The following is a 144,179-nucleotide window of genomic DNA, read 5'->3' as shown; positions in this document are numbered from 1 at the left end:
CCTGCTCTGTGTATATATATATATATATATATATATATATATATATATATATATATATATATATATGCATCCTTCAAAAAAGTTTTTAAATTTGCTTTGACAAAGGAGCCTTGCGCTTCGAAACGTTAGCCATTTGTCATCATTATGAGTTAGCCATTAAAAAGGTATCAACTACTGAAGATCACCAAGTTTTCGTTTTTTTATATTTCCAACCCACTGGCTAACACGGTACAACAACGAACATTTTCCTTTTGTCTGTTTGTAGACAGGCTTGGCAGGTAAGATGTGGTTTATTGCTTGAATTTTCAATATATGAGCCAATACCACTACCCTGCTTTTCAAGTAAAAAATAACTACACTACACAAGCGTTTTTATATTTGTCCTTGTAGGGCTGCGTACCCAAAATAAAGCATTTCATTTTAATTGTTCACAAAAAATGTTTTTGCTCTAATTAAGTTGCTAACGACCTTTGTATCACAACTGGATATGGGTTCTTTTGCTTAGTCCAACATAAATAATCCCCATATTTTCAGCAGCAGGCATCATGAGCACCTGCTATCTGGTTTCCCTAGTACCAGCTGTTGTGAGCAGCTTCTGGCTGTAGCCATGTGATCCTGTCAACAGTTCAGACCCACTCCTAAACAGTGACAAAGACTCTGGTACAGCTATGACGGTGCTGGAGGAAAAACCTTTTGCTCTGCAACTCTCCAATGTCTACTTCACTATCGTGGCACTTTTCTGTTTCAAATTATTTGTGAAAATCAGCCTTGCGATCCTCAGCCATTTCTACATAGTCAAGGGGAATCGTAAAGAAGCTGCACGAATACAAGCGGAATTCTACACTGTGACCCAAGGACAAGGTACTGTACTCACTGTTGTCTGGTCATGCTAGTGATCTGTAACTTCAATAGCTGCTTCCATCTTATTATGTAATACAGAGGATCTACTTATTGTCCTAGGTCACGATAAGTAACTGATCTTTCTGGGAAGTAGGGGAAAACACAGTGGTGCTTATGTATTAGTATGTGAAAACACAAACATTAGAAGATGTGCAAGGCACATATAAGCATATATAGCATATTTATATATGAATTGTGAGATAGCGCCCCCTTTCCTCTCAGGCCAACATCTATTATTTTTAAAACAAATAGGGGGTGTGGCAGAGCAGTAATATCCCTACGAACATATCATATATTGTATCTAGTTGTGACAAAATTATAAAATGGTACTGATACTGGATTATAAAAGGGGCATGTCTGAGGTGAGAATACACTGATGTAAGTCCATCACGCCGGGAGATCCGAAAACAACCAAACGCAGCTTTGATACACTCCTATTTATTTTCATGGGATATACTGTATATGAAAATAGCATAAATCATTTTCATGAGCATATAATAGATATATATTGACACTGTTGTCTAATGTCGTTTTTCACCTATAAAAACGCACAGTATTTTTGCAATTCTGCAGTAACTGATCATGTAGAATTACATTGTGGCTGTATCTATTATCTACTACACAAATGGAAATATGCCCATATAAGGCTGGTCTTATACGGCCGTAATGTAAGTCCGCAAATGGTCCGCAATTGAGGGGTTTCAATTGTGGACACCTTATATTCAATGTGGCGTCTTACACCACCGGATATTTTATCTGTGGTGTGGCCGGGCCGCAACCGTGGTCCGCAATTTATAGGACATATTCGTAATGGCCGTGAATTGCGGCACTGCACGGACTCGCCCATTGAACTCTATGGGCGAGTGCGGCAGGACACGGACATCTTCGGAGTCTATGTTGCCCATCAGCAACTAGTATTGCTGATCAGCAACTTGCAGACCGTACATTCAATATGGTCGTGTAAGACCAGCCTTAGTAATAATATCCAGTAGATGACATTGGGTGCTGATCTTGTTATTTTGTGCATATTGGGATAAGTTCTTGGCATCCCTCAGAAACTTTAGATTTACTGGGCAGGGTTGTTTATTTTGTTGCCTGTGGATACAGCTCAGCTCTGCTCTTTGCAGCACACAGATTTGTGTTGTGTCTATGGGCATGTTACATATATAAAGTCCTGTGGGTCTATTTAATATTATACTGAGAATTGGTTTTGAATTAATAGCTATATTAGGTGGATGACGTTTAAACCATGGAAAAGATGTCTGAATATGTGTAAGACCGAAGATTTTCAATCCTTACAATCTTTGCTTATTCTACCTTGGAGTATGAGTAATTCTTTGGGATATGTTATCTGAGGCCTGCCTGGTTCACATCTGTGTTCGGGATTACGTTAGGCTAGTCTACTTGGGGACCCCCCCCCGAACGGAATACCGAACGCATTAAAAAGCGGTGATCAATTAAACCACACGGACCCCACAGACTATAATGGGGTCCGTGTGTTTCCGCGCGGCATCTGCACAAATCAAGCAGAGAGAAGAGTTCTTCAAGCACCACTTTTCTCTCCATATGATTCTTGCGGAAACCAAAGAGACCCCATTATAGTCTATGGGGTCCATGTGGCTTCTTAGCTAATCGATTTAATGCATTCCCTAAACGGACTACCAAACACAGATGTGAATTGCCTAACATGTGAATTGCTTAAGATTTTTTTGATTAAAATAACAAAATAAACAAAGACCAAGGACTTGGTCCGTTGGATCGCTGGCTATTTCAAGCCTCCTTATGCCATAAAATAAGAACTGTAACACCCCTTTAAAAGAGTTGTCCCTGCAGATAAAACCACTTTATAAATGCAGGTCCTACTCCAGGTATCTTCAGTTGACAGTAATTTTGCTGGGGGAGCTGTAGCCAACCAGGCATTTCCTCTGCAACAACCTCTACACGGTGACCATTTATATAAATGACAGTTCATATAAAACAAGAAACATTTCAAGTCGACCAGATTTCTGTTTTGGCTCACAGAGAGGAGTCCCATGCAGGAACATAATAGTGCATATGAACACTGGTTTCCTTCTTGAGATAACCCCTTTAAAATATTACAATAGATGTAGGCAATGAGAATAGACACTATCTCTGATACCATAGTCATAGCATGGCTTTCTTTCACCAGGCACTATATGACTCTGTTTTCTGTCCTAGCCCTGCATAGAAGTACACTGACTAGGGGTAAGTTAGTGCTTCTTCTGGCACTTAGCAGTCAGGGAACATGTCCCATCAACCACCCTAATACACACCCCTTGGTCACCCCTTTACTGCACACTGCAGTATGTTTCCTTTGCCCTCCCAGCAGTACTTCCCCTTATATTTATCCACATCCTTTCTTTCCTCTTTATTACCTTCTTCCTTTCCACCCACTTTGTTGCTGTCTCATAGCTCATAGTGTTACATAGGAAATAGCGCAAAGATGTACTAGGGTGGTAAATAACACAGATAAAGGGGGCAATATAATGCATTTTACTATCTATCTGTGTCAGACTCAAATCATTCCATGACATGAATTGGTGTTTCATTCCTTGTGCTTCTGCCAGGATTCACTGGAGGAAATCTGGGTTTAAACAATGTGTATCCAAATCAAGCTGGACCCCTCTGGTTCATTGCTGCATTTAAGGATATGATGGAAGCTTCTTTATTTATCAAACTGTTGTTTATTTGTGCAAAGGTGACTATACATAGTGTCAGGGTCTGGGGTTGCTAGGTGGGGTGGCATAGACACACAAGTCCAGATTCTTTAGTCCAAAACAAAGGTAGAGTTTTATTTCCACTCAAAAATATAGTGCAGCAACAAAAGGAAACAATACAAAAATAAATACCTGCCCGGCTAGGCTCTAACTAAAGATAGAATAGGTTATCTCACCTAGAGTAACAGAAATCAAAAGCCAGTAGAATCATTCAGGACACAGCTCCAAAAATATGCCCTCTCTGTTTGCTCTCCAGCCAAACTCTGCCCCCAGTCTGCTGCTGGAGCTGGCTTCTTAAGCCTCCCTTGATGAGCAGACTCTCTGCAGCTGAGTCGCTGCTGGAATATCCCCAAAGTGTGGACTGGAGGGGGGGTAGAATGACAGGTCCCACTACCAACCTACCTGCCATTCCTAAAAATCCAGCCCAGTAACCGGAACTCTGAAATAACCCATAGCAGACAATAGTTATCTGCTGAGAAACAATCTTTCTGGAGTTTTCTTATCTCACCCACCTTAGTAGTCTGGGTGAGATGCACACCCTCTCTATTACCTGGCCAGCCATCGGCTTACAATATATATATATGTATACACACACACACACACACACACACACTAAAATGAAGAGAATTTTGATGCAGACTTGTTCCTCAGATTCCTATTCATTACCCATTACCCTGCATTCCATGGAAAGCTCAAGCAGGATGTGTATTTTTTCCATTACTACTGCTGATTTGGGGGGGGGGGAACTGTCTCAAAATCAGTGGCAGATTCTGGTGTGTGAACAACTCCTAATGCCATCTCTAACCTGAGTATTGTTGCTGAACAGTGTTGGACTGAGGTTCTATGACTCCAAATGATTCTAGCGGCCCACCTACCAATAAAACCCGAGAATAGACTATAGTACCATTTAAATGTGGGTGTCTTTTGCTGAACTATTATTGTAATAGAGCATGTGCCCACCGGAGGATCCTATGGTACTTTGGTGAGTCAGTCTTATACTGTTGATGACCATGTGAATTCCTTAAATCCACAGAATAAGGCAATAAGTGTCTGACCGCTGGGACACACTGTCGTTATGAGAATGACAGTCTCCGAGTCACTTATGTGAATAGAGTGATGGTGCTCATTCATTCCCTTCTATGGGTCTGTCAAAGTACAGCACTCCATCAGCCCCTGCATGGGAATGTAGTGGTGCTCGGCAGGCATACATACACACTACTGCTCCATTCACACTGGGGGCCCTAGTGTAGTATCACTTTCTCCTGTGACTACCTTTAGAGGGGATGCTAGCCATCAGACACATGTCTGGGTAAACCACAGAGATTGGTATTTAGAGTATTGTTATGTACCATATCACATGAGTAACATAAACTACTTCCACAAAAGATGACAATGAAATCAGTATTTTTCTGCACAATTGTGGTTCAGTCCCTACAATCCTGGAACACCTTTAGCTTTACTATGGTCATAGAGGATTCTATGTACTGTATGTACTGCACTATTTTTATGTTGTGTATTTGTTGTGAGCAGTTTCATAGAAAGTGGAAACACTGACTAATGCCAAAGCAAATGGCCAGAGCAATGTTTTCCCTGCCTCGATTTTTAACAATTGATAGTGTCAGTCAGCCACAGTTGTTGAGGGAAATAAAATGCAGATCAAGTTCTCAGCATTCATTCCGGACAGATCACAGGTCTATAAATAAGAAATAAATGCACACTATGTTTGCATAGGAAATTGCACCATACTGTACTTCAGGTCATTGCTCTTGGAGCAGAAATCTTAAAATAACTAAGAGTCAGTGAAGTCCATTGTACGGCACACATGGAAAATCTTATCATGTTTAACCGTTTCTATTTTATAATCTATTTGGGAAATTTCTAAATTTATAGTAGTTTATGAGTCTGATGATATGTGAAAGGTGCCTTTGTACTAAAATATTGTACTTATCTTTAGACAATTACTCACCTCTCCCCTATATACATACATGCACACCTACAGCATTAGGGTAAGTTCAGACAGGAATTTTTGGTCCGGAACTTGAGGCGGAGGCTGCCTCAGGTTCCGGACCAAAAACCGTGTAGTCGCGACTGAAAGCTGGTGCACTGCATAGGCATCCAGCCGTACACCCCGCTCTGGATTAGGCAAATGAATGGGCCTAGCCCGGAGGAGGGTGTGTCTTCCGTCCAAATCGCGAGGCGAAACGGCCTGAAGAATGAGCATGTCGCTGAAGAGCTGAGCGGCTCCCATTGATTTCAATGGGAGTTGTCTTTTTGGTCAGGATTTTGAGGCGGATACGGACTCAAAATTCTGACCAAAAAACTCTGTGTGAACTTAGCCTTACTGGTTTTAACCAGTTAATGGTAATGATCCTGGCCACAAATCATTACTTTTATTAACTAGTGATATTATTTTTTATTTGTATAATATTCACAGTTGAGCTGAGGTGCATAGGGCCCATCAGTAAATTGCATTATAAGGGCCCACTCTGCAGCTACATACAACTATTACCTCCTTTTCATTGGCAAATTCCTAAATCTGTTCTACACATATTGTTTTCAGACTTCTAAGGGGCCCTGTTAGTAGTCCGGTTCTTGTCTTAAACTAGGGTCTTTTTAGCAGGGGCATAGATATATTGGGTGCAGTGGCATAACTACCGCCATAGCAGTGGAGGCAGCTGCCACAGGGCCCGGGACATTAGGGGCCTGGTGACAGCTGCTACCGCTGCTATCATCATACTCGGGGGTCTTTTCGGACCCCCGAGTATAATGATTGGCGGACCGGGAAACGTAAGAAACATGTTACTTACCTCTCCACAATCCTGCTAGGCCTCCTTCCTGACGTCCTTTCTGACGTCTCTGACGTCACATGAACCCGGCCTGCGTCCCGGGTCATGTGACGTCCGACGTCATTGTACAAGGACATCAGCGGAGAAGGCAACGGAGAAGACCGCGTAGGAGCCGGGGGACAGGTAAGTAACAATAGTTTTTTATGTTTTTATTCCCCCAGGTCTACGATTATTATACTCTGGGGTCTGAAAAGACCCCAGAGTATAATAATTGTTTATTGGTGTCCACAGTGGGACATGATAGTGTATGCAGGGGCCACTATGGGACATGATAGTGTGTGCAGGGGCCACTATGGGGGATAATACTGTGTGCAGGGGCCACTAGGGGACATAATACTGTGTGCAGGGGCCACTATGGGGGATAATACTGTGTGCAAGGGCCACTAAGGGGGATAATACTGTTTGAAGGGGCCACTATGGGGGATAATACTGTTTGCAGGGGCCACTATAGGACATAATAGTGTGTGCAGGGGTCACTATGGGGGATAATACTTTGCAGGGACCACTATGGGGGATAATACTGTGTGCAGGGGCGACTAAGGGACATAATACTGTGTACAGGGGCCACTATGGGGGATAATAGAGCGCGCAGAAATGTGTAGGAGAGGGTCGGTCGAGGTCTTCGGCGTCGGTGTCGGTGGGGGGGGGGGGGGCCATGTCAAAAGTTCGCCACGGGGCCCTGCCATTCCTAGTTAAGCCACTGATTGGATGCAGAGGTAGCAATCACTAGCAGGCCCTAGAGCCAGTATTATAGATAGTACATGGTAAGTGGGTACCCCGTTATAGGTTTTTCTTTGGGGTGCTTCAAGTTACACCTTTTCTGCTTCATAGCCCTTTGAGCCAGAGATACTTGCTCACACAACATCAGACTTAAGGTAACAGATCGATGCTACAAGATGACTGGTATTGCTTGGTTATGGTTATTGTATGGACAGATAGGCTGGTGTGTATGTAGTAGAGTGAGTGTACTGTGCTGTGCATCACTCATTTCTGGGGGACCACCATAGCTCAGGTGCTTACTGGGGGATTGTAATGGTTCATATTAAGAAAAAACCTAAAAACTAAGGGCAAGTACATACAGGGTTTTTTGGTCCGGAACCTGAGGCGGAGGCTGCCTCAGGTTCCGGACCAAAAACCAGGTAGCCGCAACTGAAAGCTGGTGCACTGCATCGGCATCCAGTCGCGCACTCCTCTCCGGATTAGGCCCAATGAATGGGCCTAGTCTGGAGGAGGGTGTGTCTTCCGGCCAAATCACGAGGCGAATCAGCCTGAAGAATGAGCATGTTGCTTCTTTTTTCCAGGAGCCGGTAGTAACGGCTCCCGAAAAAAAGAGCTGAGCAACTCCCATTGATTTCAATGGGAGCCGTCTTTTTGGTCAGGATTTTGAGGTGGATACGGCCTCAAAATCATGACTAAAAAACTCAGTGTGAACTTACCCTTATACTCACCTCTTCCTTCAGTCTCTGCTCCAGGAAGCTTCTGGGAGCAACAGGTGTAGTGTAAGTGACTTCATTATATTGCACCTGCTGCTCTCTTGATACCTGGAGCAAGAGGTAGAGGCCGAATAGTGATGCAGTGAGTGGATACACCCTTCTTTTGTTGACATAAATGATCTGCACCTCGGGACTACTTTGTTGGCTTATTGAAGGGGTTCACAAACACTGCTATACGCCATCCACTGTAGGGATACACATACAGAACTGGGCATTCATTGATCCCTGTCCACATACTATATCTCATTTACTCTTGCCTTCATTTTATAGGTTGGTCCATTCTGGGTACTGTTCCCTGACCAGATTAGACAGAGTTAAACACCTCTTGAACCTGTAAATATGCTTTGATGTACAGTATCCAGCATTGACTCTGTATTTATACTTAAAGATTCTGCCACGTGATTGACTAGATATGGTTAGAAATTTGTGGCATGTGGGAGTAGATGAAAACATTACCATTGTATGTGCAGACATGTCATTAATTTAAAGATGGTTTAAAATTGCCCATTTTTTGTCCCTTTTCTAGCACTGAAAGTAAAGTACAATGACAGAGTTAATATGGTGAGGCAAAATAAATCTCATATTCAGTATTACAAGTATACAATAAAGATGGATGTTTGCCATCTAGTGGACATTAGTAGACATAATGTAAATCTAGATTGTTGAATTTAATAGTATACTGAAATATACATTTGGAATTTTAATAGATATAAGACGTTATTTTACAGAAAATAATATTTTGTAAGTATTTTATACAATATTTTTTGGAATATACACATGCTTATGAAATGTTCTATTCTCAGGTTTAGGAATTTTAGAAAAATTTATTCGTATCTTTTCTGTATTTTGCCTGAAAAATTGTGTCTAAAATACTGACAGAAATACCACTTTTAAAATGCGTCTATATTGTTGAGATATCCCTGTTTTGGTCAATATGCAAATATGCTCATTGGATCATAACTCATCATTTGTATATTGACAGAAATGAAGCTATCTCGCCAACAAAGGCACCAAGTCACAGGGGAAAAACACTGTTTGAGTTAGGTGACCCTAAGATGGGCTTGCTTGATATGCTTGGGTTCTGGTGACATTCTCCTTCTAAAGCGGTGTTCACACTACCGCTGCTGTCCACCCTGGGGTTTCCATTGTAAACTCCGGGGAAACTGGACAGGGGACGTCTTGCTGGCGGTCAGGTTAAAACCCATTCATTTGAATGAGTTTTTAAACGTGAGCGGTGGTGTCCGTATGCGGCCTCTCCGCCAGGAAGTCGTCCTGCATGTACGACTTTGTCTCTGTGCAAAAATAACGGTTTCCAGGTGGAAAGGCCGCATACAGACACTGGCAGTCACCTTTAAAAACCCATTGAAATCAATGGGTTTTAAAGCTGACCGCCGGCAGCCGTTCCCTGTCCAGTTTCCCCAGGGGTTTACGACAGAAACCCCGGTGCGGACAGCGGCAGTAGTGTGAACCCAGCCTAATAGTATATCCATATTGATACACAACTTTTGTATTGTACAATTTTTAGTGAAGACTGCTATGTGGCCCTAAATGATACATTATTTTTAATGATGGAACAAAAAGAGCATTAAATTCTCATTAGATGCTTTTAATGCAATTTTTAATAACTATACGCCCACACTGGGATTCAGGTTTTTTTTACGGTACGCATTCTTATATATAGGATGATAGTGACAGAATAAATTGTGTACCAGAAAGCTGGTATATGTGTGATAGTAACTTTCCTCCATTATGGTCTAGATCCAAACTACAATGCTGACACTTTATGAGACCAGTCTTATCTGGTATCTAAGGGCAACATCAACAAAAATGTATATATTAAAAATATATTTTACACCAAAACTGTCTATCCTGTGTTTATATAAACAGGTATCAGCAGGCAGTCAAGGTGTCCGGGACAGTGGTAGTATGGCTGCTGTACTGTGGTCGACATCGCCTCTCTCTGCCGGGTCTGGCATGTTTTCTGAGCTGCTGCTCAAACACCAACCCCTGGAAGTCACCTGAAGCCACCCACTGGCAATGAAGGACACAGAATCTGCTCACAAAAAGGATGTAGCACTTCAGTGGCAAAGAATTTATAGATAAAACTCATTTGTAAGTGAGCTTGAGTACGTAAAATCGCAAGCTGTAACAACAAACAACATGTCACAGGGGACAACCTGCCCGCCTCTAGGGAACCCCATCTCTTACTCATGGGTGTCTATAAGTGTTCTGTTATTGGAACACAAAGGTGTCCTAGAGATGGCTTCCCTTCTTAATCTGCTCAACAAGATTGAGGATAAGGCCCCATGTGGCGTCCTGCAGCTGGGAAAAAACGTGGCGGCAACACATCGTGGTTCTTCCTGCAGCGCTTCAAACAGTAAGTTCGCAAAGGCTTTCTCTGCGGACTTTCTGTTTTAATTATACCTGTGGGGAAACCACCAGTGTTTCCATAGGTATAATTGACATGCTGCGATTTCCAAAACCACACCAGTTTTGGAAATCATGGTGTGTCCTTAGCGCAGTTTTCACCACAAAGTGGCCATCAGATTTGCTAGAATCCCAACATAGAAAGAGAAGAGCTCCAGGCCTATAAAGACATTTACAGAGAGAGAGTGAGCACCAACCTCTACAAAGATACATAGAGAGGACTCAACCCCTATAAGAATACATAAAGCGAGCTCCAACCCTTATAAGATACATAGACAGAAAGAGTTACAAACCCTAAAAAGATAAATAGAAAGCGAGAGAGAGAGCTCCAACCCCTATAAATATACATAGAGAGAGACCTCCAACCCCTATAAATATACATAGAGAGCTCCAACCCCTATAAAGACAGATATATATATAGAGAGAGAGCTCCAACCCCTATAAATATACATAGAGAGAGAGCTCCAACCCCTATAAATATACATAGAGAGAGAGAGAGCTCCAACCCCTATAAATATACATAGAGAGAGACCTCGAACCCCTATAAATATACATAGAGAGCTCCAACCCCTATAAAGACAGATATATATATAGAGAGAGAGAGCTCCAACCCCTATAAATATACATAGAGAGAGAGCTCCAACCCCTATAAATATACATAGAGAGAGAGCTCCAACCCCTATAAATATACATAGAGAGAGCTCCAACCCCTATAAAGACAGATATATATAGAGAGAGAGCTCCAACCCCTACAAATATACATAGAGAGAGAGATCCAACCCCTATAAAGACACATATATATGGAGAGAGAGCTCCAACCCCTATAGAGATACATAAAAAATTATTTGTACTTTTACTTGATGGATAGGACAGGTCATCAATATCAGATTCATAAAGTAGGTTCATCTCCCGATATCCCAGCTGATCAGTTGTACACATGAGCAGCAGAACCATACAATGTACAGAGCTGGAAACGGAAAAATACACTAAGTAGTAGCCATGCCAGAATCTTACAGCTCAGATCTCCTTCACTTAAATTCATTGATAGTGAGCAGAAGTCCAACGAGGCAAATATACAGTGTATAGAGCCACCTATTTCTGGCTTTGTATTCTGACCTGGTACTCAAGTCCTGGAAAGCCCATTTAAGAGGCCAGTTCACACGGTGAAATCTGCTGCTGATTTTGAGGTAACTTCCACCCCAAAATCAGCAGCAGATTTTGCCTTAATTCTGCCTCCAATTGTTTTTTTTGTTTTTACAATTTAATCCTGTTTAGTTTTTAGACTCTAGTCTTAAAATGTGTAAGATTACAGTAGCTCATGCTGGATGATAAATGCTGTGCATTTAGACTAAGTTTACATCTTCTACTGTATTAGTTGTCCAACGTTGTGTTAGAAATTTAGCTGATACAAGGTTCCAACTCCTCCAAAAGACGACAACGGACAGGCAAACATAGCAGTTACATACGGAGCCTAGCAGAACCATTGACTATAATGAGATATGTCATTTGTCCATTGTTTTATAACTTAAAGTGATAGACAAAACTAGTGGTTATATACTGAAATGGCTGAAAGAAAAGACTGAATGTTCACCTGAAAGTCCTGCATAGACTCCACTGCAAATGTGAACGTAGCCTGGTATATTGATGACGTCTTATGATCAGCAGTATAAAGGACCCCAATGCTTGCTGCCCCTTCACTGCTGTACTTCAACAAAGTGCTATCCAAGTATATGTGGTTGTATTGGTTACTTAAAAGGGGTTGTCCGGGATAAAATCAAAATTAAACCCTAAACTAAAAAGCCTCCGCCTATCTTCTAATTTACAAATGTATAATTTCCTAGATCACCAGGGAAGTCATGTGACCGCCCAAGGCACACTTTCTGATAATCCGGTGCCACCAATACTCCCCCCCCCCCAACCCCATCATATTTACCTGTCTTCAGTCTTCTGGGCACAAAGTGTCACTTCTTTTATTTATGCCGACGCATGCGCAATAGAGCCATTATCCTAGCTCTATTGTGCAATCACCAGCAGAAGTGAAGAGCTCAAAGTTTCTGCCTATCACGCATACACAAGAAGTTCACACACAAGAAGAAGTCGGAGGGACAGAAGAAACTGATCTCCAGGACACAGAAGACAGGTAAGTATGATAGGGTGGGGTGGTTGAGTTAGTTAGATAGGTAGCTAGCAAGCTAGTTAGATAGGTGGGCTAGCTAGGAAAACAGAGAGGGGGTGTGAGAGATGGAGGTGGAGGGAGTAAATGAGGGATCAGAGAAAGTCAGAAATCACTCAAAACACTGTCCCATCACAAGGATCCTATCTATACTGCTTGTTAATGTGAATGTAAGACTTTTCCTAAATACATTGCTTCAGTAAAACTGCTTTGTTTGTCCACTATCTTACTTTATTCAATTCTTTGTGGCCACAGCCCTGACTTAGCTGCTCATGAGTCAAGTGATGTATCTGCTGCTCTCAGGGGGGAGGGAGGAGGGGCTAAGTGCAGGGAGCGAGCCTGTGTATCTAGCTATTCCTGTGTCTACACCATGTGACCTAGGTCCTGCACTCAGATAGGGGAGAGGAGCTGCTTTCATTTCTTCTGTTCTCCTAGTTATTAGGTTAGCTAATTCAATTGTGTTCATTATGGCAGAGACAGGCAGTCTCTGTATGTAACACAGAATGGAGTTGCTGCTACCTGTACTTCATAGTCCAATATGGGTGGGCGGAGCTACACGCTAATTTGGGTGTGGAGCTAAATGGCAGGTTGCATGAAACCCCGCCCACCAAATGATGCAAGAAACCAGGAAGAAAGAAGACTTTACAGCAGTGAAGACTGATGAGTATGTGAGGTGGGAATACCCCTTTAAGGTATTTTTGTGCACTAATAGCACTAAAAACCCCACTAATAGCATGGAAAACCCCTTTAACTATTTCAGAGAATTGAGCAGATCTGTACCTAAGCTTCATTACTAGAAAACTCCCTCCTGACAAGTCTGTCTTAGTAAATTCTTGTATCCCCATATGAAATAACCGTTCTGGAGCATCTTTTCTTATAATTCTGTTGTGTAGTTTCTCTGTTGGCATTAAACAATTCACAACTGGGTGTTACTATTCCCTTTGTGAAAGAGATGTGCCCCTATACAGTGGTACATTGTCAGGACTAAATGGACAGTGTCACAGAGTGCAGAGATTCCCCTCCAACTGGTAGCACCCAGTAGTCAATCTATTAATACACTTACTGGTAATTGATCAATAATAAAGGAATGGAACAAAGCGTTAAGAATTGTTATTTCATGTGAGATGGAAGTATTTACTAAAACAATCAAGTCACAAAAGATGACGGGTTCTTAATAAATGCGCTTGACCTCATTATTTTTCCTGATCACGTTTTCAGTTTTTCAGCTTATATTATTAATGACATGATTGCTGTTGTTAACCTTTGTATTATAAATGCAGTTAGACAGCTCATTGCTGTTTTTTGCCTTTGCTGACCTTGACATCTATACTCTGCACAGTCTGTACATATGGGGCGTGTTGCTGTAGAGTTAAAATTCTACTTTTCACTCAGATTGTCCTGAGCCCTACTGCGTGCCCTATGGATTTCTAGCCAAGAAGTTAATCATGGCCATTAAACTGGCACTTAATCTTTCATGGGAAGCAAAGTGAAAGCGCCGCACAAATAGGAACACAGTATTTGGCTTCTGTCCAGAATGAAAATAGACGCCTGAACAGCCACTGCATTCTAAGTAAGCAGCTATGATGCAACTTCTATTTACCTTAATATGGGCACAACCTTCACTGTTACCAGGTGACTGAGAACAGATATACTCGCCTTATTGTAGACCCATGGGAGAGAGTGCGCTACAATGCTAAGCAATGATGGATTGGCTGCTTTTAGTATCCATACTAAAAAGACACAATATAATGCTTCTTCTCCAAACTGCTGGTTCCTTCTGCAGCTAAGCTGCTTCTTTCCCTGTTTTAAAAATAGCAAGCACTAGTGCAGTCCATCCCTTCCCCCTGCATACCCACCAGCCCAGCCTATGAAGTGTTACTGAAAAGATTTCACTGTGTTGCTGACATTCTGCATACAGTGCAAACATTTGCTAGGCGAAATAGCAGAGGGAGCTTAGTAGTGTTAGTAGTGTGAGACGTGTGCAAGGAATAGCATGTCTATCAATCCTGCACCGCAGCATGGCCACAAGAGGAAAAGGACAGTAGACAGTGCAGAAAAGTATCCTGCAAAGAGAAGCACAAGCTGGGGCATCCTCACTAACCAAGGTCAGTAAGAAGAGCTTGTCACATAGGTATTAATGGAAGGCTAGGAACTGGGGGATTCTGCTTCAGAAAGTAGATTATTTGTCGCAGCTGGCACATAGGGGGCAGACGCAGATATTTCTGCAATAAATCTGTGAGATACTGTATGGTGATTCTGGATCTGTATTACATTGTAATGCTTCTCTAGAAGTTTGTAGATGGTATACCAAGGGGGCATTCAGAGATCTGTCAGTCTAATATGTTGCCCTATATAAAGTTGGCATTATTATAGCTTCAGGGCTGTACTATTAGTAGCCAAAACAATATATAAAAATGTTGTGCAGATTGGCTGCTAACAGCAATAAAACAATACACATAGATTGAGCGCTAACCTGCCTTGTCCTACTCCTTAGGAATTACAGGCTGTACTTTATAGGTGTATACACAGAAGCCTGTTGGTAAATGGCAAAGGAACTGGGGTTAGTGGTCTGCTCATGAATACAGATAGACTCATGCGGTGAGACTTGTGTCTTCACTGGCATTTATTTATTTTATCTTATTATTTTTGCTGTTCTACGCTATTAGCAAGATCCTAGAATACAATTTCCTTTCAGACATCACAATGTGGTCACATGGTACTGCTAAGGAACAGAAATGTGGGGAATCAGGATAAAAAATGGCTCACAGTAAGGCTAGGTTCACACCTGCGTCTGCTCTCCGCCTGGGGTTTCTGTTCCCCATTCCGCTTTAAAAATGTGGAGAGAAAAGTCCTGCAAACAGCACTTTTCTCCCTGCATTTTTTGCCCTTTTTGGGCAGAAACCCGGTGGACCCCATTATATACAATGGTGTCTGAGTAACTGCTTTATTAAGCACATTAGGTTTCCATTCAGGAGTCCCGAGGTGGACCCCCCAAAGGGAAACCCGAACGCAAGTGTGAACCCTAGCATAAGAAGGTTACCTGCTTTACAGCTTACCTGATCTCCAGTACCATGGGTGAAAGGATGGGTGAAATGGGTGAATTTCCCATGGGCGAAAGGCTAAAAATGTTTCCCACTGTATATACAAATTAAAACCACATTAAACATGGTAAATACACAAATATTCCTAATATCTACACATTATACGTAATATAACTTAATCAATGACAAAAAGTTAGCAACTCTGGTGGTGTAGTAATACTTTACACCAACAGAAGTAGCCGGACACTAGATGTAACTTCTTCAGGCTTTACCATCACTAGTCATCTCTGTTGTAAAGGTAGCAATAATAACAATATAATAGGAAATTCCAAAGCCAATAATACAGTCTTCTAAACTAATATGTAAATCAGCCTTTTCCCTGTGCATAGGCAGTGCCATCTTTGCAGAGGGAGTTAAATTACAACTCCTGAAACATAACAGCAGAGCTGAGCACAAGCCTTCAGAATGAGCTCCATCTTCATATAGACATGAGTGCTTTTTTGGTGCATGGTGAATGGCTGGAGGTTCCTTGGGGAGACGGTGATCTAGGTAATATATGACCTTTTTTTTCTGCATTTGATCTAGTTTGTTTACCGATACACGCAGGATTTGCTATTACGCTTGTATACCTCAGATGACTTGGATCATGATGGCAATCTAAATATAGGTCACTGCCAAGCAGATCACTGACAGCTACAACCAGCAGCCATTAATGCTTTCATCTGAACTGCTAGAGATTCTCTGTCTTTCTGGTGGCTAAAGGGTTAGATAGGTTTATGAATCATATTGTTTTCTACTTATGTATTCATTTCTTGTCTCTACCAACAATTCTGGATAATGCTGTATGTAAGTAAGGCTGATTATGGGAATATGTCAGACGCAGCATTTACATGTTATAGTTACCAACCACATTTGTTATTGGTGGTGTTTTTTACTAAAAAAAACATGTAGCGATATAGTTTCTTCTTGATAATTTTAAGAATTTTACCTTTGTAATCGATCCTATTTACTATGCTGCTGCTTTTACTTTTTAGCTTATTATTAGGCTTAGCAGTATTGAAAGAAATATTGATGTTACTTAGAAACTGTTAACAAGCTGCTATTGTTTGCATTGCTTGTCTGCATTTAGAACTCTGAGAGGTTATTGGTGTGCAGTTGTTTTTCAGTTTTGTCCTTTGGTGACATGTGACACATATGTACATCACATGCACAGGGGGAGTGTATGGAGTTGGCTCTGCAACTTTGCCTGTGCCATACACAATGAGTGCCAGCTGTTTTATACAACTGACAGCATCTACTATTATTATTATTATTATTATTATTACTATAGCACCATTAATTCCATGGTGCTTTACATTTAAGGGTTTACATAAGGAAAACAGAATATACAAAACAAATACAATACTAACAGTGACCGACTGGCACAGTAGGATAGAGGGCCCTGCCCACAAGGGCTTACTATCTATGAGACAATTTCTGAGATTGGAGATACACTATGCGGACACTTTCTTAGGACCTACACATTACACTTAAAAAGGACCTTTCACCACTTTTGGGCACATGCAGTGTTATATACTGCCAGAAAGCCGACAGTGTGCTGATTTCAGCGCACTGTCGGCTTTCCCGATCTGTGCCCGGTGTAAAGAGCTTACGGTGCCGGTACCGTAGTGCTCTATGGTCAGAAGGGCATTTCTGACCATTAGCCAGAAACGTCCCCTCCCTCTGCTCACAGCGCTCGTCCATAGACGAGCATTATCAGGAGCGGGAGGGGGGAGTTCCTCCCCGCTCCACAGCACAGCGCGATTGGCGCCGCGAGGCAGAAGGACGTTTCTGGCTAATGGTCAGAAACGCCCTTCTGACCATAGAGCACTACGGTACCGGCACCGTAAGCTCTTTACACCGGGCACAGATCGGGAAAGCCGACAGTGCGCTGAAATCAGCGCACTGTCGGCTTTCTGGCAGTATATAACACTGCATGTGCCCAAAAGTGGTGAAAGGTCCTCTGTAAAGGAGCATCCCATTCTAAATCTTTAGGCATTGATATTGAGTTGGTCTTCTATTTGCAGCTAAAACAGCTTTCAGGCTTCTGATAAGGTTTTCTACAAGATTTTGGAGTATGTCTGTGGCTATTTTTCATCTAGAAGAGCATTTGTAAGGTCAGACAATGATGCTGGACAAGAGGGCCTGACTTCCAATCTTTGTTCTCTTTCATCCCAAAGTTGTTTGATGGGGTTGAGGTCAGGACGTTGTGCAGGCTAGTCAAGTTCTTCCTCACCAAACTCATCTAACCATGTCTTTATAGACTATGCTTTGTGCTCTGGGACATAGTTATACAGTACAGGAACTAAGGGCCCCTTGCAGATGACCGTGGACGGGATTAGTGTGTTATCCATGTTTTTCCCGGATTGCACAGTGACCTATTATTTTTTCTGGGCCTATGCACATGATCGTGGTCTCTACAGATCAGTGTGTGGGACGGGAGTCTGCGCTGAAAAATATGGAGCAGGTGCTAGTCTGTTCTGTGTTTGCAGCATAGACTCACCCATAGAGGCCTATGGAAGACTAAAAACCACAGATGCATTAAATGATTAAAAATAAGAAAAGTCCTCAAACCCCCATTGCCACTTCCAGATATGAGGTTTGTGCCATCCTGTTGGGATTTGTTTATATGTCTGCAGTGGATAGATGTCCCTCCCTATACACACATAACTACCGTAGTCACACATAACTACCATAGCGGCATACAGCAAGAGACCTCTGAAGCCAGCGACTGGCTGCAGCGTTTATGGATAACTACAGTCGCTGCTACAGTTTGTGAGTGAGCATCGGGGTTCCTGATATGTAAACAATACTGCAAGCTGCGCTGTCTCGGTACTGGAGACCTGTGGGGGACCCAGGTATCGGTCCCCCGCGTTTCTAATATTGAAGATATATCCTATGGATAGGCCATCAATGTTAGAAACTGGATAACCCAAACAGCAGAAATTGGTAAATAAGATGAATAACAAATGTAAAAAATCACTGTTAGTCTTAGTAGAGGTGAGTCTATAAAGAGTTGAGCTTCACTTTAATATTCAGTCAATGCTGCTTCTGAGTTCTATTCATACAAGTATCACATGAACTACAATGAGACATGTAATATCCACATGTTTTAGATGATAACGGAAACATGAAGTGTTCCCTTTCTGTCTGTAACCAAATTCTTTAGTTATCAGTAACTGAGCTTGAAGAAGAATATGACAATGTTTGGAACGCAGTAGGTGCTATCTTGGATATTGACCCAGGTTTGTCAGATTTCCGTAGCTGCATGCTATGAATTTAGCATATAACAGTATTTATCAACTCACTTTTATGTTACCTAATGCAAGCGACATTATGATGAAAATGTAAAAAATATATTATACTAGCTGGTACCCGCGACTTCGTCTGCGGTGATTGTAGCAGTGGGTATATACAGGCGCGGGTAAGGTTTTCGTACTGTGTATAAGGGATGGGATATGAAATGTAACTTTGTATCTTGTTTTTGCTGTAATACAGAGAATACGTGAGACTTTTGTGTTGAAGTTACTTTGTATTTGAACTGCTATATATACGGTGTTCTGAGAAACTTTACATAGTGACTTTGGGACAGAGGGATTTGAAGTTAACCCTTTCCCGCCGATGGCATTTTTTGATTTTCGTTTTTGACTCCCCTCCTTCTAAACCCCATAACTTTTTTATTTCTCCGCTCCCAGAGCCATATGAGGTCTTAATTTTTCCTGGGACAAATGTTTCTTCCTGATGCCGCCATTATTTATTCTATATAATGTACTGGGAAGCAGGGAAAAAATTCTGAATGGGGTGGATTTGACAAAAAAATGCATTTCTGCGACTTTCTTACGGGCTTTGGTTTTACGGCGTTCACTGTGCAACCAAAATGACATGTCCTCTGTATTCTGTGTTTCGTTACGATTCCGGGGATACCAAATTTATATGGTTTTATTTACATTTTGACCCCTTAAAAAAATCCAAAACTGTGTTAAAAAATTATTTTTTGAAAAATCGCCATATTCCGACAGCCGTAACTTTTTTATACGTGCATGTACGGGGATGTATAGGGCGTCTTTTTTTGTGGGACTGGGTGTACTTTTTAGTTCTACCATTTTCAGGAAATGTTATTGCTTTGATCACTTTTTATTCAAATTTTTATCAGAATCAAAACAGTGAAAAAATGGCGGTTTGCACTTTTGACCATTTTTCCCGCTACGGCGTTTACCGAACAGGAAAAATATTTGTGTAGCTTTGTAGAGCGGGCGATTTCGGACGTGGGGATACCTAACATGTATGTGTTTCAAAGTTTTTAACTACTTTTATATGTGTTCTAGGGAAAGGGGGGTGATTTGAATTTTTAATCCTTTTTATTTTTTTATATTTTTTTTACTTTTTCTAAACTTTTTTTTTTTTGCATTTATTAGACCGCCTAGGGGTATTGACATGGGTGGGCGGTGTCGCGGATTGTCAGAGCGGTGGGGGTCGGCAAACATGGCTGCTCCGGAGCGTTAAAGAGAACCTCCTGGAGTATCGGTAAGGGGAGGGGCAAAGTGGTAAAGTATATGTATATGTGATTGTGTGGGGTTAGGGGCGAGGCTGTAGAGGGCAATAGGAATTTTGTGGCTTGCTATGGTCCAAAGTGTGTGAGATTGCAGAGATAGTGGTGTGAGTTTGGGTTTTGTGGGGGTCCTGGCACAAACGTATGTGCGCTATTGTGACGAAAAGTAGCCTATTGTTTAATCGGGTGTATTAACTATGTTTGTGGAAAATTTCAGCCAAATCGGTGGAGCGGTTTTTCCGTGATTGAGGAACAAACATCCGAACATGCAAACATCCAAACACACAAACCCACAAACTCACAAACTTTCACATTTATAATATTAATAGGACTATAAGTAGTAAAAATGTGGCATCACATTCTTTTTCTTAAAAATTCATTATGAACTGAGACACACAATATTATAGCATTATTACGTTCTGTATTTTTCCTTGTTCGAGACCCAGACAAAATAGATCTTTAGGTCATCAGTATCAGGTGGGTCAGTGTCTGACACCTGGACCACACACGATCAGCTAGTTTGCTTCCTGAAGCTGTATAGAAGGTACATAGCTGTACTATTCCAGTGAATGGAAGCAGATCTGCAGTTCCCTGGTGCCACTGCTACAGTGTATACACTGTATACAGTTTCTTTCTCCATACACTGTAATGGTGGCGGGGAACTGTAGCTCTGCTCCCATTCACTTGAATAGTATCAGAGCTGCTTCTAGTCTGATACCTTGTATATGGCTTCCAACAACCAGAATAGCTAATCGGTGTGGGTGGTTGTCGAACCCCGACTAATCTCATAAATACTTCATCAGCATCCATTTTGCCTCGGTCTCAGACAACCCCTTTAAATAAACATTTTATTGATGGGATGAGCTATAATTTTCTGTGTTCTGCTCTCATGTGCCTTCCTTTATCTTTGTCACTATCACGTGTTATTTTGTAATAGTGAGAATTACATGTGAGATAGGCTTCTGAACGGGAATATGTAATTTAGCTGGAGCTTTTAACATAATCTACTCAAGGTGATGGCACACACAGCAGCCATGGTGTTGCAACTCAATGTGTATGAAGGAGCATCCATCCTGGGTAGTCTAATGGTTTTATGATGTTGCTAGTAATACCTGATTTCATAATATGTTTTATCAATGTTTCTTGCCTTCTTATCTTTTAACTGGGAATGAGCAGATGAGATTTTACTATAGAAGCATTTTAGAATATTACGGGGCTGTATCTGATCACTGCTAGATCAATAGTTTCAATGAACCAGAATCTTTCAGCAACATTTTTAGTTTCAGAGACTGTAGTGTGATATTGTACATTGAAAATAACTTTCTTCTCTAATACTATGCTGCCCTGTTTAAGGCCTGGTTCACATCTGCATTCTGCCATTCTGTTCCCCTCTCCTCATGAAAAAATGTAGAGAGAAAGATCCTGCAAGCAGCACATTTCTCTCAGCATTTTTCATGTGGAAACCCAGAGGAAACCCACACGGACCCCATTATGGTCTATGGAGTCTGCTGGTTTCCTAAGGTAAAGGCTTTTTTATGCGGACTAAGTTTCCATTTGGGGCTTCCCCAAGTGGACTTCCTGAACGGAAACCCATGCACAGATGTTGCAGATGTGAACCAGGCCTAAGAATAGTATGGTGTTGTATAAGTTCAGTTTTGGGAATGGGTATTCTCTTCAAACAATATGCTATTCAACAAATATGAGCTTTTAATGATTATAGCAGACTCATAGTTATAAGTATTCTGTAGTTATGGGGGAAGCGTTCCCACCAAACCAATAGCTGATGTGTTCTGACTATATACACGAAGCCTGGTAAGAGGGGTTAGGAAAGTTTTTAGTACTCCCATCACAAATAAGATAAGATAAGATAATCGTTTAATAGTCCCACAGTGGGGAAATTTCAGTATGTTACAGCAAGATAGTAATATAGATACAGGGATAATACACAGTAATATGTTACGGAAGTAGACACACATATGCTGAGAAGAGAAGATATACTAGGAGTCCATAGCAGCTAAGGAACAGAAGAAGAAAGAATGAAGACTTCATAGTCATAAAAAAAACACAAACAGTACCGCGCCGTACCTAGCGCATTATCCTTTATACCAAAATTCTTTAGATACAAGGACAAGTTGGAAAATCACCTTATGATAAAATGTTGTATGCCAAACAAATACCACCTCTAAGAGGGTCTTTATAAGCAGCAATGAATCACCAAAGCAGTAGACAAGTTAAAGACCAATCATCCATACATCCAATAGATGAAAAAATAAATGGATCCGCGCTTACCCTCAAAATGAAATTTATTCAGTCCATCAAGATAAAACCATGTACACAACGCGTTTCGGAGCTATATCAGCTCCTTCTTCAAGTGTCCGTTTTGGTTCATAGTCATAATCATTAGTTCTCTGTGCGGAGTGATCTTCGCTTGGTCTGATTAGATTATACAGCCTGTTTAAATATAATTTTTCTGCTCTCATGCGGTATATTTGGTCTTATACTTAAAGTAATTCTGTAAAGTGAATATCAATAGAAATATTGGTTATCAATTTAATAAATGTTCAGCCTCAGAACTGCTAATTTTTGAGTATTTTTGTATAATATCACATACATATGACAAACCTTTCTTATACTTGATTTTTTGGATATATTTGCTATTCTTATGAAACAAATAGAGATACAGTTAATTATAGAAACGGATCATAAATAATGAATTTTATGCTGATGTAAGGGATAGTATTATATTATTTTATATTGTGATCATTTTTAGGATCATGGGCAGATCGATCACCACTACACGAAGCAGCAAGTCAAGGAAGGCTACTTGCCTTGAAAACCTTGCTTTCTCAAGTAGGTAAACACTTTTACTAGTGTCTCTTAGACATGTATATATGTCTCACTATTTCTGCTATTTAAATATTTTAGTTAAAGGATATGTGTCACCAGAAAATGACCGATTTTTTTAAACCAAGTTTTTACATGAAAAACATTTTTTGAGAATTTTTAATGATTTATTTTTAAATTTCCCTTGCTGTCATCTATATATACACTCACCGGCCACTTTATTAGGTACACCTGTCCAACTGCTCGTTAACACTTAATTTCTAATCAGCCAATCACATGGCGGCAACTCAGTGCATTTAGGCATGTAGACATGGTCAAGACAATCTCCTGCAGTTCAAACCGAGCATCAGTATGGGGAAGAAAGGTGATTTGAGTGCCTTTGAACGTGGCATGGTTGTTGGTGCCAGAAGGGCTGGTCTGAGTATTTCAGAAACTGCTGATCTACTGGGATTTTCACGCACAACCATCTCTAGGGTTTACAGAGAATGGTCCGAAAAAGAAAAAACATCCAGTGAGCGGCAGTTCTGTGGGCGGAAATGCGTTGTTGATGCCAGAGGTCAGAGGAGAATGGCCAGACTGGTTCGAGCTGATAGAAAGGCAACAGTGACTCAAATAGCCACCCGTTACAACCAAGGTAGCCAGAAGAGCATCTCTGAACGCACAGTACGTCGAACTTTGAGGCAGATGGGCTACAGCAGCAGAAGACCACACCGGGTGCCACTGCTTTCAGCTAAGAACAGGAAACTGAGGCTACAATTTGCACAAGCTCATCGAAATTGGACAATTGAAGATTGGAAAAATGTTGCCTGGTCTGATGAGTCTCGATTTCTGCTGCGACATTCGGATGGTAGGGTCAGAATTTGGCGTCAACAACATGAAAGCATGGATCCATCCTGCCTTGTATCAACGGTTCAGGCTGGTGGTGGTGGTGTCATGGTGTGGGGAATATTTTCTTGGCACTCTTTGGGCCCCTTGGTACCAATTGAGCATCGTTGCAACGCCAAAGCCTACCTGAGTATTGTTGCTGACCATGTCCATCCCTTTATGACCACAATGTACCCAACATCTGATGGCTACTTTCAGCAGGATAATGCGCCATGTCATAAAGCTGGAATCATCTCAGACTGGTTTCTTGAACATGACAATGAGTTCACTGTACTCCAATGGCCTCCACAGTCACCAGATCTCAATCCAATAGAGCATCTTTGGGATGTGGTGGAACGGGAGATTCGCATCATGGATGTGCAGCTGACAAATCTGCGACAACTGTGTGATGCCATCATGTCAATATGGACCAAAATCTCTGAGGAATGCTTCCAGCACCTTGTTGAATCTATGCCACGAAGAATTGAGGCAGTTCTGAAGGCAAAATGGGGTCCAACCCGTTACTAGCATGGTGTACCTAATAAAGTGGCCGGTGAGTGTATATATATATATATATATATATATATATATATATATATAAAAAAAATCCTGTAATTTTCAGTCTGACCACTAAGCCTAATAATAGATTGTCACTTGATATTCTGTAGGGATTTTCTTTGCAGCAGTTACCTAATTTACATCACAGACAGGATTATAATAGAAGATAATTATTTTGAATGTTCTCTGTATAAACTTTAAGTAAAATATACATTTTTCATACAATCAGGGTTACAATGTGAACACCTTAACTATTGATCATGTGACTCCACTACATGAAGCTTGCTTGGGAGATCATGTCGGATGTGCAAGAACACTTCTGGAAGCTGGAGCAAATGTAAGATTTATTAGAGCTACTGTATAACAAAACTTAAAGGGGTTATGCCATAAAAAGTATTTCTCTTCTATCCATAGGTATATGATGATAAAGACCTAATTGGTGAGGTTCTGACTACTGAGACCCCTAAAATCCCGAGAATAAGGGAGGTCCTCCCCTCCCCCGCGCATTCAGTCTGACCGCAACCAGGCAGAATATGGACGTGGTTGAGAGTGGCACTCACATTCATTTCAATGGGAGCACCGGAGATAGCCGAAGTACCACACTTGACTTTGCGGCATTCCCATGGAAGTGAATGGGAGTGTGGTCCACCGCTACTCATGCTCACATTCATCCTGGCTGTGACGGGGAAAACACCTTTTCTCGCCTCATAACATAACCTCTAATTCACAAGTGAAAACAGATATAAAGAATAGAGATGAGCGAACAGTGTTCTATCGAACACATGTTCGATCGGATATCAGGGTGTTCGCCATGTTCGAATCGAATCGAACACCACGTGGTAAAGTGCGCCAAAATTCGATTCCCCTCCCACCTTCCCTGGCGCCTTTTTTGCACCAATAACAGCGCAGGGGAGGTGGGACAGGAACTACGACACTGGGGGCATTGAAAAAAATTGGAAAAAGTCATTGGCTGCCGAAATCAGGTGACCTCCATTTTAGACGAATAGTGGATTTCAAATCCGGGTCATATGAGAATGTGAACTTTGTGACTATGAGACAGGGATAGCTGTACAGGCAGGGATAGCTAGGGATAACCTTTATTTAGGGGGGAATGTTATTAAAAATAACTTTTTGGGGCTCTATCGGGTGTGTAATTGTGATTTTTGTGAGATAAACTTTTTCCCATAGGGATGCATTGGCCAGCGCTGATTGGCCGAATTCCGTACTCTGGCCAATCAGTGCTGGCCAATGCATTCTATTAGCTTGATGAAGCAGAGTGTGCACAAGGGTTCAAGCGCACCCTCGGCTCTGATGTAGCAGAGCCGAGGCTGCACAAGGGTTCAAGCGCACCCTCGGCTCTGATGTAGGAGAGCCGAGGGTGCACTTGAACCCTTGTGCACCCTCAGCTCTGCTACATCAGAGCCGAGGGTGCGCTTGAACCCTTGTGCACACTCTGCTTCATCAAGCTAATAGAATGCATTGGCCAGCGCTGATTGGCCAATGTATTCTATTAGCCTGATGAAGTAGAGCTGAATGTGTGTGCTAAGCACACACATTCAGCTCTACTTCATCGGGCTAATAGAATGCATTGGCCAGCGCTGATTGGCCAGAGTACGGAACTCGACCAATCAGCGCTGGCTCTGCTGGAGGAGGCGGAGTCTAAGATCGCTCCACACCAGTCTCCATTCAGGTCCGACCTTAGACTCCGCCTCCTCCGGCAGAGCCAGCGCTGATTGGCCGAAGGCTGGCCAATGCATTCCTATGCGAATGCAGAGACTTAGCAGTGCTGAGTCAGTTTTGCTCAACTACACATCTGATGCACACTCGGCACTGCTACATCAGATGTAGCAATCTGATGTAGCAGAGCCGAGGGTGCACTAGAACCCCTGTGCAAACTCAGTTCACGCTAATAGAATGCATTGGCCAGCGCTGATTGGCCAATGCATTCTATTAGCCCGATGAAGTAGAGCTGAATGTGTGTGCTAAGCACACACATTCAGCACTGCTTCATCACGCCAATACAATGCATTAGCCAGTGCTGATTGGCCAGAGTACGGAATTCGGCCAATCAGCGCTGGCTCTGCTGGAGGAGGCGGAGTCTAAGGTCGGACCTGAATGGAGACTGGTGTGGAGCGATCTTAGACTCCGCCTCCTCCAGCAGAGCCAGCGCTGATTGGTCGAGTTCCGTACTCTGGCCAATCAGCGCTGGCCAATGCATTCTATTAGCCCGATGAAGTAGAGCTGAATGTGTGTGCTTAGCACACACATTCAGCTCTACTTCATCAGGCTAATAGAATACATTGGCCAATCAGCGCTGGCCAATGCATTCTATTAGCTTGATGAAGCAGAGTGTGCACAAGGGTTCAAGCGCACCCTCGGCTCTGATGTAGCAGAGCCGAGGCTGCACAAGGGTTCAAGTGCACCCTCGGCTCTCCTACATCAGAGCCGAGGGTGCGCTTGAACCCTTGTGCAGCCTCGGCTCTGCTACATCAGAGCCGAGGGTGCGCTTGAACCCTTGTGCACACTCTGCTTCATCAAGCTAATAGAATGCATTGGCCAGCACTGATTGGCCAGAGTACGGAATTCGGCCAATCAGCGCTGGCCAATGCATTCTATTAGCCCGATGAAGTAGAGCTGAATGTGTGTGCTAAGCACACACATTCAGCACTGCTTCATCACGCCAATACAATGCATTAGCCAGTGCTGATTGGCCAGAGTACGGAATTCGGCCAATCAGCGCTGGCTCTGCTGGAGGAGGCGGAGTCTAAGATCGCTCCACACCAGTCTCCATTCAGGTCCGACCTTAGACTCCGCCTCCTCCAGCAGAGCCAGCGCTGATTGGCCAAATTCCGTACTCTGGCCAATCAGCACTGGCTAATGCATTGTATTGGCTTGATGAAGCAGTGCTGAATGTGTGTGCTTAGCACACACATTCAGCTCTACTTCATCGGGCTAATAGAATGCATTGGCCAGCGCTGATTGGCCGAATTCCGTACTCTGGCCAATCAGCACTGGCTAATGCATTGTATTGGCTTGATGAAGCAGTGCTGAATGTGTGTGCTTAGCACACACATTCAGCTCTACTTCATCGGGCTAATAGAATGCATTGGCCAATCAGCGCTGGCCAATGCATTCTATTAGCGTGAACTGAGTTTGCACAGGGGTTCTAGTGCACCCTCGGCTCTGCTACATCAGATTGCTACATCTGATGTAGCAGTGCCGAGTGTGCATCAGATGTGTAGTTGAGCAAAACTGACTCAGCACTGCTAAGTCTGCATTCGCATAGGAATGCATTGGCCAGCCTTCGGCCAATCAGCGCTGGCTCTGCCGGAGGAGGCGGAGTCTAAGGTCGGACCTGAATGGAGACTGGTGTGGAGCGACCTTAGACTCCGCCTCCTCCAGCAGAGCCAGCGCTGATTGGCCGAATTCCGTACTCTGGCCAATCAGCACTGGCTAATGCATTGTATTGGCTTGATGAAGCAGTGCTGAATGTGTGTGCTTAGCACACACATTCAGCTCTACTTCATCGGGCTAATAGAATGCATTGGCCAGCGCTGATTGGCCGAATTCCGTACTCTGGCCAATCAGCACTGGCTAATGCATTGTATTGGCTTGATGAAGCAGTGCTGAATGTGTGTGCTTAGCACACACATTCAGCTCTACTTCATCGGGCTAATAGAATGCATTGGCCAATCAGCGCTGGCCAATGCATTCTATTAGCGTGAACTGAGTTTGCACAGGGGTTCTAGTGCACCCTCGGCTCTGCTACATCAGATTGCTACATCTGATGTAGCAGTGCCGAGTGTGCATCAGATGTGTAGTTGAGCAAAACTGACTCAGCACTGCTAAGTCTGCATTCGCATAGGAATGCATTGGCCAGCCTTCGGCCAATCAGCGCTGGCTCTGCCGGAGGAGGCGGAGTCTAAGGTCGGACCTGAATGGAGACTGGTGTGGAGCTATCTTAGACTCCGCCTCCTCCAGCAGAGCCAGCGCTGATTGGTCGAGTTCCGTACTCTGGCCAATCAGCACTGGCCAATGCATTTCTATGGGGAAAAGTTAGCTTGCGAAAATCGCAAACTGACAGGGATTTCCATGAAATAAAGTGACTTTTATGCCCCCAGACATGCTTCCCCTGCTGTCCCAGTGTCATTCCAGGGTGTTGGTATCATTTCCTGGGGTGTCATAGTGGACTTGGTGACCCTCCAGACACGAATTTGGGTTTCCCCCTTAACGAGTTTATGTTCCCCATAGACTATAATGGGGTTCGAAACAATCGAATTTCGAACCTCGAACATTTTAGTGTTCGCTCATCTCTAATAAAGAATAATGTATTTGGTATAAATAGCAATGTGGCCCCTGGTGTTAGTTTACTTATGGTTGTTTGTACATGTCCTCAAGGCTGCCATTTACATTAGAGCAAAGTCTTCTGAGCCTCATGATTTTTGCTGGACTGGCCACCAACTAGTTAATGTGTATAGGAGCCTTCCAACTCTTAGGCTGCATGCACACGGAGTTACGCCGGGCTTGTAAAAATACTCATTCAAAGCCGTACACACACCGTAAACACTTCCCATTCACTTCAATGGGAGCGCTCGTAATGCCGGCGTTTTCACAGCTCACTGTTCTCTGTGGAGAGAGGTTGTAGATTTGGAGTTCCAAGTTCAAATACGACCAAGGACAACATCTGCAAGGTGTTTGGATGTTCTCCTCGTGTTTTCGTGGACTTCTTCCAAGTACTTTCCACACTCCAAAGACATACTGATAGGGAATTTAGGTTATGAGCCCTATATGGGACAGTGGCCACAATGTCTGTAAAGTGCAGTAGTATATGACGGTACTATATAAGTAAGAGAAATAAATAGATAAATAAATAAAATAAGTTGTCTGGCAGTGAATTTTTCCATTCTTTCCATTGAGACAGTCCGCTGAGCCAAGCATGTATGGGGGAGTGAATAGAAATGGTGGTCAGACAAATGAGTGTCCTGCAAACAGGTACACAAGGGTTATGGGCACCTTAGATTTTTTTTTTTTTTTTTTTTTTAAATGTAGATTGTGAGCACCACATAGAGCTCACAATGTACATTTTTTCCCCTATCAGTATGTCTTTTTGGAATATGGGATGGAAATCCATGCAAACACAGGAAGAACATACAAACTCCTTGCAGATGGTTTTTTGCCCTTGGTGGGATTGGAACACCAGGACTCCAGCGCTGCAATGCTAACCACTGAGCCACCGTGTGGCTCCATGGGCACCTTAGATTTGACAGAGATTTGATAAAAAGTGTAAGACAATACGAAGAACAAATATCAGGTGATTAAGAATGTTAAAGCGTTACTGTCATCTTATGAAATAGCTGATTCATCATAGTAACGTCCTCATCATACGTCTTCATTGGTAGGAGTCCCAGGAGATCTCAGAAATGAAGCAACATGGATGAAGTCTCTGCTCTGACTGTGCTCAGCAGTAATAAAAAGGCTCAGAGAAAATGTAAGGCCTTCCCAGCTAGTGAGCAGAGACAGCGCTCAGATGAGTGCACCCTTGGCTTGTTTTTAGTAATTGGAGGTGGTCTCAGCAGCTGAACCCTCAGCAATCGATGATTTAAAGGTCGCCTCAAACATTTAACTTTATGACTATTCCAGAAATCTTGTGATATATTTTAGGTGAATGCTACCACTATTGATGGAGTGACTCCTTTATTTAATGCATGCTCAAGAGGCAGCGCAAGCTGTGTGGAACTTCTGTTGGAGTATGGTGCAAAGGCACAGCTAGAGACTTGTCTCCCTTCACCTGCTCACGAGGCATCAAGTAAAGGTAAGTCATCATAGTATATACTGGTTTTCTGTTTTTCTTTAAAGGTTCAGCATTCCCTTAATCTTAAAGCAAAACATCTTAATTACATAAGTACTTTAATTATCCTTCCTATTATCTATTATGATTTCCCTTGTCTCATTCCATCTCCACTGGCTCATATTACCTATCATATTCATATTTCTGAAAAGTAGATATGGGCACAAGTATTAGTGGTAGGTAATAAAATACGTATTAATGGAGATTTATTAACATTAACTTAAGACAAGTGGAGCATATCTTCATAGCAACCAACCATATTGGTGATTTCATGCTTTAACATACAGTGCCTGTAGGACATACATAGATAGCAGTGGCACTTGGGAACTGGACCTAAGAGGGCCCAAAGCTACTTTTTGCTACATAAGAAGGCACATGCACTACTTCCCTAGCAAAGGATTTTTATAATAGGTGAACTGAAATCTGATTAGTTACTATGCAGGTACCCCATGTGCACTAGTTTTTATAAATCTTCCTCTTGTTCACATTTAGAATTGATTTTGAATTTTAGATATAAATGATTTGCTTTTGTACCTTTGTATTTACAGGCCACAGTGACTGTCTAGATGTATTGATTTCCTGGGGTATAGACGTGGACCAAGACATTCCTCACTTAGGCACTCCTCTTTATGTAGCATGTAAAGGACAGCACTTAGCTTGTGTAAGGAAACTTTTATATGCAGGTCAGTAATGGTATGATATATATATATGAACATATAGTATAGATAGATAGATAGATAGATAGATAGATAGATAGATAGATAGATAGATAGAGATATAGATCATGGCACTATGTAGTAAAGATGTGCTTGCCTCCTAGGTGCTGATGTACAGCATGGCAAATATCTAGACAGCCCGTTACATGCTGCAGCTCAGCAGTCAAGTACAGATATTGTAAGTTTGCTGCTCGACTTTGGGGCTGATATCAATGCAAAAAACACAGATTGCAAACGTCCAGTGGATGTCGCAACTGCGAAAAGTTCAGTGGAAAGATGCCTGCTTCAATATGAGGGTAAGCATGTAATATTACCATGTAGGTTTTCATATTTATTTTTCCCAAAACATAACTTGTAGTTTCCTGCTGAGTTTGCGGTGGTCTCTTTGTCTTGTGTGCTTCCTCGCCAGCAATTCTCTAGATTCTAGACAGTAAAAGTAACACAATTTTTAGACTTTTAATGTAGAAAAATAAACATGGCTGGCAGTGCACTTAAAGGGGTCATACACCTGGCCATAATAGAGCGCTTTACAACCTAGTAACACATGTCTACAGGAATCAACTACATAGGGTTTGTTTGTAGTCTGTAACTATGAAGATACAGATATGCATAGGAACTATCCTATTATAATATTATAAATGTGAAAGTTTGTGTGTTTGGATGTTTAGATGTTTGTGAGTTTGGATGTTTGTTCCTCAATCATGCTAAAATGCCTGGACGGATTTGCGTGACAAACATAGTTTTCGCTTTGGATTGAAACATAGGCTACTTTTGGTGCCACTAAACAACATGCTTTCTTGCCAGGAGAGTCACAAAAGCAGGACTACCAACCCCAGCTGTATAATCACACACACTTCCTCGCATTTCCAGCCACAAACTACCTGCACACTCCTTATTGTCGCCTAAAAGGTAGCCCTAACCCCACTCAATGACATTTACATGTATTTGCTGACCTTAAACAGTCACGTTACGGTAATATACCTCAGCAGCCTACCAAAGCCGGCGCTCCGGGACCGCCATGTTTGCTGAACATCATTGCGACACTGCTTGGGCAGCGAGACGAACTACACTGCACTGAGGAAGCTGCATGCACACTTCCTGCGTACACGTCACTACAGCGCACACACAGCCTGGGCCGCACGCCAGCATTCCACAGTCATCCCCGACCCTCGAATTTACCTTAACTGGCTTGCTTTTTCTGCGATCCTCCTGCTTTCCACAATCTCCATGCTCAGTGGTAAGTTCGCAGCACATATTCTTCTATGGACAGCTGCTCCATATATAAGCTGCCCTGCTCTTTGTCCTGTGTCCTCCGCCCCAGCCATACAACACAGCTGGGCCGCCAGCCGGCACATTACATTAGCTGCTATCTGCCGAGGGTCTTGTAGTGCCCTGTTCCTCAGTTGCTCCTCCAGCGACTACCACATACAACTTCACTGCTTGTTCCGGCGTATAACACGACTTTTTCCCCCAAAAAAACTTTTCAGAAAACTTGGAAAATACATATACATATTAGTTACCATAGAAGTATATTAACTTAAAATACCTCGCTCCCGAATACAGTATATACATTTCAACTTTACCATATACCAGCTGAAATAAAAAAAAAATTCTCTCAAAATAACAACACATTGGCTGTATTACTACATACACAATCTAAAATATCACATTTGCTATCCCAGCCAGATTTTTAAAGTACTCTCACAGTTTCACATATCTGTGTCCGCCCAATTCTCAAATCACCGCAGACGAAGTCACAGGTAAAAGCTAGTATACATATAATGGTAGGATATTTTTCATCACAATCACTGCAGAAGTTTATATTGGTTCAATAAAGAAATGATTACACTGTTACATAACGTTTACGGTTTGCAAAATACATTGCTAAATTCTCTGTTTCTTTTCCCTTTTAGCAAATCCTTGTTCACTCTGTCAGCTTTGTAGACTTCGTATTCGACAGTGCATCGGACAGTCCAGATTACATCTTATTCCATGCCTTCAGCTGCCAACGGTCCTGAAAAACTTCTTACAGTATCGAGAAAGTATAAGGAACTTTTAATATTTTTTAAAAATTTGTTTACGTCAAGTGTATTGTAAAACTGACGTCCATGTAGCAAGATATGTAACTGTATACTATATATATATATATATATATTTATTTCTCACAAAAATAATGCACTAGGAATTCTAAGAAATATTTTGCTGTAACTGGAAATAACTCACTTTATACATGTACCTAATGCTGCCATAAACACTGAAAAATCACATAACAACAAAATGTGCTGGAAGACTCATCAGGGACTATTCACACGGTGCGGTCAAAATGCATTTTTTTTTAAGCTTCTGCAAAAATACATACTGATATTTTTTTAACAAACCTCCAAAATTGAATAGTGTAATACACATTCGCTGCAAAACTGATGCATTTACAATTGGGAGCAGCGCCGCACCTCCCATGAGGCGACCTGAAGCGACCGCTTCAGGTGGCGCTATGCCAGGGCCCCGGGGAGGGCGGCATTTTTCCTCCTAAGCCAGTCCAGGACAAGCTGTCCTAGACTGGCTTAGCATCACCGAGCGGTGGATTGGAGAGGCCGCTGGAGCAGCGCTGCTCCAGCGGCCTTCACTCACGCTCAGGCAGAGAGCAGGTCCTCTCTCTGCCTGCTAGCGCCGCTCCGCCACGTCCCCTTCGCTCCACCCCGCCCCCTTCGCTAAACCACACCCCTTCGCACCGCCCCCACCTCCCGGGAGGGGGGGCATTCTTTAGTCTGCACCAGGCGGCGAAACATGCAGGTTCACCCCTGATTGGGAGTGATGATCCTGACCTATTTTGGTGTTAAAATGATTGAAAACAATACATAGCTCAAACAGTATATGTAAATGTCTCACCCTGTAGTATGCCATCTGTGAGAATGTTTCTGGGAATGGTTATGGAAGAATAGCAGGTATAATGAGAAATAGAGAGGGGACTAAGACTGAGGCACACGTTGCAGATTTTGCTGCAGTTTTTTGAGCCAAAGCCAGGAGTGGTTTGAGCAGAAGGTAGAAGTACAAGTATTTACTATATATTTCCCATTCCTTTTGTAGTCATTCTTGGCTTGGCTCAAAAAACACAGCTAAATCTGCAACAAAAAAAGCTGTTTCCACAATGTGGGGCCTCAGCTTTAAGGCACATTTTGCAATGTGAACGTATCCAAATAACTAAGCTCTTTTACAAACACAGCATAAATGTCCTCTATAGGCGATCACACTGATTCATTGACAAGTCTGTTAACTTATGTCACCATTGGTGATGGGCGAACCATTTTGTTCCAACTTGAATATTCCAAATTGTTTGGTTTTTAACAGAACTGAATCATTGGCAATCTATTTCGGACTTACTAAAATGGCCACCATGAGATACAATGTGGTAAATTATTATAGTCTGGAGACTCATCAGACCCCAGGGTATAATAACTGGAGGCTCAGGGGTAGTGACAATTTATGCTCAACTTTCATTGACTCTTTTGGGCATCCTTGCAGTGTCCGGTACTCTCATCATGTACATGTTGTGACTGCTGAGAACCAATCATAGGCCTCAGTGGTGACCATGGGCGCATGACGTCACCCAGGAGACTGAAAGATAGCACCAGACACCACAAGGAGGCGCAAAAGAGATGAGAGAAACTATGTATTTTATTTTTTCACATCTACCTTGGACCTCCACAGATTAAGAGACCCAATGTATAATAATTTCACTTCCAATTCTCTTGAGACCCAAAAGTATAGTAAGTGACGGCCTAGGGAAGGTGAAAAGAAAAAAAAACATTTATACTTACCTTCCCTTATCTCTTATGGGCCTCCCTGCAGTGTTCGGTGCTCTTTTGATAACATCATGTGCCTGGGGTCACTGCTGAGGACTGTTTTTGGCCCACAGCAGTTAAATGGGCCGGCCGAATGTCATGACGCTCAGTGTGCGCATATGAGCGTTGAGGCCCAATCATAAGCCTCAGCGGTGACCCTGGGAACATGATGTCACTGAGGAGACTGAAAGAGAGCGCCAGACACCACAAGGAAGCCCAAAAGGGATGAGAGAAAGTTAGTATAAATGTATTTTATTTTTTAAATCTCTCCTAAGCCTCCACCTATTATATTCTGGGGTCTGAAGAGATCCCACAGTGTAATAATTTCACTACCAGTTCGTACCTAATTTGTTTGACCCAAAGCAAATTAGGAACCTAGATCACGGGAACTTGAAACAAATTTTAGAAGGGTTGCCCGCATCTAGTTACTATATATCTTCCCTGGACCCTATCGCTGACCATACACATTAGTATTTTCTAACAGCAGACAAGTTGAATTATTTACAAAAGCTCCTTTCTCAAAAATGAAATAATAATTGTGTGATCGAGAAATCCAAGGCATAAATGCATCTACATTCTCTTCTAGTGTTGGACATGCATGGACATCACCATAACACTTTTCTACAAATGTTGTTGGCTTTATCTTGTACAAACTTCTTACTGTATATAACCATATTAAAATTAAACATAATGTAATATAATAGGGTTGGTCCTCAAAATATGTTTCCAAAGTGCATGGCACACTATATGTCCCTAAAATCACAAGCAATGAGAGCTACTACTGCATGCACACTTGATCTGTACAGCAGAAGTTACCAAAGCTGTACCCCTTTTTCTGACATCAGTCAGTGTTGAAGTTGCACCACTCAGATCTCCTCCTCTGCCTATCTCTATGTACTTTGTACATAATGCTACTCATACTGAGAGCTCTCTCCTTCTTCAGCTCCTTTCCCCTGCAGCTTAAAGGGAACCTGTTAGTTGGTTTGGGACCACTATACCACTAGTATGCTGTTAAGCAATGGGAATTTAGGGTCTCAAACTTAAGATATTTAATCAGGAATATTTTGGTTATGATTTGTACCCAATGAAGACCTGGGTACAAGGTTAAAATAAAAATTATTATTTACACTCCTATATGATAGTTTATAGTCTAGTCTTGAAATAAAATGTAAAAATCTTAGGAACCTGCATCTGGTATATGGCGTTCCCAGGTCTGTGGCTTTAAACAAAAGGAACCCTAGGAGAATTGATCCTTACCAGTGTCGGACTAGGTAGCCGAGGGCGCACCAGTATAATTCATTCTGATGGCCTATTATACAGCTAAATGTAAGTATTATCTGACTCCGTATTCATAAAGCTGTACTGACACTCATTTTTTCAGTATTAGCCTACTACCTATTCCTCACCTTTCAACATTTGTGCTTTGTGGCCCTCAAAGTAGCCTGCTAACTCACTCTTTCCATAGACTACAGCCACCTTAGCTCTATTATCAAGATGACTGGTGATGGGACTCCAGAGAGAAGGTGATACATGTCATGTCAGCCACCCAAAGCATCTATATACAGTAAAATTAACTGGGTAGTATGTTAAATATTCTAGCAAGTTTATTATATGGGAGCATAGGCTGGCTAAGATGCTGTACACAGCATGTAGTACAGTGATGGCCATACACCACTCTTGCAGGGTTGTGGTCGTCCAGGGGCCCCCTAGCACCCTTGAGCTAGGAGCCCACTGGGGGTACATCTACTCCTCTGTGGGCCAGTCCAAGACTGAACTTTACCCAAAATAAACTTCATGGAATTCTGTTTATGCAGTATGTGCTGGGGTGTATGTATACTTGGGGCAGCCTTTAAGTACTACCTTAAAGAATGGCAGCCGCCTTATTACTTTACATATAACAATTGCAAAGTCAATTTGATGTTCATTTACATCACCTTTGTCTTTACATATAATATGACTGCAGATCTAATATATTGTATATATGACTATATAACACTGACAGCAGTAAATGTAGTGTCATTGTAATGTATATCATGTAATAGCAAATGTAAAGTTTCCCTTGTGTTATTCTTCATGCTTTCATTACCACGAATTCAGATGAGGAGAAGAATCTGCCCAGGAATTATCATCAGCTATATACAGAAAATAAGGATTTAATATATTTTCATTATTACTAGAAAGTATTTTAATATGGTGGAGTAAAGATTAATGTAACAATTCCCCAATAATGTACAATATTACAATAAAGAATACCTAAATACATTTCTGTAAGACTGTGTTCATACGTGTACTTAGCGCCGTTGCCTTCCAGTGTTGGGGTCTAGAATTTGAATCTGACCTAAGGCAACATCTGCTTGGAGTTTGTATGTCCTTGTTATTTTGTGGATTCCTTCACGTACTCAGGTTTATTTGTTGCCATTACAAAGGCTCATTGTTGAATATTTTGGAAACCGACCAATAAAGTTTCACATATGAGTATTTAGGGTAAAGCAGGAAGATGGAGAAATATGAAAGACATTTACAAGATCTGTATTCAGACGTGGCATTAGAAGACGATTTACATGTATTGCGGTGCATCATGTTCAATCCATTGTTATTTTGCTGTAGTGTTTAAAAACTGACTTGAAATTAATGATCTATAGGGGCCGTAGTGGTCTTAACTGCAATTGGGCCTATAAGCCAGGAGGGGACACAGGTTGTCCTCACCATACTAAGCCCATTAAACTTCATTTATCTCCTTTCTAATTTCCTGGCTATAAACTCTTTAATGTCATAAATTGTAGTTTGTCAGACAAGGAGGGATTCTGTGGGGGCACTGTTACTGTGCATTCCATAGAATTCCATAGAATGGAAATAACGGGAAGCTTGTGTGTACTGACATTTTGCGAACAAGTCTACATGGTGGTCTAGATCCAGATAAAAAAGTAAATCAAAATATACATTTGCCAAAAAAAATGCACCAATAAGGAGTTGCTGGAACCGAATAAAACTTCATATGTGTGTATATAAAATGATAGATGTTAAAGGGGCTGTCACATCTCAAGGATCCTATCTATACTGGCAGCTTATGTAAATAAAAGACTATTCCTAAATATATTGCTTTAAAAATGCTGCTTTGTTTTCCTGCTATGTGATCTTATCCCTCCTATTGTTTGCACGTTGCTATAACCATGGACCTGTGAGATAGGACAAGAGATATCACTCACTGCTCTGCCTACAGGACAATCAGTTCAGCTAATTGTAGTTTGCTGATAAAGCCAAGTCTGTGATCTCTCTACGTAAACATACAGATAACGTTGAGTCCATTCTGTACAAGCATCTGCATATTATCTGATCTGCAGAAGTGTTGGGATACTTCATAGTGTGTGGGGGGGATACAGGAAGTGAGAAGAAAAGACAGCGTGCAAACTGCTGAAACAAGAGATGGGAAAACCCCTTTAATGAGATAACAGGAGATATTAATGAGATAATAATCAGGACTATTTGGTTGTTCATTTCTTTAATTTTGAAAGGATAGATATACCATTTATGCCCTGTCCCTGTGGGCACTTTAATATTACTGGTAAAGTATTATCCAATATATCTACTATCCAATATACAGTTAACATTTGCTTCCAACTGAATATAAGAAAACCAAACACTAAGGGGACGTTCACAGTTGTGCTGTGCTCTCCGCATGTAATCAGTTTTTGTAATCTGTCTTAAAGAGGACCTTTCACCACTTTTGGGCACATGCAGTGTTATATACTGCCAGAAAGCCGACAGTGCGCTGATTTCAGCGCACTGTCGGCTTTCCCGATCTGTGCCCGGTGTAAAGAGCTTACGGTGCCGGTACCGTAGTGCTCTATGGTCAGAAGGGCGTTTCTGACAGTCAGTCAGAGACGTCCTTCTGCCTCGCGGCGCCTATCGCGCTGTACTGTGGATCGGGGAGGAACTCCCCCTTCCCTCTGCTTACACAGCTCGTCCATAGACGAGCATTATCAGGAGCGGGAGGGGGCGTTCCTCCCGGCTCCACAGTACAGCGCGATTGGCGCCGCGAGGCAGAAGGACGTCTCTGGCTAATGGTCAGAAACGCCCTTCTGACCATAGAGCACTACGGTACCGGCACCGTAAGCTCTTTACACCGGGCACAGATCGGGAAAGCCGACAGTGCGCTGAACTCAGCGCACTGTCGGCTTTCTGGCAGTATATGACACTGCATGTGCCCAAAAGTGGTGAAAGGTCCTCTTTAAGACCCCATAAACTGATTTGAAATGGTTTGTTAAAAAATACATTGATCTCAATATGTTTTTAATACAATCCGCAGGTGTGCATTTTGAGCATTTCCGCCGTTTATCTGCTCTTTTGGACAGAGACCAAAATTGGACGTGCAATACTTTTTCTCTGTCCAAAAATAAGGATACATGATGGATCGCATCAAAAGCGGATATTTTAAAATTGAGGTCTATGGCAGGCAGATTGCAAATAGATAGTCAGCTGTTTGTGTCCGTTTTGCAATCCATTCTTCGCATGCTCAGAATGAAGAAGAGGAAATAAACCAAATTACGGATTGGTCAAAAATGGACACAAACGGTCAGTTTTTTTTATGGAAACGCACTGACCAATACATCTAAAAAAAGGTGGATTCGGGTATTCGCTGTTTTTTGTTTTGTTTTTTTTTTAAATGGTTTGCAAACGGACAGATACCGGGCACAAGTGAGAACCTAGTGTAACCCAGTCTCCAGTCTTAGATGTCATTAATATAGCTACATTTTAACTAGGCTCAGACATCCAAGGTACCACTAAGTCAAACAGTAAACTATAGGGGAATGAGGCTGTTCATATCTGCACAACAAATCCATTTTACTTGCAAATGTTGTTCTTATCAAGATTCAAACCCAGGACTCCAAGGCAATAGTGTTAAACCACTGAGCCACAATACTGCCCAACATAATGTTCAAAATCATCAGTCCTTTCTTCAGTCCTACCAAATAAACAAAAAAAAGAAAACACAGATGAGGTTTTTTTTTAATTTTCTTATTAACACTGTCTCTGTATGAGGAACTATTCACACAACTGTGATAAAACCTGTGGTAAGTTTTACCACAGGTTTTATGTATTTTACCACATACATTTTGCGTACATTTGAATCTGTGAAAACAGGGAAAAATAGGACGTATTGCATACTTTGTTGGCCAGTTAAAAAAACGGTCTTGTAAATAGCCCCATTGAAATGAATTGGTTTTAATGCGTTGACCTGTTTGAACAGAGCAAGATGGGTATTTTGACTATATATAATGTTGGGGCTTCTGTTGGGGGACTGCATAGCTCCCAACCGTCCCGAAATTTGTGGTACAATCCAGGATTCTGGGTCCTGTCCTGTGGTCCTAGTTAGCGGGAGGTATGTCCCGGATTCAACTCATCTGTGTCTGGAGAGGACACAGTTGAGTTGAATACAGTGGTAAAGGAGTGGACAGCCCCTGCTTCATCACTGTGCCCCTGTGTGCTCTTGGAGCTAAAGGCGTGATGTGATGGCGTCACTCACTTCGCACCTGCAGCTCCCTGAACACTCGGGGAGCAGAGACCTGAGACAGAGCAGCAGGGGAGCAAGGAGAGGTGAGTATCAGTGTTTCTTATGTTAAACTTTGGCAGCTGAAGAGAGACATTAAATTGTGGGGGTAGATGGAGGGGGACAAACTGGGAGGGCATATGAAGAGGGACATTAAACTGGGGGGGCCATATGAGAGGGACATTAAGCTTTGGGAACAGATAGAGAGGGCATTAAACTAAACTGTGGGGGCAGATGAAAAAGGACATTAAACTGGTGGCAGATGGAGGGGTATTAAACTGTAAGGACAGATGAAGAAGGTCATTAAACTGGGGCAGATGGAAAGGTTATTAAACTGTGGGGACAGATGAAGAAAGACATTAGACATGGGGAAGATGGAGGAGAACATCAAACTAGGGGGGAGCTGGAGGAGGACTTTAAGATGGGGCAACTGGAGGAGGACATTAAATTGGGGCAACTAGAAGGGGACATTAAACTGGGGGCAACTGGAGAAGGACATTAAACTGAGGAAGGTGGAGGGGGATATGATTGTTCCTGTCCAGCTGTCCCCATGGTTTAAAGAAGACCTTTCACCTCCTGGAGCACATGCGGTGTAATACACCACTAGAAAGCCGACAGTGCGCTGAATTAAGTGCACTATCGGCTTTCATGTTCTGTGCCCCCGGTGAAGAGCTATTGGTGCCGATACCGTAGCTCTTCAATGTCAGAAGGGCTTTTCTGACAGTCAGTCAGGGACACCCTTCCTTACAGTAGCGTTTATCGCGCTATACTGTGAGAGGGGTGTTCCTTACTGCCCGGCGATGACGCTGAGCGGTGAAGAACGCCTCCCCTACTCCTGACAGTACTCGTTTGTTTCCAACATTTATGTCAAGGTGAATATATGCTAGAGTAATACTGATGAAAGGTTCTCCTTAATGTCCCTCTCCAATTGCCCCAGTTTAATGTCCCCTTCTAGTTGACCCCAGTTTAATGTCCCCTTCTAGTTGACCCCAGTTTAATGTCTCTCTCCAGCTGCTCCAATTTAATGTCCCTCTGTAGTTCCCCCAAGTTTAATGTCCCCAATTTAAATTGGAACAGCTGGAAGGGAACATTAAACTATGAAGCAGCTGAAGGGGAAATGAAACTGGAGAAGCTGGAGGGAGCCATTAAACTGTGGATGCACCAAGAGAGGGACTTTATACCGTGGGGTCAATTTGAGGAGAATATTATAATGTAGGGACATATAATATTAGGGTGACTGTCGGGGCATTATACAGTGTGGGGAGAACAAAAAAAATGGATGAGAATGGGTGGAGTCAATTTAAAAGTGGGTGGAGCTAAATTTGCTGTAGCTAAGCACATTTTGTCCCTCTTTCTGTCCTTTGCAAGTTATGAGGTATGGGACTGTATAGTGCGGGAACAACTAGAGGGGAAAACAGTATATGGTGGGGGCAACTGGAGGGTGACATTATAATGTTGGGGCATACCATGTCAGGGCCACTACAGGGGTCTGTGGGCACGAAGAGACATTGACTGGAATAGATAGATGTGTAGTGGGTGGGGCTGGGGCCGGTTGCTCTTTCTATAGGTAATATTTAGTATTAACTATACCACGTTTTATGAGCACTGCCAGCCCCTGTAATAAGGTGTAACCAGCAGAGGGCGCTTACTGACTGAACGCCTAAACCTTATTCCTTTCCTATGTCTGGAGTATAACTTGCACCAGTAGGCGGCGCTTGTTGCAGTCGCTACAACGTGCTCACTATACACTGGGTGCCGTTACGTCACGGCCGCACTTTATAACCGTGTTCTGATGCTATTGATGAGCCCTCCCTCCGCTGATGACGTAATCCAGGTTGGGGCGGGATTGGTCAGCGGTGTACACTCGTAGTCATAGTAACGGTCGCCCGGCTACACAACGCCGACTGTAAGGTGCGGAGCTGCGGTAAGTGTGCGGTATCCCGGGCCACAATGACGTCATATCCCGAGACCCCGAGAAGAACCGGCGTGCCCAGAGACCTGCTCAAATGGCTGCAGAGCCTGGACCTCAGCTTCTGCCCTAAGAATTACCGAAGGTATCCGCGGGGAATTCTGGGAGTCAAGACACGTGTCCGTCTGTGTATGGGCCAATGGTGGTTTGTAAGTACAACTCCCAGCGTGCCGTTATAGCCCCTGTAAGGGATTGCATGCTGGGAGTTGTAGTTCCTGCTGAGCTGCATAGCTAGTCATAGATGGCCTTACAGCACCTTATGTAAGGCTATAATCACACAGTGCGGTTGTGCTGCAGAGCTTGGCAACAGAACAGCATTACCCTAATGCACAAGCGTTACTGGTAGTTACCATGGCGATTAGGGCGACGCGCAGGGCGAGATTTCCAGGGGCGTACACTAAGTGACTTAGGTATTAGATGGCGCCGCAGTCACTTGTATTACAGGCTTCCTCATAAATAAAATCACCAACTCTCTGCTACGTCGCATGCTTTCTTTTTTCGCTCTCTCTTTGTTGTCAGTGAATGGAAACATTTACATCCCAATCCTGAGAGCCTGTCCTAAGGCTGAATTCACACTAATTCTTTTTTTAACAGCCCTCTTGCATCTGTATTTTGTTAGTTTTTCCATTATTGACGGACAACTTTATCTGTTTTGCATCGATATTTATATCGATACCCACTAACCTGTTTCTATCAACTATCATTCAGATTGTAATCAGTTTTTTAGCCAGACGTGCTGGACTTTGTGTCCGATTAAAAAAAAAAACAAAAAAAAAAAAACGGTTTCCCTGGCAGAGGACAGACACGGGCGCTCACCTTTGCAAACCCATTCAAGTGATTGGGTTTGAAATCTGACCGCCGGGTTTCCGTCTCCTGTCCAGAAGACTGAAACTGGCTGGATTGCCTAAACTGGACGATGAGCGCAGTTGTGAACCCACTCTAAGGGGCATTCACATGGAGTAAAGTGGCGCTGATTCGGCCACGATAATTCGCAGCAGAATCAGCGCTGATAAAAAGACTCCTGTTGACTTCAATGGTTTCCATTTAACGTGCAGAACACATTGAAATCAAAGGGAGGCTTTTTTATCAGTGCTGCTTCTGCCGCGAGTTATTGTGACACAAGCAGCGCCACTTTAGGGGGCATTCACATGATGTAACGCAGCACTGATTCTTGCATGATAACTCATGGCAGAATCAGCGCTCCAAAACAGAATCCCATTGACTTCAATGGGTTCCATTTAATGCACGTAACACATTGAAATCAATGGGTTAAAAAGCCTCCCATTGATTTCAATGTGTTACACGCGTTAAACGGAACCCATTGAAGTGAATGGGATTCTGTTTTGCAGCGCTGATTCTGCCATGAGTTATCTTGTCAGAATCAACGCTGAGTTACTCTGTGTGAATACCCCCTAAGTCCTCACTGCTGAAAAAACTTGAGAAACTTGCACCACGTATTGGAGGGCAGCTCTCTATAGATTAAAGGGGTTGTCCAGGAATTATAGATTTCTGCAGGAGGCTGGTAAATGTGAACAATAAAAACCCCTATACATATCTGTCCTCTCTACTGTCCAGCACATGTGACAGCTGAGGCCAATCCTTAGGCCGCTATCTCTCACCTTCCCTGGCCTTCTGGCAGAAATCTGTAATTCCTGGACAACCCCTTTAATATCTGATTTTCAAAGAATCCTAATGGCATAATCTGGGAATAATAGCCATCCAGGATAACTCTTCCTAAAGGAAGAGAGTCCCATTCAAAGGCTGTGCCTTTAGGTTTCTTTGAAAGCCATGCATTCATCTATAGGGGTCCTACCTTCTGAAAGGTGGTGCTAGAACAGGGGTAGGGAACGTACGGCTCTCCAGCTGTTGCAAAACTACAACTCCCAGCATGCATACTGTCTCTGCTGTTCTTGGAACTCCCTTGGAAGTGAATGGAGCATGTTGGGAGTTGTAGTTTCACAGCAGATGGAGAGCCGAAGGTTCCCTACCCCTGTGCTAGAAGAAGACTTTTTCACTGAAGTTTCCACGTTTACATATTCTTTACTTCTTAGCAGTTCATGCATGATCTTATACATTCCCTGTATTCTCTCTCCCTAGTGAGACATATTACCCCACAGACTATTGAGTACTTTTCATGGTCCTCTTAGTCCTTCCTCTTAGAAACTTTCCTGTAATAGGGCATCACATATAAAGATGACTGACGTCTAACCTACACGGAAAGCTTTAGTTAGGCAGGACATCAATGTCTGAGCATGGATCCTCTCCACTGATGCCTAAAGCTAGCCATATGAGATGTTAACAACTTCCATATACACATGCACCCCCTGCTCGAGGGGAGAAATCCAATTTCCCAATTTTTACTTTCCCTGACACAGAGGGATTAGGGAGGCCGCCATAACACAATAGATGGTTGGTCAAACCCGCTGAATATTCTGGACTTGGCTGTGTGCACCAGAGATCTGTTATTCTACACATCAGCGATGGGCTCTCATCTGTCCAATATCTAATCCATGTTTTAGCAGTCTTTAAAGTGGCTGCCTCAGGAAATAACACCCCTCCTCTTATGACATATGGATACCATGTAGGGGGTATCACACTCTGGCCCTCCTTCTGTAAACCACCATGGTGAACAGCTCCTGTATGTGGCAGACTATGGCTCCTGTAGGTACATGCCCATGAGTTGTACGCCCCTACTAGGATAATAAACAATAATACGAGACTCATCTATTAACTAGCATTAAGAATCATCAGCCTTGGATACTGAAGACTGCAGTTACTGTAATCTGTGTTATTCTGGCACACACTGGACATATCATCCATAAAATCTAATAGATTACTTGTGAATCAACTTTTAAGAAATACACCCTATTTGTGGCTTCGCAACCTTCGGCTGGAATTTTGTGTCCTTTGGACGTAAGCACTGGGGTAGCAGTTGCTATAACGTTGAGCACCTAAGGGGGCCCATTTTAGTGAAAACTGTGGATAATGGCATCATATCTATGGCCAATAATTTATATGTACTGTAACATCACTGTGTGCATTATTCCAGTACTGAGCATTCATTTGTTTATTATACCTGTACTATAACATCACTGTGTGCATTATCTCTGTACTGTGACATCACTGTGTGCATTATCTCTGTACTGTGACATCACTGTGTGCATTATCTCTGTGCTGTGACATCACTGTGTGCATTATCCCTGTGCTGTGACATCACTGTGTGCATTATCCTTGTACTGTGACATCACTATGTGCAGTATCCCTGTACTGTGACATCACTGTGTGCATTATCCCTGTGCTGTGACATCACTGTGTGCATTATCCTTGTACTGTGACATCACTATGTGCAGTATCCCTGTACTGTGACATCACTGTGTGCATTATCTCTGTACTGTGACATCACTGTGTGCATTATCCCTGTGCTGTGACATCACTGTGTGCATTATCTCTGTGCTGTGACATCACTGTGTGCATTATCTCTGTACTGTGACATCACTGTGTGCATTATCTCTGTGCTGTGACATCACTGTGTGCATTATCTCTGTACTGTGACATCACTGTGTGCATTATCCCTGTGCTGTGACATCACTGTGTGCATTATCCTTGTACTGTGACATCACTATGTGCAGTATCCCTGTACTGTGACATCACTGTGTGCATTATCCCTGTGCTGTGACATCACTGTGTGCATTATCCCTGTGCTGTGACATCACTGTGTGCATTATCTCTGTACTGTGACATCACTGTGTGCATTATCCCTGTGCTGTGACATCACTGTGTGCATTATCCTTGTACTGTGACATCACTATGTGCAGTATCCCTGTACTGTGACATCACTGTGTGCATTATCCCTGTGCTGTGACATCACTGTGTGCATTATCCTTGTACTGTGACATCACTATGTGCAGTATCCCTGTACTGTGACATCACTGTGTGCATTATCCCTGTGCTGTGACATCACTGTGTGCATTATCCCTGTGCTGTGACATCACTGTGTGCATTATCCTTGTACTGTGACATCACTATGTGCAGTATCCCTGTACTGTGACATCACTGTGTGCATTATCCCTGTGCTGTGACATCACTGTGTGCATTATCCCTGTGCTGTGACATCACTGTGTGCATTATCTCTGTGCTGTGACATCACTGTGTGCATTATCTCTGTACTGTGACATCACTGTGTGCATTATCTCTGTGCTGTGACATCACTGTGTGCATTATCTCTGTACTGTGACATCACTGTGTGCATTATCCCTGTGCTGTGACATCACTGTGTGCATTATCCTTGTACTGTGACATCACTATGTGCAGTATCCCTGTACTGTGACATCACTGTGTGCATTATCCCTGTGCTGTGACATCACTGTGTGCATTATCCCTGTGCTGTGACATCACTGTGTGCATTATCCCTGTGCTGTGACATCACTGTGTGCATTATCCCTGTACTGTGACATCACTATGTGCAGTATCCCTGTGCTGTGACATCACTGTGTGCATTATCCCTGTGCTGTGACATCACTGTGTGCATTATCCCTGTGCTGTGACATCACTGTGTGCATTATCCCTGTCCTGTGACATCACTGTGTGCATTATCCCTGTGCTGTGACATCACTGTGTGCATTATCCCTGTGCTGTGACATCACTGTGTGCATTATCCCTGTGCTGTGACATCACTGTGTGCATTATCCCTGTGCTGTGACATCACTGTGTGCATTATCCCTGTGCTGTGACATCACTGTGTGTATTATCCCTGTGCTGTGACATCACTGTGTGCATTATCCCTGTGCTGTGACATCACTGTGTGTATTATCCCTGTGCTGTGACATCACTGTGTTTCCTACTGTGTTACCAACATTACCTGTAATATTATTACTAGCAATTATTAATAGTATTATTCATTTTAGAGACCTGTCAAATGGATACATCATAGCAGAGATCTTCTATTGGTATTACCCCGATGATATCCAAATGCATTCGTTTGACAATGGGACCTCTCTTAACACAAAATTGGGCAACTGGTCACAACTAGAAAAGGTAAGGTTGTATCGTCCCTTGGGATCTGTTTGCATCCTGTACAGCCAGCGTAATGAATTCACCCTTACCTTGTGATCTTTTGTAGTTTTTCATAAAGAGAAAACTTAATATTACCAAGGAATTAATTGACGGAACAATACACTGCAAACCTGGAGCAGCTGAAATCCTACTACAAGAAATATATGTGATGCTAACAAACAGGAGGTGAGGCATGGTAGCCATGATACTGGACCCCAAATACAGCTTTATCAGTATCTCAGGATAATTGGGGGGAATTTAAGACTTTCATAAGTCAGTCTTAATCAGTCCTGGCGTCTTAATAAATCTGGCACACTCCTGTGCACCAAGCTGGAAATCTATGTCATTCAGGGACTGGTGTAGATTACCGATATAAAACTGGCATAAGATATTGTAAGTTAGTTGTCTGAATTACGCCCGGCTCAGCCCACTTAAAAACTGGCAAAACAGACTCGGGAGATGAGATGGACCAAGTTGTGGCACATATCCAGATACATTTTCGGCACAGCGCTGTTACTCTGGCCCACAGTATGAAGCTTAGTTTCAGGTAAATATTTTATAGTTTGTACAACGGCGTTCCTCCACTTTTGTAGCAAGTCCTTGGAGTTAATGGCGTGATCATATTGACACATGTTTGCGCTTACAGTGGACTCAGTAATGCCACACCAATAACTACAAACATATGTACCGTACATCTCCACTTATACTTGATTTTCAGTCGATTTCAAAGTGCACCAAGCTATTGCAGTGAGTCTAGCCCCACTTACTATAGGAGCCGACAGCCACACAATGGTTCGGCAATCCTGTGCCCGTTCAGTGCTGGGTATGGCTTTTATCATGGGGTTACCAGCACCACAGCCGATATGCGTACCGTAATCGGAGACTACTAGTTGCAGTAGAAATCATTCGGATTTAACATTTAAAAAACAGAAAATTCTTTGTGGGTGTTCTTAGTGTACCTGTCATTTAAAGAATAAGCTGCCGTGTGTGTGTACATGAGGAGTATCACATTTCTGTCCATTATATGACTTGTTTAATACACTTTTTTTTGCAGTTTTTAGCAGGTTGTAGTTCTCAGACCTGGTAGGTGGAGACTACCGGTAGTTATTATAATGTCTCCCATACACAGCACATGGCTCCTCTCTTTTGGCCCACACCCAGAATTTCCAGCAGCATGGAGGACAGTATACAGCAGTGATGAGCAGCTTAGCTCTGATGTGGTGATATATTGTACTTTTTTTTTTCTTTTTTTTTTTAAATGTAGATTGTGAGCCCCACACATAGAGCTCACAATGTACATTTTTCCCTATCAGTATGTCTTTGGGATATGGGATGGAAATCCATGCAAGCACGGGGAGAACATACAAACTCCTTGCAGATGGTTTTCTGCCCTTGGCGGGATTTGAACACCAGGACTCCAGTGCTGCAAGGCTGCAGTGCTAACCACTGAGCCACCGTGTGGCCCCTTATATATTGTACTTTTTATCACTTATTAATGAATTTAGCAGAATCTCTGTATCCCTGTAGTAGCTCACTCCTCCTTCCTACTACCCATCTCCATAGACTTCTATGGAAGTATGTAATCTTATTTCTTAGTGATCTGGTAATCCATATTAGGGGAGTTTTAGCAAGACCGGTGTATCACATGTCAGTCTTGATCCCCTGGGCACTGGAAAGAAGACGTTCCTATGTCATTAAGAGCCTCTTATTGAATTTGGTGTATGTCCTGCAATTCAGAGTGAGGAAACAATAGGGGGAGGGGAGCAGTAAAGGAGACTGATCAGTCACAAAGGTTACTATTCATTTGTACTGTTGACTTACACAAGATCTACTGAGGTGACAGTGACAATACAAATCAGGCCATTCACCGTCAGGAATAAGTTATTCATATGTGTAATACTGCTGTTGGTTGACTGGACTGATTATGAGAAAATGTAAAGGATTAATGTGTATACATTTTATACATAGCTGCCATTTTTTTTCAAGGGTTAAAACCATCCAAGATAATGAAGTAGACTTCACAGATCGACATTACCAAGACGGCCTGCCTATGGTGGCCAGATCTACAGCAACCAAAGCCGTGAAATGCAATATTACCTTGAGTGAGATTCTGGCCGAGCCAGACATTGATGTGAACAAGCAGAAGGTTCAGGCGGTGATCAATATCCATTTACAGCAGAGACAACAGGAAAGGATTGCTGACCCGAGTGAGTAGAGGACAGGGACGGGAATGGGAGTCTTGGTGGTTAACTGGGAAAGGTGTTTTGCATGTTTTTCGCTCAAGAAACGTAACTATTTGAAATTATGTGAAAAAGACCATGATCTCAGAGTTCTCAGCTTGCATTTTGTGCATATTTTGATACCTGCAGTTTTTCGTGAAATTACTGTTAGGGCTTTCAGGATCAGAATAATCAATGATCTGTTTGGATAGGTCACCAGTATCCGATTGGGGGGAGGGGGTTCAACAGGGACATTGCTAAAGGCCCATGGGCCCTGGTGCATAAGCTCAGCTTGGGCCCCCTGCAAATCTTCTTTTAATGGGCACCAGTCACATCCAATCTGTACATTTTAGCAGCATTTCTATTTCCCTCTGTTTATGGGCCCAGACTGCCATGAAACTTGCACATGAGGTTTTCCATCATTTCCATCCCATTAGCACACTGTCGGATTTCCTGATATGTGCCCGTGTGCAGGAGATATCGATTCCATTAGTTTCGGCATTGATATCTCTCCACTGTCAGAAGGGCGGGTCTTACAGCCTAGCGCCATTGCGGGGTGGTAAAGAAAGCCCCCCGGACAGTACTCTTTCATAACATTGTACTGTCAGAGGGCCATTCCTTACCATCCAGTGATGACACTGAGCAATTAAGGCTCACCCTTCTGACGGTGAAGGGATATCGGTGCTGAAACCAATGGCACCAATGTCTCCAGTAACTGAACGCATAGCTTCAATGCTGACAGTGAGCTGAATTCAGCGCACTCTCAACTTTCCAGCGGGCTGTCTGTCTTAAATGGATTATCAGGACCCAGGGAGGGGGTCAGGAAAGGAGAAACATTAAAAAAAAAAAAAGAAACAAAAAAACAAACAAACATATTCATCTGTCCCTGGTGCTCTGGTGTCCGCCATATGCCGTGGATTCCCCACCACATATGATCGCTGACACCAATCAGGAAACAGTGACGTGAGTGAGTGACAACTGCAACAACTGTGACCCCCATAGATGTGCCAGTGTAGTGTGACCAATTGTTTCAGTCAGATATTCTCTCCTAGAAGCATTGCTTTTAAGGATGATTTCCACAATTTTCAATTGTTCAACTGACAGAAAACAACCTTTGAACAAGCTCCCTGCACCTCTATGAATAGAACTCAGCTATGTGCATAGGACCTTACCCAAAAAAGTGTCAGAAGTAATTATATATTTGTGTTTAGGGGTCTTTATTATTAAATTTGTATCTTTTTTACCTGCAGAAAGATTTAATGTGAAACCATCACTTGGTGAACGCGCCATTCGTCTCATGCCTTCATCCGATCAAAACCAAAGCGAGACCAGCCTGACAAATCGGTCATCCTCCTCCTTGTCCTCTAGCTCTAGTGAGTGTGGCGGGAGATTTGTATTGTGAAATAGTTGTCTCTGGTATAAAGTCCTCTTTAGGGATATTTCTCCTACATAACAGAAGGATGCCACTAAATCAGTCTTAGTAGAACTTAGTAGAACAATGAATATGACTAAAAATAATTCTTGTGTGTTTCATGACAGTATATCCGCTGTGTGCTGTAACTTCTCCGTATCCTCCTACTTCTCTGTGCACAGGTCAGACTGATATCCGAAGTAAAACAAATGTCAGCTTCAAGGAGATCAAAGTAAAACAAGGAGATAGAAGCTACGTGTCCTCCAGCGTGAGTTCAACAACGTCCCCCTCCACATTGAGTGCACCATGACATGAAACATATGTGTGCCTATCATTCAGGGTGATTTGTCGGCCACTCATCAAGTCATGTATGCTCTCATGGTAAATAAAATGCCGTTAATCTTGAGGGTGTATTATCTATCATTGTATCAAATGCCAAACCTACAGTGTATTAAATCACAATCCATAATTCATAAAGCATTCTAAATAAAATCTTAGGGAAACAGAATATATAGATTGTCCTTAAAATGCAGCTGAATTAATAAGCAAAAATAAACTCAGTGACTATAACGTAGAAATAACCACGTTAAAGAATATTAGGCCAGCAACATAGTTAGATAAGCCAGGCTCAGCTGAATGTAACACCTTTTATCCCTTAGGCTTAGTTCACACTGAGTTTTTTGGTCAGGGTTTTGAGGCCATAAACTCCTCAACACCCTGACCAAAAAGCAGGAGCTTTTTCCGGGAGCCGTTTCTTCCGGCTCAGGTTCCGATCCAAAAAACTCTGTGTGCACTTAGCCTTAACCACTTCAGTACTGGGCCAATTTGTGGTCCAGGACCAGACACATTTTAGGTTTATTTTGTATGTGCAGCTTTGGGGGCTGTAACATTTTTCTCATACTCTCATTCAACTAATTTTTGCGTGTTTTTTCAGGGACACATAGGGTTTTATTTTTATGTTGTTTTTATTTTCTAATGTGTTTTGATTTTTTTATATCCGGGAAAATAGGAGGGAAATTGTGTCTGGTTTTCACTTTAAAAAAAAAAAAAAAAAATTAATAACAAAGTGCAACTGAAAAACTTTATAAAATAGTTTTTCCTCTCTGTTACGGTAATTTTAATTTTGTATAGTATTGTTGGGGATGGGGCTATAACCTTTAATAGCGGCATTTCATTGGTGTATTATTTTTACTTATTTGTTTAATTATTTTATTTAAATAAGTTTTTTTTTTTTACTTTTTTATTATTTTTTAAAATATTTTTTTTATTCAGATTGTGTCCCCATAAGGTAATAAGAGACCTTTGGGGACATCTGATCACTTTTTTCTTTGTTAAAGAGGCTGATTTCTTCTATAACTGGGGCTGGTACATTAACCCCAGTTGTAGGAGGAATCCAGCCTCCTGCACGCTGTATATACAGTATACAGAGCTGATCTGGGTCCTGTAGGACCCAGCAGCTCTTGCATGACACTGAGCCTGGCGGATCACCTGACTGCCGGGTCAGAGGGCAGCCCCATCATGGCGGTGCCCATAGCTGTGTATACAGCGCTCATTGAGCGCTGTATACACAGCGATCGAGAAGGCAGGGAAGGGAATAAAGCTTACCTGTCTTCTCTCTGGGAGCTCTGGATGAAGTTTCAGCCGGTTCCCAGCTTCAGCAGCTGCATGATCTCGTGCAATAGCTGTTTTCTGGCAGGACGTACTGGCACATCCTGTCAGAACAAGGCAACTACTTCCTGGACGTATAAAATCTATGGGCGGTCCACCAGTGGTTAAAGGGGTTAGCCACTTTTAGATCAATATTGAGAAACAAATGTTATTGTTTGTACAATAAAAGAATATACAGTTTTGCTATATACTTTCTATATCAATTCCTCACGGTTTTCTAGATTTCGGCTTGCTGTCATTCCTTCTGTTACTTCTAGTAGATAAAACTCTGACCATGGTCATGTGATTTATGGTCCATGGTCATGTGATGTACACAGGTGCACAGCTGATTACCAGGCAGATGTCTGATTACTGTGCTGTGACTATAACGAGCGGCACCTGTGTGCTCATCACATGACCTTGGACCCTATATCACATGACCATGATCAGAGTTTTATCCTCTAGAAGTAACAGAATGATTGACAGCAAGCCGAAATCTAGAAAACTGTGAGGAACTGATACAGAAAGTATATTAGAAAATTGTGCAAATTATTATACAAACCATAACATCTGTCTCTCAATATTGGTCTGCAAGTGGACACCCCCTTTAAATTTGTACCGCCAATGTCAAGGTATTATTTTATGTCAGAATATGTAAATGAACAATCTGGAGCCCTGAGGGGGGGGGGGGCTCTGTTGCTCTACACTGCTCTAATACGTTGATGTGAATGTGAGAATACAGGGCCAGGTGAGATTTCAGCATAGATCCTTGAACCTGTCACTCAAAGAAGGGGGGGGGGGTGCAAGAATTTTCATGGGGAAAAAGGTATTTCATGCAGGTGAGCCTAACCTAACTAACTGTATTGCTGGTTTAGTATGCCTCACCGTGGTGACAGACTCCTTTTAAAAATCACTCCAGGCAAGACTTATTCACTATGTTATACCTGATGCAAAGCCTTAGGGGGGCAGCATGACGCATGGGTCCTCTGTGAATCCTTACGTCATGCTCTCCCTCTCTCGCTTTACACCAAGGATAGCACAGTAATCCAGCTTTACTTGGAGTATTCTTTTAACATTTCTCTTTTAACAATCCCTGCTTTCAGTAGATATTTGTGTGGTCACTCTATTGGAGAAAATGAGGATAATGGAGACTGTTAAGTGTTGATAATGTGATATCTTATTTCACATAGGATTAGTGAAAACCACCAGCATTTTGTGCTTCAATGAAAATACATTAAGGGGGGAATATATTAAACTCACTACAATAGAAAACTGGTCAGTTTTTGAGCAAAAAGGTGTTACTTCTGACTGTTTTACACAACCATGCCATTTTCTGTAAGGTGTATGGTGCATCACAACCTGAAAAGTTACATCAGAAACCGCCATAAGTTATCAGATCTACACCAGCTCCTGTAAGTTACAGGATCATTTCTAACAAGGAATGTGCTTCTTAATATATTACAAGTATCTCACTGTGTTGCAGCGACCAAGATTAGCAAACTGAATGCATATATACACTACAAGCTGAAGAGAGATCCACCTATAATAAAGCTCCAGAAAAGTTCATTAAGGCTAAGAGGGCATTCACACGGAGTAACGTGGCACTGATTCTGGCACAATAACTCATGTAAGAATCAGCGCTGCAAAACAGAATACGACTTCAATGGGTTCTGTTTAACTCGCATAACCCATTGAAATCACTGGTTTAAAAAGCCTCCCATTGATTTCAATGTGTTATGCGCGTTAAACGGAACCCATTGAACTCAATGGGATTCTGTTTTGCAGTGCTGATTCTTACGCGAGTTATCGTGCCAGAATTAGCGTTGTGTTACTCCATGTGAATGCCCCCTAATGCTCCACGTAACAAAACACAGCTAAAAAATGATGATGTGGGGAAAAAATAAAAGCAAAAACACAATGCGTTGTTTTGTTTTCCACAGGGTTGAGTGTTTTTCTCTGCTTTTTTCTTCCCCTATTGAATCTATAGGTTAAATGCTTGCGGTTCTGCAGCTAACAATGCACACACGTTTTTGAAATAGGCAGCTTATCCACACCTCTTTTATTCCCCACAGTGTGTCTTTGAGATTCACCTTGCTATTACTGTGAAGCACAACATTCTTTTTTCTTTGTGTTTCTGCAGCAGCTAAAAAAAAAACTGTGTTTCCATAAGGTGTAGCTTTAGCCTAAATAATTTTTTTTGGCCCCAATGGAGTTTGCATCCTGATGACCAAATCACAGGACTGACATCCGGACTCTGCACAGATAAGCCATTCCAGGAGCCTCCAGAAACTGGTTAAATGGTTGATGAGGACATGTGGGCTACCCCTATCCTAATAGGAGCAACACTCCAGAACCACTGCTGAGCTATGCAGGGTCCAGGTGTTGGAGCCCCATGGATGACATACTGTGGATGGGTCATCAGCATGAAAAATCCAAATATCTATGGAACGCTGTTGATACCCTCTATTATGTCAAGTGCAAGGCCTGAGAGTGGTTTTGGGGTTCAAATAACACCAAATCCCTATGTCATAACTAATGTGTTGCTATAAGCATGTAGAGTCCACTGACCAGTCAACTGCAGCAAAACTCCTAACATACTTGAACCATGTAGATTGCACAGTTTAAAGGTTTATAAGGCTATGTTCACACGTGTCAGGTTTGTTCCAACATGGATTTTTCAAAGAATCTTCAACAGAAATCTTAAGCTGTTGATCTGCATGTGAATTAGCTGCACTATAATTCCATGTGGAATCCGCTGTAGATTCTTGAGATGTCCCATATTCCTTTTTAAATTGCATTAAATGGATTATAGGCATTATTAAACTTTAAGTAATATATCTTATTGCGGTGTGACACTTGCTAATTTACTTTATTAATTCCTTTTTGTGCTGCTGGAGCCTTATGTTGTACCCCAGGAGGATGATATCTCTCTTTCTGTGGTGATAACATGACCCCTTATCGTGTGACCTAGAGCAATTTGCTCCCTATTCAGGTCAGAAAATCTGCGCTGATAATACCATTATTGACAGTCCCTTGTGGTCACATGAAAGCTGACATCTGAGACAAACAGGAGGGGGAGGCAAGGCGCTGTCTGCATGCCAAGTTCGGATGTGATCACAAAGGACTGGCACTGGTATTCAGTGATATACCTAAGCCAAGCCCGTGCTATCACATGTCTGTATTATGCTGCAGACTGACAGCTTGTCTGAGAGGGGTGTCAGAGGTACAGGGAGGGCATGAAGATGCTGCCCACTGAATCCATAAGGTCTTACCCTCATCCCGGAAGAAGGGCAGTGACATGGGTGGCTGAAAGAGGGGGTGGGGGGGAATCATACAATACCTCTACACAGATCATTAAAGTGTGGATTATGTATTGGTCACTTCAGCACAGTTTTCTTTTGGATGAGTCCCCATATAACCCCTTTAACTTCAATATGTCAGCAGATTCTGTCTGAATTGAGGTATGTAATCTATGTCTAAACTCCTGAGCATGTGAACATGAGCTAATAGTCCAACAGTTGAATGTCTATGGACAAGTACATCTGGAATCATAACAGTGACATTACCACACCATATGTCCTTGGCAGTAAAAAGGTTAAATGTGTTTTTTTTGGGCTAAAAATATTAATGGCCAGTGAATAGATCATCGATATCAGATAGGTGGAGTTCTGACACCTCCCATCGATCAACTGTTCCACAGAAAATGGAGCAGGAAGCAGACAACTCTGTCTAATGGCTACACTGGGTCACTGCAGTTTAGCTCCCATTTAAAAGGATCCTATCATACAAACCCTTTTTTTTTCTAACACGTCGGAATAGCCTTAAGAAAGGCTATTCTTCTCCTACCTTTTGTTGTCTTCTCCGCGCCGCCATTCCGTAGAAATCCCGATTGTTGTTGATATACAAATGAGTTCTTTCACAGCACTGGGGGCGGGCCCCAATGCTCAAACAACACTGGGGGCGTCCCCAATGCTGCGAGAGAACTCTCTCCAGCGCTGCCTCCATCTTTGTCAGCAGCGTCCTCTTCATCCTCTTCTTCCGGCGGTAGTTGGTAACTTCTAGGCCTTGGGCAGAGCAGACTGCACATGCCCGCTGGCCACAAGAAAATGGACGCTTGCATAGTATTGTAAGTGGCCATTTTCTCATGGCCTGTGGGCATGCGCAGTCTGCTCTGCCCAAGGCCTAGAAGTTACAAGCTACCACTGGAAGAAGAGGACGATGCTGACGAAGATGGAGGCGGCGCTGGTGAGAGTTGCATACTCATTTGCATACCGACAAGTACTGGGACTCCTACGGAACGGTGGCGCGGAGAAGACGAAAGGTAGGAGAAGAGTAGCCTATAAGGCTATTCCGACATGTTACTCAGAAAAAAAAAGGGTTTATATGATGGGATCCCTTTAAGTGAATAGAAGTCAATCTGCAGTAACCTGGTCTGACCACTACACAGAGGACAGTGTTGTCTGCTTCCTGCTCCATTCTCTTGGAACAGCTGATCAATGGTGGCATTGTGTGTTAGAACTGCACTGGGATAAGTCATCAATACTTTTAGCCCGGAAAATCCCTTTAAGAACAATGACTGATCACAGGATGTTTTTCTTGTGGTGCAGTAGTAGTGGAGCTTTGTGCCACACTCCTATAACTACTACCGTATACATGTGAAAATACAACAGCTGTGCGCATTGGGTTCTCTAAGAAATTCAGGGCTTGGGTTACTGGTTTAGCTTTATTCTGTAAATAGAACATCTGTATAAACCATGAACTGAAGGAACGTATATGATAAAATGTCAGCATTCAGTAATGCATATCTTTACAGTTAGTGGTGTACTACACACAGTAAAGTTACAGTACAAATTTGTGTGCTAAATCTTTACATTACTTAAAAATGGTAATAAATTTCACAGTTTTCTTTTCCTGGCCTATGTACAGCACTGGAATAACCACCAAGCGGCTTAGAGTGAGTAGTCAGAACAGAAGCTAGTATTACTGGACATATACAGTACCTCATGACATGGGAATATCCTGCATAAAGGAGTATGTAAACAGAATGACAGAACAGGTTGGTCTTTGGCTAGTCAAACTAAACGTCAGTGTCTTTTATATGTACATAGATTTGACTTTACCATTACCAAACACAAACTTAAGATAGCTGCATCTGTAAGAGGGTCGTCTAGGATGGGGATCACTCTGACATGGCTGCTTGTAACTTCTTATTCTACGTCCCCATGTGTCCTCGGATTTTTGTGGTAAGCAACTTCATCCTCCACCCATTGCAGATTAATCCACGTTCAGAAAGGGTTTAATCGTATTCCGGTCCCTAAAGGTGAGAAGGGGTTAACCTTCGCCCACATTAATGCATCGTTCAGAGAAATGGCTGATTTCCCATCTTCTAGAAAGAACACCGGGCCCTGCAGAAAAAGAGACACTGTAATATCACATAATCCAGCATCCAACTCGGCAAAGGACAGTTTATACACTTGAAAAAGGGCAGCATGCCCGAAACGCGTTGTGTTTCTTTCGATATCAATAAAGAGTACTAATTGTTCACGTTGGACTGAAGCGCGGTGATCCTTTCTGTTTCCTCCGGTCCTCTTTTGACGTTTACTGACACCAAGGGTGGCACGGATCCTGCAGCTATACTACTTGGGGTAGGACCCCCCCTATGAAGTGATCCACAGGCACATTGAATGGTTGTAATTTCAACCACTAAAGGTGAGGAGCTCTTACACTCACTTTTCAATTTTTCCAACGGTATTTCACCATATGCAGCTCGGTGCTGTTTTTTGTTTCTTTACTTGTACTAGTACCTAAGCTGTTAGGGATGTGACTGATGACAAGTAGCAACTGAAAGCAGAATGGTGAAAGCAGTGCTCGACTGTAGTGCAATGTGCCAGTTTAGCTGGCTGTAGAGGCTGCAGTGTTCTGGAGAGCGAAGCAGCCTCCCTCCTAAATGGGATACCAAGCCAAGCGCCATACATTATATAGGAGCTGTGCTTAGTATTGCAAATCAGCCCCAGTCACTTGAATGTGACTGAGCTGCTGCTGTATCAAGTAACTAATAAATGTGACGTCATTCATCCTTTCAAACAGCCAATTGATGGGAGTCCAAGGTGTCAATCCCCCACCAGTCACATACAGATGATCCAGCCAGTCCTTGAAAACCCCTTTGGGCTAAGATTCACAGCTAAAAATGCTGCTGGAAATAAAGAATAAAGCAAAAATGCATTTTTCATTGCTTTTCCACTGGTGTTTTGGATTTTGGCAGATCTACAGGGAAAACAGCATTTTCACAGGTAATATTAATATGCTGCTTTTTTGAAAATGCAGCGTTTTCGGCCTTATTCTTCCTGCAATACCCAGGACCCCCTAGATCATCTGCTCTGGGATAATGCTGCTTCCAATAATGTATACATGCTGGAGCTTCGCTGTTCACCTGCTGTATACAGTGTAGTAGTGGTTTTAGGTGCCTCAGGATTGCCACACAAGTCTATGGGACAGCACTATATTACTTAGAGCCGCCGCTACAGTTTGTACAGAAAATGAGCAGCCTGGCTCCTAACAAGCAGTTTATCTGCGGGGATCCTTGGAGTTGTACCCAGGAGATATCTAAATGAAAGGAGTTGGACCCCCATGAAGTGGCCCTGCTTTATTGTTCTGAGCAGACAGTGAGGGGGCATTCACACGGAGGAAGTTGGCGCTGATTCTGCCACGATAACTCGCGGCAGAATCAGCGCTGATAAAAAGACTCCCATTGACTTCAATGGGTTTTGTCTTCCGCGTGGAACACATTGAAATCAATGAGTTAAAAAGCCTCCCATTGATTTCAATGTGTTCCGCGCAGAAGACAGAACCCATTGAACTCAATGGGAGTCTTTTTATCAGCGCTGATTCTGCCGCGAGTTATCATGGTAGAATCAGCGTCAACTTCCTCCGTGTGAATCCCCCCGCACATGAAAGACTGGCACCAGTTCTGATCCTGAAGGACCTGTTGCAGCTATTGACTGGAACAGGTTGTATGTAATACATGTGAAATATCTGGGTGCCTGTGGCTTTTGCTTGGGGTGAAACAGCATGAATATGTAACCCACCTGTATTCGTAAACCTGTTAAGCAAGACACATGGACATCAGAATGACTAGGTAGATTAGATCCTGTTACATAGTCCGGTCCAATCAGTCCTTTAATAGGTTCTTCCTTTATTCTTTCATTTATACTTGAATTAATTTTTCTTTGCATTTCTGTAGGGGGTGTGTATGGAAGATCATCACTGGACCTATGTAAAAAGCATAAGGAAAGCCCAAAATATTGGATAACACATACGATCCTAGTAATAATGTACAGATATGTCAGAGTTAACCCAAACTTCTGCATTAGACAACAAAAAACAATGAAAAGTCATTTACAACATGACCTTTTATTGGTTTGTATTGTCTTATGTGATAAGATATTACGCTGTAGCATTTTAATCAATTGCAAAAATTCAGGTTAACGGAGAAAAGCTACTATATATAATTATATTTATATAGATAGATAGATAGATAGATAGATAGATAGATAGATACCAAATCCATATTGTAAAAAATGAGGCTGCTTCATCATGCATGGATACCAGTTTTCTGTCGTACAAGCCATGAAAAGTCACAATTTTTACCACCTGTGTATGGATATATATATATATTTTTTTTAGAAAAATTGTAGCTTTTCCTGTTTTGTGCACCGCTTGCAACGTTATAAGTGGGCAGAACATAGCAGCAATCTAGGCAGGCCAGGACAGAGATGTATCTGTCTGTCGCATCTACAATATCTACGCCAGAATACCCTGACTGGTATAGATGTCATTTCTTCCCTCAGTGAGATAAAATTATTAATAGACGGGAGCCTTTTAATGATTCTGGTGCCTCTTGCAGCAATGCACAGATGGATTAAGACTGGTGCAATAGACACCTTGGTTTTGCTTGCGAGCCCAATGAGAGGGCAGTCAGACACATGAGAGGTCTGTGTGACCATTAACACAACTGGAAACTATAAAACAAAGTCGCCATATCGCTATACTGCTACAGTCACTCCATTTCTATATAGTGCACCCTGTATGCCAGGTATAATGTAAGTTACTGCCAATGCTTGTCACTTACTTGCTGCTGGACATTGTACATACTCTCCATGCGTCTAACTCCACCGAGAGCTGCTCAATCTGTAAAGGAACGGACACTTCCCGACGTTTCAGAAGCTGACTGGAAATCATTACAAAAGAAAAGGAAATGGATTGATATCTTATGTACAAAAAAACATATTTAATATGCAACGAGCATGTAAGTGTCATGTAATGCTGCATAATAGGAATTACAGTTGTCTGTGATCCCAGCTGGAGAGAGGCAATGGTGAGAACGTATTCGGTGTGGAGATAGGCCCCATGAAAGATGGACGTGGTGATATCACGATCACACAGCCGAGGCCGCAGTACTAATCAGAGTAGTGCGGTTCCTTCATTCAGCAGACCAGTTGGGATTGACCCCTCACCCCATCCCAAGCATCATATTAAAATCTTGAGGAAACCTTTTAGTCTGGGGCCTCACATTGTGAAAAATGTAGTGGCAAAAAACATTGCTTTTTACATTACCTGCAAAAGCAATGGGATTCTGGCTAATCCTCACCACACATTGCAGAAAAAAAAAATCCTTCTTCGTGGTCTTTTCTGTAGTTTTTTTGGCTGTAGCTTGGTAGTTTGGGCATTAGCCTTAAAATCTAACTAAACTTTTGGACAACCTTTGATTTTCTGGCAGTATATGTGTCTAAAATATTTTGTAATCTACTTTATTAACAAATTTTGGCCCCTTTCTGTGAAATCCCTTTTCTCCCTCTTTCCCTTGCTTCTGTATTGAGAGCTGTCCCCTGCTTCTCATTGTCTACGGTGTAGGGGCTGCCCGAAAAGAATAGAAAATGAGGGTGGGGGAGGGTCACTTCAAGTGGCTATATCCTGGGCTATCTGGGAGAGTTCTCAGTAGAGATGCAAGGGAAAGAGTGAAAAAAAATTGCTAAAAATAGTGAGTGAAAAAAAGTGATAACATTTGTTTAAAAAACTATATTCTAAATTTTATTAATGACACAAATACTGTCATAAAATCAAAAGTCTGAACTTTACACTTTAACGGAAAATGATGAAATAATAACACAAATATTTTAAGTCCTTTAGAATGACAACAACTAGAATGATCTAGTATTTTTATCAGATTATAATGTTCCTGTTGGCATTCTGTGTAATATTCTTGTACTATTACTCATACGGCTTACCTTGTATATTCATAAAGTGCTGGAACAATGCTTGTATAGTGCCTTCTAATAGCAAGTAAAGCCCCAATGTATCCACATAGTATGAGAAGTTCATTGCGGACTCTGTGAGAAAAGTTACACCAAATATTATAGGAAAACAATATATCATAACTGATCCTTCCTTTACATGAAGCAAGGGCTATAGAGATATATAGGCTGAGGGCCTTTGGAGTCCAGGGGGCACTTCGTAGGGCCTTTTCAACTCTGTAGTAGCATAAGCCATATTCTTCGGTCTGGCCTGCTGGGGGAGTAACATACCAGCCAGGGACAGAAATAGACTTGACAGGCTGGTTAGAAGGGCCAGCTCTGTCCTGGGGAGCCCCTTGGACCCAGTACAGGTGGTGGGTGACAGAATGTCATGGTGTCCATGGTGAGCTCCATGCGGGAGTACAAATCCCACCCCATGTATGAGACCGTGATAGCACTTGGCAGCTCGGTAAGTGACCGACTGCTTCAGCCCAAGTGTGAGAAGGAGCGATATCGGAGATCCTTCCTCCCAACCACGACCAGGCTGTATAATCTAATCAGGCTAAGCGAAGATCACTCCACACAGAGAACTAAATGATCCTGAAGTCTTTCTTTTTATTTTGTTATAACTCCTAATATATTTTTTATCTTCTATTCTGAGCTTGTATGTTGTTTTTTCTTGTATTATTATTGTATTTTCTATGCTGCTGTAACACACTGAATTTCCCCAATAAAGGATTATCTTATTTTCTCTTACTCTCATAAAGATAAGACAATCCCAACCACTGATCTCTCTGTTTTTACAAACTGTCAGTTTTCAGTATTTTAAATGATCTTGTCTTACAACTGTGCAATTCCTCTGTTATTCCTCCTGGAAATATCTTTGCCTACACTATATGACACTGCATTGATTAGATTTTACTTGAGTGAAAAACAGAAATATCCCTACTGTATTTACAGACAATTTCAGGGTTCAGGCTGCCAAATTCACCCCTTTAAACTTGAGTGAGTAAACCTCCATTCTTCTCTATCGGACTGTATTTGGCAGTAGTCCCATATAGTTGCACAGGGCAGTAGCAAGCACCACTCCATTTTAACAGGGGAACACAGGACCCATGTTCCCCTGATCAGTGGGGTCCTACTGACCAGACCACAGTGCTCAGTGTATAAATGATATGTTGTAATCTTGAGACATCCAAAGAGCGACTGAAGAGCAGCCATACATGGAAGAGGTGTAGACAGGAGAATGAATACTCACTCACTACATTTATGTAGTACTAATCTCTCCGTTCTAATGTAACTGAGAAGATCAAGAATTGGACATATAGAATCCAAGGTCCAGTCAGAGCTACCGATTTGTTCTGCACAAAACAGAGAACAGAATACATGGTCAGTGTTGGAGGTTACATTGAAGAGACCTAGGAATAACTTCTAATTACACAGAACCAACCACTGTGGACAACCACTGATAATAGTTAATAATATATCATCATTTATTCAGTACCTTTTACATAATTGATCCCGACAGGCAGGGCCTTTTCAGGTTCTGAACTCAGCAGATAGTATTTGACAGCTTGAAAGATGTCGCCGTCTCCATAGCAATTCTCCGCAAGTTGTGAGCATTCCTCCGTAGTTGGCAAGTTACACTGTAAATACATTTTGGAACATTATTCATTATGTGTATTTCGGCATGATATTGTGTGTGTATATGCTGTAGACATGTGGTACCTTTCACTAGACATCTCAGGGGCTCTGGAGGCAGATACCCATTGATGACCCTCTGAAGTATAACACACATTTCATTTACTTTTTTAAGAATTTTCTGCTATTATGTCGGGGGGGTCTTGAACATTTTTGTAATATACTTTATTACTCTATCAAACTTCCTGGCTGTAAGGTGGTTCCCATTAGCAATGCTCTAAATAAGAAGACTGTATACATGCACTCAATGTAGTATGTAGATAGGATAATATACAGTAATCTCATATAACAGAACATAACACCATTTAATAGCTGTGCATCAGCACGTTTACCAGCAGCTTATGACAAACACACATTTCATGATGATTCTGTCCGTAAAACAGAAAATTCTGGAACATACTTTGCTATGTAGGTCATTAATCTCTGCAGTGCATCCCGGGTAAAATGCGCACAGCTTGACTAAGAAGAGATCATTGTCAGGTATCATTCTGAGAAGATCTGTTGCCAGGTCCCTGTAAAAAAAATAAATTCTGCTCACGTACGCCTTAACAGCAGGGTTCACAAACAGCGTTTCTCACCATGGCTATATATAGAGACAAGCGAGATATACACTGTGAATTTGTGCCCGATGTGGTGTCATTTTTTTCTTAATATAACACAAAAAGGATGCATTTGTATATCAGCTGTGTACTTTAGTATGGATTTGTCAAACCCACAGTAGCATACATCATTGGCACTGTATAAAGGGACAAATTTATTCTGTGCAAAATTATATAAACCTATAATCAAATATAGACTCATAAAAATACACTGAAATATACTATATAAAGTAGTAGGCTATGCTTTTCTAGATGGCTATGGTGAGAGTAAATATGTCTCTATAATTTTAGGAAAAGAGACATATACACTCACCGGCCACTTTATTAGGTACACCATGCTAGTAACGGGTTGGACCCCCTTTTGCCTTCAGAACTGCCTCAATTCTTCGTGGCATAGATTCAACAAGGTGCTGGAAGCATTCCTCAGAGATTTTGGTCCATATTGACATGATGGCATCACACAGTTGCCGCAGATTCGTCGGCTGCACATCCATGATGCGAATCTCCCGTTCCACCACATCCCAAAGATGCTCTATTGGATTGAGATCTGGTGACTGTGGAGGCCATTGGAGTACAGTGAACTCATTGTCATGTTCAAGAAACCAGTCTGAGATGATTCCAGCTTTATGACATGGCGCATTATCCTGCTGAAAGTAGCCATCAGATGTTGGGTACATTGTGGACATAAAGGGATGGCGATGGTCAGCAACAATACTCAGGTAGGCTTTGGCGTTGCAACGATGCTCAATTGGTACCAAGGGGCCCAAAGAGTGCCAAGAAAATATTCCCCACACCATGACACCACCACCACCACCAGCCTGAACCGTTGATACAAGGCAGGATGGATCCATGCTTTCATGTTGTTGACGCCAAATTCTGACCCTACCATCCGAATGTCGCAGCAGAAATCGAGACTCATCAGACCAGGCAACGTTTTTCCAATCTTCAATTGTCCAATTTCGATGAGCTTGTGCAAATTGTAGCCTCAGTTTCCTGTTCTTAGCTGAAAGGAGTGGCACCCGGTGTGGTCTTCTGCTGCTGTAGCCCATCTGCCTCAAAGTTCGACGTACTGTGTGTTCAGAGATGCTCTTCTGGCTACCTTGGTTGTAACGGGTGGCTATTTGAGTCACTGTTGCCTTTCTATCAGCTCGAACCAGTCTGGCCATTCTCCTCTGACCTCTGGCATCAACAACGCATTTCCGCCCACAGAACTGCCGCTTACTGGATGTTTTTTTCTTTTTCGGACCATTCTCTGTAAACCCTAGAGATGGTTGTGCGTGAAAATCCCAGTAGATCAGCAGTTTCTGAAATACTCAGACCAGCCCTTCTGGCACCAACAACCATGCCACGTTCAAAGGCACTCAAATCACCTTTCTTCCCATACTGATGCTCGGTTTGAACTGCAGGAGATTGTCTTGACCATGTCTACATGCCTAAATGCACTGAGTTGCCGCCATGTGATTGGCTGATTAGAAATTAAGTATTAACGAGCAGTTGGACAGGTGTACCTAATAAAGTGGCCGGTGAGTGTATGTGTCTGATGTATGCCAAAACCACGGTGTAAATGGAGAAAGAAAAATAATATCATCTCTGTAAAACACACACAAAATAACAAAGGCTGCAAAGTCTGAATGGTGGCTTAGGACAGAAACATAATCGGGTGGGAATTTATTATCCCATCTACACCAGTTGTCTGCCATAGATGCGTGATAATGTGGCACATCTTTGGTGCAAGGCCCTATATTATACCAAAGATGAGCCACATACCCCGTTCTGCGGAGTCGCCACTTTCTGGGAATGTGGGGGAAGAGCAGGAAAGGGACGCCTTGGCCCTACAACTTACGCCAGTTTTCTGGTTTGAGTTATATAGCAAGTTTATGCGATTTCCTTACTGACATAAACGTTCATTCTGGTGCACGGGTGTGCAATGGATTTATTAAGTGTCCGCAGTTTCTTGATAATTCAGGTGTACCTTGCACTAGTTAGGGCATTTATTAATAAATCTGCCCCATTACATCTGCAGGGCTTCTTATGGTCTGTCTGGTTATGGAGACCTCTGTATAGTTTACTCAAAGTGTGAAACCTGCAGAAACATCACCGTAAACCAGGATAGGAATATTTACTATTGGAATTAAGACCTCTTATACAGGGTCGTAGCTATAGGGGGTGCAGTGGCAGCAGTCACTACTGGGACCTGGACCTCAAAGGACCACGACATGGAGGCTCATTATGCTTCACACATTGATCTGGCATGATGAAGGCCACTAGACCGAAACATCCCTGTTTAACATTGGATCAATTTTTCATTTTTACCTATGTTCACAATAAATGTATTTGTTTATTCATCACTGAATCAAGAGCATGCAGCAGATCATTTCTTTTTTGGATACTGACAAGGTCGGAGGACCCATTTCCTACTTGCACCTCAATCCAATTTATGAGTGTGCGGTTCCACTGCTTTCTTATACTCAAAGGACCCTCTGTCACATAAAATATAGCACTATTTTAAGACACAAGGTATTAAGAGCCCCATTGCAAATTTTGTATGGGATCCAAGGAATTTCAAGTTACACCTCTGCCCTTATACCACCAGAAGCAAAGTACCCAGTATTGAGTAAAATAATGACTTTGCTGAATTTCCAATACAACACAGGACACAGTCACTTACACTACAGAAATATCAAGAAAAAGTGCAAATTTCCAACACTCTAAGCTGAAATACCTCCATGTAAACAGTCACCACACTGACATGACATATAACACCACAAAAGATGGGATATGTTTATTTAAGGTCTAAGTGTGACATGCATGTGTTATATTCTGTTTTATGGAGATTAATGAAGATGACCACCAGTGGTTGTGAGCCTGGCTTCATCTACGCTACAGTATGCAGTATAGTATATTAGTAGCTGTAGTAGAAATGACAGTCAGTATACCTGTATCCCGGAGATGGAAAGCTGAAGGGAAGATAAAATATTACAATTAGAGATGAGCGAACAGTGAAATGTTCAAAGTTCGATTCAAGTAGTCGCTCAATACTCGACTGTTCGATCGAACCCCATTATAGTCTATGGGGAATAAATACTCGTTTAGGGGGAAACCACTATTCAACTCAGGAGGGTCACCAAGTCCACTATGACACCTCAGCAAATGATGACAACACCCTGGAATGCAACTGGGACAGCACTGGAAGCATGCCTGGGTGCACCTAACATGCCCAAGTCACTGTATTATGTCGGAATCCCTGTCAGCTTGCGATATGCGGCAGCTGATTTTTTCCCATAGGAATGCATTGACCAGCGTTGATTGGCCGAATGCCATACAGAGTACAGCATTCGGCCAAGCAACGGTGGTTCTGCCGGAGGCTCGTCTGTGAGGAGGCGGAGTCTAAGATCGGACCAGAATGGAGACTGCTGTGGACCGCTCATAGACTCCGCCTCCTCCGACAGAACCAGCGTTGATTGGCTGAATGCTATACATTGTATACTCTACTCTACTCCGGAGATGAGCCGATCTGAGCGCACGGCCAGCACTGCTACATCTCGGAATAGGAATGCATTGACCAGCGTTGATGGGCCGAATGCCATACAGACTACAGCATTCGGCCAATCAACGCTGGTTCTGTCGGAGGAGGCAGAGTCTAAGATCGGTCCACAGCAGTCTTCATTCTGGTCCGATCTTAGACTCCGCCTCCTCACAGACGATCCTCCGGCAGAACCAGCGTTGATTGGCTGAATGCTGTTGTCTGTATGGCATTCGGCCCATCAACGCTGGTCAATGCATTCCTATGGGAAGAAGTCAGCTCGCGCATATCGCGATCCTGACCAGATAGAGCCCCAAAGAGCTGGGTGAGTGACATTCCCACCTAAATAAAGGTAATCCCTAGCTAACCCTGCCTGTACAGCTATCCCTGTCTCACAGTCACATAGTTCACAGTCTCATATGAACCGGATATTAAATCCACTATTCGTCTAAAGTGGAGGTCACCTGATTTCAGCAGCCAATGGCTTTTTCCAGATTTTTTTTTCGATGTCTCCGTTGTCATAGTTCCTGTCCCACCTCCCCTGCACAGTTTTTAGTGCAAAAAAAGCGCCAGGGAAGGTGGGAGGGGAATCAAATTTTTTGTGAGTTTGCCAGCTGGTGTTCGACTCGAATCGAACATCTCGAACAGCCTGATATCCGATCGAACATGTGCTCAATCGAACGCTGTTCGCTGATCTCTAATTACAATGTATAACAGGAATCAGTCACAGCTTTACTAAATTTAAGAAACACTTTATATCTCTCTTGTTTTACAAATAACATAGCCCACACATATAGTTGTATCGCTATCACTTGTCTTATTCGGGTTGTAACTACCTGAATGTATCAATCTTTCTTTTATGCTCCATCTTTCTAAAAAAAAAAATTGTCCAACAGCTATTCCTCCTGACCCCTTAAATACACATTCATACTCAGCTCTGCTAAGCACATATGTGTTCTCAAGAGTTGTTGTAACTTATCTCCCAAGAAATAGGTCATGTAGAAATCCAACATTCACAGCCTTCTTTCCCAGACATTACCCATACTCCTTACATGGTCAAACACATGACATGCTGTCAAACACAAAACATCATATATCATTGGTACTGTACACAGGACCAAATGTATTCTCTGCAAAATAATATAAACCTGTACATATATATATATATATATATATATATATTAGATTGAAATATACTATATAAAAGAGTGGTAGTTTCTGCTTTTCAATGCAAGCCTATGGTTATGTTAAAGTACCTGCTACTGAAAATTGCTAAACAATTTCTGCAAGAAAATTGCATTGTTTCAGTCCCCTGTAGACAATCTCCTATTAAGCCTCCACATTACAATAAAATGTATTAATGCCTCAGATTCTGCATAGGTGACCCATTGCTTTTCAGCACAGGTTCTTGACAGTATATAGAAAGGGGGTTCACATATTTAGCCTTGCAGTCCCACTCCTTGTGGAGCAGCTTATAGGAATAGTAACAATAAAGTGTAATAATGTAATAAAAATGTGAATGGCTCACAGCCTGCTCTAGATCACTAAGGTCACAGTCCATGTGTAATACATACCATGTGGTTACAGTCATGCACTTTCTTGCAAGGAGCTCTAGTGCATATTGAGTTGCTTGTGCTGCACCCTCTCCAATAACTGTGCCCACGCATACTGCCAGTTCCAACTCATTCCCACGGATGAGGTTGGCCATGGCTAGCTTGAATAAAGCAAAAAGACATTTAATTCACTTATATTTATTAAACCTGCATTATATTGCATATATTAAGATTCTTCTGGCAGTAGGCTTGTCCTACTGATGTAAAAAATATAGGACCCAATACACCCTTGTGTAACCACTGTTTGGGCATACATAGAAAATTATATAATATTACTTATTTAAAAGAGTAATGCCATGAAAACTATTTAACCTCTTGTCCATAGGATAAAAATGAATGACTGATCAGTTGAGTGTCTCGTGCAGCTTCTATGGCTGGTTAGCCACCACATCCATGGCTAGAGCGAGCAGGATGCCTATTCTTACATCTTCCTGCTTTGATTTCTATCTCCAAGTCTGGAAACAGTTGGATACAGATTCAGGATGGCCAAAAATCTCCATGTGAACCCTAAACCCTGTGTTAACCACAATGTTAAGTTTGCAAGTGGCTTCTAATGCCATCTGCACAAAATCTAATTTCTTTAAAGGTTGCTTAAAAGTAGAGGTAAAGGTGGCCATACATCTTAAACAACTATTGGACCAACACTTGCTTTACAGACAGCTACTCATCCCCAAACCCCCCCTGCACATGCAGGCTTGGTTCAACCAATGCATGTGTTCTTAAAGGGGATCAGTTATGTTGCAATCCAACATGACATGCTTATTTTCCCCAACATCTGCCACTGGGAGAAAGATGGCACACCATCCCTAAACAGATATTGGCCAATCCCTAATATGTAAGGCCATCTTAAAGCTGTGCTCACTAGCATCATAAACTAAAGCACATTGTTGCCTCTGATTTATTTTGTGAATAATACTATTAGCATCCCGCTCCTTTACTCCTTCAGTAACACAATGCAGGCAGTCATTCCAGTCATGAGGACGTTACTTTCAGTGCTTCCGCCTTTCCCTATTACCCAGTTTATTGCTATTTATTGGGGATAAATAAAAAAGTATATTAGGAAATTTACAATACAAATTCTTCAAGGTGGCGCCCCACTTTAGCTTTCGTCCTGGTGAAATGACTTAAGAATGAGATGGGACTTCTTTTACTGTGTGTGTTGAATACAAGACTGCACAATTTCCTTATTACTGGATCCTAACTACATTATAAAAACTTACTTCAATGTTATCTACAGCTAGGTGACAGCAAGCAGCAAGCACAGCCCGACCATCCTGGAAGTACCACTCTGCCAGTTCTGCACTGACTCGATGAAGAAGTCTGCACAGATAATAGGAACACTTAGGAAAAAAACTCAACGTCAATATATTCTCCTGGAAAGTCACCTTCCAAGAAATACACGAAATACAGAAAATTCTCTCTCAATTGCTCAGCTCAAGACTTACTCATTGTAGTCTTCTATGTTGTTTCCATCAGTAGGAGAGATGGTACTGACTGTAGCGTGATTGGACTGGATATTTCCTTCACAAGCTGCCTAGAAGTAAATAAGCCAGTTAAGTAGTAGAAGAAATACAAAGAATATGGGGTTACGTCTTTCATGGTTGAACACTAAAAACAAAGGACCTCTGTGAAAGAAAAGTTTATGGGCCCCCTCTCTATGAATACTGGCAATTCCTACGCACCACGTATAGTCCTCTGTCCGTCTATGTAGTCACCAAACTTAACTAAACCTATACAAGGCACCAGAGATTCTTATTTCATAAGATGTTTATTGTCTTCACATCATAAAAAGTTACACAAAAATAATACTAAAACCCTGGATATTTTATGAGGCCAGCAGGGTGCTAACCATTCACTATCATGGCTTTCCGAAAATCCTTCGCGGGTGTACCAATCTTACGTTAATTGGGAGACATAGATGGGTTTAACCAAAAACAAAAAAGAAGAGACACCGAGTGGCCCATAGTGTAGTTGGATAGATTAAACAGAACAGGGATAGAGATAGGAAAATATCTCACCTTGTAGGGTGGTGAAGGTGGTCACAACTCCTCACTGCACTTAGGGACCAGTTGGTTAGAGGGTCCCTTTCTCTAAGTGGGATGTAGCATCAAAGCTCTTCACACCTCATGGGTGTATATAGGAATGGCTAGAAGGACCGGTACACAGACGGGGTCGTCAATGTAGTAGAAAAGGAACTGCGCTCCCACCATATGGTTTAGTAAAAGACTTTATTGGCGGTAGGTTTAGACACAATACATTTCGAGCCTAAAAATCGCCCTTCATCAGGTGTAATAACTCTCAATCGCTGGGCCAGATGCGTGGGGAGTTATTGTACCTGATGAAGGGCAATTTTTAGGCCCGAAACGCGTTGTCAAAACCTATCGCCAATAAATTCTTTTAACTAAACCATATGGTTGGAGCGCAGTTCCTTTTCTACTACATTGACAACCCCCGTCTGTGTACTGGTCCTTCTAGCCATTCATAGATGGGTATAAGAGACTATAAGTATAGTACTGTACATGTCACCTAGTAGATTGTTGGGGCAATGAATCCCTACTCTGTAGCTGTACAAGTTCAGACGTTGTGGCAGATTTACCAGTGCTATGAAGTTAGGGCTAATTTTGGGTGGAGTCAGAGTTGGAAAACAGTTACCAACTCCAGTTATAAAATAAAATGATTAATTATTTAAAATTGTATAATACAATTATTAATATTGTGTAATAAATTTGTTGCATATTTCATAAGAATTCAGTCACTAGCGTTTTTGTGAATTGGAGGAGTTTTGCAGCTTCTGTCTGACCATTACCAGCCATTTATAAAGTTGCAGTTGGAATAGGAGTCAGAGTCGATGAGAATGCTTTGGCCTACTGATGCCACAGTCCTGAGATTTCCTTACCTTGTCTAAGATTTAGACAGCATAAACTGAGATTAGACAGCAAAGTGTCTGATAAATTTGTAGTATCTCAGGACTGTTGGCCAATTAGTTGGTTTAATTTCTGAAAGAATTTTGTGTCCCATCCCATTATTTTCCACCATGACATGATGACTCCAGGTATATGGAAGATTGTATTACCTGTGCCACAAGTAAAGCCTCTTTAAGTTGCCCTCTTGAAGTAAAGAAATTGACAAGCTTTTTCACATCGCCAGTGGCTATACAGTATGGAATCACATCATCATTTTCCTCCTCAATAAGTTGACTTGCTCTTCTAAAATGAAAAAATGAGACAATTTATCATTTACGATGACAGATCAAACTCAAAGACGCCAATTGTTGATGTATTGATGTTTGATGTTTCTTTACGTGCTTCACTAGAATTCCTCCAAGTACTCCTCACTTCAAAACATACCTTCTTCACTATGTGCTATCTCACTCCATCTATTTTTATGTAGGCCTCTTATTTTATAACATTTAAATTATATTTTACTTAATATTACATCACATGTCTGTGCTGTAGCGACAGAAGGATGGGAGAAGATCATAGACACAAATGTAAGGAGAAAGCAGGAGTAGAGGAGGTGCATATAGTGCTGTATCATATAACGTCCTTTTGTATTATTAGTAGAGATGAGCGAGTACTGTTCGGATCAGCCGATCCGAACAGCACGCTCGCATAGAAATGAATGGATGTAGCCGGCACGTGGGGGGTTAAGTGGCCGGCCGCCGTCAAAGTGGAAGTACCAGGTGCATCCATTCATTTCTATGGAGCGTGCTGTTCGGATCGGTTGATCCGAACAGTACTCGCTCATCTCTAATTATTAGTACTTAGAAATAGAGATGAGCGAACACTAAAATGTTCGAGGTTCGAAATTCGATTCGAACAGCCGCTCAATGTTCGTGTGTTCGAACGGGTTTCGAACCCCATTATAGTCTATGGGGAACAGATACTCGTTAAGGAGGAAACCCAAATCCGTGTCTGGAGGGTCACCAAGTCCACTATGACACCCCAGGAAATGATGCCAACACCTCTGGAATGACACTGGGACAGCAGGGGAAGCATGTCTGGGGGCATCTAACACACCAAAGACCCTCTATTACCCCAACATCACAGCCTAACAACTACACACTTTACACACTCAATACCACCTCTCTGACAGTAGGAAAACACCTTGAAACATGTGTATTTGGCACTTGCAGTGAGGAGAGCTTGTCACCAGCAGTGAATTTGGCCCTTGTAGTAAGTTGAGGTTGGCACCAACATTTGTTTTGAAAATCAGGGTGGATTGAGCCTCTAACCAGCAGAGTTTGGGCAAATTCATGGTGGAGGGAGCCTCTAAACACCCCAGTTTGGGCAAATTCATGGTGGAGGGAGCCTCTAAAAACCCCAGTTTGGACCAATTCATGGTGGAGGGAGCCTCTAACCAGCCCAGTTTGGGCAAATTCATGGTGGAGGGAGCCTCTAAAAAACCCAGTTTGGACCAATTCATGGTGGAGGGAGCCTCTAACCAGCCCAGTTTGGGCAAATTCATGGTGGAGGGAGCCTCTAACCAGCCCAGTTTGGACCAATTAATGGTGGAGGGAGCCTCTAACCAGCCCAGTTTGGACCAATTAATGGTGGAGGGAGCCTCTAACCAGCCCAGTTTGGACCAATTCATGGTGGAGGGAGCCTCTAAACAGCCCAGTTTGGGCAAATTCATGGTGGAGGGAGCCTCTAAAAAACCCAGTTTGGACCAATTCATGGTGGAGGGAGCCTCTAACCAGCCCAGTTTGGACCAATTAATGGTGGAGGGAGCCTCTAACCAGCCCAGTTTGGACCAATTAATGGTGGAGGGAGCCTCTAACCAGCCCAGTTTGGACCAATTCATGGTGGAGGGAGCCTCTAACCAGCCCAGTTTGGACCAATTCATGGTGGAGGGAGCCTCTAAACAGCCCAGTTTGGGCAAATTCATGGTGGAGGGAGCCTCTAAAAAACCCAGTTTGGACCAATTCATGGTGGAGGGAGCCTCTAACCAGCCCAGTTTGGACCAATTAATGGTGGAGGGAGCCTCTAACCAGCCCAGTTTGGACCAATTCATGGTGGAGGGAGCCTCTAAACAGCCAAGTTTTGGGAAATTCATGGTGGAGGGAGCCTCTAACCAGCCCAGTTTGGACCAATTCATGGTGGAGGGAGCCTCTAAACAGCCAAGTTTTGGGAAATTCATGGTGGAGGGAGCCTCTAACCAGCCCAGTTTGGACCAATTCATGGTGGAGGGAGCCTCTAAAAAACCCAGTTTGGACCAATTCATGGTGGAGGGAGCCTCTAAAAAACCCAGTTTGGACCAATTCATGGTGGAGGGAGCCTCTAAACAGCCCAGTTTGGGCAAATTCATGGTGGAGGAAGCCTCTAACCAGCCCAGTTTGGACCAATTAATGGTGGAGGGAGCCTCTAAACAGCCCAGTTTGGGCAAATTCATGGTGGAGGGAGCCTCTAACCAGCCCAGTTTGGACCAATTCATGGTGGAGGGAGCCTCTAACCAGCCCAGTTTGGGCAAGTTCATGGTGGAGGGAGCCTCTAAAAAACCCAGCTTGGACCAATTCATGGTGGAGGGAGCCTCTAACCAGCCCAGTTTGGGCAAATTCATGGTGGAGGGAGCCTCTAAAAAACCCAGTTTGGACCAATTCATGGTGGAGGGAGCCTCTAAACAGCCCAGTTTGGGCAAATTCATGGTGGAGGGAGCCTCTAACCAGCCCAGTTTGGACCAATTAATGGTGGAGGGAGCCTCTAAACAGCCCAGTTTGGACCAATTAATGGTGGAGGGAGCCTCTAACCAGCCCAGTTTGGACCAATTAATGGTGGAGGGAGCCTCTAACCAGCCCAGTTTGGACCAATTAATGGTGGAGGGAGCCTCTAACCACCCCAGTTTGGACCAATTAATGGTGGAGGGAGCCTCTAACCAGCCCAGTTTGGACCAATTCATGGTGGAGGGAGCCTCTAAAAAACCCAGTTTGGACCAATTCATGGTGGAGGGAGCCTCTAAACAGCCCAGTTTGGGCAAATTCACGGTGGAGGGAGCCTCTAAACAGCCCAGTTTGGGCAAATTCATGGTGGAGGGAGCCTCTAACCAGCAGAGTTGGTGGAAATCAGGGTGGAGGGAGCCTCTAACCAGCAGAGTTGGGGGAAATCAGGGTGGAGGGAGCCTAGTATTAGCAGAATTGTGCAACGCTTATGGTGGATGAGTATGAGGATGCGGAGGAATTGGAGAGGTTGAGTACAGACATGGAGTTTCATGTTGGGGTGCTTTACACAGGTGGGAACAAAAATGACGGCTCTACCCAGTGGTGGTTCATTTTTATCAAAGTGAGCCGGTCGGCACTCTCAGCTGACAGACGGGTGCGCTTGTCAGTGATGATGCCACCGGCTGCACTGAACACCCTCTCAGATAGGACGCTGGCGGCAGGACAGGACAGCACCTCCAAGGCATATAGGGCAAGTTCAAGCCACAGGTCCAACTTCGACACCCAATACGTGTAGGGCGCAGAGGGGTCGGAGAGGACAGGGCTGTGGTCGGAAAGGTATTCCCGCAACATGCGCCTATACTTCTCACGCCTGGTGACACTAGGACCCTCCGTGGCGGCACTTTGGCGAGGGGGTGCCATCAAGGTGTCCCAGACCTTAGACAGTGTGCCCCTCGTTTGTGTGGACCGGTGAGAACTTGGTTGCCTACTGGAGGAACTGCCCTCCCTGCCGCCAACGTCACATGCTGGAAACATCTCCATCATATTCTGCACCAATTGCCTGTGGCAAGCATTGATGCGATTGGCCCTCCCCTCTACCGGAATAAAAGACGAGATGTTGTTTTTATACCGGGGGTCAAGGATAGCAAAGATCCAGTACTGGTTGTCCTCCATGATTTTGACAATACGCTTGTCGGTTGTAAAGCACCCCAACATGAACTCAGCCATGTCTGCCACAGTGTTAGTTGGCATGACTCCTCTGGCCCCACCGGAAAGTTCAATCTCCATTTCCTCCTCATCCTCCATGTCTACCCATCCGCGCTGCAACAATGGGACGATTCGAAGTTGCCCGGAAGCCTCCTGTATCACCATCACATCATCGGACAACTCTTCTTCCTCCTCCTCCTCCTCCTCCTCCTCCATTAAACGCAGTGAAGCGGACAGATGTGTGGACCTACTCTCCAGCTGTGACGGATCGGATGCTATCCCTAACTCCTCTGTGTGATCTGAGTTATCCCTGATGTCAATCAGGGATTCTCTCAGAACACACAAGAGCGGGATTGTAAGGCTCACCATCGCATCCTCAGAGCTCACCCTCCTTGTGGACTCCTCAAAGACCCGTAGGATGTCACAAAGGTCTCTCATCCATGGCCATTCATGGATGTGAAACTGAGGCAGCTGACTTTGTGGCACCCTAGGGTTTTGTAGCTGGTATTCCATCAAAGGTCTCTGCTGCTCAACCACTCTATTCAACATCTGAAACGTTGAGTTCCAGCGTGTGGGGACGTCGCACAAAAGCCGGTGTTGTGGCACATGCAGGCGTTGCTGGAGAGATTTTAAGCTAGCAGCGGCTACTGTCGACTTGCGAAAGTGGGCGCACATGCGCCGCACTTTCACCAGTAGCTCTGGAACATTGGGGTAGCTCTTTAGGAAACGTTGCACCACTAGGTTGAAGACGTGGGCCAGGCATGGAACATGTTGGAGTCCGGCAAGCTCCAGAGCTGCTACCAGGTTCCGGCCGTTATCACAAACGACCATGCCTGGGCCCAGGTGCAGCGGCTCAAACCATATTGCCGTCTCATCGAGGAGGGCATCCCTCACCTCGGAGGCAGTGTGCTGTCTGTCCCCCAAGCTGATCAGCTTCAGCACAGCCTGCTGACGTCTACCAACGCCAGTGCTGCAACGTTTCCAACTCGTAGCTGGGGTCAATCTAACAGCGGAGGAGGAGGCGGTGGCGGAGGAGGAGGCGGTGGCGGAGGAGGAGGCGGTAGAGGAGGAGGAGGAGGGGGGTGTTCTTCTCGTGTCCCTGCCAGGAATGTTAGGCGGGGAGACGAGGTACACCGGGCCAGTTTGGGAAGCAGTCCCAGCCTCAACTACATTCACCCAGTGTGCCGTCAGTGAAATGTAGCGTCCCTGTCCGCATGCACTTGTCCACGCGTCGGTGGTCAAGTGGACCTTTGTGCAAAGCGCGGAACTAAGGGCCCGCCTGATGTTGAGTGACACGTGCTGGTGCAAGGCGGGGACGGCACACCGGGAGAAGTAGTGACGGCTAGGGACGGCATAGCGAGGTGCCGCAGTTGCCATCAGGTCCAGGAAGGCGGGAGTTTCAACAAGCCGGAACGCCAACATCTCCTGGGCCAGCAGTTTAGCGATGTTGGCGTTCAAGGCTTGCGCGTGTGGGTGGTTAGCAGTGTATTTCTGCCGCCGCTCCAATGTCTGAGAGATGGTGGGTTGTTGTAAAGAAACGCCTGATGGTGCCTTTGATGGTGCAGGAGAAGGAGATAAGACAGGACCAGGGGAGGATGAGGTAGAAGTCAACAAAGTGGCGGAGGCAGATGAAGTGGTGTCCTGGCTCGTCCTCTGGAGTGCATCGCCAGCACAGTCAGCAGTGGCAGTGGCAGAGGCAGAGGCAGTGGCAGAGGCAGTGGCAGTGGCGTGAACGGCAGGCGGCCTTTGTCCTGCCGTTGCTGCCTGCCACTGATTCCAGTGCTTGGATTCCAAATGACGGCGCATTGAAGTGGTGGACAGGTTGCTCTTCTCAGAGCCCCTAATCAATTTCGAGAGGCAAATTGTGCAGACAACACTATATCTGTCCTCGGCGCATTCCTTGAAAAAACTCCACACCTTCGAGAAACGTGCCCTCGAGGTGGGAGTTTTTCGGGGCTGGGTACGAACTGGAACATCTTGGGAGATTCCGGGTGTGGCCTGGCTTCGCCTAAGCTGCTGACCTCTGCCTCTGCCTCTAGCTACCCTTTTTGGTGCTGCACCTGCCTCAACATCCACACTACTTTCCCCGCTTGACATCCCCCCTGTCCAGGTCGGGTCAGTGTCCTCATCATCCACCACTTCCTCTTCCAACTCCTGTCTCATCTCCTCCTCCCGCACAATGCGCCGGTCAACTGGATGCCCTGACGGCAACTGCGTCACATCATCGTCGATGAGGGTGGGTTGCTGGTCATCCACCACCAAATCGAACGGAGATGGAGGAGACTCTAGTGTTTGAGCATCTGGACACAGATGCTCCTCTGTTAGGTTCGTGGAATCGTGACGTGGAGAGGCAGGTTGAGGGACAATGAAAGGAGCGGAGAACAGCTCTGGGGAGCAGGGACAGTTTGGGTTATTGTTCTGTAAAGCTTCGGAATTTTGGGAGGAAGGAAGACAAGACTGTTGGGTAATAGGAGGAGAGGAGGCAGAGTCTGACTGGCTGCTGGACAATGTGCTGTAAGCGTTCTCTGACAGCCATTGCAAGACCTGTTCCTGGTTCTCGGGCCTACTAAGGTTTGTACCCTGCAGTTTAGTTAATGTGGCAAGCAACCCTGGCACTGTGGAGTGGCGCAATGCTTGCTGCCCCACAGGAGTAGGCACGGGACGCCCTGTGGCTTCACTGCTACCTTGCTCCCCAGAACCATTCCCCCGACCTCGCCCACGGCCTCGTCCACGTCCCTTTCCGGGAGCCTTGCGCATTTTGAATTCCTAGTTAGAAATTGGCACTGTATACCAGTAGTAAAAATTGTGGGTGCACGTAACCCCAATATATTCTTTGAATTCCCAGTCAGACAATGGCACTGTATACCAGTAGTAAAAATTGTGGGTGCACGTAACCCCAATATATTCTTTGAATTCCCAGTCAGAAACTGGCACTATATGGCAGTAGCAAGAAATGAGGGTATTTGTATTCCCAATATACTCTTTGAATTCCCAGTCAGACAATGGCACTGTATACCAGTAGTAAAAATTGTGGGTGCACGTAACCCCAATATATTCTTTGAATTCCCAGTCAGAAACTGGCACTATATGGCAGTAGCAAGAAATGAGGGTATTTGTATTCCCAATATACTCTTTGAATTCCCAGTCAGACAATGGCACTGTATACCAGTAGTAAAAATTGTGGGTGCACGTAACCCCAATATATTCTTTGAATTACCAGTCAGAAACTGGCACTATATGGCAGTAGCAAGAAATGAGGGTATTTATAACCCCAATATATTCTTTGAATTCCCAGTCAGACAATGGCACTGTATACCAGTAGTAAAAATTGTGGGTGCACGTAACCCCAATATATTCTTTGAATTACCAGTCAGAAACTGGCACTATATGGCAGTAGCAAGAAATGAGGGTATTTGTATTCCCAATATACTCTTTGAATTCCCAGTCAGACAATGGCACTGTATACCAGTAGTAAAAATTGTGGGTGCACGTAACCCCAATATATTCTTTGAATTACCAGTCAGACACTGGCACTATATGGCAGTAGCAAGAAATGAGGGTATTTGTATTCCCAATATACTCTTTGAATTCCCAGTCAGACAATGGCACTGTATACCAGTAGTAAAAATTGTGGGTGCACGTAACCCCAATATATTCTTTGAATTACCAGTCAGACACTGGCACTATATGGCAGTAGCAAGAAATGAGGGTATTTGTATTCCCAATATACTCTTTGAATTCCCAGTCAGACAATGGCACTGTATACCAGTAGTAAAAATTGTGGGTGCACGTAACCCCAATATATTCTTTGAATTCCCAGTCAGACAATGGCACTGTATACCAGTAGTAAAAATTGTGGGTGCACGTAACCCCAATATATTCTTTGAATTCCCAGTCAGAAACTGGCACTATATGGCAGTAGCAAGAAATGAGGGTATTTGTATTCCCAATATACTCTTTGAATTCCCAGTCAGACAATGGCACTGTATACCAGTAGTAAAAATTGTGGGTGCACGTAACCCCAATATATTCTTTGAATTACCAGTCAGAAACTGGCACTATATGGCAGTAGCAAGAAATGAGGGTATTTATAACCCCAATATATTCTTTGAATTCCCAGTCAGACAATGGCACTGTATACCAGTAGTAAAAATTGTGGGTGCACGTAACCCCAATATATTCTTTGAATTACCAGTCAGAAACTGGCACTATATGGCAGTAGCAAGAAAATGAGGGTATTTGTATTCCCAATATACTCTTTGAATTCCCAGTCAGACAATGGCACTGTATACCAGTAGTAAAAATTGTGGGTGCACGTAACCCCAATATATTCTTTGAATTCCCAGTCAGAAACTGGCACTATATGGCAGTAGCAAGAAATGAGGGTATTTGTATTCCCAATATACTCTTTGAATTCCCAGTCAGACAATGGCACTGTATACCAGTAGTAAAAATTGTGGGTGCACGTAACCCCAATATATTCTTTGAATTCCCAGTCAGAAACTGGCACTATATGGCAGTAGCAAGAAATGAGGGTATTTGTATTCCCAATATACTCTTTGAATTCCCAGTCAGACAATGGCACTGTATACCAGTAGTAAAAATTGTGGGTGCACGTAACCCCAATATATTCTTTGAATTCCCAGTCAGAAACTGGCACTATATGGCAGTAGCAAGAAATGAGGGTATTTGTATTCCCAATATACTCTTTGAATTCCCAGTCAGACAATGGCACTGTATACCAGTAGTAAAAATTGTGGGTGCACGTAACCCCAATATATTCTTTGAATTACCAGTCAGAAACTGGCACTATATGGCAGTAGCAAGAAATGAGGGTATTTATAACCCCAATATATTCTTTGAATTCCCAGTCAGACAATGGCACTGTATACCAGTAGTAAAAATTGTGGGTGCACGTAACCCCAATATATTCTTTGAATTACCAGTCAGAAACTGGCACTATATGGCAGTAGCAAGAAATGAGGGTATTTGTATTCCCAATATACTCTTTGAATTCCCAGTCAGACAATGGCACTGTATACCAGTAGTAAAAATTGTGGGTGCACGTAACCCCAATATATTCTTTGAATTACCAGTCAGACACTGGCACTATATGGCAGTAGCAAGAAATGAGGGTATTTGTATTCCCAATATACTCTTTGAATTCCCAGTCAGACAATGGCACTGTATACCAGTAGTAAAAATTGTGGGTGCACGTAACCCCAATATATTCTTTGAATTCCCAGTCAGACAATGGCACTATATGGCAGTAGCAAGAAATGAGGGTATTTGTATTCCCAATATATTCTTTGAATTCCCAGTCAGACAATGGCACTGTATACCAGTAGTAAAAATTGTGGGTGCACGTAACCCCAATATATTCTTTGAATTCCCAGTCAGAAACTGGCACTATATGGCAGTAGCAAGAAATGAGGGTATTTGTATTCCCAATATACTCTTTGAATTCCCAGTCAGACAATGGCACTGTATACCAGTAGTAAAAATTGTGGGTGCACGTAACCCCAATATATTCTTTGAATTCCCAGTCAGAAACTGGCACTATATGGCAGTAGCAAGAAATGAGGGTATTTGTATTCCCAATATACTCTTTGAATTCCCAGTCAGACAATGGCACTGTATACCAGTAGTAAAAATTGTGGGTGCACGTAACCCCAATATATTCTTTGAATTACCAGTCAGAAACTGGCACTATATGGCAGTAGCAAGAAATGAGGGTATTTATAACCCCAATATATTCTTTGAATTCCCAGTCAGACAATGGCACTGTATACCAGTAGTAAAAATTGTGGGTGCACGTAACCCCAATATATTCTTTGAATTCCCAGTCAGACACTGGCACTATATGGCAGTAGCAAGAAATGAGGGTATTTGTATTCCCAATATATTCTTTGAATTCCCAGTCAGACAATGGCACTGTATACCAGTAGTAAAAATTGTGGGTGCACGTAACCCCAATATATTCTTTGAATTCCCAGTCAGACACTGGCACTGTATACCAGTAGTAAAAATTGTGGGTGCACGTAACCCCAATATATTCTTTGAATTCCCAGTCAGACACTGGCACTATATGGCAGTAGCAAGAAATGAGGGTATTTGTATTCCCAATATATTCTTTGAATTCCCAGTCAGACAATGGCACTGTATACCAGTAGTAAAAATTGTGGGTGTATATAGCCCCAATTCTATTGCTAGGGGACTTGCAGGGTATTTCTGGGGTGAAGGTGGGGGGGCACACCGTTGGAACGGGTATCGGGGTATATATCGGGTATACGGGAATACACTGACAGTGTATTCCATTCAGGATCCTGGGAAAGCTGGGTTGCGGCGATTGAGCCCGTCAGTGCCACGTTACACTGACAAGCTTCTCCCTGGAATTTAGCTCTTATAAGAGCTGTTGGTTGTCTTCTCCTTCCTATCCTAGCCTGTCCCTGCCTACCCAGAATCTAAGCCCTAGCTAGCTGGACGGAAACCTCCGTCCTCGGTGAATTGCAAGCTCAGAATGACGCGAAGCTGGGCGTCGCTGTTCTTTTAAATTAGAGGTCACATGTTTTCGGCAGCCAATGGGTTTTGCCTACTTTTTTCAACGTCACCGGTGTCGTAGTTCCTGTCCCACCTACCCTGCGCTGTTATTGGAGCAAAAAAGGCGCCAGGGAAGGTGGGAGGGGAATCGAGTAATGGCGCACTTTACCACGCGGTGTTCGATTCGATTCGAACATGCCGAACAGCCTAATATCCGATCGAACATGAGTTCGATAGAACACTGTTCGCTCATCTCTACTTAGAAATTCTTGAATTAATATTTATGAAACTCCCTTGTGGCAATAAATAAACTGTGCTGTGCTAGTAATATGGGTTAATAGTAGTCCATACTAAAATCATGATCAACGCTCCTAGTAATTTACTCACCTTTGCATTAATTTTTTCCAATATTTCATAGAAACACCTGGAGCCACTGATAATGCTTTATCCCACTATAAATAAAGAAATACAAGATATTAGCGCAACCGGTTAATAACTGCATTCATTAGCAATACAATACAATCTATGTCAAGTCTCAATGGTGTCATGATACAATATATTTATATATTATAAAATATATTTTATTATAAAAATATATTATTTATATGTTTCAACACTTATACCCTTGAATTTTTAACATATACATTATACAAAGATTCACTATAATAGGACATTTTAGTAAAGAAAAATCCTCTATGTACGAGTACACATTTAGTTTCTTCAACTTAAAATAACATTCATACTGTATAGAGGGTACATTTAGATTAACAAACTCTTAGGCCTCATGCACTTGACTGAGTGTGCATACGATGTGGGGTCGCGTTAACAGTGGAATGAACTCAGATGATACTCGAAATGACATTCAAGTGCATTTCGAGATGCACTTGTGAAGTTTACAATAATGTAATGTTTGAAAAAACATTGTTATCCTTAAAGCTGAATGCTAGATATAGTTGGTTATGCTTGAAACTGGTATAATGTTATATGATAAGATGGCGTCTGTATCCAGGATGGGCGCAAGAAAAACAAATGCTTGGCTTGCTGCCACAAGACATCTCCTAAGGTTACCACACAGGACTGAGAGTAGCTGGCTCTACATGGCACTGCTCAAACTTTTTCTGTTTGACTGAGATGTATCATACCAATCAGGAATGAATATGAAACTTACGTTGTTGTTATATCACTTCCTTTATCTGTTACTATTTAATTCTGTGGTCTCAATAAAAAGTGCGTCAGTATACATTTTAGCTGAGAGAAGAATGAATACAACACATAGAGTGATGTGACTTCTTTACCGCCTGGCACTCAGCCTTATTAATTAGGACGACGACAGTTACCCGAGATTATTGGTCAATTAGTCATAAATGCGACTATGACCTTATCACACTCACCTCTACACGGGCTTCTGTTTCATTCTGTTCCGATGACTCGGATCAGGATAGGACCTGCTCATCAGAACAGAATGAATCAGAAGTCCACATAGAAGTGAATGCTACTTGGGATGCACCCAGATATCACTGCAAGTACATACTGCCGCAAACTTGGCCCTATTTCAGAAGCACACTCCGTCAAATTCATGGGGCCTAAGTATGTGGAGTAATATGTTAGAAGAAAGTATAGCGTATGACCTGTCCATGTTTTTGGATACTCTTACATACATTTGTGATATGACACTTGATGCATAGCTTCTATTATACAGTCCTATGAAAAAGTTTGGGCACCCCTATTAATCTTAATCATTTTTAGTTCTAAATATTTTGGTATTTGCAACAGCCATTTCAGTTTGATATATCTAATAACTGATGGACACAGTAATATTTCAGGATTGAAATGAGGTTTATTGTACTAACAGAAAATGCGCAATATGCATTAAACCAAAATTTGACCGGTGGAAAAGTATGGGCACCCTTATCATTTTATTGATTTGAATACTCCTAACTACTTTTTACTGACTTACTGAAGCACAAAATTGGTTTTGTAACCTCAGTGAGCTTTGAACTTCATAGCCAGGTGTATCCAATCATGAGAAAAGGTATTTAAGGTGGCCAATTGCAAGTTGTTCTACTATTTGAATCTCCTCTGAAGAGTGGCATCATGGGCTACTCAAAACAACTCTCAAATGATCTGAAAACAAAGATTGTTCAACATAGTTGTTCAGCGGAAGGATACAAAAAGCTGTCTCAGAGATTTAACCTGTCAGTTTCCACTGTGAGGAACATAGTAAGGAAATGGAAGACCACAGGGACAGTTCTTGTTAAGCCCAGAAGTGGCAGGCCAAGAAAAATATCAGAAAGGCAGAGAAGAAGAATGGTGAGAACAGTCAAGGACAATCCACAGACCACCTCCAAAGAGCTGCAGCATCATCTTGCTGCAGATGGTGTCACTGTGCATCGGTCAACTATACAGCGCACTTTGCACAAATAGAAGCTGTATGGGAGAGTGATGAGAAAGAAGCCGTTTCTGCACGTACGCCACAAATAGAGTTGCCTGAGGTATGAAAAAGCACATTTGGACAAGGCAGCTTCATTTTGGAAACAAAAATTGAGTTGTTTGGTTATAAAAAAAGGCGTTATGCATGGCGTCCAAAAAGAAACAGCATTCCAAGAAAAACACATGCTACCCACTGTAAAATTTGGTGGAGGTTCCATCATGCTTTGGGGCTGTGTGGCCAATGCCGGTATCGGGAATCTTGTTAAAGTTGAGGGTCGCATGGATTCCACTCAGTATCAGCAGATTCTTGAGAATAATGTTCAAGAATCAGTGACGAAGTTGAAGTTACGCCGGGGATGGATATTTCAGCAAGACAATGATCCAAAACACCGCTCCAAATCCTCAGGCATTCATGCAGAGGAACAATTACAATGTTCTGGAATGGCCATCCCAGTCCCCAGACCTGAATATCATTGAACATCTGTGGGATGATTTGAAGCGGGCTGTCCATGCTCGGCGACCATCTAACTTAACTGAACTTGAATTGTTTGTCCAAAATACCTTTATCCAGGATCCAGGAACTGATTAAAAGCTACAGGAAGCGACTAGAGGCTGTTATCTTTGCAAAAGGAGGATCTACTAAATATTAATGTCACTTTTCTGTTGAGGTGCCCATACTTTTGCACCGGTCAAATTTTGGTTTAATGCATATTGCGCATTTTCTTTTAGTACAATAAACCTCATTTCAATCCTGAAATATTACTGTGTCCATCAGTTATTAGATATATCAAACTGAAATGGCTGTTGCAAATACCAAAATATTTATAACTAAAAATGATTAAGATTAATAGGGGTGCCCAAACTTTTTCATAGGACTGTATATGTGTATTTTGCCTAAGGTATATCAATCCGTCTGGTGCACAATGTAAATAAACACTTGCACTATGTACTTTATATATATATATATATATATATATATATATATTAATATTATTATTATTATTTATTTTTTTTAAGATAGAAGTAGATGAAGTAAATATCTGAAGGAGGAAGCATCCTACAGTGATCTAAGGTCTCTAAGGTCCTCTGCACACATAAGAGCAATATTAGCGATACCTGCTGAAATCCTGTCTATGAGGACAGGACAGAGTCAGACGTTGGTCAAGCAAGCTGAGCTGACATATAATGTGTATGTCAAGCCTAAGGCTCACTCTTAGAAATGAAGCAGTTAACAAGAACAAGTACCTCTCCAAGTTCCACTAGGAGCTCACAGTATCTTTGGATCTGCCCTAGTCTCAAGTGGATCTCAGCAGCTTCCTTAAGCCTTTCTTCTTTACTAGGTGCACCAATACCTCCACCGAACTTGGACATCTTCACAGTTGTTAACTCTTGAGCTTTTGACTGTCAGGACACAAACACATGCTCTATATTTAGTGACATACTGCTTTGGTTAGTTAACATATGATAAATAGATATTTTCCTAGTAAAGCAGTCTTCACAACCATAACTGCTGTACTTGTTACATAACTTTGATGAATTATCATACTGGGATATTTTTCTGAAATCTTTAGTCAAATTGAACTTTTTTGCTACATGTCAGCTTTGGCCAAGTGTCTATGAAAAAGGACATCACATGTCCTGTATCTATCAGAAAACTGAACCAAAAGCAAATATCTCTGTTCTCTGTGCAGCAGCCATATTGAATAACTGCAGTTCAACTCCCATTCATTTGTATAGGATCTGAGCTGCAGTAACTCAGTGCCACCACTACATTGAGAACAGCGCTATCTGCTTCCAGCTCTGCTCTCCATATAGTGGCTGGCGAGTACAGCGGATTGGCCATCTGATATACATGACCTATCCTAAAGATAGGTCAACAATATAATTTGCCAGGAAAATCCCTTCAACAATTACTAAATGCAAAGCACTATTGCAATGCAAGTGGCCAAAGTTGCTGCATAACCATAGCCTTATGGGAAATTAGTATGCTGCCGCTATTATGGGTGGCTATCTCAAAGACATGTCACTGTAGTTTTATAGATAAATCTTGAAGTAACTCCAAAAACCTTATTCTTAGATGTGCAAAAAGGCCAGTGTGTGGGTAAGGATACTGTATGTAATAATAACAACCATGTTCTAAGTCATATATGCAGTGTTACCTGCTGTATACGGGAATACATAGTAATAGGGTTACAAATATCTTTATAACCCTCAATTCTCCTTATAAATGAAGTACAACCTCAGCTTAATCTTCATTAAGCTTATATCTGGCATAGATTTCCAGTATCCTTTACATGATCCACCTGTGATGTCCTTTACATGATCCTACTGTATGCTCTTACCACACACCTGGGCAATGTAAAAGAGAAAAAGTTACACATTTTTTTCTTAAGAATTAATTTGCGCAAAAAATTGCGACTTTTTAAGCCTTGTAAGTCAGAAAACTGGTGACAAGGCATAATAAATTTGCCAAACTTTCCAGTTTGAGAAATAAGGACTAGGAAGAATTCTAGCAAATATTAAAATGTTTTAAATCTTTAGTATTTTACTGTAGAAATGTAAGCTTACTCTGTTTAACCATACACCTGCTTATAATACTGCATTGGTTTCCCCTGGGAACAGACAGCGGTTCACTTCTACTCCGATGTCAGACATGTGACCTAACACCTTGTTCTGAGGCTAATGTATGGTTCACTGACCTACTCAAGAAATATAACTTATATATAGTTACTATAGCCCAGTACTTACCGTTTTGAACCTAACAAGATGCTTCATGTGCATTATTCCTTTGCAGTAGTTTTGAGGGAGTAAACTGTCATCTTGGCCTTTCAGCACAGCAACCAAGTCCCATAAATTTTTACTACCACCAGGAGGCTGAAGGAGACAGAAAACAGCGTGGACAATGATAACACTGTCAGTGCCGGACACAGAGGACTCCTGTGCAAGACTAGCATTGGAGCCACTACATTTCTGATTGCATATTCATCACTCTAGAAAATCCTTCACTGGTATGTGAGCTAAAAGACAGTATTGAGCGCCATTTTTAACCTCTTAAGAACCAGCTGCTTTTTTTCCTTTTTAATTATATTATGAGAGACTCAATGTTTTATAGGAATGACTTGAAAAACTGACTTTTTGTCTATACATACAAGGCTGTGTCATTTGGAGTGTCGTATTGTTGGTTACATGATACAGCAAAGGACCTGAGAGGAGTGGATACCTCAGAAATACAGCCATCACTAAGAAGATGTCCTTGACTATAATTTACATCATGTACCTTTCTACTGGAGCGGAGAGTCCAAAATTTGTGGGAGAGCTACTTCAAGTGAGAGTGATTCTATAGCTCACATCAGTCATATTGGTAGGAAAAAAAATGCTCCTCTACTGACTTTCAGGAGCAATTTACACCTTTCATTTGTGAGTCTATATTTTGCAGATGTTGCTGATAACATTTATATGGTTGTATGTGATTAGACAAACATGGCTGATCTCTTCTAAAAGTATCACCACTCTAATCCATTACCCATGTATGGTATTGCATATCAACCCCATTCATAAGAATACAATACCGAATATGACCCATGAATAAGAATGGGCAGCTTATGGATTGCAGCCATGTTTTTGTATTCTCATACAACCCCTTGATGACAACCTTTGTGTTTCCTTTATCAATCTAAGAACTTGGCACTTACAGAGAGACATTCTGAAAACCATCTAAGCTTCTTGCTCCTCAGATTGCCAGTCAGTTTGTCCACTTCTTGTTTAATATCACGGGACACTTTCCCACACAGTAACGGTGGGGCACCAGGCTCCATGGCACGGTCTATCAGATGAAGAAAAACAAGCATATAATACTGCCAAATAAACTCTCCTAGCCTATAAGTCCTCCATTGCTCTAGCTAACATGGTCACATACCAGTGTTACCAATTACTTCTTCCCAAGGACGGTCTGCCAGAATATTTATCTGAAGAGGTGAAATCAATGGCGTTAGAGACCAAAGCCTCACAGTGGAGTCGCGTGAACAAGACGCCATAGTGAACGGTCGATTTGGATGACACGTTAGACCTGAATAGTATAAGCATTGGGAAATACAAAGTATCAAAATCTAGCAGCTAATATAAGGAGAACATTATACATTCACAATTTTATTACACCATAAGCAGTCATACTGGTGAAATCCAGTACCAAGGACCCCAAATAACTATTTCTGTCCCCCTTAAAAATAAGTTGTCCTTCCTGATATCCATATGCCATTTAAAAAGAAAAACATTCTCCACAGCAAACTGAAAACTGGACATTTACTAGTAAATGAGTAGATATAACTAGTGCCAAAATCTAAAAATGATGGTAATAATGGTAATGATAAGTGCAGCCATATTGCCACATCTTGTTTCTTTTAATTATAGGGGTTTTCTTATAAGGGCTCCATGGTGAACCATTGACTTAATGATCCAAGCACACATCCACAAGTCATCAGTAAGGGTCAGTTCACATAGCGGAAAATGAAGAGGAAATTCCTCTTCATTTTCTGCTGCCAGAATTTTCGCGCGGGCTAACCGCAATGGGATGCCAATGCAATGCAGGCCCGTTCATCTGCTCCTGATTAGGCTCGGATGAATGGGTCTAATCAGGAGGGAGTCTCGGGCCGCGAAGAACAGTGGAGAAAAGTAATTATATGTTATAACCATGTCACAAGTACAGAACTTAAGTAAACTAAAGATGACAGACAGAAACAACATACCATATACATCTGCCCCATGATCGTACACAGTATCCAAACAAGTTCCGTCCCTGGTGTCCCATACTCGTATAGTGTAATCCCAGCTTCCAGATATTAGAAGGTATGGTATTTCTGTGTTCCACATCAATCCCCGGACTGGGGCAGTGTGGCCACTGAGAACATTTATACAAGCATCTTGTGTGTAGTCCCAGATCCTTACAGTTCTGTAAGCAATATTATAATGTAAGGATCACATATTTTTCTAGTCCAAAAATATAAAAAGGGGCATTGGCCAACATGGATCCAGCAGACTGTTTTTTTAATAACTTGCCCAATCCCTTTTATTCAAAATTGGGCACCGGGTTTACACTAAGTTTTGTAATAAAAAAAAAAGAAAGTAATACCAATCCCTGCCACTCCTATTCTAGTGCTATACAGATCTCTGTTGGATTCTATGTCCTGGTCCGGGCACACAGGAAATGCTTGCTTAACCAATCATTGGCTGTAACAGTGATATGCCTTGCCCAGTGACTGGCGGAGCTGATATTTCTTGTGGGATGAAACAGGACCAGGAGTAAAGATGGGGACCTGGTAAGAATCGTAATAGAAGTGAAGGTGGATTGGTGAGGATTGGTTTTAAGTATTGCTTTTATTTTTTTTTACCCACATAAAAACTTTCCCCTCTGGATAACCACAAATTATCTTGCACTACAGCCTGAACTGGATTGGGTACGGGAGAAATGGGAGTTGGACCCTGAGGCCCTGTCTTCTGATGTTTGTGATGACATACTGTAGAAACATACGGGGTGAATGAAAAAGAATGGTACAAGAGCAGCGGCCTGTAGTTACAGTAACATCAGTGGTAAATGGCCAGTCAATGGAAATCAAAGCAAAACTGGCTTATATATCCATAGCAGCTAATATCATCTGCCTCTCCACCCTCAGGATCTGAATAACCTGAGATGAACTGTCACTGAAAGTGGAGTTCACGTCTGAGGATATGCTGGAACTAGGTATAATTTTACACCACTGTTTTTGAATCACCGTGTATTTATTTCCAGTGGGGTACGCTGAAAAAGTTTAAGGGTCAGTGGACTGAATGATTGTTACAGTGAGATCTATCTTCATTTGATCTTATGCATTTGCAGCAAGAATTGGGTTCATATACTGCTTTCATGTTTTTGAGCAAGGCCAGGGTGTGTAGAGAGGGGATGGCAGAATGTAGGACCTTGGATTAGTGGCCGGTAGTTGTGCATGGGGTACTTTAATTGGGGAAGGGGAGGGAGTATGATTTCTGTATCTGTATGGTGTTTGTGTATGTAAAACAATTAATAAAAACGATTTGATAATATTATATATAGTGTCCAACCTACCCATCGTCTGAGCCACTGCATAAAATTCCTTCTCTAAGAGGAGACCACCGTACATGGAACACCTTGGCTGTGTGCCCAGTGAAAACCTTCAAGGGTTGGTCAGAGCTGGTGGCTAAGTAATACACTCTGACATTCTTGTCTTCACAGCCAGTTGCAATCATATCTCTAAATGCAAAACGAAAAACAATATTTTTGACATTGCTCCAACTTCTCTAACTTACACTGACATAGACAAAAGGGTGAATACTCTGCTGGAATACTGAATCCATCTGATTATATTTCTTGCCTGTGTTCATGTAAAAGATGACAAAACAATACTATGGGGCTGTACTGTTCAACTTTGAAGAAGTAGTCCCAGCTCAATGTATACCTGCAACACTGGTGTATGCTCACATACGCATTACTAGTTAAGGCCAGGACCCCACGGGCCAGAAACGCCGCGATTTGCCCACGGACGGAAACGCAGCGGGAAAACTGCGGCGTTCTACTGTACTTGCAAAGTAGATGGGATTCATGTGAATCCCATGCCCAATTTGCAGAAAATATTGCAGTGTGGACACGCTGCGATTTCCAAAACCGTTGCGGGAAGGAAGCCCCAGGGATGGTCAAGTGCTGTACTTCAGGTATTTCTGTAGTTCTCACTGGAATGAATGAAACATTCGTGAACACAATCGAAACAGTCGATAAAACACTCCCATTTTCAGAATCAGTGAGGGTCTCAGTGGTCGGATCCCCATGGATCAGCAATTGTCTAGTAGTTTATATGGAACAGATAAGGGAAATATTAGACCACCTTCAGGCTGATCTTATAAAAGAAGTTGCAATTGTATCCTTTAAATGTGCCATTCTCTGCCCATGAAGGGCCATTTAGAAATTCACCTAGTATCGTAAGGCTAGGTTCACATCTGTGTTGGAGTCTTTGTTGAAGACTCTGCCGCAGAAATTGCCAAGAATTAGTGGCCACACGGTGGCTCAGTGGTTAGCAATGCAGTTTTGCAGCACTGGAGTCCTGGTGATCAAATCCTGCTAAGGGCAAAAAAACATCTGCAAGAAGTTTGTATATTCTCCCCGTGTTTGCATGGATTTCCATCCCATATTCCAAAGACATACTGATAGGGAAAAAACGTACATTGTGAGCTCTATATGGGGCTCATAATCTACATAAAATAAAATAAAAAATTGCTGAGAATAGTGGATAAAAAGTCCTGCACAAAGGATTTTTATCTCCGCCCATTTCATTCTAAAAAAAAGTAGAAACCTGATGGAGACCCGGCTCGCCCTATTATAGCCTATGGGGTCCATGGGTAACTGCTGTTTTAGCAGTCCGGCTCTCTGTTGTTCGGGTCCCCTGGAGGACTCAAACAATGGAGAGCTCAGCGAAAGTCTGAACCTAACCTAACTTATTAAAGTAAAAGACAGAGATGTCTCAAAGAGTGGGGCATTGTATGAAACATCCTCGTTTATGTATTTTACCCCACTGTGTATGGTTATTAGATTTACTTACAAGGTTCCCAAAAAGGTATAGAGATAAATGCAGTTGGCACTTTCTTTAAGAATGTATTCCGAAAATTATACAGTACATGGTAACTGATCGGATCATTTTTATTTGGATGCATTATAGAAACACACATTATAGAATGGTACAGTATACGAAAGACTCGGAATGTATATAGTGCTTACTTGTTATTTTGACTCCAGTCACAGCCAAAAACAGCTGCTGGATGCTTATACTTGTGCAAAAGTTTACCATCAATTGTTCGGATAATGCTGAAACAATTATAGACAATAGTGAACAATTACAAGGTTTCCAGTCTTAGTATTAACTATACAACACTAACCCCCAAAATGCACTGGACAAAGACCACACTGATAGAATGAGTAAAACTCACCAGAATCCATCTCCACTACAGGTGGCAATGCGCTTAGAGTCCTTGTGGCTCCATGAGATGCAGAAAATGCCATTTTTCCCATGCTATAATGAAAAAATAGTATATAATATACAAATGGAAGATTTAGTAGGTGCATGAAAACAGGTACTAACATTTACAGACCTGTAGCTGTCCTCTTGGCTGGCCAGATATGTATATCATAAGTTAAGGCTTAATGTTCACATCTGCGCTGGAGTCTCAGCCGTAGAAATCGCCAAAAATCAGCAGAGAGTAATATGCCAGTTTCCCTGCCAGTTTCGGTATATAAACGGCGGACACCCGGCAGTCTGCATTATAGCCTATGGGCTCGGCGGATTTAGCCGTCTGGCTCTTCATTGTTCAAGTCCACTGGCGGACCCAAACGGTGGAGAGCCAGGTGCTGATGTAAACCTAGCCTGAGCAGCTTTTCTAAACATAACATGATTTCATGACATATTATCAAAGTGATATCCTAACCATGCCATTAATGACTATGTGTGAACAGCCGGTAGAGGAAAGTGAATTGCTTTCCAGACACTTTGGAATCTCTACCCTAAGCAGGGATTAGTTACGTGTGGACACATCCGTATAGGGCCCTTTATCAGATGACACATACATTATGATACACCATCATTGTGGTGTCAAGGATAAAATGGTATTCAGCTTAACTTATGCAATCTTTAATTCTTTCTAAAGCAATTCTATAAATGTATATAGTTTTACCTCATTGAACCGGGTTATCATTTTTCCTTTCTTCACATCCCAGATAAATCCTCCATTCCTGGATGTTGCACCCGCTATGCAGTTCAAGTCCCCTAGACATGGTAAATGAGAGTGAGCACTGTGATATAACAGAGTAAAAATACATTGTGTGAAAATAATTTGTTTCCTTCCTTGTCAACTGTGTCACACTGTGATATATAGTATGACGCATTTGTCTCACTGTAGGTAATATTGGACAAAAGAAAACTAAAGATGTTGTCCATCTCCTTGGAAAAAAAAGAAAGAATTAAAGCAAATGCTTTATCATTACAACAAAAGAAAGCTCATGGGATCCTTGGGGGCACCGGTGCTGGATCAGCAAAGGGACTGAAAAAGTTATTGCGTCTAGTTTTTTTGTGAGAGAGGACTGGGGGATATTTTGCAACAGCTGTTGCAACTTTTTCTTTTCCTTAAGCAAAACTGAATTTCTTTCTAGCTTATCCAGCACCCATATTATTTACATCTAAAAGGGGCTGCTCCCTAAATTTAGTAACAAATTTGGAATTAATGGTGCTATATAAGAAGAATATGCAAATATGTTTCCCAAGATGTAAGTAGGGAAACAATGCCTCTGTATCCTGCCCTCTATGGGAAGCTCCCTTGAACATTATGCCTGACTTTCCAACAAGCCTTTATTGCAATGGTGCGAGATTTTACCAAGTCAGTATCATTCCAGCTGTGGACAGCGCTGTTTCGATGTGATTGGATCTCATCAGCACAGTTTGTTGGAAAGTCGGGCATGATGTTCAAGGGAGCTTCCCATAGAGGGCAACATACAGAGGCATTGTTTCCCTATTTACATCTTGGGAAACATATTTGCATATTCTTTCCATAATCCCCCACAGTGGAGCGAAAAGGGCTTTGTAAGACTCCACACATCTACAAGGTGGTCTCTCCCTAAGGAGTGACAATATCCCCATAATCTGGTGCTTTATAAATAATAATAAATAACTGGTTGCGCCAAAGTTTGCAGCCAAATCAATGCTTCTTAGAAAACAGTAAGGAAGTTTAGTTGTTGCATGCAGAGCAGTAAGCGCATAAAGTAACAGAAAATATCTCAATGGAAGTAAATTCTGGTTTGGTGTTTCAATGTTGGTTCACGTACCTGGAGCCCAGGACAGTGAATAGATAACCCCTTCATTCCCTGGTGAAGTATACACTGCTGTTAATGTGTTGATATCCCAGACCTTTATTGTACCATCAAATGAGGCTGTAGCGAGTAAATTCGGATCATCTGGTTTGAATTTGCAATCAAAAATAGTTTCAATATGACCCTATGGAATGAAAAGAAAATAATTGCAAAGAATAGAGCGTAGATAAAGGGGTTATCCAGGATTGGAAAACATTTGTCCTTCTTCCTATAGTCACATGGCCATGCTGAAGCTCAGTCCCATTCATTTGAATATTACTGAGCTGTAGGCCATGTGACCACCATATGTAATAGCACTTGCTGAGAAGAAGAAAGCAGCCACGTTTTCTAATCCGGGTAACTCTTTTTAAGTTCCACCTCAAACAAGGGACATAACAAACAATGACATTCAGCCCTGTATCCAGACAGCCCAATAACATCTCCTGTGCAAGGTAAGCAGTGCGCATAGGATAGGCCATCAATAGCAGATCATTGGGATCGGACTCCTGGCTATCCATCAATTAGCTGACTGCAGGGTCCGCCACACACTAGGAACAGCACAGTGTACTAGTGAGAAGCACAGCACCACAAACTGTGTAGTGGATAAGCTCTCTCTCACTCTCTCTGCCTTTTGACCATTATACTCTGTCCTGAGATGTAGTTTGATGCCATGCAAGCAGCTGAACAGCAAGGAGACTGGAATCGGATCAGCTGCGATCGGATCGCCACTGACCTGCTATTGATGATCTTTTGTAAGGATAGATATTCAAGAATAAATTCCCAGAAAAAATATGATGGAAATGCTAAGATGATACATACCAAGTCTCGTAAGAAATCCCACTTCTTGGCTCCCATATCATAAAGTCCAACTCCTCCATCCATGAAACAACAGACGGCATGGCCAGGAGGTAATGAGAAAGCCTGATTCTGGGTTAGGGTAGGAGGTGGCACAGCCTCGCTGGTGGATGATATGTGATGGTTTTTTGTAGGGGAATGTGCTAAAAATGCTCATTAGAAAGAAAAACAGTATTTATGTCAGTAAAACATCAGTGTGAAATAATTGTATGTTTTGTAAATGTAGTTACAAAATCAAGAATTTAAATGGGATTTTGATAATTCTGCAAATCTGTGGTTTTTCATAAAAAAATATCCTTTTCAAAAGAATCTGCCTCTGGGCGGCTCGCCACTGGCTATTTGTATATAGGGAGAGACTTGCTGAGCCAGACAGGATTTATCCAGAGGGGCGATGCCCAGACAACCTATTTCATGTGTGGCTCTTTTCAAAACAAAATTTTCTGAAATGTCACATCAATTCAGAGTCAAACATGATACTTGAGGGAGCCTGATAGCACTTCATACTGCCATGGTTAGGGGAGCATGAATGTACTGGAAGGTTCCCACTTATAAGTCTAGAGGTGGAGGTTACTAGAAGGTTTATAGAAAGCTCCTCTCCAAAAATGAGGGTGTATTATTTACAGCAGGGTCTGGAGATGTCCCTATATTACCCCTATGATATATAGCTATATATACTGCATAGTACCATTGCTGAAAATATCCCAATAATCTACATCAGACTAAACAGTCAGTAGAAGGAGGATTTCATAAGTGGAGCCTTGGGGAGCTCATAATTATTCCCAGAGTAAGGAGAACAGAAATTACTACTGATCTTCATATTGTGGGACAATCTGAGGTTCCTGGGCCCGTTGCAAAATGTATAATGGAGCGCCCACTTGCTATGTGCTATCTATAATACTGATGTGTTCTTGTACAATAAAGAGTCTTGGTTTCCCCTCAGGCTCCAAGGCCCAATGGTGATGCTACCTCTGCACCCCTATAGTTATGCCTCTGTTGGGGCCGGTGTAGAAGAATCCATCTAAAATCTGTTTTTTGCCCGGCGATATATATCATGAGAGCCATACTCCTTGTGTAAAAGCTCTTCCTTATAATGTGTAAATCACGTTTCTTGGTAATGCATCACTCTTTTCTTACATTTAGTCTGTTCTCATTTCACCTCTATAGCGTAATATAAGTCATCCAATGATAATGTTTCAGGCATACTCAGAAGCAGTTTATTTTTGTACTCACTTTTTTTCTTTGGAGGGGAGTTAAGGACATGTAATGCATGGAAGCCAGTTTTCTTCAATTTAAAATTATCTATAGGTGTCGTCTTTGAGACATTCCATACCCGTAATACACCAACCTGGGAATCTGAGCACATTGGAACAATCATACACTTCAGATATGTGTTGTAAAATGACAGGCAAACATTTCGTAACATAATCCAGTATGATCATGAATAAAGACATAGTAATACTGCAATATACACAATATACACAATCCAGTCACATTAATGTGACCACCTGTCAAAATCCAGAATAACCACCTTTCCCAGAGCGGACCGCTGCGAGACGTGCAGCAAGAGAGGGGATGTTTTGATGATGTTCACTGGGATGTTGAGCCATGTCAACTCCAGTGCTGTGGCCAGCTGTGCTAGGTTACGCGGTTGAGCATCCATGGCACGAACAACCCGATCTAGGTGGTCCCACAGATTCTCGAGTGGGTTCATGTCTGGGGAATTTGCTGACCAAGGGAGTACGGTAAACCCATCCTGGTGCTCCTCGAACCTCGAAGCTTTATGACACGTCGCATTGTCCTGCTGGTAGATGCCATCATCGTGAGGAAAAACAATTCGCATGTAGGGGTGAACATGGTCCACAAGGATAGATGCATACTTGTGGTGATCCATTGTGCCTTCCACAATGATGAGTGCACCCAGATGGCTGATGACATGTGCCTTCTGCGACTGGTTATTTAACGTTGACGTCAAAAGTAGGCGATGGTCACATTAGTATGACTGGACTGTGTAATATGCTTCTTTTGATACTACCAGAACATGCAAGGCACTGCTTTTCATTGAAGAGATGCAGCTGGTGTAAGGAGCAGGGACATCGCTATAACAGTGCACAGAAAGCAGCTGCTACTGGCACTGGACCCTAAGAGAGCCCAAAACGTCCCTCTGCCAAATAATATATACCACTAAGTAGGTAGGGGTCTTACTGCAGATTTTGTAATCTGTAAGTTATGCTTCTGGTATGGAGACTTTTTGAGGCAATGCTCCATGGGAAAATATATGGAAATAAACGCTCCTCCAAAAGAAAAAAAACACTAAACAGCCAAAGGACAGACATGGGAACAGTGCATGGTTTTGCTGGTGTGAGAGTTTCCTTTATTTGGTAGAGGTAATCTGCATTACCAAAAGCAAAAGTTAGCAGTACCAAAAAAAAAAAGAGCATTTTTATAAAATCATACAAAAGTGCTAAAATTGGTTACAGAAGAAGAACATGAAACCATATGTCTAACCTAGGGATCAGCAATCTTTGGCACTACAACTGCTGTGAACTCACAACTCCCAGCATGTTCCAGTTACTTCTGTGGAGGTTCTGAGAACACAAAAGCAATTGTGCATGCTGGGAAATGTAGTTTCATAAAGATCTCTATTAAATGAGTGACTGCTATGCAAAAAGTCCCATAGAAGCAAATGGAGTAGGTGCTCCGCATACACACCATCTCTGACCCCCGTTGATCCCGAGGGATAACCCTTATTCTACAGATTTATTAATGTTTCTACTCACTTGTGTTCTCGCACTGAGTGTACGTAAATGGGCTGTGCACTGTATGGTGATTAATACATTGTAGAAGTCCTTTCTACATCAGTATGCAACGTATGGCCCGTTTGTAGACAAATCAGTAGTAACATAAAAATGACAGATCTGGAATTACGTCTCTCCAAAGTACAGGAACATAAGTAAATGCTTAGCTTACCTCCTGTTATAAACATCCCTGGTGCTGTAGGAACCCAAGCCAAACACTGAACAGACGCCGCTGCACTGGGAAAACTGAAAGTCGTGATACAAGATAAAGATTCCGAGTCTACCAAGCGGATCCCATTATGTAGATTAGCAACAAGCAGGTAATCTGTGGAAAGTGGATCCCATTCTAAGGCTGTCACTGGATCTTCTTCATCTGTTCCTTCCAGGGACTCAGGTCTCAAAACATGTTTTTGACTCTTACAACCTTGGAAATTGAGAAAAGGACACTTAGACATGCTTACACATAGGAGATTGTCATTTTGGTCAGATTACAAAATTAGTGAATGGAATCCAAATTTATTAATTGTAGATGTAGTAAGTGACGTAGTGAATGTTTGTTTTGTGATTTTAGGGTACACACTTTACACAAAATGGCTGCTTTCCATTCAAAACAAAATGGCAGCTGTACTATGCAATGTGTACGTTTGTATATAAAAAGAGGATCTATACGATCTATTGCAGCAAACTTTATATTAACACTTAGCAAAAGTCATTGAAAAAATGTAAAGCTTCCTGCAATTCTGTGTTTAATACATTAAAGGGCTCCTTTCACCACATCCACCACCATGGGCTGAACCCGTATTGTTGCTATTGCTTTAAATGGAAAATTAGCCCATAGTGGACGCAGCCGGAACATGCATCTAAGGGCACCCTAACAATCACTGATAGACTTGCATGTCACCAACACATCATCAATCTTTTATAAACATAAAATCTCCTTCTGAACAAAGAATGAACATTTTGGTGTAATTTCTTATCTAAGATATTTGGTTTACTTTTGGTATTGACGTTTTACCTGGCTGAAAAATAGACAGGCTTCCATCCGTGTGCCCAAAGACTACTTTTCCTTTTTTCCTTGGATGCCACCGAAACAGACAAATATCGGACAGAAAGCTATGTGCCTCCTTGTGAACAGCCACACCACTGTCAGGTCCAGATATAGTCCAAATATACAGGGGACCTCTGTGTGACACAAACGCTACCGCATCTCCAGAATTCCAGCACCAGCTCAGAGAAGCAGGCATCCCTAGATAGGAGAATTAATAGCCACACATCAGACCAATAAGTACTGCCCATTGGCACTATATCCATTCATTACATGTAACATAGTCTTTGTTAAGTGGAGAATGTGGCGCCTCACAGGTATATGGCATATATATACCTCACAGGTATACAGTGTATATATGTCTCACAGGTATATGGTATATGGCAACACATGGAGTGCCTACAGGTTATTATGAACACATAGTGTACTGTATACATACAGTAGGCATCTGCTTGTGTTCTTATACTGATACTGACGTCTATGGATGTCCTTGAAAAGTTGCCACCACAAAATGTACAATCCAATGAAATGTTGCCACAGTTTGGTTGCCAAAAGTCACTGTACCAGCAAGAACGTCACAATTTACATAATGTGTAGTTGTCTTACCTTTTGTACTGTCAAGTCTGGCCACCACTTTCTGTTCAGCCACATTCCAGATGATCACTAAATTGTCTGCACTTGCACTGGCAAACATGTCGGGGTTGTGAGGACACCAGGAGATGGCTGTGATTGTCTTTTTATGCTCTGACATGATAGCCCGGAGCTTAAATTCATTGTATCGGTGATCCAGCTTATGGAAGAGAAGTGAAAATGTCAGTAAGCAACATAAGAGATTTCTGCTACTTTTTTGGTATCAGTAAAGGACATGTGCAAAAGTCTTTGACCTTTAGCATAATGTTTGTCTTACATAATGTAAGTGTACTAAACAAAAGACAACGGAGCTGTCCCTACATATCCAAAGGAGAAGATCATTCTGGTTCAAACCATGTAGTACTACACTATAATGTAGAGAGGCGCTACTAGACAGTCAGTTGGTATATGTGCTTCACTTATACAGTTGTCTTAACTGTGAAATGTCCAGGTTCACTAACTGGATCTATTAAAAATCTGGATCTATTACAATGCTGGCTAAGGGGACATTGTCACTCCTTGGAGAGAGACCACCATATAGGTGTTTGGAGACTTATTAAGCCTTTATCACTCCACTTCGCAAGGGACCATGGGAAGAATATGCAAACCTGTCTTCCATGATGTAATTAGGAAGTCAGCTGCTGCCTCAGTGTTGCAAACCAATAGAGGGCGCTCACTGGAATGTGCAAGCCTGTCTTCCCTGATGTAATTAAGAAGATCAAATTTCAGTGAAATAACCCAATAAAGGTTTGCTCCCTTTAGCATCATGCTCGACCTTCCAAGAGGCCTTTGTTTTGCAATAACGCTGGGATTATTACCAGGTATAGTCTCTCAACCGAGGACGGCCGTTTCGATGTACTTGCATCTCGTCAGCCCGAAGTAGAGAGGACTATAACCTGGTAGAGGTGAGAAGCTTAGACAGGGTTAAGGGGATATTGTCACTCCTTGGGGAGAGACCACCATATAGGTGTGTGAAGACTTATTAAGCCTTTAGCACTCCACTTCGCAAGGGACCATGGGAAGAATATGCAAATCTGTCTTCCATGATGTAATTAGGAAGTCAGCTGCTGCCTCAGTGTTGCAAACCAATAGAGGGCGCTCACTGGAATGTGCAAGCCTGTCTTCCCTGATGTAATTAGGAAGATCGAATTTCAGTGAAATAACCCAATAATGGTTTGCTCCCTTTAGCATCATGCTCGACCTTCCAAGAGGCCTTTGTTTTGCAATGACGCTGGGATTATTACCAGGTATAGTCTCTCAACCGAGGACGGCCGTTTCGATGTACTTGCATCTCGTCAGCCCGAGGTAGAGAGGTCGAGCATGATGCTAAAGGGAGCAAACCTTTATTGGGTTATTTCACTAAAATTCGGTCTTCCTAATTACATCAGGGAAGACAGGCTTGCACATTCCAGTGAGCGCCCTCTATTGGTTTGTAACACTGAGGCAGCAGCAATGCTGGCTAAAAATAATAGCAGTTGAGGCCATTGTATACGCAGTTATAAGAGACGAAGAGACTGCATGATTGGTAGTCACAAAGTATTAATATAACATATATATCTTATACTATATATGAAAAAAATTGTTATGTCTTATTAAGTTATCACAGTTTTTCTATAATTACCTGGTATACATAAATAGCCAATGTGGCACAATAGGCAAATCTATCTCCACTAGCGGCACAGACATCTTTGTTCCAGGGCTGGCACCCAGCAGCCAACAGTCCAACTTGTTTTACTTGCGACATCTTTGTCTAGAACAATAGAGTTGAAACTTATTACAATCTCTTCAACATCTTTGTAATAACTCAGCTTTATAGCATAACTTGTCTGTCACATATTACAGTGCAGATGAATCTGATACAATGATGCACCATGGTCGCCACAATAAGATTATTCTCCTCTCTATGCTTTGGCTTACAGATAGGGACTTGAGTGTTGGACTCCTTCCTCTGTGACATCTATATGCCCTGATGTAGCACATGGAAAGATGAAATGCAGTTAATAACTATGAATAAAACAGACTCAAATTAGGTGAAGCAATAATAAAAAGTCAGTACAGTCTCAGATTTTGAGCGTGGTCCCAAAGTTCCAGACACTCAAGTGGCCCCTGCACATACTATTATGCCCCATAGTGGCCCCTGCACACAGTATGATGCCCCATAGTGGCCTCTGCACATACTATTATGCCCCATAGTGGCCCATGCACACAGTATGATGCCTCATAGTGGCCCCTGCACACAGTATGATGCCACATAGTGGCCCCTGCACACAATATTATCCCCCATTGTGGACACCCATGAACAATTATTATACTCTGGGTTCTTTTCAGAATTCAAAGTATAATAATCGGAGACCCAGGGAATACCAACATTAAAAAAACACTGTTACTTACCTAGCACCAACTCCGCTGCACTCCCCGGTGGTGTTGGCCATCTTCAATGATGTCCAGGACATCACATGATGTCAGGGACATCACAGAAGTAGGCCCGAAGCCTGTCTGGAACCCAGAGAGGTAAGTAACTGTTTTTTATGTTCTCTTACCTCTCCCGGGCCTCCGATCATTATACTGAGGGATCTGAAAAGACCCCCGAGTATAATAATAGTGATTGTGGGGCCCATGGCACCACTTACCGATCCCGACCCCTGCCAGGATCGGAAAGTAAATAGGGCCTGTTACTGGTTGGAGTAACTCCAGCCGGTAACGGCCTATTAAGAGAAAAAAAATGCAGCGGTAGCGGCTGTCGCCGGGCCCCTAATGTCCTGGACCATGTGGCTTCCGCTACCCCTGATACCCCGGTAGTTACGCCCCTGATCCTATGGATAGTTCATCAATATTTTGGTCTTGAACACCACTTTAATATGTATAAATAATATCTTAAAAATGTAATAGAAAATTAATATGCAAATTACACAAATGATTTCTCCTCCAGAAGAATGAAAACTACCAGTACCTTCTAAGAGCTATGTAGGTGATGGAAAATCAGAAACATTTTTTTTTTGGATAGAGATGTGTCAGCGTTTGCAGTCCTGTAAGACAGTGCTAGAGATGAGTCATGAGCTAAATGTGAGATCTCTGTGGGGACTGGCTTTTAAAGGGGAAACCAGGACAAAAAGTTTACTGTGGATAAAAACTTATTACCTTTGGGAGCTTTAGAAAGTGAACCAATTACTGGAGTCTATGAATGCTAGTTATATAATGCTATACACTCTAACAGGGGCTAGGGAGTTAACTGCTACTGAAAAATAAATGATGTCAGCGGCGTTGTAGGGATTTGCAAATGACTATCAGGTAATATATGTATATTGCTGTACAATGGGCTTCCAGAATGAATATCACTGGTGGTCCCTCTACCTAACCTTTACCATTGCTGTCCTATGGCCTTCTCATGCCGACATGTTCTTGCCTTAGATTACAACCCCCTAAAGTCCGTAAGATGACTGTGATGGGAACCTCTTAGAGACAGTAAGGAGACGGGACCCTGTAGGGGGGATAGTCGATTGTCGACCTGCCTCAGTGTCTAGATGTCATCTCAGCCACCCAATGCATTCATATGTAATAAACTTGGTAGTTTAAATATTTTACACAGTTTATTATATGGGAGCATAGGCTGTGTGAGATACTGTATACTGCCTATCTGTATGATGTGCAGTGAGTGTACTGTGCCATGCAGCACTCTTGGGCATTCTTGTAGTGAGCCCATTGGCCCACTGGAGGATTTACCTGCTCCCCTTTTGGTTAGTCCAAGCAAAACATTGGTTATAGTCACAAAGTACCATTACCCTGCAGCACATACAGTGGCTTGCAAAAGTATTCATACCCCTAAAACCTTTTCACATTTTGTCACCTTACAACCACAAACTTACAAACCACAAAATGTATTTTATTAAGATTTTAAGTGGTAGACCAACCCAAAGTAGCAGATAATTGTGTAATATTCAGCCCCCTATATCAATGTTTTGTACAGCTACCATTCAATGCAATTACAGTTGCAAGTCTTTTGAGCGATGTCTCTACCAGTTTTGCGCACCTAGAGTTTTAGATGTTTGCCCATTTTTCTTTTCGAAATAGCCCAAGTGCAGTCAGATTGGATGGAGAGCGTAGCAGTAGGCCATTCTTGTAGGACTTTTCTCTCTGCATTTTTCAAGCAGAATGGGGGGGGGGGATCCCCAAACAGGGTGCGGCCTGACTGACTGCAGTCATACAGGTGATAGCTGAATATTTCTTGTCAAAAATAGTTGATTGCTTTCAAGGAAAGAAGGCATAATGTTCATTTTTTTCAGTTGTATGGCCATGTTGATGCTCTGTGGGGAATTTTACAGATAACACTATATAGTATGTAGCAGGGCTATGTTTCCTAAAGCAGCAGAGTTGGGTTTGTCTGCTGACTGCAGACTGTATCAGAATATATTATCTCTTAACCTATTATATCCTATTAAAATTCTTGCATTTCTGCCAGCATGAGTGATTCTATTATTAAGAATATTAGGGTAATGCTGGTTAACAATTCCCTAATGTTTTCAGGAAAGTGACCCCCAAGTAATGTAAAAAGTCTAAAAAGATTATTTCTAGATAGAATCTAGAAGACTTTACATAGAATTTTTCAAAGCTTTAAACATATGCCTTGCCTAAAAGCCTAATTGCAGAGTCTGAACGATACCTGAAGCATACACAATATACATCTGCAGGTGGTCCATCTTAGCACAGATATGAAATACACAATTCAGACACCGGTTCCCTCTGCTGCTTCCACACTTGCCAGCAAAATGGATTAAATCCATCCTGCTGACACTGCTCAGACATTACAATTTCCAGACGCACCTCCATGCACATAGTAAGTTGCTGGAAACATCATTCAAAGTGAAGAAAATGGCAGTGACGGGCTGGACAAATATGTTTTCTAATAGATTAAAAATGACACCTTCCAGCAGCGTGATCCCTGCCGTCACCTATGTCTTATCATTCAATGGCTGCAGCTTTTTTTAGAACACGGCATACCTCCCAGGAATAACAAGCAAGCCTGGTAACCTAGCCAGGATCGTCGTAAAATATTCGCAGTGCAAGAGCAGCTGATATCAAAGATTATTTCAGTTTCCACGGAGATGGAAGAAAGCAGAGGGAAAAAAAACCATTATGCTTTGTAACCAGCTTCTCCAGCAGTAAACCGAGCCCTCGTCTGCGGCTATTTATAGAAGCCAATTTTAAAGCTAAAAGGCCATAATGAGAGGCAGCGGTCTATAAAAGAGCCCGAATCCTGACGAAATACACTGTGCATCCTTACCATCGGCAAGAAGAATCCCTACCTTGGCATATGTGTCATATTTTGTGAACCACTTAAGGATTTCCATGTCCATTCCAGACTGCAGCGGCTTCCAGAAGACTGCCGTATCCTGCTTTCTCTCCAGCAAAAGAGAGATGGAGGTACCCTGCCTGTTCACAGGATAATGCAGCCTTCCTAAAGGATGCAAGGGAAAGCATGAGTATTGTGTCACACACCGCACTGTCAGTAGCCTGGCAACTGTAGGGTTTAATAGGTGTCATTTTGTTTGTTTTTCAATCTGATTTCTCTTCTTCTTTTATGTTATCTTCTATCTTTGTAGTTTAGATCTTTGTTTCTTCAGATTACTTGCAGTCTTAATGTGAAAACTAAATGACTGTTTGAACCCCTTGCATTGCTACTAAAAGTTGATAAAATAGTGAAATGCAACAAAGTTAAAGGGGACTAGTCACCACTTCCACCAACTCCAACTCTCTGAATCCTTGAATAGGTGCTGCTCTACTGAAACCGGGACAGTAATTTCTGTTAGCTTCAGTACAATTATGAGCTCCATTGTCACGTATGTGATCCTTCTCTGTCTTCTCCAGCCAAGGACCACCCACCTGACAGCAAAGAGTATAATTGTGCTGAAACTTAAAGGGATCCTATCATTGAAAGTTTTTTTTTTTTCTTACTAACACGTAGGAATAGCCTTAGGGAAGGCTATTCTTCTCCTACCTTTAGATGTCTTCTCTGCGCCGCCATTTGGTAGAAATCCTGGTTTTCTTCAGTATGCAAATGAATTCTCTCGCATCACTGGGGGCAGTCCCCAATGCTCAAACAGCACTGGGGGTGTCCCCATTGCTGCGAGAGAACTCTCCAGTGACACCTCCATCTTCTTCTGAAATGGCCTCTCCCCGCATCTTCTTACAGCGCTGGGGGTCAAACCTCTACACATGCGCAGTCGGCTCTGCCATGGGGCTGAGCCGAATGCACATGCGCGCGGCCCCAGTGCTGTTTGAGCGCTGAGGACTGCCCGCAGTGCTGCCAGAGAACTCATATGCATACCGAAGAAAACTGGGATTTCTACCGAACGGTGGCGCGGAGAAGACATCTAAAGGTAAGAGAAGACTAGCCTTTCTTAAGGCTATTTCTACATGTTAGTCAGAAATTTTATTTTTTTTTAATGGTAGGATCCCTTTAACCCCTTCCAAACATCCGCCGTAATAGTACGGCGCATGTCGGGTGTGTAACTATGGCGACTGCCCGGGAGCTTTAAGCAGTAGACAACCGGCTCTAATGCCTCCGATCGGTCCCTGGTCTATGCAGCCTGCAAAAGAAAGGATGATTTTTTTTGCAATGCATTAGCATTGTAATGCATTGCATTAGTGATCAGACCCCGTGGGGTTTAACACCCCTAGGGGGTATAATAAATGCAAAAAAATAAATAAATAAAAAGTAAAAAAAAAATATAAAAAAATATAAAAAGTATTAAAAATTCAAATCACCCCCCTTTCCCTAGAACACATATAAAAGTAGGGAAAAACTGTGAAACACATACATGTTAGGTATCCCTGTATCCGAAATCGCCCGATCTACAAATCTATAAAAATATTTTTCCTGTTCGGTAAACGCCGTAGCGGGAAAAATAGTCAAAAGTGCCAAACTGCCGTTTTTTCACTGTTTTGATTCTGATAAAAATTTGAATAAAAAGTGATCAAAGCAATAGCATTTCCCGAAAATGATAGAACTAAAAAGTATACCCAGCTCCGCAAAAAAAGACGCCCTATGCATCCCCGTACACGGATGTATAAAAAAGTTACGGCTGTCGGAATATGGCGACTTTTAGAAAAAAAGTTTTTTAACACAGTTTCGGATTTTTTTTTTAAGGGGTCAAAATATAAATAAAACCATATAAATTTGGTATCCCTGGAACTGTACCAAAACACAGAATATAGGGGACATGTCATTTTGGCTGCACAGTGAACGCCGTAAAACCAAAGAAATGCATTTTTTCTTCAAATCCACCCCATTCTGATTTTTTTCCTGCTTCCCAGTACATTATATAGAATAATTAATGGTGATATCATGAAGAAAAATTTGTCCCACAAAAATTATGACCTCATACGGCTATGGGAGCGGAGAAATAAAAAAGTTATGGGGTTTAGAAGGAGGGGAGTCAAAAACGAAAAACGAAAATCAAATATACCATCGGCGGGAAAGGGTTAAAGAAATGATTGTTCAGAAATGGTGGGTATTAGAGAAAAGGATGTAAAGAATTGGAGTTGGTGGAAGTGGTAAAAGGTCCTCTTTAGGTAAAAAAAAAAACCAAACACGCTACAAAGTAAGAATACTTTCACAAATAGAAGTATAAGCAAATCTTTAGAAGGGGAGTCCTGGAGTGATGATATGGCCTGGTCTCAAAATCATCCAGTCTGTCTAGGATTACATGAAGAGTCACAAGGATTTGAGCAAGAAGATCTGTGGCTAGATCTCCAAGAATTTTGGAACTTTGCAAAATCCATTAAAGACTATGTACATGTGTATCAAGAAGAATTGATTCTGCTTTGAAGGAAAAGGGCAGTCACACCAAATATTGATGTATATACTCGAGTATAACCCAAATTTTTAAGCAGTTTTAAGAATCAAGCAAAAAAAAATAAAAAATATATATATATATATATATATATATATTTATTTTTTTTTGGGGGGGGGGTCTATGACCAGCCGCAATTGTAATGTATAGAATCTCCCATAAAATACTAATCACCCAGCAACTACTGCACCCAAAAACCATTTTAATTTTGAAATTTTCCAGTAGCTGCTGCATTCCCCCCTAGGCTTATACTTGAGTCAATAAGTTTTCCCAGTTTTTTGTGGTAAAATTAGGGGGTTTGGCTTATACTTGGGTCGGCTTATACTCGACTTATACACTTGCAGTCTAGTTTCAGGTAAATCTGTTAGAAGAGTGAGCACAAACTAAAATCTGAAGTTAGATAGAGTATGGCTAGGTTCATGTTGATATCAGGGGTTGTTCTAATAAGAATGAATATTTCTTTATAATATGGTGAGGGGAAAACTAAACTTAATGGGTTTGTCCCCCAAGATTTAATAAGACCGCTGATGGGGCCAAAAACATTACAAAAAAAAAAAACCATTCCTTATCTCTCCTCAATTATCCTTTTCCTTAAGCAAGAGCTCTGGGAGTCACTCTGCAGCCGATTACAGGCTTCAGACTTCTTAACAAACATCACAGCAACAGTCATGTGCCATTTGTGAAGATATTGCCGCTGAGGACTTTGGCTAAAGCAGTCACCTGGAACAAACCTGAACATCACTGTCAGCCGTGTGGGCTTGTAAATGGAAGATCATTGTACAGCATTCGGCCAATCAACGCTGGTTCTGCCGGAGGCTCGTCTGTGAGGAGGTGGAGTCTAAGATCGGACCACAGCAGTCTCCATTGTGGTCCGGTATTAGACTCCGCTGTACACTGGCCAATCAACGCTGGTCAATTAATTCCTATGAATATAAGAGAGTCAGCTCCCTCATAACAGCAAGCTACCAGTTCTCCTGACTAGCAAGGACTAGCCTGCTGCAGACCAGCGTTGATTTCCCGCAGGCTCGTGTTTGCTAGTCAGGAGAGCTGGAAGCTTGTGGTTACGAGGGAGCTAACTTTTTATCAGCGCAACTGCAAGCGTTGTGGAGTTAAAGCGCACGGACCCCATAGACTATAATGGGGTCCGTGCGCTTTAACTGCACAGCGCTCCTCCTAAACATTCTCCTCCTGCTACTTGTGGACTTGGTGACTCTCCTTTAGTCGAATAGTGGTTTCCCCTGAAACAAGCATTTTTTCCCATAGACTATAATGGGATTCGATATTCGATCGAGTAGTCGAATGTTGAGGCTCCACTCGAAACGAATCTCAAATATTTCACTACTCGCTCATCTCTATTTTCTATATGTTATCTGTCCCATCATGTATGACATCTCCTCTTAAAAGGGTTGTCTGGGATAAAATGAAATCCCTACAATAATCTAAACCCCCTCCTCCATCCTACTTTCTAAATAACATAATTTATCAAAACATGTATATTTACGCATATATCCGGTGATATCCGTTTTCCCATTTCCAGAAACAGTTTGTCACTACTACTCCCCCCCACCCATCCACTCAGTCATACTTACCTCCTGTCTTCTTCATTCCAGGCTTCTTCCTACAGGATGGCTCCTCCTCCTTCTGTGACGTCTGCCCAAGCTATAGACCCAGCCGATAATGCACCTCTACTGTGCAAGCATGGGATGAGCATCAGAGACCTGTGCAGTAAACGATCGTCGGCTAGAGAGTAGTGCTGGGTCTATAGCAGTCAGAAAAGAAGGATGGGTATCCCACAGGAGGAAGCTGGAAGGAAGAGAGTTAAATGTATAATGGGACTGGGGGTTGAGCTGAGTAAATAGAGAAGAGCTAGTAGTTAGAGAGACAGGGAAGGGTGTATGAGAGGGAGAGAATAGGAGGGAGGGAGAGAGAAAGGGGGGGGGGATTGAGAGGTAGGTATTGTGGAAGTTATAGAGCAGGAAGCTGAGCCAAGTAAACAAATTCAGAAGATACCAGGAGCTCCCAGAGACATCCAGAGCTCCCAGAGACATCCAGAAATCACTCCAAACACTGCTAAAAGTATATGGATCCATTTATTAACCCATTACTAGCATTAACAGCCCTTTTAAAACAAAACAAAACAAAAAAAAAAACAAAACATTTTTTGCCTGGAAAACCCCTTTAAGTCTGAGGCCCCGCGTTGCGGAAACACAGCTTTTTTTTTGTTGCAGCTTTTGCTGTGGTTTTTTTGAGTCAAAGCCAAGAATGGCTACAAAAGGAATAAGAAATATATAGGCAACACTTATACTTCTACCTTTTGCTCAATCCACTCCTAGCTTTTATTCACAAAACCGCAACAAAAAAAGGTGCGCTTCCGCAACCTGGGGCATTGACTTGAGTCTGAGTTAACAGCAGCCCATAAATTTCAACATGATCACACCCAGATATATAAGGAGATTGCTACTAACTCTTCCCGAAATGGTTAAATGCAGAAAGAATATGATATTTTGACCTAAACAAGTGAAGGTTAAATTTTAACATGCCGTCCCCCTCAGTATATAATGTACAAAATTTGGATACAATTTGGATATCAGTTATAGATATTGTATACCTGCGACACTGAAGTACTCAGGCAAATACTGAGATTGCTATGAATTTGAGTTATTATTTGTTTTGCAGGCTGACATTATTTATCTTTAGTTGTTTAATGGTACCATTTAATTGTTAAGGAATTGCTGGTTAAAATATTCCCAAAAGGTAATGAAATTGCTATTTAAACCATTTCCCAATACGCAGCAGACAATTGACATAGCCAGCAGAGAGCAACTAAACAAGCTACCTATAATCCTATACTGATCTGGTTTGTAGAGTCTAGCCCACTTGCAAGACATGATGGACTTCGTGGCTCGGGACCCAGAAAACAAGTACATTTGCAGGCTAAGGGTGCATTCACACTACGTAAACGGCAGCTTATTCTGAACGTAAAACACGTTCAGAATCAGCGGCGTATAAAGCAGTTCCAGTCATTTCTATGGGAGCCAGCATACGAGCGCTCCCCATAGAAATGAATGGGCTGCTTTTTTACTACGAGCAGTCCCATTGAAGTGAATGGGAAGTGGCGGCATGTGCGCCTAGCTCTGCTCATGCCGAGCCGTACACGCAGCGCTTCCCATTCACTTCAATGGGACTGCTCGTAGTGAAAGAAGCAGCCCATTCATTTCTATGGGGAGCGCTCGTATGCCGGCTCCCATAGAAATGAATAGAACTGCTTTATACGCCGCTGATTCTGAACGTGTTTTACGTTCAGAATAAGCTGCCGTATACGTAGTGTGAATGAGCCCTAAAGACCAGACCAGAAATGTTATTGTGGACAGAGAGCAATACACAAGCCAGGGTCAAAAACTACGAGAATCTAAGAAAAGCCAAGAAGCTCAGAAGGTCTCAGACAGGGAAGAATTAAGTATACTATGGGCCCCAGACTGTTTACAAAAGTGGCCCCTATACTAATGAAATAAAAAAAAAAAAAACATTTACAATGGGATGACTGAACCAGTTCTCAGTACAAATCTTCCAAAAATTTCAGCTTAAGCCAAACCTGAAATTCTTAGTGTTTGCTACATTCAGACTACTATTATACTCAGGGGTCTTCAGAGTATAACAGCGGGAGGTCCAGATTGGGGGACAAACATAACAAAAATCCCTCTTTGTGCCTTTTCTAGGCCTCCTGCATAACTTCAGGGACCACATGGGACATGCAGCAACATTCAGGAGGCTGGAAGAAGCCTCAAGAGGATGGAGACGCATGTGAGAGCCCAGAAGACGTGAATAGCACTGTTTTTATGTTTACTCACTTGGGTCTCCACTAATAATAGTCTTCAGACCCGAGAGTATAATAATCAAGTGTGTTCAATCTGAAATAAACTGCTAAGTGAACCCTGTGAACATCTCCAAGACAAATCATGCGAGGTTCACCCCACAAATATTTCCATTAGACTCTTGTGACCCACAACAGTAATCAAGTGTACTGGCAGAGATCAGATGGGGGTAAATGGACAATTACTTGCCGTTGTGTCCTCATGCAACCTCGGGCACGGCCTACAGTCCATTTCACCCTCTTTTCAATAAACCCCTGATCACAAATAAAACCAAATCTGCAAGAGAGGGAATAACCTAGGAAAGCAAGCCAAAATCAGTAAACCAAGGAAAGATACTGAGAATGAGCCAAGGTAACTATAGCCAGGGGTGTAACTAAAAAAAACTGAGCCCGATAGCAAACTTTTGACTTGGGACCCCCCTACGGCATAGTGCCCCCTTTCCTGGCCCCCACACAGTATAATACCCCATTTACACACACTATAATGTCACACAGTGACCTCTCCACAAACTACAATGTCCCATAGCGTCCCCTCCACACAGTATAATGTCCCATAGCAGCCCCTGAGTATAATAATCATTAGAGATGAGCGAACAGTGTTCTATCGAACTCATGTTCGATCGGATATTAGGCTGTTCGGCATGTTCGAATCGAATCGAACACCGCGTGGTAAAGTGCGCCATTACTCGATTCCCCTCCCACCTTCCCTGGCGCCTTTTTTGCTCCAATAACAGCGCAGGGTAGGTGGGACAGGAACTACGACACCGGTGACGTTGAGAAAAGTAGGCAAAACCCATTGGCTGCCGAAAACATGTGACCTCTAATTTAAAAGAACAGCGCCGCCCAGGTTTGCGTCATTCTGAGCTTGCAATTCACCGAGGACGGAGGTTTCCGTCCAGCTAGCTAGGGCTTAGATTCTGGGTAGGCAGGGACAGGCTAGGATAGGAAGGAGAAGACAACCACAACAGCTCTTGTAAGAGCTAAATTCCAGGGAGAAGCTTGTCAGTGTAACGTGGCACTGACGGGCTCAATCGCCGCAACCCAGCTTTCCCAGGATCCTGAATGGAATACACTGTCAGTGTATTCCCGTATACCCGATATATACCCCAATACCCGTTCCAACGGTGTGCCCCCCCACCTTCACCCCAGAAATACCCTGCAAGTCCCCTAGCAATAGAATTGGGGCTATATACACCCACAATTTTTACTACTGGTATACAGTGCCATTGTCTGACTGGGAATTCAAAGAATATATTGGGAATACAAATACCCTCATTTCTTGCTACTGCCATATAGTGCCAGTGTCTGACTGGTAATTCAAAGAATATATTGGGGTTACGTGCACCCACAATTTTTACTACTGGTATACACTGCCATTGTCTGACTGGGAATTCAAAGAATATATTGGGAATACAAATACCCTCATTTCTTGCTACTGCCATATAGTGCCAGTGTCTGACTGGGAATTCAAAGAATATATTGGGGTTACGTGCACCCACAATTTTTACTACTGGTATACAGTGCCATTGTCTGACTGGGAATTCAAAGAATATATTGGGAATACAAATACCCTCATTTCTTGCTACTGCCATATAGTGCCAGTGTCTGACTGGGAATTCAAAGAATATATTGGGGTTACGTGCACCCACAATTTTTACTACTGGTATACAGTGCCATTGTCTGACTGGGAATTCAAAGAATATATTGGGAATACAAATACCCTCATTTCTTGCTACTGCCATATAGTGCCAGTGTCTGACTGGGAATTCAAAGAATATATTGGGGTTACGTGCACCCACAATTTTTACTACTGGTATACAGTGCCATTGTCTGACTGGGAATTCAAAGAATATATTGGGAATACAAATACCCTCATTTCTTGCTACTGCCATATAGTGCCAGTGTCTGACTGGGAATTCAAAGAATATATTGGGGTTACGTGCACCCACAATTTTTACTACTGGTATACAGTGCCATTGTCTGACTGGGAATTCAAAGAATATATTGGGGTTATAAATACCCTCATTTCTTGCTACTGCCATATAGTGCCAGTTTCTGACTGGTAATTCAAAGAATATATTGGGGTTACGTGCACCCACAATTTTTACTACTGGTATACAGTGCCATTGTCTGACTGGGAATTCAAAGAATATATTGGGAATACAAATACCCTCATTTCTTGCTACTGCCATATAGTGCCAGTGTCTGACTGGGAATTCAAAGAATATATTGGGGTTACGTGCACCCACAATTTTTACTACTGGTATACAGTGCCATTGTCTGACTGGGAATTCAAAGAATATATTGGGGTTACGTGCACCCACAATTTTTACTACTGGTATACAGTGCCATTGTCTGACTGGGAATTCAAAGAATATATTGGGGTTATAAATACCCTCATTTCTTGCTACTGCCATATAGTGCCAGTTTCTGACTGGTAATTCAAAGAATATATTGGGGTTACGTGCACCCACAATTTTTACTACTGGTATACAGTGCCATTGTCTGACTGGGAATTCAAAGAATATATTGGGGTTATAAATACCCTCATTTCTTGCTACTGCCATATAGTGCCAGTGTCTGACTGGGAATTCAAAGAATATATTGGGGTTACGTGCACCCACAATTTTTACTACTGGTATACAGTGCCATTGTCTGACTGGGAATTCAAAGAATATATTGGGAATACAAATACCCTCATTTCTTGCTACTGCCATATAGTGCCAGTGTCTGACTGGGAATTCAAAGAATATATTGGGGTTACGTGCACCCACAATTTTTACTACTGGTATACAGTGCCATTGTCTGACTGGGAATTCAAAGAATATATTGGGAATACAAATACCCTCATTTCTTGCTACTGCCATATAGTGCCAGTGTCTGACTGGGAATTCAAAGAATATATTGGGGTTACGTGCACCCACAATTTTTACTACTGGTATACAGTGCCATTGTCTGACTGGGAATTCAAAGAATATATTGGGAATACAAATACCCTCATTTCTTGCTACTGCCATATAGTGCCAGTGTCTGACTGGGAATTCAAAGAATATATTGGGGTTACGTGCACCCACAATTTTTACTACTGGTATACAGTGCCATTGTCTGACTGGGAATTCAAAGAATATATTGGGAATACAAATACCCTCATTTCTTGCTACTGCCATATAGTGCCAGTGTCTGACTGGGAATTCAAAGAATATATTGGGGTTACGTGCACCCACAATTTTTACTACTGGTATACAGTGCCATTGTCTGACTGGGAATTCAAAGAATATATTGGGAATACAAATACCCTCATTTCTTGCTACTGCCATATAGTGCCAGTGTCTGACTGGGAATTCAAAGAATATATTGGGGTTACGTGCACCCACAATTTTTACTACTGGTATACAGTGCCATTGTCTGACTGGGAATTCAAAGAATATATTGGGAATACAAATACCCTCATTTCTTGCTACTGCCATATAGTGCCAGTGTCTGACTGGGAATTCAAAGAATATATTGGGGTTACGTGCACCCACAATTTTTACTACTGGTATACAGTGCCATTGTCTGACTGGGAATTCAAAGAATATATTGGGGTTATAAATACCCTCATTTCTTGCTACTGCCATATAGTGCCAGTTTCTGACTGGTAATTCAAAGAATATATTGGGGTTACGTGCACCCACAATTTTTACTACTGGTATACAGTGCCATTGTCTGACTGGGAATTCAAAGAATATATTGGGGTTATAAATACCCTCATTTCTTGCTACTGCCATATAGTGCCAGTTTCTGACTGGTAATTCAAAGAATATATTGTGGTTACGTGCACCCACAATTTTTACTACTGGTATACAGTGCCATTGTCTGACTGGGAATTCAAAGAATATATTGGGGTTATAAATACCCTCATTTCTTGCTACTGCCATATAGTGCCAGTGTCTGACTGGGAATTCAAAGAATATATTGGGGTTATAAATACCCTCATTTCTTGCTACTGCCATATAGTGCCAGTGTCTGACTGGGAATTCAAAGAATATATTGGGGTTACGTGCACCCACAATTTTTACTACTGGTATACAGTGCCATTGTCTGACTGGGAATTCAAAGAATATATTGGGAATACAAATACCCTCATTTCTTGCTACTGCCATATAGTGCCAGTGTCTGACTGGGAATTCAAAGAATATATTGGGGTTACGTGCACCCACAATTTTTACTACTGGTATACAGTGCCATTGTCTGACTGGGAATTCAAAGAATATATTGGGAATACAAATACCCTCATTTCTTGCTACTGCCATATAGTGCCAGTGTCTGACTGGGAATTCAAAGAATATATTGGGGTTACGTGCACCCACAATTTTTACTACTGGTATACAGTGCCATTGTCTGACTGGGAATTCAAAGAATATATTGGGAATACAAATACCCTCATTTCTTGCTACTGCCATATAGTGCCAGTGTCTGACTGGGAATTCAAAGAATATATTGGGGTTACGTGCACCCACAATTTTTACTACTGGTATACAGTGCCAATTTCTAACTAGGAATTCAAAATGCGCAAGGCTCCCGGAAAGGGACGTGGACGAGGCCGTGGGCGAGGTCGGGGGAATGGTTCTGGGGAGCAAGGTAGCAGTGAAGCCACAGGGCGTCCCGTGCCTACTCCTGTGGGGCAGCAAGCATTGCGCCACTCCACAGTGCCAGGGTTGCTTGCCACATTAACTAAACTGCAGGGTACAAACCTTAGTAGGCCCGAGAACCAGGAACAGGTCTTGCAATGGCTGTCAGAGAACGCTTACAGCACATTGTCCAGCAGCCAGTCAGACTCTGCCTCCTCTCCTCCTATTACCCAACAGTCTTGTCTTCCTTCCTCCCAAAATTCCGAAGCTTTACAGAACAATAACCCAAACTGTCCCTGCTCCCCAGAGCTGTTCTCCGCTCCTTTCATTGTCCCTCAACCTGCCTCTCCACGTCACGATTCCACGAACCTAACAGAGGAGCATCTGTGTCCAGATGCTCAAACACTAGAGTCTCCTCCATCTCCGTTCGATTTGGTGGTGGATGACCAGCAACCCACCCTCATCGACGATGATGTGACGCAGTTGCCGTCAGGGCATCCAGTTGACCGGCGCATTGTGCGGGAGGAGGAGATGAGACAGGAGTTGGAAGAGGAAGTGGTGGATGATGAGGACACTGACCCGACCTGGACAGGGGGGATGTCAAGCGGGGAAAGTAGTGTGGATGTTGAGGCAGGTGCAGCACCAAAAAGGGTAGCTAGAGGCAGAGGCAGAGGTCAGCAGCTTAGGCGAAGCCAGGCCACACCCGGAATCTCCCAAGATGTTCCAGTTCGTACCCAGCCCCGAAAAACTCCCACCTCGAGGGCACGTTTCTCGAAGGTGTGGAGTTTTTTCAAGGAATGCGCCGAGGACAGATATAGTGTTGTCTGCACAATTTGCCTCTCGAAATTGATTAGGGGCTCTGAGAAGAGCAACCTGTCCACCACTTCAATGCGCCGTCATTTGGAATCCAAGCACTGGAATCAGTGGCAGGCAGCAACGGCAGGACAAAGGCCGCCTGCCGTTCACGCCACTGCCACTGCCTCTGCCACTGCCTCTGCCTCTGCCACTGCCACTGCTGACTGTGCTGGCGATGCACTCCAGAGGACGAGCCAGGACACCACTTCATCTGCCTCCGCCACTTTGTTGACTTCTACCTCATCCTCCCCTGGTCCTGTCTTATCTCCTTCTCCTGCACCATCAAAGGCACCATCAGGCGTTTCTTTACAACAACCCACCATCTCTCAGACATTGGAGCGGCGGCAGAAATACACTGCTAACCACCCACACGCGCAAGCCTTGAACGCCAACATCGCTAAACTGCTGGCCCAGGAGATGTTGGCGTTCCGGCTTGTTGAAACTCCCGCCTTCCTGGACCTGATGGCAACTGCGGCACCTCGCTATGCCGTCCCTAGCCGTCACTACTTCTCCCGGTGTGCCGTCCCCGCCTTGCACCAGCACGTGTCACTCAACATCAGGCGGGCCCTTAGTTCCGCGCTTTGCACAAAGGTCCACTTGACCACCGACGCGTGGACAAGTGCATGCGGACAGGGACGCTACATTTCACTGACGGCACACTGGGTGAATGTAGTTGAGGCTGGGACTGCTTCCCAAACTGGCCCGGTGTACCTCGTCTCCCCGCCTAACATTCCTGGCAGGGACACGAGAAGAACACCCCCCTTCTCCTCCTCCTCCTCTACCGCCTCCTCCTCCGCCACCGCCTCCTCCTCCGCCACCGCCTCCTCCTCCGCTGTTAGATTGACCCCAGCTACGAGTTGGAAACGTTGCAGCACTGGCGTTGGTAGACGTCAGCAGGCTGTGCTGAAGCTGATCAGCTTGGGGGACAGACAGCACACTGCCTCCGAGGTGAGGGATGCCCTCCTCGATGAGACGGCAATATGGTTTGAGCCGCTGCACCTGGGCCCAGGCATGGTCGTTTGTGATAACGGCCGGAACCTGGTAGCAGCTCTGGAGCTTGCCGGACTCCAACATGTTCCATGCCTGGCCCACGTCTTCAACCTAGTGGTGCAACGTTTCCTAAAGAGCTACCCCAATGTTCCAGAGCTACTGGTGAAAGTGCGGCGCATGTGCGCCCACTTTCGCAAGTCGACAGTAGCCGCTGCTAGCTTAAAATCTCTCCAGCAACGCCTGCATGTGCCACAACACCGGCTTTTGTGCGACGTCCCCACATGCTGGAACTCAACGTTTCAGATGTTGAATAGAGTGGTTGAGCAGCAGAGACCTTTGATGGAATACCAGCTACAAAACCCTAGGGTGCCACAAAGTCAGCTGCCTCAGTTTCACATCCATGAGTGGCCATGGATGAGAGACCTTTGTGACATCCTACGGGTCTTTGAGGAGTCCACAAGGAGGGTGAGCTCTGAGGATGCGATGGTGAGCCTTACAATCCCGCTCTTGTGTGTTCTGAGAGAATCCCTGATTGACATCAGGGATAACTCAGATCACACAGAGGAGTTAGGGATAGCATCCGATCCGTCACAGCTGGAGAGTAGGTCCACACATCTGTCCGCTTCACTGCGTTTAATGGAGGAGGAGGAGGAGGAGGAGGAGGAAGAAGAGTTGTCCGATGATGTGATGGTGATACAGGAGGCTTCCGGGCAACTTCGAATCGTCCCATTGTTGCAGCGCGGATGGGTAGACATGGAGGATGAGGAGGAAATGGAGATTGAACTTTCCGGTGGGGCCAGAGGAGTCATGCCAACTAACACTGTGGCAGACATGGCTGAGTTCATGTTGGGGTGCTTTACAACCGACAAGCGTATTGTCAAAATCATGGAGGACAACCAGTACTGGATCTTTGCTATCCTTGACCCCCGGTATAAAAACAACATCTCGTCTTTTATTCCGGTAGAGGGGAGGGCCAATCGCATCAATGCTTGCCACAGGCAATTGGTGCAGAATATGATGGAGATGTTTCCAGCATGTGACGTTGGCGGCAGGGAGGGCAGTTCCTCCAGTAGGCAACCAAGTTCTCACCGGTCCACACAAACGAGGGGCACACTGTCTAAGGTCTGGGACACCTTGATGGCACCCCCTCGCCAAAGTGCCGCCACGGAGGGTCCTAGTGTCACCAGGCGTGAGAAGTATAGGCGCATGTTGCGGGAATACCTTTCCGACCACAGCCCTGTCCTCTCCGACCCCTCTGCGCCCTACACGTATTGGGTGTCGAAGTTGGACCTGTGGCTTGAACTTGCCCTATATGCCTTGGAGGTGCTGTCCTGTCCTGCCGCCAGCGTCCTATCTGAGAGGGTGTTCAGTGCAGCCGGTGGCATCATCACTGACAAGCGCACCCGTCTGTCAGCTGAGAGTGCCGACCGGCTCACTTTGATAAAAATGAACCACCACTGGATAGAGCCTTCATTTTTGTGCCCACCTGTGTAAAGCACCCCAACATGAAACTCCATGTCTGTACTCAACCTCTCCAATTCCTCCGCATCCTCATACTCATCCACCATAAGCGTTGCACAATTCTGCTAATACTAGGCTCCCTCCAACATGATTTCCCCCAACTCTGCGGGTTAGAGGCTCCCTCCACCCTGATTTCCACCAACTCTGCTGGTTAGAGGCTCCCTCCACCCTGCTTTCCCACAACTCTGCTGGTTAGAGGCTCCCTCCACCATGAATTTGCCCAAACTGGGCTGTTTAGAGGCTCCCTCCACCATGAATTGGTCCAAACTGGGGTTTTTAGAGGCTCCCTCCACCATGAATTGGTCCAAACTTGGCTGTTTAGAGGCTCCCTCCACCATGAATTGGTCCAAACTGGGGTGGTTAGAGGCTCCCTCCACCATTAATTGGTCCAAACTGGGCTGGTTAGAGGCTCCCTCCACCATTAATTGGTCCAAACTGGGCTGGTTAGAGGCTCCCTCCACCATGAATTGGTCCAAACTGGGGTTTTTAGAGGCTCCCTCCACCATGAATTGGTCCAAACTGGGCTGGTTAGAGGCTCCCTCCACCATGAATTGGTCCAAACTGGGTTTTTTAGAGGCTCCCTCCACCATGAATTTGCCCAAACTGGGCTGTTTAGAGGCTCCCTCCACCATGAATTGGTCCAAACTGGGCTGGTTAGAGGCTCCCTCCACCATGAATTTCCCAAAACTTGGCTGTTTAGAGGCTCCCTCCACCATTAATTGGTCCAAACTGGGCTGGTTAGAGGCTCCCTCCACCATGAATTGGTCCAAACTGGGCTGTTTAGAGGCTCCCTCCACCATGAATTTGCCCAAACTGGGCTGTTTAGCGGCTCCCTCCACCATTAATTGGTCCAAACTGGGCTGGTTAGAGGCTCCCTCCACCATTAATTGGTCCAAACTGGGCTGGTTAGAGGCTCCCTCCACCATGAATTTGCCCAAACTGGGCTGGTTAGAGGCTCCTTCCTCCATTAATTGGTCCAAACTGGGCTGGTTAGAGGCTCCCTCCACCATGAATTTGCCCAAACTGGGCTGTTTAGAGGCTCCCTCCACCATGAATTTGCCCAAACTGGGCTGGTTAGAGGCTCCCTCCACCATGAATTGGTCCAAACTGGGGTTTTTAGAGGCTCCCTCCACCATGAATTGGTCCAAACTTGGCTGTTTAGAGGCTCCCTCCACCATTAATTGGTCCAAACTGGGCTGGTTAGAGGCTCCCTCCACCATGAATTTGCCCAAACTGGGCTGTTTAGAGGCTCCCTCCACCATGAATTTGCCCAAACTGGGCTGGTTAGAGGCTCCCTCCACCATGAATTGGTCCAAACTGGCGTTTTTAGAGGCTCCCTCCACCATGAATTGGTCCAAACTTGGCTGTTTAGAGGCTCCCTCCACCATGAATTGGTCCAAACTGGGGTGGTTAGAGGCTCCCTCCACCATTAATTGGTCCAAACTGGGCTGGTTAGAGGCTCCCTCCACCATTAATTGGTCCAAACTGGGCTGGTTAGAGGCTCCCTCCACCATGAATTTGCCCAAACTGGGCTGTTTAGAGGCTCCCTCCACCATGAATTTGCCCAAACTGGGCTGGTTAGAGGCTCCCTCCACCATGAATTGGTCCAAACTGGGGTTTTTAGAGGCTCCCTCCACCATGAATTGGTCCAAACTTGGCTGTTTAGAGGCTCCCTCCACCATTAATTGGTCCAAACTGGGCTGGTTAGAGGCTCCCTCCACCATGATTTGGTCCAAACTGGGTTTTTTAGAGGCTCCCTCCACCATGAATTTGCCCAAACTGGGCTGTTTAGAGGCTCCCTCCACCATGAATTGGTCCAAACTGGGCTGGTTAGAGGCTCCCTCCACCATGAATTTCCCAAAACTTGGCTGTTTAGAGGCTCCCTCCACCATTAATTGGTCCAAACTGGGCTGGTTAGAGACTCCCTCCACCATGAATTTGCCCAAACTGGGCTGTTTAGAGGCTCCCTCCACCATGAATTTGCCCAAACTGGGCTGTTTAGAGGCTCCCTCCACCATGAATTGGTCCAAACTGGGTTTTTTAGAGGCTCCCTCCACCATGAATTGGTCCAAACTGGGCTGTTTAGAGGCTCCCTCCACCATGAATTTGCCCAAACTGGGCTGTTTAGCGGCTCCCTCCACCATTAATTGGTCCAAACTGGGCTGGTTAGAGGCTCCCTCCACCATGAATTTGCCCAAACTGGGCTGGTTAGAGGCTCCCTCCACCATGAATTGGTCCAAACTGGGGTTTTTAGAGGCTCCCTCCACCATTAATTGGTCCAAACTGGGCTGGTTAGAGGCTCCCTCCACCATTAATTGGTCCAAACTGGGCTGGTTAGAGGCTCCCTCCACCATTAATTGGTCCAAACTGGGCTGGTTAGAGGCTCCCTCCACCATGAATTTGCCCAAACTGGGCTGGTTAGAGGCTCCCTCCACCATGAATTGGTCCAAACTGGGGTTTTTAGAGGCTCCCTCCACCATGAATTGGTCCAAACTTGGCTGTTTAGAGGCTCCCTCCACCATGAATTGGTCCAAACTGGGGTGGTTAGAGGCTCCCTCCACCATTAATTGGTCCAAACTGGGCTGGTTAGAGGCTCCCTCCACCATTAATTGGTCCAAACTGGGCTGGTTAGAGGCTCCCTCCACCATTAATTGGTCCAAACTGGGCTGGTTAGAGGCTCCCTCCACCATTAATTGGTCCAAACTGGGCTGGTTAGAGGCTCCCTCCACCATGAATTGGTCCAAACTGGGCTGTTTAGAGGCTCCCTCCACCATGAATTTGCCCAAACTGGGCTGGTTAGAGGCTCCCTCCACCATGAATTGGTCCAAACTGGGGTTTTTAGAGGCTCCCTCCACCATGAATTGGTCCAAACTTGGCTGTTTAGAGGCTCCCTCCACCATGAATTGGTCCAAACTGGGGTGGTTAGAGGCTCCCTCCACCATTAATTGGTCCAAACTGGGCTGGTTAGAGGCTCCCTCCACCATGAATTTGCCCAAACTGGGCTGGTTAGAGGCTCCCTCCACCATGAATTGGTCCAAACTGGGTTTTTTAGAGGCTCCCTCCACCATGAATTTGCCCAAACTGGGCTGGTTAGAGGCTTCCTCCACCATGAATTGGTCCAAACTGGGGTTTTTAGAGGCTCCCTCCACCATGAATTTGCCCAAACTGGGGTGTTTAGAGGCTCCCTCCACCATGAATTTGCCCAAACTCTGCTGGTTAGAGGCTCAATCCACCCTGATTTTCAAAACAAATGTTGGTGCCAACCTCAACTTACTACAAGGGCCAAATTCACTGCTGGTGACAAGCTCTCCTCACTGCAAGTGCCAAATACACATGTTTCAAGGTGTTTTCCTACTGTCAGAGAGGTGGTATTGAGTGTGTAAAGTGTGTAGTTGTTAGGCTGTGATGTTGGGGTAATAGAGGGTCTTTGGTGTGTTAGATGCCCCCAGACATGCTTCCCCTGCTGTCCCAGTGTCATTCCAGAGGTGTTGGCATCATTTCCTGGGGTGTCATAGTGGACTTGGTGACCCTCCAGACACGGATTTGGGTTTCCCCCTTAACGAGTATCTGTTCCCCATAGACTATAATGGGGTTCGAAACCCGTTCGAACACACGAACATTGAGCGGCTGTTCGAATCGAATTTCGAACCTCGAACATTTTAGTGTTCGCTCATCTCTAATAATCATGATATGATAAAAAAATCCGATGTGATATGGAATGCAGAAGGGGAAGTGGAGGCAGCTGTGAAAAAAACATCAGGGGCCCACTGGGCCTGTGAAAGCCACTATGGCAGTTCTTCGCCACTGACTATAGCAATCACAGACACCTGAGTAAGAAAAATGTCTGGTTAAAGGGATCCTATCATTAAAACTCAATTTTTTCTCACTAACACTTTGGAATAGCCTTAAGAAAGGCTATTCTTCTCCTACCTTTAGATGTCTTCTCTGCGCCGCCGTTCGGTATAAATCCCGGTTTTCAGCAATATGCAAATGAGTTTTCTCACAGCACTGGGGGTGTCCCCAATGCTGTGAGAGAACTCTCCAGCACCGCCTCCATTTTCTTCAGGAACATCCTCTTCACACGTCTTCTTCCGATGCAGGTTTCAAACTTCTAGGCCTCAGGCCTATGGCAAAGCTGACTGCGCATGCTCACCGGCCACAAGAAAATGTCCGCTTACACAGTATTGTCCTAAGGAAAGGCCCAGGGACGTCACTACATTTTATAGTACCAGAATGTTGGTACAGTAAAATGCAGCCTTTTTTTCTACTGTATTTCTGCAGCAGCCAACATGGGGCCTTAGCCTTTGGCTGACAGCTATCTAAAGTGTATGGGCAGCATTAGGTTGCTTGGGATTTAATTCACTTTTTATCTAGCTTACCCCAGTTGGTTGCATACAGTTACTTGCATAGGCGTAATCCTAAGCACAACTCCAGCACGTCATTACTTGAATACTGGAAGAAATGCAGTCTGGTACCATGCATGGCGCCCCATCATTAATACTATATATAAACTCCATTGTATAATATATAGATAGATGTCGCAAATGTTCAGTTTATTTTATTACGAGCTGCAATGTAAAGCCACCCATCACTGAGCACTCTATGAGTGATTGTGAATATGCGTACTTGCACATTAGTACTGTATGTCTGCACTTCTCTATACGGTATTTAAAGTTCTCGGAGATGTTGTTATGGTACCCTGCTCAGCTGTTGCCTGGATACAACTCCCGCTGGTATCGCGGCATGACATAATTATTCATTTGTTTATTTGATTGGCATGTACTAACTCATGTTCCTTACTTTTTCCCAGTACAACAACAGTCAATACAAGAACTGGCTTTAGCGAGTTTACATGGAATATTTTTATAAGAAACTAAAGAATAAATTCAGACTGGTATAGCCAGAGGAAACGTTACAACACTATAAAATAGCTTAAAGTCATTCAGATGCAAGAAATTCTGCTACCTCTTCTATACGTTTTGTATATATAGTCTGTGCTTTACTATCAGTATTGTGACACTATATTATACATTACAGTGTTGGCCAAAAGTATTGGCACCCCTGCAATTCTGTCAGATAATACTCATTTTCTTCCAGAAAATGATTACAAGCACAAATTCTTTGGTATTATTATCTTCATTTAATTCATCTTCAATGGAAAACCACGAAAAGAATTGTCAAAAAGCCAAATTGGATATAATTCCACAGCAAGCACAAAAACAAAAGCATTGGTACTGAAAAATCATGTGATGCTTCTCTAATTTGTGTAATTAACAGCACCTGTTACTTACCTGAGGCACCTAACAGGTGGTGGCAATAACTAAATCACACTTGCAGCCAGTTGAAATGGATTAAATTTGACAACCTCTATCCTGTGTCCTTGTGTGTACCACATTGAGCATGGAGAAAAGAAAGAAGACCAAAGAACTGTCTGAGGACTTGAGAAGCAAAATTGTGAGGAAGCATGAGCAATCTCAAGGCTACAAGTCCATCTCCAAAGACCTGATTGTTCCTGTGTCTACCGTGCGCAGTGTCATCAAGAAGTTTAAAGCCCACGGCACTGTGGCTAACTTCCCTAGATGTGGATGGAAAAGAAAAATTGACGAGAGATTTCAACGCAAGATTGTGCGGATGGTGGATAAAGAACCTTGACTAACATCCAAACAAGTTCAAGGTGCCCTGCAGTCCGAGGGTACAACAGTGTCAACCCGTACTATCCGTTGGCGTCTGAATGAAAAGGGATTGTATGGTAGGAGACCCAGGAAGACCCCACTTCTTACCCAGAGACATAAAAAAGCCAGGCTGGAGTTTGCCAAAACTTACCTGAGAAAGCCAGAAACATTTTGGAAGAATGTTCTCTGGTCAGATGAGACAAAAGTAGAGCTTTTTGGGAAAAGGCATCAACATAGAGTTTACAGGAAAAAAAAGAGGCCTTCAAAGAAAAGAACACGGTCCCTACAGTCAAACATGGCGGAGGTTCCCTGATGTTTTGGGGTTGCTTTGCTGCCTCTGGCACTGGACTGCTTGACCTGATGAGTAACAGGAGAAATTTGTGATAGGACTAATTCAAGGTATTGTTCCAGTTTTGCACAGCTGAAAAAAGTGTGTCAAGTGTGTATTTAGTTACTTTGTATTCACTGTAAGTATACTGAATGTGAATCACTTTGTAAAATGAAATATTGTATTTATATTACACTTAATTTCCCTTTGAAGTATTTTTCTGTACATTAAATGAACCCACTAAAGACTGAGGCCCAATCCTTGTGGAAACGTAGCTTATTTTGTTGCAGATTTTGTTGAAAAAATAATGATATGGCCCCCTTGTTCACCTGATCTGAACCCCATTGGGAACCTGTGGTCCCTCATAAAATGTGAGATCTACAGGGAGGGAGAACAGTCCACCTCTCGGTACAGTGTCTGCGAGGCTGTGGTGGCTGCTGCACGCAATGGTGAAAACAGATCAAGCAACTGACAGAATCTATGGATGGAAGGCTTGTGAGTGTCATCGTAAAGAAAGGTGGCTATATTGGTCACTGATTTTTGTTTGTTTGTTTTTGAATGTCAGAAATGTTTATTTCTAAATTTTTTTTTGTTATATTGGTTTACCTGGTGAAAATAAACAAGTGAGATTTGTATATATTTGGTTTTTATTAAGTTGTCTAATAATTATGTACCTGCCCAAACAGATATCCTTCTAAGATAGGCAAATCTAAAAAAAAAAACAAAAAAAAAAACACTCCAACTTCCAAAAATATTAAGCTTTGATATCTATGAGTCTTTTGGGTTGATTGAGAACATACAGTGGGGCAAAAAAGTATTTAGTCAGTCACCAATAGTGCAAGTTCCACCACTTAAAAAGATGAGAGGCGTCTGTAATTTACATCATAGGTAGACCTCAACTATGAGAGACAAAATGAGAAAACAAATCCAGAAAATCACATTGTCTGATTTTGTAAGAATTTATTTTCAAATTATGGTGGAAAATAAGTATTTGGTCAGTAACAAAATTTCATCTCAATACTTTGTTATATATCCTTTGTTGGCAATGATAGAGGTCAAACGTTTTCTGTATGTCTTCACAAGGTTGGCACACACTGTTGTTGGTATGTTGGCCCATTCCTCCATGCAGATCTCCTCTAGAGCAGTGATGTTTTGGGGCTGTCGCTTGGCAACACGGACTTTCAACTTCCTCCAAAGGTTTTCTATAGGGTTGAGATCTGGAGACTAGCTAGGCCACTCCAGGACCTTGAAATGCTTCTTACAAAGCCACTCCTTCGTTGCCCTGGCGGTGTGCTTTGGATCATTGTCATGTTGAAAGACCCAGCCACGTTTCATCTTTAATGCCCTTGCTGATGGAAGGAGGTTTGCACTCAAAATCTCACGATACATGGCCCCATTCATTCTTTCATGTACCCAGATCAGTCGTCCTGGCCCCTTTGCAGAGAAACAGCCCCAAAGCATGATGTTTCCACCCCATGCTTTACAGTAGGTATGGTGTTTGATGGATGCAACTCAGTATTCTTTTTCCTCCAAACACGAAAAGTTGTGTTTCTACCAAACAGTTCCAGTTTGGTTTCATCAGACCATAGGACATTCTCCCAATACTCTTCTGGATCATCCAAATGCTCTCTAGCAAACTTCAGACGGGCCCGGACATGTACTGGCTTAAGCAGTGGGACACGTCTGGCACTGCAGGATCTGACTCCCTGGCGGTGTAGTGTGTTACTGATGGTAGGCTTTGTTACATTGGTCCCAGCTCTCTGCAGTACATTCACTAGGTCCCCCGTGTGGTTCTGGGGTTTTTGCTCACCGTTCTTGTGATCATTTTGACCCCACGGGGTGAGATTTTGCGAGGAGCCCCAGATCGAGGGAGATTATCAGTGGTCTTGTATGTCTTCCATTTTCTAATTATTGCTCTCACAGTTGATTTCTTCAATCCAAGCTGGTTGCCTATTGCAGATTCAGTCTTCCCAGCCTGGTGCAGGGCTACAATTTTGTTTCTGGTGTCCTTTGACAGCTCTTTGGTCTTCACCATAGTGGAGTTTGGAGTCTGACTGTTTGAGGGTGTGCACAGGTGTCTTTTTATACTGATCACAAGTTTAAAAAGGTGCCATTACTACAGGTAATGAGTGGAGGAAAGAGGAGACTCTTAAAGAAGTAGTTATAGGTCTGTGAGAGCCAGAAATCTTGATTTTGTAGGTGACCAAATACTTATTTTCCACCATAATTTGAAAAAAAATTCTTACAAAATCAGACAATGTGATTTTCTGGATTTGTTTTCTCATTTTGTCTCTCATAGTTGAGGTCTACCTATGATGTAAATTACAGACGCCTCTCATCTTTTTAAGTGGTGGAACTTGCACTATTGGTGACTGACTAAATACTTTTTTGCCCCACTGTAGTTGTTGAACAATAATAAAAAGAATCCTCTTACAACTTACAACTTGCCTGATAATTCTGCACACAGTTTAAGCATACATGTAATGATAAACTGGCCTCATTCAGTTTTGTTTGCTTTTGTTGGTGCAGATTTTGCTGCATTCTTTTTTAATTTCTTGGGAACCAGAGTCAGAATGTGATATATTACAAGAAGGACATTATACCTCTCTTTGATGCTGAATAAACTTCTTGACTTGGTTCATCACATTCTTCATTAAAAAAACAACACAAACTCCTTTGGAAAGGAAGGGGGGAGTAATTTATCAAGACCACTTTTATGTTGTTATAGGACCGGTTAGTGATATACTGAATCGGGGTTGGACTGGCGCATTGGAGGACCGGTGAATCTCCCAGTGGGCCTCGTGTCTTTAAGGGGCCCTACCAGACCCCTAATGCTTTTTTAATAAGCAGTGGAGGTGTAGTAATGGCCCCTATTGACTTACCTTTCTCCACCCCCTCCCCCCACACCGCGCATTACATCATCACGACGGGATGTGCAGTGCACAGGGCCCAGACTGAAGTGGGAAAAAGAGAGGCCACAAGCAGGAGCAGGAGAGATAAAAGATGCAGCCAGGTTCTCCTTGCCTTGGACAACTCATAGCGGCCAGCTACCCTCTTCGAGATCAGTTCTGAGAAAGGTCCTAAGACCGAAACGTTAAGAATCACTGATCTATTGCTCTCTACATATGCCGATATGTCCATGGCACAACGATTGTAACACCTATTTTTTGGCTTTGTAAATAAATTATGGCACTCCCTGCAATTTAGTGTGTGCAGCAGCATTTTTTCATAGTGGCTGTGGGGTCGAAGGACCCTTTTCTGCCAGCACCACGCTATTTCATTATCAAGTGTGCGGTACCATTGCTTTTTGCATATCATTGGCTATAGTGATTATTAATTAAGCATACACAGATGTGGACAAAATTGTTGGTACCCCTCGTTTAATGAAAGAAAAACCCACAATGGTCACTGAAATAAATTTAATCTGACAAACTGGAATTTGCCAAACTAAATGTTTACAAGCCACAAAGCTCCTGGGAGAATGTCCTATGGACAGATGGGCCAAAATTCAAAGTTTTTGGCAAGGCACATCAGCTCTATGTTCACAGACGGAAAATTGAACCATATCTTGAAAAGAACACTGTCCCTACTGTGTAACATGGAGGCGGCTCTGTTATGGTCTGGGGCTGCTTTGCTGCATCTGGCACAGGGTGTCTTGAATCTTTGCAGGGTACAAAGAAATCTCAAGACTATCAAGGGATTCTAAAGAGAAATGTGCTACCCAGTGTCAGAGCTTGGTCTCACTCGCAGGTTATGGGCCTTGTAACACTTGTAACAGGATAATGATTCAAAACACACAGCTAAAAACACCCCAAAATGGTTAAGAGGAAAACATTGGACTATTCTGAAGTGGCCTTCTATGAGCCCTCACCTAAATCCTACTGAGCATCTTTGGAAGAAGCTGAAACATCCCATCTGGAAAAGGCACCCTTCAAACCCGAGACAACTGGAGCAGTTTGCTCATGAGGAGTGCGCCAAAATACCTGCTGAGAAGTGCAGAAGTCTCATTGACAGTTACAGGAATTGTGTGATTGCAGGGATTGCCCCAAAAGGTTGTGCAACAAAATATTAAGTTAAGGGAACCATCATTTCTGTCCAGGCCTGCGTCATGAGTTTTATTTATTTATTTATTTTTAAATCTGTTGAAGCGAAAAGCAATGTCTGACCTTCATTTGTTCATTTTCATCTAATTTTTATTTATTATTACTTTTGTCAGATTCAAGTTATTTCTGCGATCATTGTGGGTTTTTCTTTCATTAAACGAGGGCTACCAACAATTTTGTGCACGTGTGTATTTGCATAGCCTTTAGAAAGGCTATTCTAGACATACTTTTTATTTCTTAAGCCTCCCAGCCGATTTTGAATTAGCCTGCTTTTATTGATTTGCTAATTAGACATCCCGGAGCATCGGATGTTGAATGAGCACTGTGTGCTGTATATAAACAGGGGGAGGTGAGAGCAGGGAAGGCTAATGAGTTAGCATCATCATCAGCAGCCTTCCCTGCTCTCACATCTCCCTGACCATATAGTGCTCAGTGAACATCCAGTGGTCCATCATGCTCCAGATGCCGTCGATCACCGACAAAATGGTGGCACCCATGCGCTGCCGTAAAATGGCCATAAGGGTTAATGCCAGCGGTTGTTGCGGGCACCAATTGCAGACATTAGTGCTGGTGGTCTGCTATATAAAACAGCAGACACTGGGTGGGTATGGCGGCCACCTAGCTCCCAAGCGGCCGCCATATTTAAACATTCGGTATCCATCGTACTAGTACTGCGGATGTCAGGAAGGGGCTAACAATGATGGCTTGACCATAGGACAGGCCATCAATATTACATCTGTGGGAGTGTGACAGCCAGAACCTCTACAGATCAGTTTTTCCAGGGCAATGTGGCTACAGGCAATGATGACAATTTTAGGAGCCATGCTGTTCACTTGCCAAACATGATGTAGCAGTGGCTTTAGGTAGTCGAGTGGTGAACATTGTGAGTAGCATGGCTCCTGATATGTTATTACCTTTAGCCGCCCTGTCTCGACACAGCTGACCTGAAGGGGTCATGGCAGTGCGCCCCGAGAAACAATTCCACTGGTGGGCCCTAGACATCCCAATTTGGCCCTGTACTGAATATACCTTTCTTGTGTCAAAGTGCAATATTGCTCCTGAGAAATTCAATTTTTATTCCATTTGCAAATCAGCTGTTTGGTGCACTCAGGGCGGGGGTCTCACGTGTTGGCGCACCCATTTTTATTTGTGGTCACAGCAAATTGCTTTCCATGGGACATATCAGTTTTTCTGGAGGTGGAACTGGATGGTGAGCAGCAGAAAAATCAGTGCTCCAAAAGGTTTGACTCTGCTCTGAGTGCACTAAACAGTTTATATGCATATGACATAATAGTTGAATTATGGTGATGGTAATCTCTCTTTAATAAATCTGCCCAAATAAGAGTCTTTGGTTGTATTGTTATTCAGTCCAATGGGATGAATACTTTTATAGATGCTCTATGTAAGATTATATGTCAGCCTTACCACAATGTCATAGGTACTGTAGCCTGGAATGAATGGATCTCTAAAATAAATAACAGGATTAGAATCAATTGGATGGAGAATAAGTTTGAGTATGAAACATTGTTTAAATGTGTTCAAGTAAACTCATGGAAGTCTCAGGTCTATTAAAAGGTAGGTCATCCTAACCATAATCTGCTTGTAAGACTGACTCAAATCCTCTTTTGTTACAGTCCATAAACACAGACAACATAAGCTGCACATGACCTGACAACTAAGAAATGAATGGCTCTCTACAGGTAGAGTATGAGTTGATGTTTCTTCTCTTTTTATCATGTTAAATGGGTTCTGCAGGAAAAAATATAGCTTAAAGGGGTATTCCATGTACATAATCATATCTATATTTGTAGATAATTAAAAGTTAAACATTTTTGCAAATATAAGTAGTTAAAAATTCTTCAGTGTTTTAAAGATTTTCTCTATCCATCTTAGTGTGGTGACAGTCTGTTGTCTTGATTGTTTGAAATTGGATACGACCACTAATGCAGAAACTTTCTATGGTCTGGGACTTGTCAGGAACTCAGCTATGATTTTCTTATTGTACATGAGATATCAGGCAGGGACACTACATATATCAGAAGATATCCCGGCCACAATAAAGAATTCATAGCTGATTTGCTGACCTTATAAAGGTCCTACATTCATGGTCGTATCCACTGGCAACTGATCAAGACAACTAGACTGTGACCACAAAATATTTAGTGAAAATCTTTAAGACTCTGCAAAATATTTAATTACTTATATTTACAAAAATGTTTAACTTTTGACTATCTACAAATTTAAAAATGCTTATGTCCATGGGAATACCCCTTTACCCAGTGCATTCTCTGCACTGGATAAGATTACTTAGGCCTCAAAATTGCAGGTCCACAAATGCGGATAAAAGTACAGGCCCATACATTTCAATGAGCCCATACACACAGCCGTGTTTTTTGCCGGCCACATATACGAGCCGCAAATACTTGTGCAGGTCCTATACCTGTCCACACTTCAATAGAATGGCTGGATCAGTGAAAACCAATCTAAGGGAGCATTCACACGGAGTAACGCGGCACGCAATTTGGCGCGTTTGAGCCGCGTATTCTACGGAACGTGTTTGCCGTCGCGTTAACGCGGTGTTAACGCGACGGCAAACACGTTCCGTAGAACACGCGGCGCAAATGCGCCAAATTGCATGCCGCGTTACTCCGTGTGAATGCTCCCTAAGTGTCACCTGTATCGTTTTCAATGATCTGCAGATTGCACAATATCGTGTGCAATCTGGGGCACTGATAATTACATTTGCAGAACCAAATGAGGTGCTAGAAGTCCCTGTGTCCAGCCTCCTTGCTGCCTATGACATCGAACTCAGCTCTACTCCTGCTTCAGGTATACAGAGTAGAGCAAGTAGGTCATGTGATCCAGAATCAGAGTGTCAGTAGGGGAGACAGAAGAACAAGACTTTTGGCCTCCCCAGATGAACTCTGTAAAAGGAATCATCGGGACCCTGGGGGACCTGCGTATATATTAGGAAGAAAGCTTTTCCACTCCCACTCCATTCTGACTATAAATAGCTGATGGTCGTGGTCAGTCAGAAGCAATAAAGATCCTTTGATTATTAACATGTTAGTGACTGAATTCCTTGGAAACTAAACTATGCATCTAATTAATTATAAAATATCAGTAGTTGTATAATATAATTAAAAGTATCCCAGTTGCTATCTGATCGGATCAGAGTCTAACCTCTGAAACCCACTATAGTAAGAAGAACAGGGTCTTGTGTATCCCAGGTAGCAGATGTGCACACAAATTGCCATTACATTCAGTTCTATGAGACTGCCAGAGATAGCCAAGCACTGCATTTGGTTTATCTTCAGCAATCCTATTGAGATGAATTTTGGGGTGGAAAACATGCACAAATTACCACTCTATTCATACAGAACACACTGGATCCCTGTTCTTATGAAGGGCGCAGATTTACGCTGTTTACCATAGTTGATAAAGTGAATGGACTGGGTTTCCAAGCTCGGAAACACTGATTTTTTTTGGTTCACAGCCAGCAAGAGGAATTTATAGCCAAAGAATTTTTAAAACGTTATACAACTTTACATCATATAGTCATTTTTCCTAACTCTAGAAGACACCTCTCCATGATTTCTAGCTCTCCAGCCAGAAAATCTAACAATGAACTTCAATATAACCTTAAAAGTCTGAAAACAGGCTGTGTTCTACAGTGCCAGGCTGATATCAGGGGTGCGGAGAGGATTTTCTGACTTAGGGGAACACATTCTTTTTTAGCAAAGTGAAGTCACTCTGAGGGTAAAAAGGCTACAGCTCTGTGCACATTTGTGTTTTGAATCCTGTTTTTCTGTTCTGTAACTGGTTTCAATGGGCTTTTTGGCCTTATTTGCCTTCTATTAGGCTCAATTCCATTATGTTTCTCTTGTTTTGCCAGACAGAATCGTAGTTTATTGTATTTTGTGTTTCAGACTCAGAAGTCGATGGGCTGAGGGATTACAATTGAATGCATTCCATTTTTGTCTAGTAGCATCTATTTAGACTTCAGTCCGACGGATCCGTCAAGATGACTGCACATAGTCAGACTGCGGAGAAAGCAGGCAGGGTGAAGAGAGGAGGACACAAAGAGAGCTCTAGCTCTCCGACATAAAGAGAACTGATTCGCAGCCACCCTGGTAAGATCTAGTGTGGCGTCTGAATTTATTCATGAGTCAGGTTTGGGGTCTGAAATTTGTTGGTCTGAATACATTAAGGAGTCAAAATCAAATCAAAAAAGCTTTATTGGCATGTGCAAATAGATATTTGGCTTTGCCAAAGCAAATAGGTTGGTGGTTGTGGAGGGGTTGGGTTGGCAGAGGTAGTGGTGGGTATGGGGGGGTTGGGGCAAACGTGAGGTGGATGGGTGGGTGATTAGGGGGGCAGTAATGGTATTGCAGTCCATGGGATCTCAGGGTATCATTTTCCCCTCAGTTGGTAGAGTCTGGCCTGAAGACATTTAAAGGCTTAAACTAGGCTGTGAATTCATTCTGTGGTCTGGGGTCTGAAATAAATATGAAGTTTGGTCTGTGGTCTATACTAATTCTGGGGTTACAACTGGCATCTGAATACATATTGGGGTCTTTTCTGGGGTCTAAATTCATTTTGGATCCTGGTTCTGGGTTCTCAACACATTTTATGATCTAGTCTGGGGCTTAAATACATTTAGGGGTCTTGGGTCTGACTACATTTTGGGGTGTGTTCAGGAGTCTAGACTGCCACACACATTTTTTCATTCAGTTGAAATTTACTGTATTTTTGGCATCAATCTCACCTTTAAAATAGATAACTGAACACAAAAATAAGTCCCCCTTAAATCTTCTACGAACCATATGGCTTATACACAGACACTTCATACATAAGCTTCATATAATATTAAAGCTAAAACTGAAAAAAACAACAACAGATGCTGCTCAGAAGAAAATGCCAAGGCTTAAAGGTGATATCATCTTTAAGGTTTCAGGGTAAATATCTACATGCAATCCTAAATCTGTAGTGACAGGGATGGTAAACAAGAAAGCGAATGTGCCCCAAACTGACCCCTCTTCCTGCATGGCATTTCTTAGAGGTTGCAATCTTTATCACTGCACAGAATTCATTCACAATGGCACTGCGATATTTCCTCTACCGAACCCAGCAAATCCTAAAGTAAAGTCTGGCAAGCAGGGGCGTAGCTAAAGGCTCACCAGGCCTGGTGCAAACGCTTGGCTTTGGCCCCTTGCACAACTTCTACTCACACCATTGACTTTGTCCCATCCATATATTTAAGCAGCATTACTATTTCCTTCTCTATCTGGGTGACCACTATGGAGACTTGTTGGAAGCGGTCATCCAACAGAAAAAAATGTGCATGTTTCCTAACATCAATTTGGATAACCGATGGTGCCTAAAGGAAGTTCACATCTAATAAAAAGAAACGCTTGGATGTCAGGGGTGCAATTCTCCTTATAATTTTACTAAGAAACATACACTGGTTAATAAGCAATAAAGTACATCGATGTGCCAATTGTCCATCAATCCAGATCATTAGGATAACCATTCTATTACAACAAGGGTTGAGCCGATCTTGAGATTTCAGGATTGATTTCAAAATACGATTTCTGATCATTTTCCAGCCGATCCCAATCGTGTAATTTGCTCAATCGCCGATCGGGATCCAATCTTTCCTGATCCCGATCGCTCAAGCCTATTTATGATATATACATGAATAGGGTTGAGCTGATCTTGAGATAAACTCTGACCTCAATCCCGCCTGAAAAGATCGGGATCAGAATTCCGATCACGATCGTAAAATTTACTCAATCGCCGATCGGAATCCAATCTTTTCTGATCCCGATCGCTCAACCCTAATTACATCATAATTACTTCACTATGTACTTCTCTCAACCTTGAACATTGAAGTTTGCGTTTGTTGTTATTTTAGCTTGTAACATATAATTATGTATAACAGTATTTAGAGATGAGCGAGTAGTACTCGATCGAGTAGGTATTAGATTCGATCGAGTACCACTCGCTATTCGAATGTAAAAATTCGATGCAGAACCAGCATTGATTGGCCGAATGCTATACAGTCGGCCAATCAACGCTGGTTCTTCTCCTACCTTTAGAAGTCTTCTCTGTGCAGCTTCCTCGCGGTGTCTTCCGGCTCTGAATTCACTCTGCCAGGCATGGGGCCTGGGCAGAGTTGACTGCGCATGTCCGCTTGTGGTGCGGGCATGCGCAGTCGGCTCTGCCCAGGCCCGATACCTGGCAGAGTGAATGAAGAGACGGAAGATGCTGCCGGGACGCTGCAAGGAGAAGACTTCTCGGAGGATCCAGCCCGACCCTCACTCGTGGACTTGGTAAGTATAATTTGATCGAACGTTGCCTACCCCTGAAACGAGCATTTTTTCCCCCATAGATTATGATAGGGTTCGATATTCGATTCGAGTAGTCGAATATTGAGGGGCTACTCGAAACGAATATCGAACCTCGAACATTTTACTGTTTGCTCATCTCTAACAGTATGTAATAAACATAACGATACAATGGAAATATTCACTGGTTATAGCATACTAGTAGTAGCACTGCTCTGTGTAAGCCTAGGTTTCTTGACACAAGAACAGTCGGTGAGTTTTCAAGAGCGCTCTGATCAAAAACAAAATATGAATAAATGGAAATTAATGATAGTTATGGCCAAAAAGGTTATTACTAATTATAGGCCATTATCTATAGAAATGTCATCATCAGACTGGAGCTTAGCGATCGGTCAATCAGAATTCCTAAGAGCGAAGATTACTCCAGAGTCTAATTACAATAATTACTTTCCATAAGAACAAAACATAAGAGTACTATTAAAATTCCCTCTGCATCAAAGGCATGAAAATATTTTCTATGTGTCTTCTGATGCTTGTACATTGAAGGTGCAAGGGCGATATACTAGATTTTACTTCCTTAAGTATTTTTATTATTTCTATTATTATATTTACTGCTAAATAATTAGTAATGACAATAACAGTCCTTTTGTGTATGGACAGATTTTCTGCCCATTATAGGCTGCCGATCAACAATATAGCAAGTCAATCGGTATTTGTTAACTGGCACGATCATTGTTATTATAAGGACAAATAATCGTTGATAAGATCCTTTGTCCACATACAGTTTGGATATATCTGCAGCACCTGTCCTATTTGCGCAGGGATATATACAAAGCTGCCAACCATTTTTTTGGTTGTATAAACTATGAAAGAACACAGTGAACAAACATTTGCTAGTTTTTCGGGTGATCGGGGACATGTTTATACTGGGCAAAGATCAGGATCTAATGTTCCTATAAACATCTGTTTGTGACAACTCCTCAATTCTAAAAAAAAATTTGAGAGTCCTCAGTAGTAGAGATGAGCGAACACTGTTCGGATCAGCCGTTCCGAACAGCATGCTCCCATAGAAATGAATGGAAGCACCTGGCACAGCGACCAGCCGCCGACAAAGTGTACGTGCCAGGTGCTTCCATTCATTTCTATGGGAGCGTGCTGTTCGGAACGGCTGATCCGAACAGTGTTCGCTCATCTCTACTCAGTAGTTGATACCTTTTTTAATGGCTAACTTAAAATGATGACAGATTGCAAGCTTTCGAGGCTCTAGGCCTCTTCCTCAGGCATAGGAATAGGCCTAGAGCCTTGAAAGCTTGCAATCTGTCATCATTTTTAGTTAGCCATTAAAAAAGGCATCGACTACTGAAGACTCTCAACATTTTTTTATATTTCATATCCACTGGCTAACACGGTACAAAAATATTAACTTAATATTAACTAAATATTAATTAATTGTGACTGTAATTAAAATTGTAGTCGTAGTCATTGTGAGCGGGGGGCAGCTTTAACCGAGTCTTGCTGTCCACTTCCTAATTCAATCTTCGGGGTGTAATTGAGATCTCCCATGTGACATCAAGGAGTGAGGGGGCTGCGAGGCTAAGCTGCTCCCCGCCCACTGTGACTATTTAGGTTAAAATGACTTTTTATGCTTTCAAACATTGATAACTTCACGGCCGTGAAAAACAGTTTGTCAAAAAAAGGACGTGTGAATAGACCCATTGACATTCATGCTTTTAAAAATTGTAGTGTGACAACTGTTCCAACAATGACACATCACTTGTGAATAAGGCCTTACACCAGGTGACAATGTGATTTTTATTTCTGTCTCATAGATAATAAGAACTTCCATAGACATCAGTTTACTCGCTGCCTGAATCCTGTGATTTGAAATATACTCACCAACGTACAATGCTTCTATTTCTCCGAACACAACACAATCTGATAATTGCCAAATTACGAAATATTTTAGATTATCAAAAAACAGATGAAAATACAGAAAGCTCACTTCACACCAAATTTGGAAGAAAGCCCAAAATAAAATATCCTGCTGTTATTTTTTTCTTAAAGGGATCCTATCTTTTAAACACAATTTTTTCTCCCTAACATGTTGGAATAGCCTTAAGAAAGGCTATTCGTCTCCTACTTTTCCTTTTCTTCTCTGCGCCGCCGTTCTCCTGCAATCCCGAATTTTCTCGGTATTCAAATGAGCTCTCTTGCAGCACTGGGGACGGGCCCCAGCACTCAAACAGCACTGGGGTTGTCCCCAATGCTGCCAGAGACCTCTCCAGCACCACCTCCATCTTCTTCTACGACGAGGTCTTCACCGTGTCTTTTTCCGGCAGCGACTTCTTCCTTATAGGCCTCAGGCCTAGGGCAAGTCGACTGCTCATGCCCGCCAGCCACGAGAAAATAGCCGCTTACAATACTGTGGGAGCGGCCATTTTTCTTGTGGCCGTGGGCATGCGCAGTCGGCTTGCCCTAGCCCCGAGGCCTAGAAGTAAGAAGACGCCGCCGGTAGAAGACGCAGTGAAGACCTTGTTGCAGAAGAAGATGGAGGCGGCGCTGGAGTGCTCTCTGGCAGCATTGGGGACACCCCCAGTGCTGTTTGAGCGCTGGGGCCCGCCCCAAGTGCTGCGAGAGAGCTCATTTGCATACCGAGAAAATCCAGGATTGCAGGCGAACGGCGGCACGGAGAAGACAAGGAAAAGTAGGAGACGAATAGTCTTTCTTAAGGCTATTCCGACATGTTAGGGAGAAAAAAATTGTGTTTAAAAGATAGGATCCCTTTAATTAAATTAATTTCCTAATTGGTTATCACATTTTACAATCTGCTGGATTATTCTACTATATTATGCTTTTTATGCCTGTGTAAAAGTAATTTCTGAGCAGCATTCTTGTTACGAGTTCTGATCCTCCGCCTGTGGCATACATATGGAAGTAGGTCATAGAATTGGTAATCAAATTATTATATTAGGGATGTTCTAGGATTCTTATGCAGGAAATGCTTTCTGCTCTTTTGCTCTGGGGATCAGTAGGAATGCCTGTGGGTGGACGCTTGCCACCCTTAGAGAGTTATCCCAATATTAACCCTGTGGATCCTGTGAATAGGCGATAAGTGTACGATTCACTACTATGAGATCTTAAGAAATCTCTGTCAGTCCCATAAAAGTGAATGGAGCAATGACTGCATATGCACATTACCTTTTCAATGACATGGGGCACACTGGAGCACATTCTTGTATTATTCGATGTTCAAGTGTTTGCCTCCCTGTGGAAAAAACATTTATCCACCATTGTATGGGTAGGGGATACATTTCAAAAGTGGCAAATCCCCTTTAATTTGATATAATATTTAAAGGTGTTATACACCTTCATAAAAAAAAAAACCTGCAAATGTAATAAAATTCTAAAATAAAAATAAAAATCAGTACTCGCCTCCACTTTCCCAGCTGCAATACTTCTGATGTCCTCCAGGTCTTTGCTAGCAAACAACTGAGCCATGATGGTAGTAGTTAGTAGTATGAGCCATGATGGTGGTATATGCCATAATGCCATGATGGTAGTAGTATGAGCTATGATGCCATGATAGTAGTAGTGTTAACCATGATAGTTGTAGTATGAGCTGTGATGCCATCATAGTGGTAGTATGAGCCATGATGGTAGTAGTGTGAACCATGATAGTAGTAGTGTGAGCCATGATAGTAGTAGTATGAGCTGTGATACCATGATAGTGGTAGTATGAGCCATGACGACATGATGGTGGTAGTATGAGCCATGATAGTAATAGTATGAGCTGTGATGCTATGATAGTGGTAGTATGGCACGAGACCACTGTGGCCACTGAGTGTCTGTAACAAAGACTGGGAGGATAGTTGGGAGCACCAATATATATATATATATTTTTTTTTTCATTTAATAACATTTGCAAGTGTTTATTTTTTTACAATGGTGGACAACCTCTTTAAGTGTTACTAAAATAACACTGAAATACCCGCATACCCGTTACTAAAGTAACACTGAATTACCCGCATTTTTCACAATGGTGGACAACATCTTTTAGTGTTACTAAAGTAACACTGATATACCCGCATACCCATTACTAAAGTAACACTGAAATACCAGAATTAAAGGAATTCTGTTACCAGAACAGACTGTATTGGACTATAAGTACAGTCACACAGTGGAGTTCATGTGACACATACCAACACACTTTGCCAGCCCAGGAGAGAGAGATAAAAAAAAAAGTTCTTCTCTGATTTACTAATTAGCTGTTTGGTGCAATGAGCTAATCACCATTGCTCTTATTGCACCAAAGAGCTATGCTTTCCCTCACCTAGTCCCTCTATCCCTACAATGACCGACATGTACACTACCTGGCCCTTTCTTTCATAGCAGGGATGTAGTTCTTTGGTGCAATGAGAGTAATGGTGATATCCTAGTTGCACTAAACTGCTTATGAGCATATCAGGAATAAAGCTAATATATCAGTAACAGAGGCAGAAAAAAGCATTTTATTCACGTGATCTCCGCCTATCTATGGTTATAGTTCAATAGGGAGTTTTCTAGCGACAGACTACCTTTAAAATAATTAACACATCTAAAGACTTGATATCATACCAATGAATCTTATAAATATTCATGAACCCATACAGAGAGTTAGCTAGATTTCACAGGTCTTCCCTGTCTCTAAGTACCCTGCCAAAGCTGACCACACACAGTAATGTCAGCCATAGTGGTTTATTTCGAGGGGTCAAGTCAACCATCTAAAGTGCCTTCTGACTCTCGCCCAACAGCAAATATCAGGAGAAAGCAGGATTGAGCATGTTTGAGTTTCAACCTGTCCGACCCTATAGTGGAGGTAAGTTGCCTCCACAAGAGTCTTATTCTTCCTTCCTTTAGGAGGGCGCAGGTGTAAGAGAGGAGCTATTGATATTCGGCAGAGGGTTTTGTTGGCACTCTGCTGCCCACCAGTATCTGTGTAATACCTGTGCCCTCACTGCTACCTCTCTGAAGCTATATATACTGACATAAGGGGGTTTCAGAATGTAATATATATGGGAGGAAGCATGAAATTACAGAGGCAGACATTTTTTTGGCCCTTCTGCCGGATATTCACCCTCACGCCTGCCTAACACATGGCTTCTTCTGGACAACAGATCATATTTACCTGCACAATACATGTATATACTTCAGAGCAGATATGTCACCAGTAACCAGCGACAATGTACCCTGTCCTACTGAAGATCTACGCAGCAGTTCAGGACTTACTTCATAACATAAGCACATCTGCCGCTCTGGACGGCATAAAACACAGGACTCGCTCAGCTGCCATTATGTCAAATGCACTGGTGTAAGATTTTTTTTTTTTCTGAGCATTTTCCATTATTTTTCTGATCATCTCTCCCACCATATCTGAGTATAATGTCTACAGTCTGCTATGTAATAGCTGGTGTCTGGTGACAGGTCTCCTCTAAGACAGATTTGATGTTAGAGTCCCTTTAAGAGGATTGTGACAGTGTAGCATCCTACCTGATTACAGCAGATGCAGTAGCTCGCACGGCCAGAGATGGAGCTGTTGTCACCGCTTCTCACTAGGTGGATAGCAGGTAGGTGCTGAAACCTTCCAAAGAGCATCAGTCAGTACAATATATAGCCAGGGCACAGTGCAGACAGTAGTGCGGCAATGACCAGCGATATACACTATAACTAATACACCACGGGCTAGCACAGCATGCATATAGGGAACACATGGACAGTGCCAGTATGTGCCCAGCCCTCCACAACCAGAACAGCCATTCACACCAAAGCCATTGCCATGTATGACTGCAGGGAGCAGCAGTTCATTGCAGAGCTGGCATTAGACAGTGCAGCGGTGCAGGTGGGCACAGTACACGGGCACTCCCGGCGTGTCAGTCCAGGCACTCACCTCTCTCCCTGGTGTATGACCAGCCTCACATCCGCAGCTGCTGCCCACAGAACGGCTATGTGCACATCACCAGGCCGAGGACCGAGGACTCATCACAGTGCACGCCCTGCCCGCGCCTGACTGGAGGAGACGCCTGTCTGTCACCAGGTCCCGCCCTGTTAACTCTTTCCCTGCCCTTACTCTGTCCCTCATAGTGGAATCTTGTCAGCTGCTGCAGGGATCCTCTGGGCTCCTGTGTACTGTATATGGCGGGGGGTATAGCACAGGCTAGCACCTAGTAATACATAACATGTAGTGGGACGATTACAATGTGATGGGCAAACACCGCAAGTGCAACTTTTTAGGGTTTTTATTTATTCACCATGAGGTGTAAAAAAGTTACCTCTCATAGTGAATAAATATGCACAATGTCTTAATTCCACCAGTCTTAATGCAGTCCACTACTGATGCAAAATGTACCTGAATTATTAAGGGGGTTCGGGCTTCTAATAATTCTGGGGCATCTGTCAGGTCCCATACGGAATAGAAACCTACCCCATTCAGGGACTAGCATAGACTTTAGGTATAAGTCACGCATGTGTCCTGGCCAGAATGACAGCACAATATCCAGTCGAGGCGTCCCTGCTCTCACCCACTTTGATATGTAGTGATGAGCAGGTTAGGGGGCGTTCACACTAGCGTCGGTGTCCTACAGCTAGTGTCTGATGCTAATGTCCACACAAAAACTTGCGTGGACATTAGCATTGGACACTAGCTGTGTCCGTTATATTTGGCATTGATTTAATGGGACATCATGTGCGTTCTTTTACAGTCCGTGTCTGTCCTTAAGTGTCCGTTCACAAAGATGTCCGATTTTTAAAGCAGACAGCAAAAACCTACACCGACGCTAGTGTGAACGCCCCCTTAGAAAATGGAGAAAGCGGCACACTTTTATCGCAAACCGTCCTGCACCAAAGAATGAAAGGGCCCCCAAGCGCTGAATAGAATCACGAATGCTTAATTTTTATTAGTTTGGGTAATTATTAAAGTTGGTAACTTATAATAAAATGGATGGTTAATTTAAAGATGGTTCAGCTCGTTTTTCTGTTTCCCCCTATTTTTTTGGGTAATTTCAAAATGGTGTTTACCTTGAGAGATCAAGCGGGGTCAGCTGTGTATACACGAGCATCTTCCAGATGTTTCCTGGTGGTTCCAGATGTTTCTATGAAGTCTGCTAGCAACAAAGTATACAGCTGATTGGATAGCTGTTTGGTAATGGCGGGAAATTTGTGTATAATAAGCCGTGCGCTGGAAGAAGTTTGTTAACTGCTGGGTCAGCACAGAGGAGAGCCGGGAAAGGCTGCTGACGCGTCGAACCAGAACAGCCATTCACACCAAGCGGTGAGATAAAGCGGTCAGGTAGCGGTGGAAGGGGCGAGGGGAGCCGGCTGGACCTGCAGCGGCGGCGGTATAGGAGCCCTGACCCGGCTTGGTGCCGGAGCGGAGCTGTGAAACCTGGGCCCCGGCGGTGTGTGGCCCAAACTTGCCGCTGCCCTGTGGAGAAGCTGGTTCTCTGGACCCCTCTACTTCTGTTCTGGCTGTGAACTCTCTGGCTGCTGGCTTGTTGCATCCTG

General features: G+C 42.9%; 3 protein-coding genes across 8 annotated transcripts; 2 read left to right on the top strand and 1 right to left on the bottom strand.

Annotated features, from left to right (window-relative positions):
• The first annotated feature begins 620 nt into the window (after positions 1 to 620).
• ASB5 (ankyrin repeat and SOCS box containing 5) lies at positions 621 to 37,150 on the top strand. Of its 4 annotated transcripts, XM_075258413.1 has the most exons (8): positions 16,329 to 16,464; positions 18,827 to 18,902; positions 22,977 to 23,056; positions 24,702 to 24,809; positions 30,134 to 30,284; positions 30,869 to 31,003; positions 31,141 to 31,332; positions 32,950 to 37,150. In XM_075258413.1, exons 1-8 carry the CDS (start codon positions 16,456 to 16,458, stop codon positions 33,093 to 33,095), a joined length of 897 nt encoding a protein of 298 aa, XP_075114514.1. In that variant the 5' UTR covers positions 16,329 to 16,455; the 3' UTR covers positions 33,096 to 37,150. The 4 variants fall into 4 exon arrangements, with proteins under 4 accessions (XP_075114499.1, XP_075114506.1, XP_075114523.1 ...); XM_075258398.1 differs by lacking the exons at positions 16,329 to 16,464; positions 18,827 to 18,902 and adding an exon at positions 621 to 861; XM_075258405.1 differs by lacking the exons at positions 16,329 to 16,464; positions 18,827 to 18,902 and adding an exon at positions 14,439 to 14,682.
• Positions 37,151 to 42,316: 5,166 nt separating this feature from the next.
• Positions 42,317 to 51,501, top strand: SPATA4 (spermatogenesis associated 4). Its single transcript, XM_075265827.1, has 6 exons — positions 42,317 to 42,477; positions 47,297 to 47,426; positions 47,512 to 47,630; positions 49,431 to 49,651; positions 50,914 to 51,036; positions 51,257 to 51,501. The coding sequence occupies exons 1-6, from the start codon at positions 42,374 to 42,376 to the stop codon at positions 51,382 to 51,384; spliced, it is 825 nt and encodes a 274-aa protein (XP_075121928.1). The 5' UTR covers positions 42,317 to 42,373; the 3' UTR covers positions 51,385 to 51,501.
• Positions 51,502 to 57,394: 5,893 nt separating this feature from the next.
• WDR17 (WD repeat domain 17) lies at positions 57,395 to 142,360 on the bottom strand. 3 transcript variants are annotated; one of them, XM_075258447.1, is made up of 30 exons: positions 142,170 to 142,360; positions 102,115 to 102,243; positions 100,470 to 100,653; positions 99,834 to 100,064; positions 98,991 to 99,242; positions 97,254 to 97,376; positions 95,988 to 96,175; positions 95,145 to 95,313; positions 94,001 to 94,092; positions 93,260 to 93,342; positions 93,051 to 93,137; positions 91,371 to 91,535; positions 90,019 to 90,221; positions 89,193 to 89,342; positions 88,969 to 89,099; positions 88,025 to 88,150; positions 86,522 to 86,677; positions 83,234 to 83,298; positions 72,521 to 72,653; positions 70,893 to 70,981; positions 70,668 to 70,767; positions 69,409 to 69,548; positions 67,248 to 67,268; positions 64,113 to 64,224; positions 63,516 to 63,657; positions 63,270 to 63,372; positions 62,006 to 62,107; positions 60,850 to 60,948; positions 59,807 to 59,990; positions 57,395 to 58,126 (listed from the first exon to the last, which is right to left on the bottom strand). In XM_075258447.1, the coding sequence occupies exons 1-30, from the start codon at positions 142,272 to 142,274 to the stop codon at positions 58,007 to 58,009; spliced, it is 3,984 nt and encodes a 1,327-aa protein (XP_075114548.1). In that variant the 5' UTR covers positions 142,275 to 142,360; the 3' UTR covers positions 57,395 to 58,006. The 3 variants fall into 3 exon arrangements, with proteins under 3 accessions (XP_075114548.1, XP_075114550.1, XP_075114555.1); XM_075258449.1 differs by having other exon boundaries at positions 95,988 to 96,166; XM_075258454.1 differs by lacking the exon at positions 142,170 to 142,360 and adding an exon at positions 105,794 to 105,912 and having other exon boundaries at positions 57,396 to 58,126.
• Positions 142,361 to 144,179: the final 1,819 nt, after the last annotated feature.

This window comes from Leptodactylus fuscus, chromosome 1 (genome assembly GCF_031893055.1).
Source record: "Leptodactylus fuscus isolate aLepFus1 chromosome 1, aLepFus1.hap2, whole genome shotgun sequence".
NCBI classification, from domain to species: Eukaryota; Metazoa; Chordata; class Amphibia; order Anura; family Leptodactylidae; genus Leptodactylus; species Leptodactylus fuscus.
Note: the sequence above shows the minus strand (reverse complement) of the source record. Positions and strands in the feature narration are given on the sequence as shown.

What these genes read in the sequence shown, in the direction of transcription:
- ASB5 (XM_075258398.1), top strand. Translation starts at nt 669, where the DNA reads ATGACGGTGCTGGAGGAAAAACCTTTTGCTCTGCAACTCTCCAATGTC. An exon ending in CACTGTGACCCAAGGACAAG is followed by an intron (nt 862 to 22,976) that starts GTACTGTACTCA and finishes GATCATTTTTAG; the next exon opens with GATCATGGGCAGATCGATCA. An exon ending in TCACGAGGCATCAAGTAAAG is followed by an intron (nt 30,285 to 30,868) that starts GTAAGTCATCAT and finishes TTGTATTTACAG; the next exon opens with GCCACAGTGACTGTCTAGAT.
- WDR17 (XM_075258447.1), bottom strand. Translation starts at nt 142,274, where the DNA reads ATGCTCTTTGGAAGGTTTCAGCACCTACCTGCTATCCACCTAGTGAGA. An exon ending in CTCCCCTCCAAAGAAAAAAA is followed by an intron (nt 96,176 to 97,253) that starts GTGAGTACAAAA and finishes CTTTCTAATGAG; the next exon opens with CATTTTTAGCACATTCCCCT. An exon ending in GGTTTTCAGAATGTCTCTCT is followed by an intron (nt 88,151 to 88,968) that starts GTAAGTGCCAAG and finishes TGTCTCCTTCAG; the next exon opens with CCTCCTGGTGGTAGTAAAAA.
- SPATA4 (XM_075265827.1), top strand. Translation starts at nt 42,374, where the DNA reads ATGACGTCATATCCCGAGACCCCGAGAAGAACCGGCGTGCCCAGAGAC. An exon ending in ACTGGTCACAACTAGAAAAG is followed by an intron (nt 47,427 to 47,511) that starts GTAAGGTTGTAT and finishes GATCTTTTGTAG; the next exon opens with TTTTTCATAAAGAGAAAACT. An exon ending in GGAAAGGATTGCTGACCCGA is followed by an intron (nt 49,652 to 50,913) that starts GTGAGTAGAGGA and finishes TTTTACCTGCAG; the next exon opens with AAAGATTTAATGTGAAACCA.